General features: G+C 46.4%; 2 protein-coding genes across 2 annotated transcripts; both read right to left on the bottom strand.

The window, feature by feature from the left end:
* Positions 1 to 51,967: 51,967 nt before the first annotated feature.
* LOC8043923 (choline O-acetyltransferase-like) lies at positions 51,968 to 115,392 on the bottom strand. Its single transcript, XM_040214690.2, has 8 exons — positions 115,386 to 115,392; positions 114,696 to 114,868; positions 113,499 to 113,599; positions 96,698 to 96,820; positions 95,275 to 95,397; positions 83,896 to 84,094; positions 66,463 to 66,591; positions 51,968 to 52,375 (listed from the first exon to the last, which is right to left on the bottom strand). The coding sequence occupies exons 1-8, from the start codon at positions 115,390 to 115,392 to the stop codon at positions 52,172 to 52,174; spliced, it is 1,059 nt and encodes a 352-aa protein (XP_040070624.2). The 3' UTR covers positions 51,968 to 52,171.
* Positions 115,393 to 121,704: 6,312 nt separating this feature from the next.
* On the bottom strand, positions 121,705 to 129,660 carry LOC121837753 (carnitine O-acetyltransferase-like). Its single transcript, XM_042293550.1, has 5 exons — positions 129,614 to 129,660; positions 129,477 to 129,530; positions 129,007 to 129,172; positions 122,255 to 122,426; positions 121,705 to 121,709 (listed from the first exon to the last, which is right to left on the bottom strand). Exons 1-5 carry the CDS (start codon positions 129,658 to 129,660, stop codon positions 121,705 to 121,707), a joined length of 444 nt encoding a protein of 147 aa, XP_042149484.1.
* Between the last annotated feature and the right edge of the window lie 14,519 nt (positions 129,661 to 144,179).

Raw genomic sequence — 144,179 nt, 5'->3', positions numbered from 1 at the left:
TAGTTTATTCTCCTGCGACACTATATGCTATTCCCTCTTCCGCTTTACCTTCATCGCTCTCTCTCTCTCTCTCATATATATCCCTGATATATATCCAGAACAAAAACATGTTCAAGCATTCCCTTTCTGCGTGGTAGTGTTCTGTGGCTAGCAAAAATCATTTCCTCGCTAAGCTCACGATTATGGCAAAATAGTTGCCGGAAACCGCAGACGACACTCGTCGCTAGTTCTGGCAAAACGGCCGATACAATCTTTTTTTCGCATTTCCCCGCTCGCTGTCAAGGACAAGGGGGTTCGCTTCAACCAGCAAAACATGGCCGCCGACGCCTGTTTACTGAGCAGTCATGCCTGTCGCCATCTCACTCGCTGGCGTCACGGGCGATAATATCAGGCACAAAGGGGCACACCAACCGGCAGCATTATCCCCAAATACTCGAGCCTCGCGTAAATACATAGAGTGTAAACGCTGTCGCCATGTTATCGTAGTAAGACCGCCCCACCCCCCCCCCCCCCCCCCCCAACGGGGGACTGCAGTACGCGACGGCGTACTAACACAACGGCGACGATATCGACATCGCGGGCTCCGAATTTTCCCCATAGTTCTACTCCACGGGCATTTCTCGAAACGCTTGATATTGTGTACGCCCGCCTGGAAGGATTTCAGGCGCGTAGTTAAAATAAGGCGGTTCTCCGCGGCAAAAGAAAGCAATTTCACAAAAGCTTAAAAGCGGCGGCGACGCGTGTGCGGTGAACGCTTGTAGTTTTGGTGTAGACAGGGTGTGTGTGTTCTCGTGGTTGACACCAGCCGGCGATAAGGCACTGCAGGCGGTAGCTCAGTACAGCAAGGGCTAATCCGAGTGACCATCAACGTAACCCCACCGCCAACCCCTCGCGAACCGGTCGCCGACATGGCTCAGGCTGTGTCATGAACCACGTGGTAGAAGCTCGGGTGCTTTCATATCAGCGCGTGGAGGGACGACAGTGCGATTCCGGAAAGTCTTTTTCGAAGGCCGCTGACCACAATTTTTTGTATGGAGACTTTCCCTCTTTCTTCCTTTGACGTGGATCAAGCTTTGCCGACAGCCTCAGTTGTGACCTCTCTTTTCAAATGTACGTTTGCAGTGAGTGAGCTCCTCAGCCTCGGACTTGTCACTTGTGCACCCAGTAGTTCTTTCACTTGGCAATTATATGCCATCAGTTGGGGTTTAATTTCTATTATTTATGTATACATTATGAAGACGTCCTGGAGCTCCGAACGAGTGTTTTGTGCAGATTACTTTTGCAAACACAAAAAGACTATACCAAAGCAGCGGAATTTTCGAAGTGTTGGCGAGTTGGACCTAAACTCGTTGAAGCAAATTCTTCCGCCTGACTGTTCCACCAAAGTGAGTGCAACGGACTACCAGTGCTACCATTGCTTCATGCACATCACTAAGGAGATCTCGATGCGAAGCTCAGAGCAGTGCCCTGACATATTTGTGCCAGCTGAAGAAGCAATTGAAGATCTAAATCGCAGCATACTACCTACAGATGTGTCGCCGCTGAGACAACCAAGCGTCGTAAGAAGTCGGGACAGGCCTGCCTATGTCAAGAGAAAGCAGACAGAACTGGAGCAGGTTGCTGTCAAGAATATACGCTCAAGGCTACGTATTGCGTACGACAGGGACGCACCATCGGGGTCGTCCGAACCAACATGCTCCACATGCACTGAGTGGGTGGACAACTTTCGGCAGGCCTTTGAAACCGCCACCTCTCTCCGGGAACGTTGTCAACTGCTTACACTCCTGCCGTCAACACTGACGAAGCATGAGGTTCAAAAGATGATTCCACAGGCCTCAATGTACCTCATCAGTAAATCCCGAAAACTCAAGGAAAAGCATGGCGTGTGGTATGAGCCGGATCCTTACACGAGGTGCAAGGTGAGCCCTGAGAACCTGTCTGCTGCCCTAGAGTACTTCACGAAAGACGAGCTACAATGTTCGCGCCAAAGTCCCAACCAGAAGGACATCATCTCTGTCATGCTCAACGGAGTGAAAACGTTCGTGCCAAAGCGCTTCATGACACGCTCAATACGAGAGGCCTTCCGTATATACAAAGACACGCATCCCGATTCCGGCGTTGGGCTAACGAAATTTTATTCGTTGCGCCCTAGATGGGTCCAATGTATTCCACACCAGGAAGTGTGCGTTTGTGTGCGCTGCGCCAATTATTATCTTTGTATTGCCGCTCTAGAGAACGTTACAGGCTCAACATTCAACACTGGTGAAATGAACTCGGCATTTCTGTGCGACCCAGCAACAGAACTGTGCCTTCAAGGAGACTGTGATCACTGCCCAAAAGGCCAGTTTCTTACACTTCAGGAACTTGATATCCCGGAGGATGAAGAGATTGTGCTTGCAACATGGGAGTCCGGCGACCTTGTGAAAAAAACTTTGGAACCTGAGACTTTCCTAAAAGTCATCCAAGTGACGGTTGGAAGTTGGGTACTTCACAACCATATCCGGGAAACGCAAGGTAAAGCGATCTACGATGAAAAACAGTGCATGCAACGCGGGAGCATTGTCTTTCATTTTGACTTTGCTGAAAACTGGACCATCGTGCTTCCTGACGAAGTGCAAGCATATCACTGGAAAAAAAAACAAGTTTCGATATTTACATGTGTAGTGACGACAAGAAAATCTACAAACAGCTTTGCCATCATCAGTGAGGACCTGTGTCACGACGCCGCTCACGCTTGCTTGGCTCTAGAAAAATTGAAGGAGTGGGTTGAAGACAACGTTGCGGTATACTCGTACGTGACGTACGTAAGTGACGGCGCCGCCAGTCATTTCAGGAATCGCTACCAGCTTCACCAATTTGCAAAGGACGATTGCCCACAAGCCCAGTGGTTATTTTTTGCATCTGGACATGGGAAAAATGCATGTGACGGAGTTGGCGGACTCGTGAAGCACCAGGCCACGCTGAACAACCTGAGAGAACGTTCAGTAAGCGCAATTCAGACGGCCAGGACAATGGTGAGCGTTCTATCAACGAAACTGAAAGGCGTGCATCTTGTATATCTGGACGAAAATGAGGTTGTTCGGTATCGTGAACAAAAGAAAGAAGAGTGGCTGACGGTGCGCGCCTTCCCTGGCATTCAGTCTTGGCACGCGCGGCGGCTCAGCAAGTCATCAACAGAAGGGACCTGTGACGTATATGTAGCACGGACAGTCGGATCTGCTTCGAAGCAACTTTATTAAATGGGTACAGCGAGGAAAACCTTAGCGTAAAGTGCCGAATTCGATTTCCCAAGGACTGCTCATTTTGAATGCAGGGACATCTTATTTATCACATTTTTCTTCACGGGGTATTTAACCTACTGTTTTTGTTGGTGGTTACTAATAATTTTTATCTGATCACTATAAAAAAAATCCCAAAATGTTATCCTCGAGCAGGATAAAATATATCGGCTTGCCACGATTCATTCATACACCGAGAGCATCGAAGCTGCTCCAGTTAGGCACTATGGCATCCGTCACCTGAAATTGTTTGTAATCGTAAATACACAGCCAACCTAAATATCTTACTATTATATCTTTGTTTTTGTGTGTGGAAGTAAAGTTATTTATTTTACTCTAGATGTAAAATATACCGGAAGGTACAACTTCACACTGCATCATCTTTTCTCAAATCATTAGTCTCTAATATGATACCACTTTGTACGCTTATGTAAAATGCTGTATATAGTTACTCCTCCCTTTTACTGTGTGACCGATCGCTCTTTTTATCAATGACCTCATCTGAATAAATGTATATAAATGATTTGTGCAAGTTTTATGAAACTGGAACTCAGAGTCACTTCTTGTATAGGACACTGCTAAGTGTAGGCTTTGAAAAAGGACCCTACTTTGGGGAGTTGTTTCTTCTTTCACGGTGCAATGATGCAACATTTTTTAATAGAAATGAATGCCGAAATAGAGTATAACAGGGTACCCAAATTTTTAAAAAATCGAAGGTGGTGTTCTTTTTTTTATTCGCATTGGAATTTTTCTTTGTTTGATTTTTTCCCATGTTTGCCTAAATATATTGTAACTATTGTGTCACTCAGATACCTTATTTATTTTTTCAATAATAGCCATATATTAGTAAAATAATGTCTGCAAGTTATGTAATAATGATTAAATTATTTCATGAGATACAGATTTCCAAAGTTTGCCATTTGTCGTTCGAGCAGGCATGTTTGGCAATTTTTGTACAACTAAATAAATTTTTAATAAATATTATTACTTTATATTACAAGCAAGTTGTACCCATGGTTTGTTTGTAAAAAGTTTTAAAATTCTCCTAATTTTATTGTTTTAATTATTCACTTTCAAACTTGCCCCCTCCATCAGTGCGCGTTATTGGAACTGTCCACCTCTCCCTGCCTTACGATTTTTCTTGTCTCCAAATTTTTTTTCTGGTCAAAACTAAGTGTGGATTCGTTTGTAACAGACACTAGACAATGTCATGTAAAAACATCAGTTGATTTAAAAATGTCGACCAGCCACCCTTTGGTCGATCTTATCTGAAATCACCCAGGTCCTAATCTGCACCTTCTTGCTAGGGGGGGAGCTTCTGTAGCGGACGAGCAAACTGTGGTGGTAGAAAAAGAAGAAGCGACACGCGGGCAAGGCGGCTCGAGACAGAACACACCGACGGGACAGGTCAGCGATGTATATTGGATGTAGATATTTCCTATTGTAAATAGTCTCCGCTGTAAATAAATTGAAGAGATCTTTGGTTACTTCATGTCGTTTGCGCCATGAATGATGAGCCTCGGTCTGTAATCAGCACTTGGAGAGCGCCGTGACGGAAAACAATACACTCAACAAAGAACTTGGCTACCTTCCCTGCGGTTCCCGACGGGAGTTCTTTCGTTTCGGCGTACAGGGGAGTTAATAAGTTGCCACGATTATCCAACGGTTTTACAGCGTCGACGGCGGGAAAGGTCCAAGAAGGTCCATTCCAATCTGCTCGAACGGTGCAGTCGTTGGCGCGATCGGCTGCAGGAGGCCTGCCGGCTTCGTCGGTGGTTTCTTCTGTCGCACTCGTGGCGCGATCGCGTGTAGAGATGGACCGCCGTCGGAAGCCTTGGCCAGTGGTACTTCTCTCGAATCCTTGCGAGAGTCCCGCAGTAGCCAAGGTGACCTAATGTCTAGTCGTCGTGGCAGGCTTGGTAGTTAGTTACCTTCTCGAAGACTTGTACGGAATATTAGAAGCCACGTCGAGTTACTGACCCCTAAGTTATTTTGGTGAAGAATATTTTGCCGGACGGCGAATGTTGGTGGGGCAGGTGAAAAGGCTCGGAGAATCGTTCCTCCTCGTCCCTTCTAGTGGTTAATCATTGCGCGCTGTTCAGGATTATCCTGTTGGAGCGCTGCCATGCCGTTAACGCTCACTGCACCAAGGAAGCGATCGTCGTCGTCTGGCACAGTCGGTAGCTGACTCGACGGGGGATCTGGACAGGCAGTTGGCGACGCCGTGTTTTCGGCCTGACTTGTAGAGCACGGTCACGTCGTACTCTTGCAGTCCTAACCTCCATCGAGCGAGGCGTCCAGATTGGTCTCCCAGGTTCGCTAACCAGCACAACGTGTGGTGGTCGGTGACCACACGAAAGGGACTCTCGTACGACTACGGGCGGACGTTTGTGATGGCGCAGACAACGCCCAGACATTTCTTCTATGTTGTCGAGTAATTGCGTTCCCCGTTCGACGGCGTCCCACTAGCGTATGCGATCACGCGCTCTGCACTCTCATGTTGTTCGACCAGCACCGCTCTGAGCCCTGTATTGTTGGCGTCCGTGAGAACTTCCGTTTCGTATGAATGGTCGAAGTGGCCGAGAATTGGTGGCAACTGGATTCGTCACTTCAGCTCGTCGAATGCCTGTTGGTGCTCTTCGCCTCATTAGAACTTCACGTCCTCTTTAGTGAGGTGCGTGAGCGGTGCAGAAAGCCTGTCGATATCCCGAAGGAACCACGTGTAGAACGCACAGAGTCCAAGAAATATTCAGACGGCCTTCTTGTCGGTGGGCGGTGGAAATGCCGCTACTGCTTGAGTTTTCTCAGCGTCACACACTAAACATCGTAACACCCTTGTGGGTGTAAATGGCTTGTCCTATAACTAACACCCATTTGGGTATAGCAAAGCGCCCCCAAAAAAGCGTTATTCCTAACACCCCTAAAATAGGGTGTTTTTCCCTAACACCCTTAAAGGACGGCGTTACTCCGAACACCCTTAAATTAGGGTGTGATTTTACTGTACACCTTCTTATTAGGGCGTTATGACTGCGCAGTACGCCCTCTAAATTGAGTGTATCACCGCCAGAAAGGGAAATAAAAAAGGCGCGATTATCAACACCCATAAAGTAGGGCGTAATAACCCAAAAGAGTTAACGAAAAAATGACTGCAAATTCCTGGTGCACTTTTTATTTTTTAATCAAGGTTCTAACAAGTTCTACAAATTCTCTATAGACGATTGCAAGCAGGTCATCTGGCCGCAGCCATGTCTCTGCTTATGCGGGCAAGCGCTTGCAACGACAAGCGTGCCAAAGATCAACGCTACGTTCATGCGCACATCATCAAACTTGGCGAGGGCAAGACTAAAAGAAATAGTTCTCTTTTATCCTCGACATTCCACCACGACCAAGACGCTTCTAAACCAGTGGCGGTCCGCGCGTGTAAGTTCGCGAATATTTCAACCGGATATTGTTTCATAACCCCTTCAAATTGTACAACCGATGGCCCTAGTTGAATCTTCAACTGTACTTTTCTTCTGACGTTTATGCTTCCTTGCACTGGTGACGTGGACAAAACGGGCAGCTTGCAAAGACGGTACGACCGGGAGTTGCTTGGGACGTAAGCGGCAGTTCATGTTTCCAAACCGTAAAATGGACTATTTAAACGGAAGCTGGGAGGCTACGTTCGACAAATGTTTCGTTACGCCTAAAAATAATTGGAAGTGGCGGAAGTGACGATATCGCGTTTGATTGGTTAGAGGTTCAAATGACGAAAGTTACCTATTTTCGCCATTTGACCTTCTAACCAATCAAACGCGATATCGTCGCTTCCGTCACTTCAGTTTATTTTTAGGAGAAATGAAACATTTGTCGAACATAGCCCCCTTGGACTACTATCAAAAGCATGCTTGCAGAGTACTTACAAATAAAACAGTGATCTCATGTAATCCGTGATAGATGCATAATCCGATTCGGGCAGCACAGAACTATCCACAAACACTATGTCGCGGATGAAGGCGGTCGATCACATTCAACGGAAGTCTTGCGGCCGCAATGAGCAGCTCTTTGTCGAAACGGGTCCAGCAAATACAGCACAATAATTCCATGGACTCCGACGAAATAAACGACCATTTCCGAAAATTTGGAATGGATATATTCCGGCCGTTCACAACGAAAAATCCCGGCCGCGACTGAAACGCACGAAAAGCAGGAATACACTGACGGACGCCCCCCTTTTTGTATACCGGACATACGTGGCCCCTACAACTCACCATAACTCGGCATACGGCAAAGACTACGGCCACAGTAGCCCATCAGCGCGTCAGAGCGAGTCACGTGACAAGTTTTCGTCTAAGCGTCCTTGTCCTACGGAGAGCGGTCACGTGTTTCGCGCCACCCCTCTGATTTGCTAGAAGCGGCCTTCGCAATCGCTCACAGCAACACGAAGACACAAAAGAAGGTTTGGAGGCTTATCAGAAGACGAGGTCAAAGGGGGTTGGACAAAGCCGCTAATCTCCCTCTGCTGCTTTGTATTGCCACCTGCCCTGCCCAGGGAAGGTCGCGAAATCGAACTCGTCACGACTTGCTTTGCGTAGTACAACCTTGAGCGTCTCATACTGCCACTCATGTAGACGCGCATGCTCTGGTGCGGACCTCGAGATCACAAGATAAACACGAACAACAATTTTGAACGCCGTTGAAGACGCGGTTTCACATGTACCAAAGAAAAACCGGAAAAAAAAGCATCGAGAAGCTAGATATTTTGGTGTCATTACGCAGAGATAAAAGTCGTGTCCCTGGTTCTGTCATTATTCCAGCACTTTCGATCGTTTTGCGACATTGTTTCTTCAGAGTTACACTCCAAAATAAAGTCTCAGTGAAGGTGCTATAAGTAGTGCGAAACCCAGTCTGGTGAGTTTGTAATATCCGAAATGAGGGCGCCACAGTTTGTTCAAGCCTTCAGCTTAAAAGGTCTTTCTCAGGTTAAAAGTAAGCAGATTTTATTTCGCTTAATCTTGCTTTGTTGTTTTTTTTAACGTCGGACTCTTGACAGTCAACCAAAAACGGCGCCACGTACGGTATGTCAGGATAGCGTTCGCGCGACGCATCCCATTTTTCACAGATATTGGCTAGACCAAAATAATATCGGCAAATCTTTCCGATTTAATTCCATAACAGCGCAATACTGTGTGCTGCCTATGTTGTATATTTACACGTCTTCGTTCATTTATATTTTTTTTAGCGAGCGGAGATGATTTTTTTAATCAAGGTTGAACCGATAAAACTGATGCACGCGCGAAACGTAATTTTAGGCTCGCGTCGAACGAAGAGTTAAATAGGAGTTGCAAAAACTATTCTCTAGCACTTCGTAATCATACGCGACTTCATGTGGCGATTAATTATACTCGATGTTTGTACCGTCGTACATAACAGTTTCACCAAAGCAATAAATATGAACGGCTATGAAATCATGGGTGTATTTGACAGCATCACCATTACGCCCCTTTCACACTGTCTGCATGAAGGGCGTAAAATAGGCCCATACACCCTTTTTACACGATTTCAGACAACATCGCTGCAAGTGGGGCGTAAAGAGGGCGTGTAAAGGGTGTAAAACGTCAGCACACCCTTTTTACACCCACCGATATTCAGAAATCGTGTAAAAAGGGTGTTTTTCCCTAACCTACACCTTTCTTAACCTTTTTTACACGATTATGGGTGTTACAATGTTTAGTGTGCAGGACAGACACCTTCGTTGCTCACAACGTGACCTAGGAGAAAGGCACTTCGTCGGCTTGAGGGTGAGTCCGGCGTCCTGATTGCTTGAAGAGCGGCCTGAAGACGTCGCAAGTGCTCGTCAAAAATTGCCCAGAACACCACGACGTCGTCGAGGTAGACGAGACAGCTCTGCCATTTGAGGCCTGCCAGTACGGTGTCCATGACACGCTGGAAAGTGGCCGGCGCCGTGCACAATCCGAACACCATCACCTTGAACTCGTACAGTCCATCCAGCGTGACGAAGGCAGTCTTCTCTCGGTCCCGTTCGTAAACTCTGATCTGTTAGTAGCCACTCTTCAGGTCCATCGACGAGAGGTATCTTGAGTGGTGCAGCCGGTCCAGCGTGTCGCCGATGCGGGGGAGCGGATACACGTCTTCCCTTGTGACAGCGTGAAGCCGCCGCTACTCTACGAAGAATCGAAGCGTACCGTCATTCTTTTCACGAGTACAACTGGAGAGGCCCATGGGCTGCTCGAGGGCTGAATGATGTCGTCTTTGAGCATTTGTTGGACTTCCTCCTGAATGGTTTCTTTTGCTTATAAGGAAACTTAGTACGGCGGTCGATGCACAAGGGGCGGATCGTCGTTGGTAACGATGCGATGTTTCGCAACTGTTGTTGGACGCACTGTCGACGTCGTCGCAAAGCAGTCACTGTATTCGGCGAGGAGGTCCCTCAGCTGTTGGGGTTAACGTCGAGCTTCAGCAGCGGTGTACTGTAAGGCTGAGATTGGAAGGGCTCAGCGGTATTTTCGGCGATTTTGGTGGCGCTCCGGTTCTTATTCTACGTGTCCTACAGAGGCACCTTTTGAGAGGTGCTCTGCCTCCTTTCGAAAGTTCGTCACGAGTACCGCCGTGCGCCAATCCTGCCACACTGTTACATCCCTTGCGATGCCTATTTCTCTCCCGATTGGTAGTAGGACGTCGCCTTGCAGAATGGCTTCCCCTTGGGTGACTACGTCGGTCACGACGGGCACAAGGAAATTCGACCACGGTGGCAGGTTGAAGTGCAACACAATCGCTCGGATGGCATCTGGCGTCGTTTTGGATTCCTCCGGAGGTATTACGGGCTTTGGCAGCGTTAACCTGTTTGCTCCAAGATCGATCACGGCGCCGTACTCACGCAGAAAGTCCATGCCAAGGATGACGTCTTTCGCACGATCCTCCATATACATGCTCAAAGGACCTACACCAAAAACGAATCTGAGGCATGTTATTTCTAGTGCGTTTTAAATTGACCGGCCTGATGTGAAATGAGACATCAATACTGGCGCACCCCTGTTGCGAACCTAAAATTTTTCAAGGCCTTGTCCCCCTCGCTAAGGGGACAGGGCACATGAATCTCGGCACGTGGATGAAATTTTTACCGTAACATCCCGACTCAATCCTCATCCCGAATTTTCGGCCACCACACTTTTAGAAGAAAATATATTTTTAGAAAGCACCGAGTCATCGACCATTCCCATAAAAATCTGAACCAAATATACTGGTACCGTGGCTTGTTTGCTCCCTGCTGCTCCCGAGTTAACTCGGACTGACAATGTTTATTTCTTGTTTTTTTTGTTTTTTTTTTTTTAGTGGAACCGACGTTTTTTTTTCGCTTTCACTTGTTGAGGCTGGTGGATATATTTGTAAAGCTTCCTCCCTATGCGCTTCCGAGTCAACATTTTTGTGATGGCAAACCAACCGTCTTTGATTTTGCGCTCCTTGACGAATGCTGAAACTCATAGAGGCAGGCAATAAATAACTCACCTTGAAAATGCTTGCTCTTGGTGGCCGAGAACAAACTCGTGTTCCAGATTGGCAGCCACTTGCTGCCAAGAATTGCTGCGCATATCCGAAAGAACCAAGTCTTATTCTAACGCAGATTCTTTGGCCCGACAGAGACACAAAAGTCTGATACAAACCACAAAAGCAGGAAATAGTGTTTGCGAGAGGTGAAAACACCCAGGTGGAGAGGCTCGTTCTCTGTTTTACCTTAATAAAATAGTGTAGCTTATCTTGCTAAAACAATGCAGATTTGCTAAAAAAGTATAATATATTTTGCCTCATTTAGCAGAGTTTACTGCCAAGGTTACCGCACACCAGAACACATCAAACTTTGTCACTTTTTTTTCTTTTGATGAGTGATAACAGAATCGTGCACGTGTGGTGATACAAAATATAAGCCCAGCAAGCCAGGCTAGTTTGCCTTGAAGCAAGCACAGTGCCTTGGCCGACAAATGAGGTTCTATTTTTGGTCACTTGGCATATTTGGTGGGAATAGTCAAATAAATAAAAATAAGGCAATCTCTCTTGCAGCCGACAGCTGCAAAGGAAATTCATATACCTCGATAAACGACCTGGAAATAAAATTGGGTGGTGGCCGAGTGGTTTAAGGTGTAAAATTTCAAACTTACAGAGTGTGAGTTCTGGTTTAAGTCCTCCTGGTGCATATCTTTATCGTTATTAATTATATTTTAATTGTTCTTTTCGATTTTTGAGGCAAAAGCACATAATTTATACGTTAATTCACTTTTAGAAACGTTTTAATTATACTCCATGGCTTCCTAATGCTCATAATAGGTTCTTGGTAAGAGCGGTTTTCAATTTTATTTTTCTTGCTCTCGAAGCTGCTTGCTTCCTCACCCTTAAAGTGCTGCCAATTCCCCACAGAAGTATTAAAAAATGTGTTTCAAATGTGATGACGATAGTATTCCCAAGTTGTACCCCGGGACATGGGGCAGGCCTGCCTCATGTCCCGACCATGCCATTATACCATAGCTGAGTGCAGCGACGAATGGTCCCAGGTGCTGTGACCCGACCGTTTATGGCCTTACCGTGTGGCGCGACTCATGCAGTACCTAGACTTCGTGAGGTAGCCAGTGAGTAAGGTGCGACCTGCTAGAGCTGAGCAAGCCACAGTTCTACAGCCTGCAAAGGGTGGGAAGATTCCCCTCCCTTTGCAGAGCTAGCAATAACTCACCAAGACGCCATTGCAAGCACTAGGGAGCCACAGAGTGCAAATGAAAGCGCTTGTGAATGTCAATTAGTGTGTAAATTATGCGTCTATACGTTAAAACTTCAAAAAAGTAGATATATCCCTGTTGGAAAATTTCGATGATGGAAAGATGTCGGAAAAGGCTCATGCAAGCGTAACCGTAATACGGGACATCCTATACAAGCGAAACGGCGGATCCAGTATAGTGGATTAAGGCGGAACGATACAGGTAGGCGGAACCATACAAGCATGTCGTATTATGGAACATCCTATACCAGCGTAGTGGAATATGGCGGAACCATGTGGAACCATACATGCATAACGTAATATGGGACAACCTATACCAGCGAAAAGGCGATACCGGCACGGTGGAGCCATATGGCTCCAACATGCTGGTTTTGCCTTTTCACTGTTGCACAGGGCGATTTAGTTTTAAGCTTTACATATATGTTTAGAAAGGTCGTGAAAGCTAAATTAATGCGGTTTGTGCAGGCGAGTTATACGGCCAGGCGTACGTAGTATAGGGACCTAATCGTAACGATCAGTCAGATAATTAAATACAATTTGTTAATTAACTTTTTAATTAGTGAAAATGAAAATATGGTTTCTATTAGAAACTTGCTGAGCCATTGAAAACCACAAAATTAACTCTTTTTAGAAGGATATAATGCAGGGGTAGCCTTTTACGCGTTCTGTAAAAACGCTTTATTTGGACGAGTTTCTAGGTTTCAGTTTCTTATCAGAGCTCATCTCTGCGCCCAAGGTCCTGTTCCCCCTTAGACACGCAACGCACGTGCGCCTTGATTCCCTCCATCCTACGAGAGAGGCGAGGGGGCGGCTTCGCACTGCGGCCACCGGGCACAAGGACCGCAGGTGCAAAGATGCGCTCTGGTAAGAAACCAAAATTTGGAAACCATTCCAAAATGACCATTTTTTTAGAACGCCATAAAATTCTGCTCTTGTTTTATATCTTCACAAAGAAAGTTTAATTAGTGTGTTTTCATGAAGCTTAGCAAGTTTCTAATTGGAACCATGGGTCTATTTTCACTGATTAAAAATTTCAGGAACATACTATACTAAGAGAGAGGCTGAAGCGGTTTTGTATTTGAGAAAACACTTTTAAATATTCTTCATATGACCTCCAGAATCTCAAATATCAAAAATATTTGGTAATTTCGTGAATCGAGGCTGCATAGAGTCATTTTTAAAGCGCTGTGAAAGCACTTCCCTGGAGAGCGACGTCACAAAAGCAGCTTTCGAAATCTTTGCTCACGCATCTTCAGCACCTATCAAAGCTATGCACGCACTTGCTATTTTTTAAAAGGGCAGGAAAATGTGTCACAACTGGTGCCAATGCGGGAGAATATACCTAGAAAACTTGAGATTGGACGCGCGGCCCTTAAGCGACGCGCTTGGCGGCCGAAAGGTCTTCTTACGATGTCACTATTGGTAGGATGTTTTTTTTCTGTTTTCTCACGTTTAGTTATATCTTTGTGGAAAACGAACGGGATATTCAGATCCGCGGGATAAAACTACGCTAGAATGAACCTCCATCTAGTTTTCTGAAAGAAGACTGGCACATCTCTGTAATAAGCTGACTGATCATTACAAATTAGCCTTTTATACTATGCCACCCTGGCCATGTAAGTCACGTGCACAGACCGCGTAAATGTAGCTTTTACGGCATTTTTAAAAATATCTGTAAAACATACAAAAAACATTCTCTAGAATGTCCCCCAATACGATACGATTGTATGGTTCCTTTCCCGCTTGCATTCTTCAAGAAAGACTTGTGGACATCCAACGTTTCATTGGAATGCTGGATGTCAGCGAGTCTCTACATCAGTGAGTGGTTTCAAACAAGCATGATGTTTGCACACCAGTAAGCTCTTATCCGAGGCTCATCAGGAGCACTAAGAGCAGAGGCAAAATGTCGTGATGTGGTAAATTTGGTTGTAGGTATTTATTTTTAGAAGATCTGCATGCAGCAAAGGTTAACTTTGCTCAAAAGAAGATAATTAAAAATTCAATACTGAGCAATGGTGTCCCTTGAGCTGTCAGACCAAACTCGCACTCTTGCCACTCAGGAGTTCCTAACTTGTGCGTAGAGGATCAGCACAACCCAGATTTGTGCTGCAAGCGCACCTGCAATATAAAAGTTGAATAAACATGAGATGAAATATGAGACGTTTACAATTCTCTGTAATGTGAAATTAGAGCACAGATCTTGAAGAGGAGGATGGGAGAGTATGACCCCCCACCCCCTAACCCTCCTAGTCTTCTGCTCCCTCCCATTTAGCGGGAAATTTCCCTGAATTTAGCGGGAAGATTTGCCCACTAAATTTAGCGGGTTAAGTTTTCCACTAAATTTAGCGCGGAAATCGATGTCACATGACCTCAACACAACTGCAGTTTTCCCGCTAAAAGTAGCGGGGAAAATGACGTCGCATGACCGTGTCATGTCATCCATAAAAAATTCAGTTTCTCAGCTAGACTTAGTGGAAATATTAACGTCACATGACCGCAACATTAATTAAATTTCCTGCCAAGTTTAGTTGGGCGGTTACACCGACAGCGACGCCGCGAAACGCGAAAACGGGTGCTAAGAGCTGCGCTAAAAAAACTAAATGCATCAGGTGAAATAAAGTGAAAATTAGAGATAAGAAAAAGAAAAGAGAATCTAGGCTACCGTTCTCAGATCCTCCCTTTTGTCCGTTCTCAAATGTTTTGATTTCAAGAAACGTTTATATCTTTATTCATACCCAGAGAACCCCTCCCAGTTTCAGCATGAATGCAATAAATCAATGCAGACTAGACCTTGCAAACTATAATGCACATGAAAATGAATGTTCGCCACATAGTCATGTATGAGTCAGTGGCTCAGATCTCTAAATACATTTGCATTGAGAAACATTCTTGAGTAAAACTTCTGGGCTTTGAATTCGACAGTTTGTACTTCCATAAGGAACACTGTATGGCACTGATTTTTTTTTGTGACACATCAGAAACAGCACAGCAGTGTCATCCTTGCATACCTAACAAGAATTTGTATTTTTTTTAAGCATGGCGTGTGCTATTCTAATGCTTATACAGCCTCCTTTAACAAAATTTTCTTTGTAGAGCTTTTTATTGGTTCTTATTTAACTCGCACGACAGATTCGGTACCTTGAATTCTCACTCGGCATCAACCGTTTTATATATTAATGTAATAGGGAAAGAAAAGGTGTATGGTCTTGAGTACGGCTCAACAAGCACAGATGTTGAGAAAAGTACTGAAGAAAACTCAAATGTCAAAATAAAAATAAGCTGGAATGTGGATACAATTAAGGACATGGTCATGAATACAGTAGCAGATTCATTATGAAGAATATGTGTTAGACGCACACTCAAAGCAACCTGTTGCATCTATATTCATCCAAATTACTTCGCAGAACCCAGCGCTGCAGTCTCGGGTGCGAGTTCGCTGAATGAGTCCACTGAAAATGAGCGCAGACGGAAAAAGCAGTTTGATCTGCGAAAATGAGCATTACATAGGCAAGTGACATGTCATTGTTACTGTTACAGTGCCGAATGTTTCAAACTGCCAGTCGCATCATTGTGCGAGTTCCATCCGTACATTACAGGGTTTGGCTCTCTCGGATGCTTTGCGAGAAAAATGATAAACTGGAAATGTCTAGCGTAGTTCTAGAAAAACTACTTCCAGAATCCTAACTCAGCATCGTAAAGAATATAAAAAGTTTCTAGAGCTAAGGTTAGTGCAGGAGTTGAATAAACTAAATACTTAGTTTTGCGAAACCATCTTGCCCTAGTAAACGTATAAAGTTCCCCTAGGTAGAGCTAGTCATTACGGATGATTGTGCCCATTGCATACCATAAAAATTTAATATGCGACCTACAATATTTACAGACTCAACCAACTCTGAATAAGTGGAACACTTGGCACTAAAGATTGGTCTCACCTTGACTGTCTGCAACCATCCACATAATAGTTTCCATAAACCTATGCATTTCAAGAAAATATTTGGAGCGAGCTGTTCAAACTGCCATAACACTTTTAGAGCGCAGCTCTTAGGGGCCCGTTTCCGGCTTGAGCGGCGTCGGCGTCGCCGTTGGCGTCGCCGTCGGCGTCGGCGTCGGCGTAACCGCGAGGTCACGTGACCTCCCGAGGTCACGTGAACCCCCCCGAGGTCACGTGACCCACCCAGGTCACGTGACACCCCTAGGTCACGTGACCCCCGAGGTCACGTGACCCCCTTAGGTCACGTGACCCCCAGAAGTCACGTGACCCCCTGAAGTCACGTGAGCCCCTGAAGTCACGTGACCCCCTTGAGGTCACGTGACCCCCTTAGGTCACGCGACCCCCTGAGGTCACCTCACCCCTTGAGGTCACGTGACCCCCAGAAGTCACGTGACCGCCTTGAGGTCACGTGACCCCCTAAGGTCACGTGACCCCCTGAAGTCACGTGACTTCTGGGGATCACGTGACCTCTAAGGTCATGTGACCCTTCAGGTCACGTGACCCCCAGATGTCACGTGACCCCCTGAAATCACGTGACCCCCTTGAGGTCACGTGACCTTCTTAGGTCACGTGACCCCCTGAGGTCACCTCACCCCTTGAGGTCACGTGACCCCCTTGAGGTCACGTGACCCCCTAATGTCACGTGACCCCCTGAAGTCACGTGACTTCTGGGGATCACGTGACGCCTAAGGTCATGTGACCCTTCAGGTCATATTGAATGGGTTAAAACAGCGCAGAAAGACGAAGGACCAGTAAGAGAAACCACACAGACACAGCGCTGACTTACAACTGAAATATTTACTGCTGCACCATTCAGCAAGTAAACTTGAAGGAAGACAAACATAAAAGCAATCGCCCCGAAAACACGTCATCCTCCACTCAAGCCGACACGTGGCTACACGTATTTCCCCGCCCTTCTGATAAAATTCATTTCATCACTAACTAGAGCAAGTGATGGAACACTAATACACTTGCCTGCGTCATGGTTGGCAATAAAAAAAGCTTCGTCAATCTCCCGAGCATACTTATTTTTATGTCGGGCTAAAATCTTAATTTCATTAAACACTGGAGAGCACGCACATCTGTCACAGTGGACCGCTAGGTTGCCAGACGGGGAGGAGCGTAAGGACAGAGAATGTTCTCTCGCCCGGTCGGCTTGAGTGGAGGATGACGTGTTTTCGGGGCGATTGCTTTTATGTTTGTCTTCCTTCAAGTTTACTTGGTGAATGGTGCAGCAGTAAATATTTCAGTTGTAAGTCAGCGCTGTGCCTGGTGGTTTCTCTTACTGGTCCTTCGTCTTTCTGCGCTGTTTTAACCCATTCAATATGACCATCAACCAACTCGCCCAACTTTCCACCTTGTTACCCTTCAGGACACGTGACCCCCGGAGGTCACGTGACCCCCTGAAGTCACGTGCCCTCAAGGAGTCACCTATCCCTCAGTACGCTTCCATCTTCCTCCTCAAGAGCTGCGCTCTAACCGGCGTTACAGGGAATTGTAAACGGCTTTAATTTTTTAACACTAATAGAAAGCCTGTAGTGGGCCACAACTTAAGCAGTTTTTACTTCATTATGAAGGGCAATAACAAATATGTGAGCCTTAAAACTAGGCCTGCACTGAATTGCTTTCTTAAGTTGAACCTGCTATGCTCGGTTCAATATATTATCTTTGCAGAGCTGACAATGTGCAAGTTCCCATTTTTTTAATATTTCACATCTCCCGATTGCTGGGTAGGGTAGGTACATAAGATTGATGACACCAACGTAACACAATGATTATTTTAAGAATTTGTTTGGGTATAGCACTAGCGAAGCCATCTGCAAGAAGTTATTTCTGTGACTCCGTCGAACCTACATCCGTGGGCTTTAAGTTCACATGTGAATCATGTCTGCAGACGCCTTTTTGTAATTGGAACTCCATCCAACCCGAGATTTGAATGTTTTTTGCATTTTAGGCTTAGTAGTGCTTTTGCTGTTTCCCTTCAAGAATAGGTAAGAATGCTCTTTTCGAGTAGCATACCTAACACTTGGTGGCATGAGGACTTCCTTGTCGTGATGCTAATCGAAAGTCACAGGCAGGGAGATACTGTGATGCCCTTGTTGCTGGGATTACCTCCCCCATGGTCCTGGCCGGACCACAGAAGAAGATTGAGTCCAAGCTTGTGGCCACTAGGATCTCCAGATCTTGAGGCACCCAAGTAGTTGGAAATAAAAACAAATCACAATAAAGTACTTGCCAGGGCTACATTAGAATGGCTAGCATATTCTTTCGTGATCAGCACATAGATTCTTTTGTTTTAGAGCGCAGCTCTTAGGGGCCCGTTTCCGGCTTGAGCGGCGTCGCCGTCGGCGTCGCCGTCGCCGTCGGCGTCGGCGTCGGCGTCGGCGTAACCGCGCGGTGCATCATGGGAAATGTCCCATAATGCACCGCGCGAGCCCCCCACCAAGGTCACGTGACCTCGTGGGGGGTCAGGTGACCCCCCGAAGTCACGTGACTCCCCTGAGGTCACGTGGCCCCCTCCTCGAGGTCACGTGACCCCCGCCGATGTCGCGTGACCCCCCGATGACGTCATTGTCACTGATGACGTCACCGGCATCCACATCGTCATCGTCATCATCACTGATGACGTCACCGGCATCCACATCGTCATCGTCATCACTGATGACGTCACCGGCATCCGCATCGTCATCGTCATCATCACTGATGACGTCACCGGCATCCACATCGTCATCGTCATCATCACTGATGACGTCACCGGCATCCACATCGTCATCGTCATCATCACTGATGACGTCACCGGCATCCGCATCGTCATCGTCATCATCACTGATGACGTCACCGGCATCCACATCGTCATCGTCATCATCACTGATGACGTCACCGGCATCCACATCGTCATCGTCATCATCACTGATGACGTCACCGGCATCCACATCGTCATCGTCATCATCACTGATGACGTCACCGACATCCGCATTGTCATCGTCATCATCACTGATGACGTCATCAGTGACGTCACTGATGTCGTCACTGGCATCTGCATCGTCATCGTCATCATCACTGATGACGTCATCAGCGACGTCACTGATGACGTCACCGACATTCGCATCGTCATCGTCATCATCACTGGTGAAGTCATCAGTGACGTCACTAATGACGTCATCGGTACCCGCATCGTAATCGTCACTGATGACGTCATCAGTGACGTCAGTGATGACATCGGCATTGGGGGTCACGTGCCCCCCAAGGTAACGTGACCCCCCCTGGTTAGTTTAACCCCCCCCCCAGTGCCCTTCCCTCCTCCTCCTCAAGAGCTGCGCTCTAATTCGGCGTTACAGGGAGTTGTAAGCGGCTTTCATTTTTTTTATACTTTGTACTTGTACCTATTAAAAAACTGCTCCTTCACAGCCACAGTCATAGACACACCCCAGGACAAGGCCACACAGGCCTTGAAATGATGGGTACCGAATTAAGGCGAATGATCAAATGCATTCATTTAACCCTCTTTCACCCCAACCTGGGAGATTTCTGTCAAATATCACATTTAACTCTAAAGACTATAAAATAAAACTACTACTGCAATGCAGAGCCGTATAGTGGGAGAGTTTAGCCAGTGGGTGTGGTGACAAAGGTGCCGGAGAGGAGGAAAGGGAGGAGAGCGCCGAAGGAGGGAGAGAGAAGGCAGCAAGAAGGAGACGACCGCTATTTTGACTCAACGCTGTTGGCGCGGAGCACTGTTGAGGCTATGTGTCGTCTGCTACTGGCTTATTTCATTTTTGCCTTTATAAAAGTTTGCGTTTAAACATGGAGAAACTTCTTTCTTTCGGTTTTTAAGCCACCGAGGAATAACACTATATTATTTTATTGCCAGAGCCTGCCAAATAAAAGCAAAGGGCAGGTGTCTGGATAGAAAGAGTTTAGTTGGCGCACCAAGAGGCTAACCAATAAAAATGGTTACCACTTTGCGCCAAATGCCTAAAGAGCGTGCATATCTTCTTGACACTAACAGCGGCACACACTATCTATTTTACTGACGAATTGGTACTAGATCATTATTTTCAGCTAACTAGTCAAACTAGATATTCTTGCCGACTTGCTTTTTAGGAAAATTTTTAAATTTACAAGAACTATTAAGACAACGGCCAAAAAAAAAAGCAATGGCAAAACCAACAATCGAATTCGCCTGCTCTCCAGTAGCATGACATCTATAGAAGGCAGACCTGCAGAATGAGCAAGCAGTCTAAAAAAGAGTATGTCCCATGTATAATTTGTTTTCATGCTGCAAAGCAAGTGCTGGAAAGAGGTTTCACGACATTAACAAAATGTCTTGCAATCAGTTGAGAACAAGTTAGAGCAGTGAACTTGTCCTTGCCCTTGGCATAACGTTTACGGTTTTAGTGTTGCCCATGGAAACTCAAATAAATTTGTAAATAAAAACAAAAAAACTAACCTTCATAAAAAAATCTAACTTTCGCGAAGAAAAGTTGTCTTGAACAAAATATGCGGGATACAGTTGCACAGCATCCATTTGTGTGCTGAATTAATTTTGAGGCAAATCTGCGACAATGAAAAGAAAACGCCCGAGTACATTTGGGAAAGACAGAAAGGGTGCATACCTACAACAAAAAAATTTAGAACGACCACGGGCAGGAACCTCTGGTGAGGCTCTCGGAGTGACTCCCTGCAATGGGCCTGCGCAGGCCAGAGAACAAGATCGGTCAGAGCTTGCAGCCATAAGGTGCTTCATACAATGAAGTTCCTGAAGTAGCTGCAATTGGAAGCAAAGTGCATTTCATTTCTCTGCAGAATGGAGAGTGTAATAGCTAGTATGCATTCATAAGGTGATACAGTCGCGAATGCAGATTTTTCAATGCAGCACTATATCACAAAATTGTTAACCGTGCCGGGCAACACTAAAAACCGAGACCATTATTCCAAACAATCTTAGTTTAAAGTTAACCACGGCAGAAGCTGCAAGCCATGTGACCTTCTGGTTGGATGCCATGGTACGTCGAGCTTATAATCATGTGTCACACTGTTTTTGCTGCAATGGCTTGTAGTGTCAAAAGTGGTCCAGCTTAAAGAGATGCAAAGTATAGACGTTTGTGAGTGGGGCCCTGACCTAGTCTTGAGCTACATTGCGAGGAAGGACGTTTCAACCGGGATGTTTGCTGCCTGTATCCACACGAACAGCTTGTGCACAGCGATTGCTCGAGCCGAGTACATGTCCTCGACAGTGCCATTATTTGACAAGCAGTTTTATGAATGGTAAACATGACGGACTTACAGAGAGACTGCATCTCAACGACTAATGACTTGGGATACCTAACTGAATACTGATATATTAACTGAATGCAAAACAAATTACCTGGCAGGCATTAAATTTGTCAACAGGGTGGGTCGACTCCGCATTAAGTTGGAGTCGATACGTCAGGCACATAGCCAGGATTTTGTTTCAGGGGGGGCCCGCTCATAACAAAATGCTGTATGAGGGGGAGGGGGGAGAGGAGGACCCATGCAAAATCGAAGATTTCGGGGGGGGGCCGGGCCTCATAAGCCTCCCCCTGGCTACGTGCCTGCAATGCGTAATAGAACAATACAAACAAAGATATGCCTTACAATTCCTTTTGCGCCCCCAAAATGATGTGTTTTTGAAGGTAAGATACACAATGTTCTTGATTCAGAAAGTGCCTCAGCTGTACAGATGCATATGCAGTAAGGGCACTCGCCAAGCCTATTCTCCTCAGCTCTGTGCAGGTTAAGCTAAGTTAGAGTATAGAGGTACAACACTCACTGACAGCATGAGAAAGGCAGGGAGAAGTCTCCGTTGTTCCACCACCAGCCCGTCTGAAACCTTCGATGACGTTTCAGCGCCTCATGAGCCTGGAGCAAGCACATCTGTCCAAAGTGGGGTGAAAAACACAAGCACGTGCTGGAGGACGCCCAGCTATTCTCTTTTTGTCATCGGCTATTCAATATATTTTAGTATGACATATTATTAAGAGAGAAAAAGTATTGCAAATATGCAGTCCAACTTTGACCATAATACAGAATTCTGATAAAGATAACAGTTGCCATTCACCATTTTCCAAATAAGTGCTTCCACCTATCGGAACATCTACACATGTGGTGCGTGAGTGGGTTCAGGACTGAGACGCTAGAAAACGAAGCGCTCACAAGGCTTGTCTGGCCCTTCCAACCATGCGGGTACATTCATCGCCAATCCCCGATTTTTAGACAAAATGATTTAGAATGAGCAAATCTTATCTACGCCCGAGGTAAAACTTTGAATTGTGATTCCCCCATATTGTGCCAACCATCCTTCAACCTGCGGTACCACCTGCAAATGAACTATGTTGTGCTGCGGCACGCGTCCATGCTGCCTGCTTCAGGGAAAACCACTGGTCGTGTTGAAGACGACACCCCACAATGTACAGGCAACAATGTTTAACGAACTAAAACAAAATTGATATCATTCAATAGACACAGATAGGCTCACAAAGTGTCGACACTATGATTGTTGTTGTTGGTTTTACTCCTGCATACAAACATAAGTGACTACCTCTTTCCTCCGATGTACAGTAAAACCCCCTTATCTTCGTGGCCCCTATTTCTTCTCGAATCGGTCACAGAGGACATAATCGCAGCCACTGAATTCTGCAAAATTAAAGGCCGTGAAAATTAAAGGTTCGCCAACATTAAAGAGTTTACTGTTCTTCCGTGTGTCACATGATGTTAACATTTCAAGGAGGCTGAAGGTATTGGTTTAAGAAAAAATGTACCTATGTAAAAAAAAGCCCTTCTCCAGGTTAGGCACGCGAAGTTCTTTTGCACTACTTATAAGGCGGCAAGTTTGTTTCGGCAGAGCTTTTGGTTAAACGGAGTCACAAAAGTAGCTATACTTGGAGTCAACTATTTTGTGCTACATTATAAAGCTAGAGTAAATTCCACTGTGCTTCTGAACAGCACTGTTGGTTGCGAGAGCATATGTGGTTTAGTGTTGCATCCCATTTGCATGATCTAGAGAAACTAGCGCTGACAGAGTTGGAGCACTCAAAAAAAAAAAAAAACAGCCGACTGTGGAAACATTGAGAGATGCACACATGCGAACTGTGCATTTCTTAAAAGTGGATTCGAGCAAAGGTAAAGACAATATGTATACTTACGGCGGCCATACTTGCCTTTCCCAAGCATGACCACTTTTCCCTCAGTAGTACCATCCAGTAAGCACCAGCAACACGCCCATGAGACGCCGCCGACTCATGGATTGAATGACGACCCGCCTGAGGTCTTGGAAGGACATCCGGAACACTGGTTTAGGCCAGATGTTGTATCTGGAGGGGGTAGGGACTAAAAGTAAAAATTAACAAATTTATCTGAAGCGCGACATTCCTATAGCATAAACTCTAGGATAGCAGTATTTTTTTTTAGGTCAGTGATGCATTTTAATTAAACACAAATGGTTGGTTTATATGATGAACCAGCAGCCCTTATTTTCCTTAAGTGTAACGGAGTGTCAATCAATCAATCAATCAATCAAATCTTTTTATTCTCCAGAAATTCTGGAGGGGAGCCTAGGCAAAAAGCTGTTCAAGAACAGCTTGACTGGGCTCAGGCTCCCCCGTTTACAGGCAGCAGCATTCAATAGAGAAAACAAAGAATGAATACACAGTACGCACACATATAGATACATGAAAATAAATGCTACAATTCATTCAAAAAATGAAAATACAATAAAAACCAACTAAATAAAATACGACAAGATGTCTTTCTTGCTAGCCGAATATATATCTATATTCTTGGTGAGATATGTATTTAACAAAGATGGAAGAATATGCCGCAGGGATTGTAGATTATAGTTTGTACGTGACCGAGGGATAGCCCAAAACTCTGTACGACGTGTGCTGACGATGCTGGGGTTTTCAGTTAATTGCGAAATACAATATAAGAATTCAATAACTGATGGCGGTGCGAAACGAATGGAACACATCAGGCGGTATTCATACAAATGCTTAATAGGAAGGATATTATACTTAGAAAACAGAGGTTCAGTGTGATCAAGATAATGTACTTCCGCAATGTGTCGTAAGACCTTTTTCTGGAGCAAAAATAATTTATTTATATTTGTTTTAGTTGTAGCCCAGATGAGATGACAGTAATTCAAATGAGACTGAAATAATGCGTGAAATATTTTTAGCTTAACATGAAGTGGCAAAATACCACGACAACGAGCAAATACACCGACAATACGAGACAGTTTCGAAATCAAAAAGTTTACATGAGCGTCCCAGGTCACATGTTCGGAAAAGTATACACCTAATATTTTGTGCTGGTTCACGATTTCTATTTCCGAATTGCCAAGTAGAATTGGGCTATGAGTTAAGATAGACTTATTTACGGATCTAAAAATAATTGCTTTGCATTTCTTCGCATTAATCCTGAGCGCGTTAGCCTCTGACCATAAAAAGAAGTTCTGAAGACGTTACGTCCGTCGGAACCCGAAATAAAAATTAAAGTTACGCCCAACGTAACTGTCAAGCATTCGAGTTGCGTCCGACGTAACCCAAAATAAAAATTAAAGTTACCGTATTTACTCGAAAATAGGTCGAACCCTATTTATTGGATCCACCGAGAATAAAAAAAAAAATAATTCAAATATAGGTCGACCTTTTTTTTTATTATTTTTAAGAACAGGGGAAATTTTGGGCAAAAGAAAGAAACAAACCTTTATTTACATCACTCTCAGCTAAATCACGGGGCGATGCCAAAAACTTCATCACCGTCAGAACTTCTGGACATGCCATCGTCGTCTGAAGCTTCGTCAGCTGGGTAGACATCCTCGCAAATTCGCAGCAATACTTCACTGACACCGTTGTAAAATGACGACAAGAAACGAAAGAAGGTGCGAAGCGACGAAAGACAAACTACAAAGACGCAAACAAAGCCGCCGTGTCGCCATGAGCAACACGAGAGCCGAGCCGCCTCAAGCAACTAACAAAAGTAACATGCTTTTTTTTTTGCGCGTTTGCGAGGATGGAGGGTAAGTGCATTGCGGATCGCGTTCCTCTCCTTCCCCGCTGCCCAGCAAGGGGAACGCTAGAGGCGCGATGTCGAAATCCGACGCCCGAAGGGTGCGCGCGACAGCGGCACCGGCCACCGCGGGCGGCGAGCCATTTCGGTTACCAAAAGCTTTTTGAAACAAGAAGCGGCGCGGCTCCACGGCAACGCCGGCTCGGTGACTCGATAGCTTCATGCCTCCGGTAGGGTCGTAAAATTTGGTCGCGAATGTAGGTGTCGAAATTCTTTGGTCACAATTTCCGAAAACAAAAAAAAAAAAGAGTAAAGCTATACGCACTCCGGAGTGCGCTTCGCGCGGAAATGGCTATACGCACACCTCCGAGAGATCATGACGCTCGGGCCACCCTTTTCGAACGGCGCGTGAATCACTGGGGCGCTCGTTAACACAGCCCCCCGCCTGCGTTCACGCCGCTTGGCGGCGACAGTATCGGCTGCTAATTACAAAGCGTAACCAGTATACGCCGCTTCGCGGCGTCCAGCCGGCAATCCAAGCCCCGCTGTCCCCGATCGCACCTCCGGAAAGGGAGTCCGATACCATTTAGTTCTGCGAAGTTTCTCGACAAAATTCGATTTTTTTTTTTTGCTGTTCATCGCAAAAAAGGAAATGTCGTAAATATCGCCAAATGCCTCGACAAAACAAAATGTTCGAGAAAAAAAATAACAAGTAGGCCCACCGCGAATCGAACCCGCGTCCACTTGCGTATGAAGCGTACACCCTAACCCCTATGCCATGGCACCGCTTAGGAAACTCGTTGTGTCCACTCTTGTTATACGAGAAAAGCGGAGTGCGTATAGCCATTTCCGTCCGAAGCGCACTCCGGAGTGCGTATAGCTTTCCTCAAAAAAAAAAGGTCGACTTATATTCGAATAAACACGGTAGTCAGCCGCGCGACGAGACACACATTATGAAAGCGATTGGTGCGAGCGACCAAGGCGATGAGCGACGTTTTCTAGAAGCCCGAGAACCGAGCGGTGCAAGCAGCGAGAGTGAGAAATCTTCGGCGCTCGGCGCCGGCTCTCGTAGCTTCTCGCCGTCGCTCGTCTCGTTGATCGCTATATTGCTTACATGCCGTTCAGAAAGGCGCTCTAAGTGCTTACCATTGCATTGGGACCAGCCTCGCATCCAACCGTAACCAGTCTTGACTTTCTTTAAAGCCGCACAGGTAGAAGTTAACATCGTACATAGATCGTTTTCAAGCATGGCACCTCGTTCATTGCTCGATTTACATTTTCGGCAAATGACCGCAATGAAGCACAATTATTCTAGTTCAAAATTGTCACGAACACTTGGCACGCATGCTTATACTGTAGCGCACCTAACGTAATTTAAAAGTAGAACGAAAACGGGGCGAGATTCGCTTACCACTTCACGGAGACAGACGCCTTCGGATCCCAGGCCTAAAGAACTCGGAAGTCGCCGGCGGTCCGGCGATCGGACGAGGCGAGCCGACCGCGCTGATCCATGCCGACCGCACCTGGATGAACTATGAGAGGCGCCGTCGAGTTTAGAACCAGAGACGCAGTAGAAACGGACCGCAAAACATCTGTCCCGTAACCGTAAACGAGCCAACGAACCACACCGCCCTATATTCGCCAATGTTCGCCATCTCCGCGACGACCGGAAGTGGAAGCCGCGAAGTTAGAAAAGCCGCGGCAGCGGAAGCCACTGGACGGAAGCTTTACGTTTCGGTTTCGCTTTCCTCCAACGCCGGCTACGCTCGCTACGGTTGCGGACTGGTGAGTTTGTGGCTTGTTGCGAGGACGCGAGGGGCCACGAAAAGACGCCGAGTTTGCCGAGTGCGAGCAACGGGCCGTTTGCCGCTGTCGACCGGTGATGCGGTATCCGGGGCTTGGTGTTACGATCGGTTTGTTGCCGTGCACGTTAACTCAAAGCTCGAAGTTACGCAGTTCCGTTCCGGCACCAGCCGCACCACGTTTTCCGGTGCATCGCACGTGGAGGCCTTTCGACGCATTCAGTGAAAGTAAAGATCGTGTCCGCTGTCTTCGGTGCTGCGCAAGAAGTTGCGAGACGGAAGAAGCATCAAAACCAAGGCGTTTAGGACTCCAGGCCGGGCCGCCAGTTCACTCTGAACGAGAGGCGACGTGTGTGCGCACGCTTTGAGGAAGCCTCCGCGTTTCGCCGCGCCAGACCTCGCCGATCGCGACCGGACCAACCGGACCCCGAGTCCGAGAGGCTCTTGCGCAGCCAGGAACGGCACCGAAGTAGCAGCTGCTCGTTATGCGCTACCATGCAGTGCTCTACAGTGCTCGGAGCTCTCGGTGTCATTCGTGCTTGCACTGAAGCCTTTGTGACCCCTTCGGACGCGCAAGTCGTACTTCGCAAAGGTTTGGACGGGGCCGCCCTCACCGAGCAGCTCCGCTATATTCCGCTTACTTATGATCGCAACAAAAGCTTGCGTTTGTTCTCGGGGAAAAAAAAATGCGGGACCGCTCTCCGCGCCGCCGACGAGGTTGGCCGCCGCCATGTTCTCAGCTGTTCACTCGCTCCCGCAGCGAGCGCCTTGCGATTATCCACCCCGTTCCAAAATGCGATGCGCTTTGCGCATTATGCCGTTTACATGACCGTATATTGAATGCGGCAACTGGATGTAAACGCGGCTTCTGTTCTTTTTCGACATACATGGTGTATGTAGCGATACCGGTGGTGAACGATGGACGTTTTGTTGGAAGATGGCGGTCGTCTTTCTGCATGCATGATTTAGTTATACCGGTGGTCCTGTGGTATAAGCGTTTTGTTGTAAAGATGGCGGTCGCCTACGTCATCGGACGCAAAATCATACCAGCCACACCGAATGATATCGGCAATCAAACTGGCTGCCAGTATAGACGGAGCCGGAGCCACAGCGGTGCCGGTATCTGCAGTTATGCAGAACGCCAAACCAAACTAGCTGCATACATAATAACAAGAAATTAAGGTGGTGTCATACCAGAACTGTACAAGCAGCAAGTTTGTTTCTTGTACGTTTTTCCAATAGGGTTATAGATATATATATATATATATATATATATATATGAACGAATATGTGCAGATGAATGAACCGTACTTAATCCAATGAATCAAAGAATCAGTTTCCAGTAACCCGCCGGAAGCCAAAAATTGGCGGAGCCAGGATTTGAACTCTGGGCCTCCCATATATACATGTGTGTGTGTGTGTGTGTTTAACTAAAAAAGGCTAAAAGAAAAAAACATCTCCAGGTGGGCTTGAAACCAGAGCTCCGCTGCCCTTCATTGTAGTTCCCTGAGTCCTGCATCAGACGGGGCGACTTCGTCCAGCAACTTCACGCCGCAACCCTAGTAACACAGGCCACCCGCGTTCATATGCAGCAACCGTATTGCTAGGACGTGCCATCTTCATCATGAAATTTTATTTTTCTTGCAGTATTTAGATGCACAGTTAAATAAAAAAAAATATTTTCATACCTTTAAATTGTACTTAGATTACTAACTCATCTTTTTGAAACCGTTTCTTTCCAAAGAACGATCCATTTCAAACCAGAACCAAGCTTTCAGTTGTCATCATCATCCTAGTTGTCCGAGTTGCTCGTCGCTTCGATCCGGACCCGATCTCAGCAATTTTTGTCGACCTAGGGAAAGCTAGGCCACAACCCGCCAGCAACCCCGAAATTGCTGGAAAGGTTGCCCTGTCTGAAGCGGGCCTAAGACACCCTGTTGCCTGGTACAGAGACCATTTAGGAACGTTCGGGTGTTTAAACGTTGTACTACCGTTTTTGCAAAAGAAACAACAACAAAAAAAACACATTTCAGAGGGAAAAGTTCTGGAAAGAGAATGTACCAATACGTTCTGTGAAGTTCGGTGGCAAGACACGGGACTCTAGCAGGAATGCTGTTACCCTTGGTGTGACCCCATGAGACCCTCTTGCTGCCTCTGCTGGGGTTTATCTAACTGAAGTACCTGCACGAAAAGTCCCTATTGAAAACTCCACCAACCGGGGTCTGGTGTGTTTCCGACGTTTACACCAGAGGGGAAATTCACACACGGGTCGTGGCGTGTTCTAGTGTCTTTCGTGTTCTAGTGTCTTCGAGTGCTCTTGTGTCTTGGCGTGTTCTAATGTCTTGACGTGGCCCTGTCAAAATTGTTCTGATGTGGCCCGGCCGATCTAGTGTCTTCGGTGGTCAGCTGGTTATGCATGCATGGTATAACTTAGATGCAGAAATTACTGCTGAGGACAACAGCTGGCTAATTGTGCATAAAGAATACCAACTTTTCGAAGGTTTAGGTGTTCATTCTGCCATGAAACAAAATTTTAAAGTCAAAGAGAATGAAACTTACGATTTTATTTTTTTTCCTACACGCACCACTCGCACACATCCCCTTGCAGACAGGACAGTCCATGGCTCTTTTCTTCCAGCACATCTGGATGGTTAAGATGATGGCTTGGGCAAGTTGGTATTGCATTATGAAACCAACAGTGCATAAACAAGATACACGAGCAGTTATTAATAAAGAAACCTTAAAGTAATAAAATCACAACTACAACAGTAAACAAGGGACTTTTGTCGTGTCCAGCCTGATAATCAGTCAATTTATCACTCGGACTGGTAAAGGCGAGCGGGTTGAACATGAATGAATAAAATTGAAAGAACAAAACACGGAGGACAAGCACAGGACAACCACGCTCTCAAAGAACGTGGTTGTCCTCTGCTTGTCCTCTGTGTTTTATTCTTTCAATTTTATGTTATCACTCGGCCCGTCCTCCCGCGTTCAATCTGCTTTCCCCTTCCTGTGGGCAACATAATACAGTTAAACCCGACTATACCGAACTCTCAAAAAATCGTGCACCATTTTGATATAGCGCGCAACTCTTTATAAAAGTTTGAATGAATTTGACATCGAACAAGCACGGCACATTTAGAAAAGTAGTTCACTCTCGAAGGGGCATCTGTGCGTCTTGAGTGACGCTCACCGCAACTATTTAGTGACCACTTTTTCGTTTACCGGCTCACCCTCTCCCCTCGCAGAAGAGATTTTTTTTTTCTACTGGGCCGCCCAAAAGAAAAAACTTTCTCTGCAAGCTGGCTTTCCACCAGGAAGTATGCCAAGCTGGGAGAAAGCCAGCTTGCAGAGCTAAACAGCGCTCTTGGCAGATCGATCTATGGGAAAACGCTGCAATTTTCGTTCGATGTAATTGCATCTTTCGCTATGCATTTTTATTGCAGCTACCTGTCCATTTACAAATTGTTTGAATTAACCGGGTTCGACATAATCTGGTTTTACTGTAGACCGAACATCGTGGCCTCGCTCCCAGTGTGCAAAGAAAGCGCTGCACCCCGCGCGACCTTTCTCCTGGTCTGCCCGCATTCACCTTGTCGGAACTCATAGTGCTTCTGAATGTACATGTGTGCTGCACAAGGGAAAATCAATATTCGGTTCATAAAAATATCTCGAATCGTTGTAAATCATAACTCACACTGCACACACATTATATGTAGAGCTAAGCACAGCACAGCCACAACAGATCATGACCTCTTCCAGGTTGATCAGAAATACCCACCTGTTAGAGCGTCAATCTTTTCGTGTGTTAGGGGCTTCTTTCCCACCACACCCTCCTAGAGGAGACCCTACAGGCTTATCCTGACACACTCTTGTCGAAGAGCTCCCATAGTGATTGGTTGACCATTCTGAGAAAGCGGCCAAAGGTGGCAGCATTTTCCACGGCGTGTGTAAATGCTGCCTCTCACATTTTGATGCCAGGTCCAAGATGAATCTGCAGTGAGTAACATTGTCAAGCAAATGCACAAAAAGTGGAGAAATTCAGGCAACGCAAATGGGTTCTCGACTTTCGTCTGCAATCATATTCCTGCTTTGTTTCACTGAAATGCTGAATTGTACATATATATAAATAAAAAAATGAAATAAATTAAAAGGGCACTCTCTAGGATTCCAGGATGGCCAATATATGTTCCTAACTCAACCTATGTGCTCTAAGCATCTCAAAAGTCCAAAACTTGCAGATATGTACGGCTTATTTCACTATTAAAAATGTGATCAAAGATAGCGAGTGTGGTTGAACCGAATGAAGGCGAATAGGGTGGGTAGGCGAAAGACACTCGTCAGTCAATTGCAAGCGAGGGCTTCGCGTGCAGGCGAGCAGGAGTGATCGGCTGCGTGTCCGGACGTGAAGCCATCGCTTGTGAATCACTGATGAGCCCCGATCGTTGTTCGCCTACATTCGGCCGGGTTCAGCGGCGCCATTTGTACGTCTGAGATTTACTAGCTTTTATCACATTTCTATTAGTAAAATGGGCTGCACATGATTGTAACTTTAAATTTTGGGGATGCTTAGAGCACATAAGATGTGTTACGGCCATAAATAGGCCATCTAAGAAAGCTCCCGAGCGCCCCTTTAAGAGAAGGAATTTCAGCTTTGGAATATGCATTAAGAAAGGAGGTCCATTACTGCTGTACACATTGTGGGTTTCCCCTTTTATGACGTACCACTTAGAAACACAGAAGGTTCCTTGGGTCCGAATAAAGAAATGTTTATTTGACTTAGATGCCACACACTTGCCCGAAGGCCAACAATGTTGGAGACGAAGGCGCTGTCTCTTTTGACAGGATCGCCAGTCGGAGTCCGCGCTGCTGCTATTGACAGTATCACTGAGGGGGAGGATCAGATAAGGATATGAAGGCTCCGTCGAGCAGAGCCTCCCCCAGCGAGAGTCCCGCCCGTTGGATTAGGGCCGTCTTATATAGCCTGCGGGAATGGACGCGCCCGGGGTGGGTCGGATGTAGGTGGCTCCCCGGAGGGGTGGACGCGTCCAAGTAATGATCCCGAGGGGTGTGCCTTAGGCAAATCACCCGAGAAGGACGAGGTGGGAAAGACGTCCACCATGGGAATATGGCTTCGCCCTCGCATCCGGGACGCGCCCCCACGTGGCGACGCCCCACGGCCTGCCTGAGCTAGGCCTAGATAGAGGTGCGGGGAACTCGTGGTTCCCACAACATCAAATACTAATAATGATATAAAAATTGTTCCATGAAAGCCTTTCACATATAAGATATTTTTGGTACCTTTAATGAGTCATTTGACAATTTTTAAATTTAGCAACGCAAAGTACGAAGGAAGTATACTGCCGTGCACTCCCATGTTTTGTGCAAATATATGTAGTCGCGGGCAGCCGAGCCATGTGAAAAAACACCCTTGGCTCCACTCCATGACAAGACATGAAAAAGAAAACACGAATGAGTGTGTCATCACCATAGCTCGCTACCTTCCCTTTTTGTGTTCAGAAATAGGCATGAATATGCCTCAACTCTGCCTTCTTTGATAGTGTATACTAGCGAAGCGAACTAGCTTACTAACCCCTGGATAAGTATTATTGGCAACGCTAAACTGTAATATGTGGGACACGGCTGTCAAATAGCACTGATGTCACTCTCATCAGCATGTACACTTTTACGAACATAGTTCACCTTCTTGTCCTATGGCAGGACGAGAACTATCTTCTTTTATTTCTATTTTTTTTTTCTTTCTAATTTTAGAAGAAAAATAGGAATCGAACGACCAAACTTTTTGGATATTTAGGATGCTTAGAACCCGTCGAATGAGTTATCACCAAGAACAGACGGTCTCAGAAACGTCTTTAGTGCAGCTTTAAGTCAGTACCTGTGTTTACCTCTTTGTTCTGTTCTGAATAAGTATGTTCTGAATAAGTGAATGAGGTGAAAACGATAGACAAAATTCCTTGTAGACCCAGGCACGTACCTCACCGTCCCGGACAGCAAAGAGAGGTGGCCAAGAGGAGGCCACGGCCTCACCAGGTGGAGCAGCCACAGCAGCACCTAGGAGGGCAAATTGAAGGTTCGAAAGACGAGTAACATTGAGGTCTTAATTCGATTACACGCTTAGGACATACTGTAGCTTTAATAAAGAAAAAGATAGCCACACAACATATCCAAAATGACGTGAAATGCAGTATGAATAAAGCGCAATATTCTTTCACAACGGCAACCTAGCTTCATGCTAAGGAGCTATGTTAGTCAAAACGTTCAACCCCATTTCTTTGTTGTAGTAATATCAGGAAGCATGCATAGGTCCAAGCAAATACAGTTGCTATTAGGGTGAGATTTAAGCAATGCATGCCCTCAAAATGCTTCGTAATTTCACTCGATTACCAAATCGCTTTCACTTGTTTTAGAATTTTAGGGCCATCAGCCAATCGCATTAGCTTGATTTATGATTTGTGACGACGCAAACTTGTGGAGACAATGTCGGCTCTTCCTTGCGGTACTTTTCGTGAGGTGACACAGGGGCTGTGGTCAATACCATTAAAGTGGCATTGTTGCTTATGATGTTGCCACAGCGAGGCTGCTTTATGCACTAAATAAATGAAGATTACCTTTCCAAATCACGCCTTTAAAATACTATTTATTCAGGTAGGATACTGGCAACCTTACCAACTCTTGTCGTTGCAACTACTCGCATGTCAAGTAAGCAATGACTCTAACGTGCTAGGATGCCTAAAGAAGTCATGAAATGAAGTCGTCCTGTTCTGTCATCAACCACTTGTTGAGTTAAAAGTCTTTCTATAGTGGTATGACAGTGTTGTCCTGACCCTAAAAAAGTGACCTTTAATACCTCTGCTCCTGTGTGCAGAGAGGCTGAAACACTATTTTCTCAACAGTGGAGGGGCCTGAAGCATGTGCATAACAGTACTGGGCAGAGCTTCTCCTGAACAATTGACTTGCTTCACTAGATTCAGATTGTCACTGCCTGCAACTACATTATCAGAAGTTTAGATTCCAAATACATAATTATATTTGAGCCCACCAGCACTGTCGCCCTGTCAGTAAATCAATTTCTGCTTTTATACACATCAAAAGCAAATTAATATTTGCAACATACAGTCAGAGGCGTCTTTTGCAACGGCACTGTTTGTGTCTGTGCGAGGGGGGGGGGGGGGGGGGGGCAGGCAAACACAGCAGAATCTTGATAATACGAATCTCTCCTCTCCACTCCATCCCCTCCCCTCATTTGAAGTGACCCAAATATTAACCAGCAATGCACTTCGGTACTACAAGTTGCGCCATCTACCGGCAGCAAAATAAAACAATGGGTGGGCCAGGACAGCCCGAATCGCGGGGACTGCCGGCAGGCTCATTTAGAAACCACGTGTGAAAGTGGCATTTTGGATCGGCGTCAGCCTTTTTGGGAACCATTTTTTTTTTTTTTATGTAAATCTCGGCTTAATGTCTCCATGAACTCAGCGGGTTCCTGTGACATCTCGCCTACTCCTAGGGTTCCCCCAAACAATAATGTCGCTAGTGCTGCGTGAAAGACTGTCACAGTCACGAAGGCGACACATGCGTCAAGCTATACCGCTCCCCCTCCAGATCTTCGAAAGCGACACGGTGACAGAAGTGGATCACTGCAGTGCGCCGCATCAAGTAAGTGAATTCTACAGTAATTGTTGCCGTTGAAGGGAACGAAAATAGATGTGCAGGCTTGGAAAGTGGTCTGACGAACTCGTTTTGCAGACTACTTGGCAAAATAGCAATTTTATACAAGTTGTATAATGAGTCACTTGGATACCACATAGGGAAATACCATAGGAACAAACGGGCCGATTGTTGCTTCGCCGTGACGTTGAGCATGCACGCGAGTTTTGTCACAAAGCGCGGCGGTTGAGGCGGCTGACGCAGACGCGCTACACGGCAGCCAGCTAACCGCTACTTTGCGCCCCTGGCGCCGACTTCTGTTATCAGGGGTGCGTTGGAAAGAAATGAGCGAAAGAGACATGATTGCGAGCACGAAACGCACGCGTACGCAAAGCGCGGCTCCTTAATGAAGTGGTGCGCCGTCGCATGGCCCGGCGATCCATTTCAGCCACGCGCTCCCGTGTCCCGCAAACTTTCGCTCAACTGTACCTTTCGAAGCGATTGAAAGTGAGTTTGAGTTGGTTTCGCTTGGAGGGCCCACGAGCAAAGAGCGCGACGAACTGTAATCCCTCGTTCGCGCCGGGTCGCGCGACCGACGCGCGCCCGCTGCGCAGTGCGCATGCTCGACGGCTCGGTCAGGCTTGGCGGCTTTCTCGGCCGCACTGCTGTAGCTCGGCCGCTCAGCTACAGCGCAAGCTCGCTCCCTTCGAACTGCCTCCGGAGCGCGAGCTGGCGCGCGCGCGGGTTGACGATGGGAATTTATCTTTTCAAAAAACGAGGATGTAACGTATGGCGCAAATCCACGTATTTTTCACGTACTTTTGGAGAGTGTGTGAATCTCGCGAAACAGGCGACAAAGAGTGGTGGGTGAAATGTTCTCGGATGTTGTCGTGGATTTTGTGTACGACTTAGAATTACCCAGAAAGTTGGGTCAATATCGATAAACGTGCGCATAAGAAGCAACTACTTGCAAGTGACCCGTCAAACCTATTCACCCTCATTATTTTAACGTGCGAACCGACATTGTCACGTATCGCGTTCGATTTGGGTCCCAACACCAATAGTTTCTTGTTGCATGGCGATGTTGTGTCGCAACATCGAATTGTATTGCGGTACGTTGGGTTTGTCGTTTGGCGATCAACTTTCGTTGCATTACAACAAGTGCAATAAACATTTGTTGAAAAACGATCACTATGCACGTCGTTAGCGGACTTTCTCATCGAATAGTAAGTCGCGGGTATTCCAGCTAGTTATTCTTAATGGTTTCGTGGTTGTCAAGCATTTTAAGCGCGCGAGGCTGTGGTGTGTACCGTGTTCCGTACCAACACCCGTACGTACTTGCGCTTTCGAACAATGTTGATGTCTTCGCTACGCAGAACGTTTGTGTTCTGTGTGTATCCATCTCTAATATCGTTCTCTCTCGTATTGCCGTATGTTAACTCCTGCTGTTTTACGATATCATTCACGCGATGTCGTAGATGTGGGCATACCGATATCCACATGCTGCTTCACGAACGCTCAATATTGTTTTACGTTTCCTTTTAGTCCGCGGTATATGCCGACGTAATTCATGTTGCTAACTTGGTATCCGTTCTGAGATATATGTACGCGATATCATATTGTATTCTCCTTTGGGCCCGTGATCGACGACCAATATTTATATATCGTGTGGCCGTACAGTATGTCGACGTCGGTCACCAATATGCACGCGGTGTCTTATTCTACTCCAATAACCGCGCATTTTTATCGGAATTTTGTGTTCCGATATCGTGTTGTATACCAATAACCGCAAGTTCCATCTGGATATTCTGCTCCAATATCCTGTTTTATTCTAATAGCCGCATATTATATCGTGATATTGAACTCCGATATAAATTCACATGATGCGAATTGGGTTAATCGGATAACAATAAGATTGTATTGGTTTCCATCAACTTCATTTTGTTGAGTGCCATATAATATATTGAATGTTTGTGCTATTTCAGCCCCTTTAGTTTAAGTGAATATCGCTGAATGTGTACTGTATTGTAGTCCTGATGTTGTATGTTTCAGTGCTCTTCTATACCCCACACCTGTTAAAGCCCCATACTTGGGGTGAACAGTATTCATAAATAAAAAAATTGGAAAACAATAATCTAATAAGCCGAGCTCATATCGGAGTTTATCAATAAAAACGTTATAGCTGGAGAGATATTTTTTTCAATAATCTAGACTGGTTTATTAAAGGCTGAATACTTAACTAACAACTAAAATAGTCGTAATAATTGTAATATCGAGACATCAAAGTATCTTTAAAAAAACATATCTTTAATTTGACATTTACTTTATAATCTTAGAATACATAGAAAGAAAGTTATAAACCATCAAATAGGCACCAAAATGTCAAGCACGGTGGGGCTGCACCGTGAGCCTCGCATGCCCGCTCGAAGGTCACGGGATACCGAAGTACTATCCAAGATAGGAAGCTCGCATTGGAGCTGGGATGACGGAACTACGTCCCTGCCGTTTTCATTCCGTTGGTTACCATTCGGAGTCCGAGAGAGGAGGAAAGGGGAAGAAGAGGCGAGGTAAAGGGGGGGGGGGGGGGGGGGGAGGGGGGGGCACAGTGTTCTACGATGCTCTGCCCCACTGCTCTTCCTCGGTCAGCAGCAGACGACGTATCGGGCGTGACTTCCCTGTTCGTTCAAATGCGTCTGGTATTTCCCATACTTCGTTTGGTAATTTCAATACAGACCGCAAGTTCGTCTGCTTCCTGCACAGGGGTTGCGATGATGTGAACGCGCTGAGCTCTTATCGGATGATTGAAAAAAAAAAATAGCGGGTCGACCTCAAGGCATTTAGCATCTAGGTGTACCCACTATCCTTTCAATCGAAGCCAATCAGAGATCGGCGTCGTTCTAACGTCACTGTAGTGTACCGGTAATTTTAGGGTAATGCAGGATACATATTTATTTAACTGATAGATTACATTCGGTTGACAACGTCTTCTTCGATCTGCGACCGCGCCCAGTCTGTTCTTTCGCGCAGGCGTCACGTTCTTCACCGGGGCTCGCTCTCCCTCGCCGGCGTCTCCGGTTGCACAGCCCGCGCGCCGTTGCCTGGACCAAAGGTCGTGTTCGCTGTGCGTGGCGAACACGCACACAATACACGGCACGCACACAATACACGGCAGTCACCACAACTCCTGCGCAAGGAGCAGACGACTTGCTGTCTGCGTACTTCATTTCACTTTAAAGGGATGCTGGACCGAAACTCAAATTCCAGAAAACAATGCAGAATCGATAGGCGGGGCGCTACAAATCCCAATGCGTCACTCATAAAGCAGTATCTCCAGCGGATCGTCGTATTTTGTAAAAGAAGAACGCACTCGCACAAGGCCGAAAAGACGCGAGACCTCGCGATTCTCATTTCCTCCTCTTTTCAATTTGACTTCTCGAGGGCGCGGAGATGAGGGGGGGGGGGGGGGGGGGGGGGACGAGGCCGTTTCTCCTCCTACTCAACGCTTCTGTGATAAGATGACGTCAACATTCTTCCAAATTCGCTCCTTTTTTTCCAGCAATACTGCCATGCACTCGAGATATGGCTATATGAGTGATTTTTTCGTGGTTTATGGCGCTCTGTTGAACACTTCTACAGGCTTATTTTGTAAAATATAAATTTTGGTTCAGCATCCCTTTAAGTCAAGACGCAACCTACAATATCACCCGATGGGACCAATGAAACTGCTGGAGAAGTGCACCATCGGGGTTACGCCATGTTGCCGTACGTCTTCTACCATCGCTAACCGAAACATTCACAAAAAGTGCCCAGTGACTTGCACTTCTGATGCTGCATGCTTGGTCCCAAAACGTCGTAGCGTCGGCTGCGTCTAGACCTAAGCTGAAAACAAGATAGCCGAAAGAGACGGCGCATCCTTCAAATGATTTCTTCAGCCCTTCCTCGTACACTGAGCCCGGGTTGGCAAAAACTTGGTGAATTTCTGACAGCTGTCTAACAGGCTGGACATATATTACTTTGCGTAGAAGACAACGCCTGCGTTCGGCCTACACCTAGCAATGACTGTCTTACCTGTTCTACCGCTCTCGGAAAGCCACCGGCTCGTTAGTAACGACAGTGCAGTCTTATTGGAAAGTTAGAGGAAATCCCCAGAAGGATATATTGTTTTTGTTACATAACTTCAGTTTGCGTTTCAACCAACCAGGAAATCGGAGTCGATACGCCGCCTGCTCCGGACAGAGGAGCGGAGAGCGGAGAGGGGGGGGGGGGGGAGGAGGGGGAGGGGGGGGGGGGGCTTTGTCGCACAATATACCACTTCCTCTCCACCGTGCGTCTTCTCCTCCTCTCATTCACTTTCGCTTCGGAAACATTCCGACAGCGTGATACAATTAAAACCGCGGGGAGACACCTTTGGGACACCGGCCTTCTTTCTTTCAGCGGTTGCCCAGTCATCACGCAAAAGAAACGGCAAGCACTGGCCAAGTTTCGCAATCATAGCGGCCTAACTTGGCCCTGATAACGTTCCAATCTAAGGCGCTAGTTAGTGCCGAGGTATTTGTTTTGGCGACGTAATGAGTTTTCTCTGGGTTTCCAAACAATTGACCAAATGCCAGATATGATACAAGAATCTCATGTATACACGAAGCAACCCGTATTGAAGTCTAATTCTTAAACTTGTTGCGGAATTTTTTCAAAAGTATCCAGGTGAAAAGCGAAGAACAAGAATCGCACCAGCCAGTTTCGCGTTGCCTGACGCTGCCGTACGGTGTCGAGGGTACTTTCGTTATTCTCCGCGTGCGCTACCCCGCTGGAGTTCTGAGCGTGCAGAGCACGATACCGCATGATTCGCCTCAAGTGCGGGCGGTTGCCTCCCGTGAACTAAATTGATGGTGGTGTCACGCGTGCGCCGAACGCTTGATGAGATCCGTCTAGTGCATAATTGTTCAATCAATGTGGTGGGTCATGGAGTTTTAGAGCGCAGCTCTTAGGCGCCTGTTTCCGGCTTGAGCGGCGTCGCCGTCGGCGTAACCGCGGCGACGTTGCGGCATGGTGACATTTAGGCACCGTGCCGAAACGACCAAACGGGGGTCCCGTGACATCACGGGTTCACGTGACCTCAGGGGCGTCGTGTGACCTCGCTGAGGGGGTCCTGAGGGGGGCCATGGGACCTCAGGGGGTCCACGTGACCCCCGTGAGGTCAGCAGGGTCACGCGACGTCACGAGCGTCACGTGACCTTACGGTTACGCCGACGGCGACGGCGTCACCAACGCCGCTTGGAGGAAGGGGTAGCTGGCATGATGAGGAGGTGAGGAGGAGAGAGGAGAAGTATACCCTCCCCTCAGTACCCTTCCCTCCTCCTCAAGAGCTGCGCTGTGATTCTGCATTAGAGGGAGTAATAAACGGCTTTAAATTTAGAGCGCAGCTCTTAGGCGCCCGTTTCCAGCTTGAGCGGCGTCGCTGTCGCCGTCGGCGTACCCGCGCGGTGCATTATGGGCAAATTTTTCCGAAGGAACCCGAGGTCCTCCCGAAGGACCACGGGTTCCTTCGGGCGGACCTCGAGAGAACCTCGGGTTCCTTCGGGAGGACTTACTGGTCCTTCGGGAGGACCTCGGGAGGACCTCGGGTTCCTTCGGGAGTACCTCGGGTTCCTTCGGGGGGACCTCGGGAGGACCTCCGCAGTACCTCGGGTACCTTTGGTGACTTCGGAGAGAGGGGTCACGTGACCCCCCCCCCCCCCCGAGGTCACGTGACCCCACCCCCGAAGTTACGTGGCCCCCGAGGTCACGTGACCTGCCCCCCCCCGGAGGTCACGTGACCCTTAGTACCCTTCTCTCCTCCTCCTCAAGAGCTGCGCTCGAATTTGGCGTCACAGGGAGTTGTAAACGGCATTCGTTTTTTATCTGGGGTTTTCTCTGTTTCTGTCCTCCTTATCCGTGCGGAGGAAAAACCTCTCCATTTCCTCTGTCACGCTTTGTAAGGCGGCGCTTAGGCGTAGACTTCCCTGAGGGATAGTGTAGCATTTGCTCGGGCTGCGCTAGAGCCACTAAACGAGCTGCGCTTAGAGTATCGGCACTCTGCTCCCCGAAATTGCTGTGGGCTCCGCCATTTTGGTACTTGTGCAGAGCAGACGCAACTGCGGATCGTCATGCTTCAAAAGTTCGACTTCCTCAGCATTATATTGGATGTTAGGAAGCTCATTTAATATTGCTTTGCTTTGTCGCTAACTCTTTAAACCTTGGTGGACGACGGAAAAGCGTTTACGGTGATATCAGATAAAGCTTTAGATAACTGACAACCATGATTTTAAGCCACAATGTGGCCAAGTGTTGTTACTCCGAAGCGTAGCTTATTTAGTTGCACTAGCCGACGCCATGCCCGCTACAGAAACAACCACCCGCACAGTGCTTCCGAAGGCGTCCACATACGACATACGTTTAGTGCAAACTCCATCGGTTGTGATTTTGCTGTGAAACGTGGAGGTATTTTCGCGATTGTCGACATCTTGTTCGCGCGTTTGGCGGCAGCTTTACATATTATACTCTGCGGGACACCAGCGGTGGCATCAGGATCGCCTAACTTGTTCTGGCTCGCGCATGTTATCGGAATGATGAACATTTCTGTACCGTATTCTCGAAAGAGCCTTCCATTTGTAACGCTATCGTCCCTATACAAATGGTTTTGATTCCACGCTGCATTGTGCAATTACCCTTTCACCGAGTTGGTCTTTTAGCAGGACGTAGTTTGTCGTCGTTGGCATCTAATATGCATAATCTACCGGGTGATTCAAGGAGACGGTAGGCTTTTTAAATCGACCGGAAAATTCGGTTTCTTAACCTATCGCGCTACGACCTTGTGCAGCGTTGCCCACAGATGGTGCATTTGTTTTTTTGTAAAATTTGCAGAGAGCGAACTTACCTGAGGAAAAAGTAAACAAAGAAAAAGGTTTAGCTTCTATGGAAACGCAGCGACGTCACCGGTCTGCAAACAACACGGCGCCGTTTCGCACGGGAGACAAGAGACGGCGCAAGCGGTCGCGACGCCAACTGCCGCCAACGCATGAGCAGACGACGCCGAGACCCGGCGTATTTAGCAGACAAGGAACTGCAGTTCCTTGTTACCGCGCCTGTTTTTGTTTCTGCGACTGTCGCCGCCTGCGGAACGCGCGCCGCTTTTGAGTCGAAAAGATTGTTTGCTCAAGGCGCTGGCTCTCGGTCTCTCGGCGCCATATGCTCGTTCGCCGGCGGCGTTCGTTGCGCCATCTTTTGTCTCCCGTGCGAAACGGAGCCGTGTTGTTTGAAGACCGGTGGTGTCGCTGCGTTTCTATAGGAGCTGAGCCTTTTTCTTTCTTTACTTTTTTCCTCAGGTAAGTTCGCTCTTTGCAAATTTTACAAAAAAAGAAAAAAATGCACCATCTGTGGGCAACGCTGCACAAAGTCGTAGCGCGATAGTTTAGGAAACCGAATATTCCGGTCGATTTAAAGAGCCTGCCGTCTCCTTGAATCATCTGGTATATTGATGAACAGCGCGAGAAACACATGGACAAAGAGAAGTGAACACACAGGACGAGGCGATGACTATCAGCTATCTATTCTGAAAACATGCATAGAAATTGCAAAAAAAACTGGTTCTTTTTTTTCCTCTTCCACCAGGTATTTGTCATTTAGGGCGCACCATTGTAATTTACGTGAAATAAAAAAACACACCAGCACAGGGTATAAGCATGGTGGTATAAATCATCGCGTCTTCTTACTCCTTTCTTATTTCTTCGTTCTTCAATCTCGATCTTGAATTATTTTGTCAACCTATGCACAAAAAAAACTATCGCACTGTCCATTAGGTAAACGGATGGATAGCTCACGCACCCGGGTTTCGTTCTGCTATATGGTAAGCTTCTACTAACTACCTCCCTTGATTTTAGACTCTTTATTTTAGGACTCGTTAATTAAGATGCTGCAATTCGCACCGGTGATGATAGTCTACACACTTTTGATTGCCATACTTGTTGGCACGTTTGAAATTGTCACAAACAACATATGTTAGAGCTTGAAAAACTATGTAGTAAAATATTTCAATTGTAATACTATTATTAATACGAATTGCGGCAATGTTGGCTCTCTTTTAACGCCACGATGACAAAAATTCGCAACTTTGATATTATTATCAAGATAAACATGCAGTCAAACATTGGATGTAATGTAATGTTATATGATCCACGGGTTTTTCTTGCTTTTTTTTTAAATACAGACACTCCAGCTGTCTGACTCGGATTCCGTCCTTGGTTTTTTGCAATGGGAACAGCGTTTATTAATTTATATGTTTTGTGAACATATTCTCAAATTCTCACCGGTTTCGATATTTGTAAAATTTCAAATAATTTTGCTATTCTTTTGCTCTTAAAAAAATAACGCAATTAATCATCTAGATAGTCGAAAGCATATTTAAAGGCCCGAGGTTCATTATTTCACATGGCATATGTCTCGGCGAGAAAAGGCAGGAAGGACACACACAAATCAGCACTGAATTTTTCCAACAAATTCATCATTCTATGTTACCTCTGAGGTAACAGAGATTATTGTCTAAAGTAACATAGATTATTCTTCAGTGTCCCTTTAAAGCCCCTGTACTTAAAGGGACACTAAACTCTTGCAAAATCATTTGAAGTGCCTGGATTGGATACGTATGTCACAAATTAAAATCTCCGCGAACAACTTTTGAGCTCAGTAATTACGTTGTGAGATGCATCTTGAGCTATGAAAGACACCGAAATTAGCATCTAAACTGAGAAGTAAATTCCAAAGTAGAGGTTAGTTTCGGTTTCGATCCAGAAGTAAAACATGCCTCCTGGTGTAAATATTTCTCTAAACACCGTTATTGCTTTCAGTATAAAGACGTGACCTAGGCTCAGAAGAACCTAGCTTTCTCGTATAAGCAGGAATTTATTTATTTATTTATTTATTTATTTTACCCTCAGGGCACAAATGCATTACAGAGGGGAGTGGGGAATAATAGCAATAAGAATACACAAGGAACAATGAACAAAAAACTCAAACAACTCAAACAATAGGGAACATGAGGTTGGCAATAGAATTACGAAAAATAGCGTGGTCAGTCATTGATGTGAGAGATGGAGGTAAGCGGTTCCAATCGTTAGAAGTTCTTGGAATAAAAGAAGCGTAATAAACGCTAGAGTGACAAAATGGTACACCAACTTTTTGACGATGATCAAGGCGTGCTGAAACAAAGTATGAGGGGATTATCATTTGGGCTTTTAGGTAAGGAACATGGTGATAGATTTTGTGAAAAAGGGAGATTCAAAAAACCATGCGACGATGTGCGAGGGTTGGAAGTAATAATGTGCTTTTCATTGACGTTACGCTTGCGGTGCGGTTATAGTTGGCCAGTATAAAACGTGTAGCTCTGTTCTGAACACCTTCAAGTGAGTTGATGAGGTAGATGGTTGAGGGATCCCAGATGGAAGCTGCATATTCGAGCTTAGGCCTAACTAGTGTTTTATAAAGAGTCAGTTTTAATGACGATGGACCTAAAGGAAAGTTACGTTTGAGAAAGCCAAGCATTCGGTTAGCGTTGTTAATCACATAGTATGAAGTTTCCAGGAAAGGTCGTCACTTAAGATCACACCTAGGTACTTGTAGGAGGTCACAAGTTCCAGGGGTATGTTGTGAATGTTATAAGCGGTAGTAAATTTAAATTTGCGGGCTATGCGCATGATTTTACATTTGTTAATGTTAAGCTCCATTGACCAGAGTTTGCACCATCTAAATATGGAGTCGAGGACATGTTGTAGTTTTTGCGAGTCTGAGTCATTAGTGATTACACGATAAATAGCACAATCATCAGCAAAGAGCTTAATTGAAGAAGAAACCATCTCATGCAAGTCATTAATATAGATCAAGAAAATAGAGGCCCCAAAACTGATCCTTGGGGTACGCCGGAAGCGACGGGTGCGGAGGAGGAGTTCATGCCGTTACATGTTACGAATTGCGAGCGATTTGTTAAAAATGATACCAACCAGTTAAACACGTTAGAATCAATGTTGAGTTTACTTAATTTATGTAATAAAAGTCTATGCGATACCTTGTCGAACGCCTTGGCAAAATCTAAGAATATGCAGTCCACCTGAGATCCCTGATCAAATGCTGAACAAAAATCGTTAGTGATAGACAGTAGCTGTGTCTCACGGGACAAGGATTTCCTAAAGCCATGTTGATTTGGGGAAAAAATGAATTGGACTCTGTGGGGACCTTCTCTCTGGCTCCTCCGTTCTCCGTGACCTTGCCGCTCCCTGCCGCCGCACTGTCGGGCGCTCCTTCGTTCCCCGTGACCTTCCCGTTTTCCGTCGCCGTCCTGTCGCGGAAGGTCCGAGCTCTCCGGGAGGAACGGGGCAAGCGCCCCCTCACCCAGCACTGACGTCGGAGGGTCGGCTCGCAGCAAGGTTCCCGATTGGACGGTCGGCGGGACAAGGACTTGGGAAGGTCTTAAGAGGGGAATGGAGACAAAGGAAGAGGGCTTGGGCTGCGGACTTCACAAGGGACCGGTCATGGAGGCGAGCTCGGACGGCGCCGGACGCTGGCGCAGGGAGTGCGGGCACTACGTCGAGTGGCCGACTCGACAAAGGGACCGGACAGCGACCCTGGACGACGACGTCCCCATGACGCGGTGTGGACGACCACCGCTGGGACTCGGAGATCTGCTGTGGCAGCGGACTCTCCCCCGGCCTCGCTGATGACCGTCCCCCGATCCCGAAACCCCCCAAGGCAATGAGTGAGTGAATAAACCCTTTTGCCGAGAGCGAAGTATTGCAGTGTCATATTCATCCGGAGACAGGGTCTGATGGAATCGGAGCTGGAAGATGCCCGCATAATCTGGCGGAGTTAGAAGATGCCCGCATAAACTGGCGCCGCAACGTGGGGCGTGATTTTCGATCAGGCAGGCATTCTGATTCCTAACCTGTTTCCGGTTGAATTGGGGCACTGTTTCGCGCTCTTTTTGGGGGTCATCTTTGTCGCGGGAGCGCCGCACGAAGTTTCGTTGCGGGAGCGCCGCACGGAGGCCCTGACATTATCGCCTGTCTGACAAGGCGGCGCGGATTTTGACCGCTGTTTTAAGGGATTAACCCTTTTGCCCAGCCTGTCAGGAATTTACTTATCCCCCGTTACGAGAAGTGCCTCGAGTATTCACTGTTCAGCGCACCGTTGGATGCTGGCAGGTTGATCCTGCTGAGCAAGAGCGCTCTGTGCGTCGAAATTACCGCACCCCTCGAGGCCTGTAGCGTCGGGCGTCCCCCCACCTACGCCTCCGGCCGTCCGCGTCCGCTGGGAAAGATGCCAGCTCACGCTTTCGGGGATGTGACGCGCCTAACCGCCTTTGTTCGCGTATCGATGTTATGGTTTGTAACGCTTGTTACGGATCGGACGCGTTAAAGAGGCATCGCTCTGGGTGGACAACGCTCCCATTGCGGATGGCGGTTGAATGGACTGTGTTTGGAAATTATTCCCGCATTGCATTTTGTCCGGGAGGAGACTAGCGTCTCGGTTTGACCGCAGGCTAGCTCCCAGTTGGCCTTGCTTGAGCTGTCAGCGCAGTTTTTAGCTTCGTTAGTTGAGAGCGTTTTAAGGTACGGATGCGCTCTTGTGGTTCCGACCAAGATCGCTTTGAACGAGTACCTTGTGGCCAGAGGCTACATTTAGGGGCTGAGCCCACTAAATTGTGCCGGATACGCGATGTCCGGTGCGTGGACATCGGAATCCCGAAAACCACCGAGTTTCCGTGTTCACTTATCAGTGGCTGTGCGTGTGTAATGCTCCGTGGAGTCCAGTCTGACGCGATGGGCATGACCCGTGCGTTTCTTGTTGTAGAGTCGTGAGGTTGATCCCGTTTAATTGTGCACACAGTTGGTTCCGGATCCTCACACCGCCATATCGATGGTTGAGCCTCGAGGTGGGAGTTACTCTTTATATCGTTTTCTCCGTCTCCGGAGGAGCGGCGGCCAGCGCGCGCTTTGCGCTGCCGCCGGATACGGCTCTCGGCCGCGGTTGGGTTCGCGTTGGGACGCGAGGGCGTAGAGAGCGTAATTGGTCTTGCAGAGACCTGGGTTAGAGATAAATTATAAATTTAGGGGACAAAAGACAGCTAGGGGAGGAAAGAGCTGGGCTCCTGCAGTGAAAACCTGCACGAGGGGAGTGGCGGTCTTGCGATGATGTGACGAGTTGTTCATAGTTTTATCCTGTACAGATGCGCGGTTGGCCCGGGAAAATGTACGGTTCACGTCGGCGGGTACGTGCCCGGGAAGCCTAGAAATTATGGCAGCGGCATGGCCGTCGGCGGCCTATAACTGTTGTGCGTTGGGTCAGCCCGTCGCTGTACTAACTGCAGCCTTTGCATGAATGGGTAGCGGGTGTTGGAATGCGGCGGTAAATGCTGTATAGACTTCGACGCTGCGGAAACTGTTTATGCAGAGCAAACATAGTTTATTAGCTCGTCCATCTCCAAAACTGGCCGGTTAGATTATTTGACATTTTGGTATCGCGCTCGTTGCGCGGAAGTTGAGAGGTGCGCGTGTGGGATACTTACAATGTTCGAACCCTGCCTGTCCTTACAGTCGCAAGAAGACTTTTCAGTCATGCGGCGTGTTGACTTGGCTGGGGGCGAGCTTTGTGCATAACCTACTGCGTTTGTATGTGGACACGTTGCTCGATTCGAGAACGTTGAAGAGTCGCGAGACGCGTTGACGGCGTACTTTCATTGCTCGATCCCGGCCGGCCTTTTCATCAGCTGGAAGACTTTTTAGTTATGCGGTGTCGGGGTTTGGCCGGGGGAGAACTCTCACGTGCGTCGATGCGCTTGTCGCGGTTGTCGAGCCCGTGCGGGGTTCGGTGCGGACCGCCGTTACGCGTTTGTCACTCCTGTTGGGTGGTCGCCTCCGAGCAGTGAAGCGGTAATATCTGGTACATGCCCAGACGTTACAGACATAGCCGTGTAAATGGGCTGTCCAATAAGATCTGCTGTTCGCACGATCCAGGTACTGTTCCCTTTGTACTGGTGTAAGTGGCCGGCACCACGGAACAACGGCCTCTCAGTAAAGTGATTACCCCTTCTGATGAAGGCGTGCTGCGTAGCTTGGCTGTAGCGTGTTTGTAGATCGGGTAGCGTGAACGCCGAGTGCATGAGTGCCCGTCATGGGTTGTTGGCAGCGTGTTCCTTCCGGGTCGCACCTGGCGAACGGGACAGGATTTGCGACCGTTTCTGTTTTACGGAAGGTTATTCTTAGTTTTTGAGGTTTTGTGCGTTCTTCGCGAGTGTGTTGGAGATTAATATTGTTGTCAGAGGTGTGCGGTTCTGACGCTCTGGTAGATTGCTTACTGTTTTAAAAGAATGCGGTTGAGTTTGATAGGAGCAAATGTTGTATAGTGGGCGTATGTACGATTTGAGTATACAATGAGCGCTCATGCTTTTTAGTTAAGGAATGGTTTTCCTCTTATGTACCTCTTGAACGTGTAGCTTGACGTTCTTGATGATTGCCTGCCCGTTAGTATTGAAATGAAAAGTTTTGTTTTTATTTTGTGGCATGTCCAACGATCGAAAGATTTTGGTTTCGTCTCGCTGTCTGATATAGCGTGCAGCTATTCGTTTTTGCGCATTTCGCTGTCTGTTACATTAGGGACGGAAGTGAACTTTAAGTGCCGGCGTGTTGTGTGTGCCTGAGTGCCCATCCGTGTTGTGAGCTGTGGTGCTCCGGACCAGTTCGTGGACCGTGCTCCGTCGGTCACGAGCTTCCCAGTGAATCAACGTTCACCGCTGACCTGCTTGGTCTGATGCCATCATCATCATCGAGGGTGCTCGTCGTCATCGGTGACACTCAGCTGAACGAGCTCCCTGCCAAGGGTCCTGGGGACCACGCAACCTCAAGCCCCCCGGGGTCCGAGCCTTGAGGGAGGGGAGGTGTGGGGACCTTCTCCCTGGCTCCTCCGCTCTCCGTGACCTTGCCGCTCCCTGCCGCCGCACTGTCGGGCGCTCCTTCGTTCCCCGTGACCTTCCCGTTTTCCGTCGCCGTCCTGTCGCGGAACGTCCGAGCTCTCCGGGAGGAACGGGGCAAGCGCCCCCTCACCCAGCGCTGACGTCGGAGGGTCGGCTCGCAGCAACGTTCCCGATTGGACGGTCGGCGGGACAAGGACTTGGGAAGGTCTTAAGAGGGGAATGGAGACAAAGGAAGAGGGCTTGGGCTGCGGACTTCACAAGGGACCGGTCATGGAGGCGAGCTCGGACGGCGCCGGACGCTGGCGCAGGGAGTGCGGGCACTACGTCGAGTGGCCGACTCGACAAAGGGACCGGACAGCGACCCTGGACGACGACGTCCCCATGACGCGGTGTGGACGACCACCGCTGGGACTCGGAGAAGCTGCTGTGGCAGCGGACTCTCCCCCGGCCTCGCTGATGACCGTCCCCCGATCCCGAAACCCCCCAAGGCAATGAGTGAGTGAATAAACCCTTTTGCCGAGAGCGAAGTATTGCAGTGTCATATTCATCCGGAGACAGGGTCTGATGGAATCGGAGCTGGAAGATGCCCGCATAATCTGGCGGAGTTAGAAAATGCCCGCAACTCTTGGAAGTTAACAAGTTGTGTATAAATTATATGTTCTAGAACTTTACAGGGAACGCTGGTTAGCGAGATGGGCCTATAGTTGATAGGAAAGTGCTTATCACCAGATTTATGTAGAGGAATAACTTTACCAATTTTCCAGTCGCAAGGTACCAATGATGTGTCAAGTGATTGGTGAAAAAGATGAGCGAGAATAACAGAGGAGTACTGATTTGTAGCTTTAAGAAATTTCGAGTTAATTTCGTCAACACCAGTTGCCGATGACAGCTTTAGGTCGTTTAGAATGCTCAGAACACCATCGGGGCTGATTATGATAGGGTCCATCGGTGGAAAAGGATCAACATTATAGCTTGGGTTCACATTGCTTAGGGTGCTAGAAAAGGACTTAATAAACACTTCCTGGAACGTTGTGGCGCATAAGGATTCATCGATCAAAGTTTCGTCAGGTGTTTTCAATAAAATAGACGAAGGTTTATCTCGATGGGACAACACATTCCAGAACTGACGCGGGTTATTTTTTAACATGGAAGGTAGTAAGGTGAAGAAGAAGTTGAACTTAGCAGACTGAACTCCATTCTTGTAGCACTAAGCAGCACTGAAATAATTTTGCCAGCGAACTGGGAATGATTGGTGTCCCTCAGTGAATCCAGCACGCTTGACTGTAACGCGACGATAATCTAAACATCCGCGTTTTGCCACTGCTAGCTTTGTGCCTGCTTCACGAGTGGTAATTTTAGTGGGCCCCCGAGTTTCCCACGAGTCTCAGGTCGTTCTAAAATTAACTGATATAGTGGTTTTTGATGACGTTCAGTAAGTTTTAATTGAAGCCTTATCAAACATCAAAAAGTTAGTTCACACATTTTAATTAATTAGCCAACTTTCGCAAATAATATTCGGCCACATACTGTCCCCCTGGTCGTATAACTCACTCGCTGAAACCTCATAAGTAAAGCATTCAAGGCTTCTTTCATACAAATCTGTAAATATAAAAAATAACAGCCTGTCAGTATATTAGAGCGCAGCTCTTAAGAGCTCGTTCCCGTGTTTTGGGGCGTCGGCGTCGCCGTCACCGTTGGCGTAACCGGACTAGGAGGGGAGGAAAAGAAGGGGGGGTGGTTCCGTACCCTGCCCTCCTCCTGCTCCGTACCCTCCCATTTTCTCCCTACATAAATAACAATATAATAAATAATTTATTTACATATATTTCTACATTTATATAAATATAACATATAAATAATATATATATATATATATTATATTATGTCCGCAGCCAGTACGAGGTCTATATATATACATATAAATAGTTCTGCCACTATATCTTTAGCACGGTATATCGCAAAATCAAAATGCCTCAAGAGCTGCGCTTTAATTTCGTAATTAGAAAGATTCGTAAACGTGCCCCTTTTTTAATTTATGAATTGACACGTTTTGCTTTTTGACATTAGAGGTATGCATAAGAGCCATATCTCAAGAATCATTATATCCATTCAGAAACTGAGCGTAATTACCGTATTTTCATTTACGGTTCCAGGTAAATACTTATGAGAAAAACTACAAAAGAAAAGAACGCCAAAATATATACAGTTTGGCACCAAAAAGTCGTGGAAAGAATATGCAAGGAGTAACGTAACTACCTAACACGCTACACGAAATAAGTAACGTAGGTACGTTACCCGTTGGTGTATGAAAGAGTACCGAGTACGTTACTATGTTACCGGTAACGCCGTGACTTTTAACGCGTTACCGTCAACCCTGGTTTCTAGAGTCCCACACACTATCGGCTCTCTAAAATAGCGGTTAGGCTCTTTGAATAGACCGCGAAATTCGGTTTCTTAATCTATCGCCCTACAATTTTGTGGAGCGTTTCCCACAGGTAGTGCATTTTGTTTTATAAAATTTTCAAAGAACGAAGTTACCCGAGAAAAATTAAAAAAAGAAAAAAAAAGAGGGCTTAACTTTTATAAAAACCCAGCGAAGCCACCGGTCTTCAATCAATAGGGCGCTGTACTGTTTGAAGACCGGTGACTTCGCTGCGTTTCCATTCGAGTTAAGCATTTTCCTTTTGTTAGTTTTTTCTCAAATAAGCACGCCATTTGCAGATTTATAGAAACAATACACAACCTGTGGGCAACGCAGCGGAAAATGGTGGCGCGATAGCTTAAAAAACCGAATTTCGCGGTTGATTTAAAGAGCCTGGCCGCTATTTGAGACAACCCGTATTTCAAGAGACCACGGTAAAATTAAAAAAGAAAAAAGAGATACCGTATTAACGGACTATAGTATTTAGTCGGTGCGTAGTCTCCATGGGCAAAATTGGGGTCAAAATAAATGCATTTGCTTATATAGTCTGCACCCGGTGCATACTCCACACCCGGTGCATTGTCTGTCCCTGTTGCTTAGTCGACGCGAAACTCCTCTATACACGGCAAACCATTAAAAATGCTTCCTTTCTTAGCTCACAATAAAGCCTACAATTGCAAAAATCATCATTAGCATACTCTTTAATTCACAAAATCCGTCTAGTCTCGTCATAATCAACGATATTTAAAAACAAAAATCCACTATAGTCGGAGCGCGTAGAGAGTCCGCACAGCCTAAAATTACAACTTTTAAACTTGCATAGTCCGCGAACTATGCACGGGAAAACACGGTACCAAAAACGCTTGGCAGGCCCACTTGAAGTTAGATTACTAATTAAGGCCTGGATATACGTGGTATATATGCAAGCTGCAGTAACCGAAAGAACAGAAATGTCTAACAACTCGCCAACACGAAGTAGGGCGCAAGCACATTTCCTCTTCAAAAATACAGAAAAACAAAACTTCTATTCCAAACCACTGGTTTGCGTGGCTTTATTTCCGTTTACCACTTCTTTTTTTTTTTTGTCTTGCATTTTCTTAATTTTTTTTTTCAGGAGGAGGGCAGGGTTTCTTTTTTTAACAATTTGCATTTGCTGTATTGCCCTTTAACTCCCGCGAAGAAAGAAATAAGAAGTGACAGAGGTCATTCGTTGCGCAATCAACCTCTTAACAAGATCTGTCCATGCACACTTTGAGATCCGTGAAGGCTTGCTCGAGGGCGTCCTTGAACTTGGAAATGTTCTTCTCGGGAAAAGATTTGCTGCAACTCAGGCCGAAAGTGAAAGATTCTGGTCGGATGTTGTACGTGGCCATGTAGACATCGGGAAGAGGAGGATCGTCCAAAGTAGTGCCGTCGCATTGAAGATTCACCTTGGTGAAAAGTCGAAAAAAACAGACAGGCTGGTCGAGTTACGTGTTTTCGAAAGCTGGCCAGTTAGAGACCTACGAAACCAATTCCCGAATGCACATTCGGAAAAGCTTGTGAAGTAAGTTAACGGGCAAGCTTCGCCACTCTGGCGCGTTTTCATGTACCTCGCACTGCCTGAATTTATGGACGAAGAAAGGGCACGAGGTTAAGGTAAACATACCTCAATTATTCGCGCTCTCGCCTCTAGCAAGCTCCCACATTGGCTTACCCGATATGCGTAAGCAGATCCGTGAGTCCAATAAAGCCTTGTGCGTGAAGTACTGAGGCGCGTTTACCTAAGCGTTGGCCCCTCCCCGTTTTTCTTTTTCCGTAAACCAAGCAATGTTACGTTCATGAATGCACGACAGAGTACGAAAATTGGCTGGGTGACTTATTGCACAAGGCTTAGAGCGCAGCTCTTAGAGCATCTGTTCCCGGATGTACTGTCGTCGGCGTAACCGCCGCGACGTCGATTTCCCCACTAAATTGGGCGGGAAAAAGTGTGTCACGTAACCTCAACACTAATTAAGTCTCCAGGTTAAATTTAGCGGGAAATTTATGTCACCTGACTTCGTGTGACGCAAACTTTACAGAAAGTCAGTTTCTCCGGAACATTTAACGGGAATATTGGAGCGACATGACCTCAAGATCAACTAAGTGTCCCCGTTAAATAAAGCGGGAAGCGGCGTCGCCGTCGGCGTAACCGCGGCCTCAATCAGAGCCTCTCGCCGCCCTCAAACAGGGCCCCCACTATACCCTTCTCCTCCTGTTACATACACATATTTCTCGCCGGGTATATCAGAAAATAAACATAACTCAAAAGCTGCGCTCTTATTTTGCATTACAGAGAAGTTTAGACGTTTACAGTTTCTTTTCTTTTTTTTTCGGATACGCTTCCCAGATTTGCAGCACAGCGCTCACGGTGCGGTGCGGGTGGCAAACGCTAGGGAGGGTAGATCCTTCCTCGTCTTGGACCATTCAAGGCCCCATCTGGCAACTTCGAACGACGTTCAAGCTGAACTATGGTGCCTGGAACGCGTCTCCGACTGGTGTGTTTACCGTCTCCAAAAAAGTGGTCCCTCGATTTCCGCCTGATGACGTCATAGAAGTGTCATGCTGTCGCCGATCGCGAACCTGGTGGCGTTTCAACAGTTGTGGTGTGTATGCCAGACGCCTGTTCTGCTGTAGGTCGCTCTCCACTGTGACAGTCCACGGAAGTTAAAGCAGCCGGTAGTTGGGACGTCTGGGACTCTGTGACGACAGCGACACTCGCGTTCGCTCGTGCTGTTCATTAGCATTTCTACGACCAACCGCCAGGATCGCGACAGGCAACAACATGACACTCCGACTTATGTGACGTCATTTGTTGCCACTTTGGGATTACTTTTGATGTTTGGGCGGGATAGGACGCTAAACACACCAGTCGAAAACGCGCTCCAGGCACCATAGCTGAACGGTCCCAGTTCATGGGCATTTCGTAGAATGGCAGGAGCCGAACGCGACGCCCCACGAGGAGTCTCTTATAATACCCTTGTAACATGAGAACATTTTCCGATTGTCTCATCCGCGTCGGCGTTTCCCTGCGTCGGGGCGCGTATTTTAAGGTCACCGCAACGGCATCAAACCGACGCGCGCGAGGCGCCGATGTCTGTCTCGGCGGTATCTCGGCGCGTCGACGCCGGAAGTGGCTTCCAAGGAAGATACCTGTCAGAATCGTGCGTGACGCCCGGGCACGCCCTCTCCAACATCTGAGTCGGGCACCGCGAAGAAGATGCAGCATGTTACAAAAACCTCACAGCAGCTGTGCATGGGCGCCGCCATAACCGACCGTCACTTTTTGTTTACCAGTATTTTTTTTTTACTTCACTCTCTCATTATCGCAGCAGGATATAATAATTCCATTTTAGATTCTAGTATGTTCTCCTCACCAGCAGTTACCTTTCTGGAGGCGCGTCAGCGCCCACTTCAGTGGCTCCGAATGTCGATAAGACAAGAGAAGTTCAGCAATGGCCGCTCTAATCTGGCGCTTGTGTAAACATCTATACAACTGTTTCAGGCTAGACAGATAATTTTCCTGAGCATGAAATTAAAACACGAAGCATTTAACCTCAAAATATCGTTCTTTGTTCGGAACTGATATCCTGTAACTAGGGGATTTTCGATTGTTGTTCGATGTTTTTAGGCCTATTCGACCTGGCGATACTGCGCGGCCTTCGATGGACGTGGGCGCCGATTAACCGCGTGAAAAACGCTCACATACAATAGGATTAGCCTATTTGTAGAGAGCTTCTCGTAAATTCTATTTCTTGTATTAAGATAGTCATATCACATTAATTAAACAAACACATCTGCAGACGTGTTCGAAGCATGCACATGTGCCAAGTAAACATGCTTCGGATATACTTGAGGAATGTCAGCGGATCATGTCGTCATCATGTGAGCATCGAACAACGGGCATTTTCTGTGGTGCAAGGTCATAGCGGCTGTGGCTAAGGGGGACCACGATTTTATAGCTTGGATTGTTCTTTCCCAAAAACATCTTAATCCCAGTTCCTAGCGGGGTTAGGTGGTTCCCTAATCTAATTACGTGGGATCATTGACGTCACGTGACTTGGCTAACGTGGTTTAAACGCCAATCCAGTTTCCCGGCTAAATTTAGCGGAAAAATTGGCATACCGTGACATATGTATAAATTTAGTTATTCTGCTAAATTTAGTGGCTAAACGACCGCCTAACAGCTTCTAAAAAAATCTAAAGGGTCGCTCTTTGCGTATTGCATTCTTTGTCTTTTAAGGACCCTCTCTGTTATATTTGTCAATACTTAGAAGGAGCTGATGTACGCGGTGCGCGTCAAGGTAGTGATCACAAGTACTTCTAACAAATCGGGATATTTGTTTGCAGTGTGCGAAACTGGCTAGTTACCACCAATTGTTTATCAAACGTTTTTACAATGTTAGTTTGTGTGCAAACACCCTAATAAAAAAGATGGAGAGCGTGTTGAGAACGACCACATCATGCCGCTCTATAAAAGTTATTCACAAGAAAGCCAAATTCCCCCCTTTTCCCTCTGAATGCGCATTACGCGATAGTTCAACGTCATCATTTTGCGCCGCGCTCAAGTAGACATCCCAGGTTGGGAGGGGGGGGGGGGGGGGGAGCATTTTTCTCGAAGCTGCACAAACGCATTCCGCCCATGCAGCTTCGAGCAACATGCCCCCCCCCCCCCCCTCTCTTTGCAGTTGGCGGTGAATTGTTCGCGTGTCTGGCAACTTTACAGATTTTTCGCTGTGAGATGCCGGCGCTGCCATCGGGATCGCCTAACGTGTTGTGGCTTGCGCTGTTGCCCGAAGGAATCTTTGATATTCATCAATGCCTTCCTCAGGCCGCTCCTCATACAACATATTTTTTTTTTATTCTACGTCCTTTGAGTTTCATTAACCGATTCAAGAAGCATCTTTTTTTTTTTTTTTTTAGCAGGAAGCAGTTCATAGTTTCCTGCACCTTAGAGGCGCTGCTGCCATAATCGCCAATGGCCGATTCATGTACACCTCCACTTTTTTTACTTTCGACAGCGATCATCGGCAGTGAAAGCGCGATTTTTTATGATATTTCTTGTGCACAATAACACATACGAACCATACAATATATATAAGAAAATCTAAGACCCATATAAGAACTATAAAAGAAACTGATAAGAAAATTCTCACAAGTTCCTTATAAGGTTCTCATATGTTCTAAATAATATATAGTTATATAGTTCCTCTAGATTTCTTATGTTTTCTTATTTATATATTATGATTCATATGTGTTTATTGGATAAAGATATTTATCATACAAAGGAGATTTTTCAACAGGGACCGAGCCCTATTTTCGAGAATGCCCTTCCTAAATGCGCCTGATAACACTGATATCCCTCTGGGCTTCTGTCGGTTGTGTAACATGATGGAGTAAAATATGGAGTCCCGCTGGCTTTACGGATCACTTACGACAGGCGCATGCCTCGCCGAAAAGCGCACTGTAAAAAAACGACGTGAAAAATACGTGCACCTGCGCCATCAAACGATACGCTGCAGCCTTTTTTTTTAAATGGGTTCCCATCGTGATTTTCTGTGCGGGCTAGTTCGCCTGCTGCACAGAGAGCCTGCGCCGCAGCCGCGCATGCGCAGTACATTTCGAACACATTTTTTCTTGCATTTGTGCCGAGTTGTCAAATGTTTAAGGATGAAAAGACCAGCAGCAGCGACAGCAAGAAAAAAAACATTGAAAACTGCTCTCACCGAGAACCTATTATGGGGCGCTAGGATGCCACACAGTATAATTAAAACGCTTCTAAAGGTGAAGCATCGCACAAATTAGGTTCTTGTGCCTTATATACTAAAACAAAAGTTAGATATAATAAATAATGGCGAAAATATACACCTGGAGGATTTAAACCAGGACAAAACAGTGCAAGTTTGAAATTTGATACCTCCGACAACTCGACCACCACACCGATCTTATTTCCAGGTTCTTTATAGAGGTATGTGGATCTGTTTCTCAGCTGTCAGCTGCAAGAGAGATTGCCTTACTTTCATTTACTTGACTATTCTCACCAAATATGACAAGGGACCAAAAAAGGAACCCTAATTTGTCGGCCGAGACACAGTGCTTGTATCAAGGCAAGCTAGGTTGTCTTGCTGGGCTTATATTATGTTTCGTTACCTGTAGAAGATTTTGTTGTCGCTTATCAAATTAAAAGATAACTCTAAGTCTGACTTTTTCTAGTGTGCAATTATCCTTGGCAGTAAGCTCTGCTAAATGAGGCAAATATATATAATTTTATTTTGCAAATATGCGTTGTTTTAGCAAAGTGAGCTACACTGTTTGACTAAGATGAAACAGAGAATGAGCCACCCATCTGGGATTGTTTTCATCTCTCATCAACACTATTTTCTGCTTTTTGTGGTCTTGTATCAGGCTTTTGTGTGTCTTTCCTGATAAAAAAAAAGCGTGTGTTAGATTAAGACTGGGTACTTTCAGCTATGTGTAGATATTCTTCGCAGCTAATGGCTGCCAATCAGGAACACGAGTTTCTCTTCGGGCACCAAGAGAAAACATTTTCAAGGTGAGCCATCTCCCGCCTATATGAGGTTTCTGTTCCATTCCTTTTGGACGCCATTTCCTATGTGTAGTGGTGTTGCATTAGTCTTGTTTTCTCTCTCTAGCAAAAAAAAAAAAAAAAACACACACACGAGTTTGACTAAGTCCGGGTTCTTTATGATACATGCAGCTCTCGGTGGTGAGCACCAGCGAATCAAAGCCAAAAATTTGCTCCTTGCCACTCATGGCGAGTGTTTTCAAGTTGAGTGATTGATGCCTATCTGGGTTGTGTGTTTCATTACTCGCAGACACTCTATTTCCTGTCTGTATAGTTGTCCTGTGTCAGGATTTTATGTCTCTGTCCGGCCAAAGCATCTGTATTAGGCTAAGTCTGTTCTTTTTTTATGTGCAGGTGTTCTTGGCAGCAGGTGGCTTCCAGTCAGTACCACGAGCTTGTTCTCGGCCACCTAGAGCAAGTATTTTCAAGCCAAGCTACTGCACGCCTTTACGAGTTTTGAGTTCTATTACTCTTGGATGCTATTTCCATATCTGTAGGGGTCTTGCATTAGTATTTTGGTGTCTCTCTCCTCCAGAAACGCCCGAGTTCAACTAATACCTAATTTACACGGCACCCAAAGGTATCTTTGGCACAGGTGCCTGTAGTAAAGGGAGCAGGAGATTGTAATCACACGGCGCATAAAGGACCCTCTCGCTAAGGGAGGTCCTGTGTCAAACGGAGCTCACCAAACTCCCTTTACAGATACAGGGAGTAGCCTTGGACCCAGAAACTCAAAATAAAAATCACAGATATATAAATATATCTTGTTTAATGCATTATAAAAATTGAGTGTATATAGGTAGCAAATTTTGAAATGATTGTGAACACAAATTTAATGAAATAATACATTGACGAGGAACGCATACTCCAGCAAGCAGGTAGCATCGGCGGCACGTGGAAAACAATGTATGCTACGAACGCCAACACTCTTTTTCGGGGTTGTAGACGAATCGTGAGACTCTCCCGCCAAGATTTTTTATCCTCATCGTCGTTCGTCCCTTTTGATGGCTTGACTGGCGTAACCGTGAGACTGCGACGTGGTTCGTTTCTGCCGGGCACTATTTAGCTACTTCAGTGCGAACTTTGCGGAAAAATGGAGCTGCTAAAACAAAAACGGCTCCCACCTCGCAATCGAAGCTCTAAACGAAGATGATTTAGGGCTAGTGAGGCCAGACGGGTTGGACGTTTTAAAGCACGACTCATCAGGTGCGCCCTTAGACCTAGAGAAAAAAATAAAGTGCCGCAAAAGCAAACACGAATAATATTTACGTTTTAAATGTGAAATTTAGCACACAATAATCAAAAACTGCGCGCCAAACCGATTACGAAGAATAATTGTTTATCACAAGCTCCTTTCGCGGTTTAGCAGGAATGTAATCAACATCAAATAAAAGTACTTCGTTTATTTATCGTGTGATTCAGAACGCCGTTTACTACAGGTGCATTCAACTAAGGGACCTGAGCTAAAGGTACCTTTCTGGTGCCGTGCGAATTGGGCATAGGACTGGATTCTTTCTGATACATGATGCAGCAAGCACCAGCCAATCAAGGGCAGAAGTCTTTTCTTGGCTGTTCATGGGAAGTGTTTTAAGGTGAGTGATTGATGCCTATCTGGACTGTGTGTTGCGATCCTCACAGAAACTGTATTTCCTCTTTTTATACTTGTCTTTGTCAGGCTTTTGGGCCTCTGTGCGGCAAAGCATCTGTCTTAGGATAAGACTGAGTTAATCATAGCCACCGCAAGGGTAAATGAGACTAAGGTCGGGTTTCTTATGTGCACAGGTACATACAAAAGAAGGCTGCCGCTGAACAATGGGCAGTTTGCGTTTCCAGCCAAAGAGTTTTTCTTTGAACAAGGTGAGCTAGTCTCTAAGTGAACCCTGCATGCTCCTTATTTACGAGGGAACGACATTAGTCACAAACTTATTTGAAATATCTGATATAAGTAGTAACTATTTTCCAGATACGTCAATAGGTGGCAAGACAATGATAATCATAATAATCGATGTGCAGTGACTAGATAACAGACGCGCACATGCGCAGCTCAATTTACAAATGGCGACTGTGCTCGAGGAATGTACGCTAGAAGAACATCATGCCGTTGTGCGTTTTTTGGTGGTCAAAAGGACTTCCTGCAGAATCTATTCACGAGAAAATGTCTCCTATTTACAGTGAGAAGCCTTAATCGCGTAAGGTGGTGCACAAACGGGTTAAGAAATTCTTCCAAGGGCGGTCGGATGTTGTTGACGAGAAGCAAACTGGTCGTCCTGTTAAGATTGTGACAGAAGCAAACAGTGCAACGGGTATAAGTGATTTCAGTCGACTGGAGAGTAACAATAGACAGTCTAGCAACTCTAATTGGCTGTTTTCATGATTTAACCTACACCATAATGTGTGAACGTTTTTTAACTTTCGAAAAGTGTGCCCAGGGTGGGTGTCTAGACAGCTGACCGAGGAACATCGAAAGAATCAAATGGGTCTTTCCACGCAACGTCTTTTTTTTTTCTGGTATGCCAAGGAAAGTGAGGACATACTTAAAAAGACTTTCACTGGTAATGAATCCTGTGTTCATTACTACCAACCCGAAACTAAGCGTGCTTCAATGCAATGCCCTCAGCTGGAAAGGCTATACTTCGTATTAGGATCCTAACAGAGAGTTGCTGCACATATTCTGCAACGAGGTGAAACTGAAGGCTGAGCCATACTGTGAAGTTCTCTTGAAACGTCAAAAAGCCAATTGTAAAAAAAAAAAAAAAAAAGTACAGGCCTATTGACTGCAGGATTCTTGCGCTATCCCGACAAGGCCAGGCCTCATGGAACCCCATGAACCCGGGAGACAATTGATAAATTTCGGTGTCAACTTCTTGACACCCAAATTTATCAATTGTAGCCCTGACTTGACCCCAAGCGACTACCACTTGTTTGGCACGCTGAAACCTCTCCTTGGCGGCAAAAGCTTCGCGACAGATGAAGATGGATAATGTGAGGTACGCACGCGACTTGAAAGCAGCCCAAAGAATTTAATGCAAGAGGTTTTTGTGGCGCTGGTAAAGAGATAGGATAACCGTGTCGATGTCGAGAATATATGCCGAGAAATAAAGCAAGATTTCCATACCATTTTTTTTAAATAGCCTTTTGTGACTTACTGGCTTCCCCTCGTATATTGTGTGTATGTGCGGACTTTTGTTGCACATTTGAGTTCACTTGGAAGAACCCGTGGTTATGCATACATCTTTCTCCTCCCTGTGTAGGCAGCATCTCTATTTCTCATGGTGGCGAAGGAGGAGCTGCGGACGTATTTTAATATATAATAAAGTGGCGAGATAAATTGAATCTTGTTTTTCTCACCCTCCAAGCTTGTTTAAAGAGACACTGACACGGTATATATGCTCGCCGAGGTTTTTAGCTCTACGTGAAATATGAGAGCCCAACTACCCAGAAGAGAATCGGCGACTCGAAATTCGGTTTCTTTCCGCCCGAACACCGCCGATCGAGAACTGGCCGGTTTGAGTCGCGCTCACTCTTTTTCCAGCGGTCACGGGCCGTTTTCTAATGTTTCCATGCGAACAAAAAATTTAATCAAAGTCGTGGGTCATTCAAGGCACACAGTCAATATTAAAAATAGAAAAAAAAACAGGAAACTGATTTTTGTGGCCTCCAAAACGCTGAAAATACGTTTATTGAAAAAGAAATAGCACAGACAACCGCAAGCATTCTGTGCGTTCACTGCATATTTCTCAAGATGGCGTCGTTTCGCGTATCGTGGGACTCGCGGGTGGCAGCGGACGACGGGCGTCGGACCTCTGCTTCAGAACTGTCTTTCACGATGCCGGCGAATACTGTCTTCCTTCCAAGGCGAAATTTTATACCGATCAAAAGAACTGATATTCATCCCATACGACACGCCCGACCAGCAAGCCGATTGCACGAAGACGTCGACGAGCCGTTGTCCCGGTCGTCCCTTCTCGTGGCTGAAGAGATCGCTCGCTCAAGCGTCAAACACGAAGTGCGTACTTCGAGTTGAATACGCACGCGTACGGTTTCTTTACCAGGTGCGAATGTGGCCTGCCCGACTTCAATCGGGGAGTGTATGTAATGAAAGGAAATCGGCAGCAAACTTCTGGCATACAGTCAGTCTACCGGATCTATTTCCACGCACGGAAGAGTTGCTTCAGTAGCTCAGGGGAAAGACGTCCAATTCGCACGCAGCGGGCACGGGTTGGATCCCTAGTGCGGGTGTACCATTTTAATTTTTGGTCAAGCATTCTCCGATGTTTACGTTGCTTCACTAAAAAAAAAAATTTGTTTTGGACGATACGTCGCTGAAATAAATTGTATGTGATTCCATTTTTGACTCCTGCGAACTCAATGTAGTTACTTTCCATAAAAAGCAAGGAGCATGTGAATCGGGTAGCGTCCGCTTTCCACGGTTCGCGTAACTGTTCTACAGGAATTGCAGCCAGCCATTGATCCCGACCCGTTAATCTTTCGAAAACTTGTGCACTCTGCCGCACAATGCCACTTTCAGCTGCAGGACATGTGAGGCAGCTCTTTACGCAACATCTTGGGAGTGTTCTTTTCTGAGCCGATCGCGGGAATTCACCACGGCACTCGGGCACTCACTTCTAATTGCCAACACTTAAATGTACCAAAAAACTCGTCTTGAAGTACAGAACAGCGAGCGGAACAAACATAACTGCAAAGGAATCCCACGGCGAACGAACGCATTTCGTCTGCTACGTGCGAAATAAAAATAAAACGCACGGTTCGGATTAGCCACGTGACTTCCACACTATCCTCTCCACTTCTCCGTGTGGTGCGGAAGTTTCGGTTTCACTTTCGAGCAGTTGCGTTTTTTGACTTTATTAAAAAAATACGTGACTCTGTAGCAAAATATTAAGTGGATAGTATTCCGACACCATAATGAATCGCCTGACAAAAAAATTAAAAGAAACATTTTGGGGTGTGTCAGTGTCCCTTTAATGAAAAAGCTGCAAAGCCAGGGGTTAATAGCAAGGTATTTTACTAAACAAATAATAACTTTACAACTTCTACGCAAAGCAGTAAGTCATGAAAATTAATTTATGTATTCATAGGATTTGTTAGGCTCGTGCGAAGACTCCTGTGTTAACAGTTCTTTATGGTCATTCATGTTGTGGGGATGCACCACTTGTGGATGCTAATGTGTTCCAGCTAAGGTCCTGTGGCGCTATGGAAAACTGTCAAGACCAGACATCTCCATAAGCCGCCGACAGCTGTTCCTGCCAGTGCATTCCATGGGAGAATCTGTAAGTGACTGCTGTATTGCTGAAGGCTATCTCACTTATTCTAAAGCTCCTTTGCTTGGTTTCTGCATATTTCAACCCAGAAGTGTAAGCTACCTAAGAGCGCACGAAACAATTTGTCGACAGTCAATTGTTACGCTGTACTTCACATGATCAGTTTTATGTGTTGCATAAAGATTGTTCTATGACTGATATGTGTAGGAGCTCTGTTAAGTGCGTCATACCCCGTGCTTCAAGCCAGATCTTTTTCTGATATATCAAGGATGATGAGGTTACGTTACTGGCTACGGTTGCACAGAAGTTTTAGTAACTAAAAATTGTTGAGCAGCAAAGCACCAGTTACTTTCAGACTGTCTCGACAAAACCAAAGAATTTGTTATATTTATCGTGTTTTCAGAAATTGCGCTCGAAAGAAATGCCTCGGCATTTTGTCTGGCAGGGCACGGCAACCACAAATGTTATTTGCCTTTCAAAGAAGCTTTGGAACTTGTGAATCCTAGCTATTTTTTAGTTCTGGAGATGCAAAATCTGTTAGAGTACCTAGTATGTTTGAAAGCACGTAAAGTCTCCTAACGCATTTTGCATATCTGCTGTTTGTGAAGCAGAATACTTTCTTGGGTTCAACTGTTGCAAAATGTCTTCCGCGGCGAATAATATTTCTTGGTTACCGTGCTCGTCCCAAGAAAATATGAATGGGTATTCTTTTGATCATGATGGAATCGCCCGTTTCCTTTAAAACAGTATTTCGTTTTCTTCACGAAAGCCGATATTTCAAGGAAGCTCGTTATTTAAGTGTTACGTCGTTTTCACGAATGTTCTCGTCATTCGTTTTCACGAATGACGAGAACGAACGACGAATGACGATAACGAAAACGTGAAGCGTAGCCGGCGTGCGCCCAGAAATGGGGAGTTGCGAGCGAAATACAAGGCATCTTGGAAACATGTAAATGCACTAATACGCTCTGCTAAACGTAATCATTATACAGGAAAACTTTATAACGAGCGTTTCAACTCTAGGGAAACGTGGTCCATAATTAACGAGCTTCGCGGTGTCTCTCGAAAAAGTGCCTCTGACCTGTTGGAGAAGAGCTTTGGAACCAATTTAGTTACCACAGCTACTTCGTTTGCTCAACATTTTGCCTCTTCCATTTGTAATAGCACAGAGGATGGTGCGCCCAATGCTTATGATATAAATATAGTCTCGTCATCTGCGTTTCTTCCTGCAATTTCAAGGGCCGAGTTACGTTCCATTCTATTTTCCTTCAAAAGAAATAAATCACCCGGAATCGATGGTATATCTACCATAGACCTCTGTGATAATTTTTATGTGCTTGCAGAAGTACTAGTAGCTATGATAAATGGGTTTATATGTTCTGGCTGTTTGCCTGCAGATCTAAAAACAGCAATCGTAGTACCTATCCACAAAGGTGGCCCTCGTAACTTGCTGTCATCGTACCGGCCCATTTCGATACTGCCATCATATCACAAATTTTAGAAAAATACGTATTGGTTTCCATGAATGGTTTTCTTGATAAGCATTGTATCATCTCATCTTCACAGCATGGCTTTGTCACGGGGCGTGGCACGTCATGCTTACTAGACGTGTTCTCCGACTTCCTTCATTCGTCTTTTGATAACAACTCTTGTGTATGCGCTCTTTTCCTCGGTGTTAAAAAAGCATTTGATTCTGTTAATCGTGCAATTTTACTTAAAAATTGTACCGTGTAGGATTCAGAGGTCCTTTCTTCGCTCTGCTGCAAAATTACTTACGGTCACGTTCACAGTTGGTGTCCTTAGGAAATGTTCGAAGTAGCAAAGTTCCTCTCCTCTCTGGAGTGCCGCAGGGTTCCATACTATCTCCTTTATTATTCAATATCTATGTAAACAATCTTCATGCTGTTGTCACTAGTAACATGCTACAATATGCGGATGACACTCTTTTATTTACCAGTCACACCGATATTGAACCCGCCATGCGTATGCTACAAACGGATGCTGTCGCAGTTATGGATTGGTTCAAAGGAAACAGAATAACTGTGAATTCTTTAAAAACTAAGCTCGTCTGTTTTCGCAGCCCTTGGAAAAAGCTCACTGTCTTCCCGAACTTATTTTTGCATGGCTCTAACTGTGTTCCTTGTTGCTGCACTCCTGTGCAGTATGTTAATTCTGTGAAGTATCTTGGTATCTTTTTTGATTTCGATTTATCATGGAATACGCATATGGCGTTTGTTGCGAACCGTCTCCGAAGTGTTTCATGCCAGCTTTACAATTTAAAAAAAGTTCCTTCCGTTTGCAGTGAGAAAGTTGATAATGCATTCTTTGGCATATAGTGTACTGAGATATGGCATTATTCTCTTTTTTAATTGTTCCCTGCAATGGCACGATAGAATCGATGGTATCTTGAAGGGCATGTTGAAAAGTGTGTCCTACAATTTATCGCTATGTTCAAGTGACAATATCTTCGCCTTGCTTCAGTTACCTTGTTTTTATTCTCTCTTTTTGCAAACTGTCGTGCAGCACTACTTTTGGAACAGGGACTTTATCATTCAAAGAGTTGCACCACGTACAACAAGGTGTAATACTCGCTTTGAAGTCCCACGTGTATATAGTCGTTATGGGGAAAGCATTAGGGCATTTTATGTTCCGAAAATATTCAACGTATTACCTGACTCTATATTTACTTCCAAATCGAATTATCACCTTAAAAAGAATATCAAGAGACTGTTTAATGGAAGAAATAAGCATTCTAAATTTTGAGTACCAGTCGCTAATTTGTGTTGTATTTTTGTTGTGAAGAATGTGCTTCTACTGCCAGGTCGCGCCACACAAGCCCTAACCGGCTTCGGCAGACCTGACATTTTGTACTGTTGATTTTGATCAATGAAGACTATTATTATTATTATTTAAAAAAAACGTAAAGCGTTAAATTGATACCTTTTTTTACGTATTTTCAGAAAACTATGGAACGTTATTTGAAGGGAAATTTCTTGTTAATAAAGCTGCCAACTAATTCATCGTTTTTTTTTTTTTTTACAAAATATTTTTACAGCGTGTCTCCTCCGTAAATACCCATATATGGCAGCCTTTGCGTGTTTCATTTTTTTAGAGCTTTTAAAAAGTTTAAAAATCTTGTGAGAGATTTGAAAAATACATATCCCGTTACTACCCGCAAGCGAACTGCAATTATAAAGCTTTCATGGACATGGACCCTTTTTTTTTTAATGTTGCGCCGTTTTTTAATTCTTTAAACCACGAAACAATTAGACACAAAAAAATTATTATTATGCAAACAACGTAGCCGCATGTTTTACAGCACTCTCTACAACGTTTATATTGGAGAGTTTGCGCACATATTATTTTTGAAAAAGGCACCTAATTGGTTTGTGTTAATAAGCGAATTCGGCACATCGCAAAAAAAGAGCTTCACTTGCTCAATAGGACTGTGAACAATATCGCGTTAATTCGACACGTACCAGCTATTTGTTTTTAAGTCTTGGCACAGGTTAGCTGAAACACTGTCGAGAACTTTAGAAAAAATAATGGCTGCTACCAACCTTTTTTTATTTTATGACATAGGTGAGGATATGAAAAGACGACAAAAAGGCATTTTGCCAGAATCATAGCATACCTGGCTGGCTATCACATGAGGGCGCCATAAAACCCGGTTTTTGAAAAAAGGATGAATCGGGATACCGTCTTCAAGGCCAATGCTGATCAGGCCATACATCATCCGAGTCACGCCGAGGCCGTCCGCTGCCTGTGTAGAAGACACAACCGAAAACAGTTAGACCTTTCAAGTAAGGCAAGCAAATGTGGTGTAGCGAACATATTTTTGGTGGTATTTAAAAATTGTCATTGACGAGAATTGTTAGCTTCCTCTTCAAACGTGTCTCTAGCATGCGCCCCTTTTTTTCGGAGCGGCAGAAAGCCAGTGTATCAACCAAACGCAACCTGCCCGAGTACACCACGAATGTCAGCATGTACAGTGCATATTCCGAACCGCCCGTCTTGGGAAGTGATTTGACACGTTTTAAAATTATCACAATTATCATTATCACTAAAACTACCATGTAAAAAAAGAAATCGTGCACCTTCGGGAAGAGGATACGCCGGAACGAAAACATTAGAGGCGTTTTACAGAATTACGCTGAAAGTTCATATAAAGTACTGACAAGAATTGTTTTGCCAACGCGTGAGCTATCTGAAACATGCGAGTGCTTTACAGAGAAGATTAGAGTCGCACATAGCGCTGTGGCTCCTTCGAGAATGGCTCAATTGAAGAAACGCGCCGAAGGAGTGAGGAATACAAACGAAATAAACAATTGGAGCTCTTGCGAGCTCATGGACAAAAAAGGAAGCACTTGAACTATCTCAATCCGCCGAGACAAAGTGAACAGGACTAATCATGACCTCCTCTATACCCACAAATCCTGACAGTTCAACGACGGAGCCATAAAGTCGCTAGTCGCAGATTTGGAGCGCTAGTATCTGATAGCACAGAGCATAAATGAGCTGTAAGCAGCGAGAGAGTGCAGGCGAGCTGGTAATCAATCGACATCTTGTAAACCCTGAGATGGGGAACGATAAAAAAAACAGACAAACACAACAAAATCTCAAACGCAGCTCCTCCGCAGCTGCGTCTGAGATTTTGTTATGTTCGTCCGTTTTTTTTATCGTTCCCCATCTCAGGGTTTACAAGATGACGGTAAAGGAGCCATTTTGGCAGAACCTGAACGTCAGCGCACAGCTTTAGCAGCGGCGAGGACCCGAAACACACTTCCGCGTCATTGTGTTTCGCCGCTGCGTCTCGCGGCAGCGGCCAGACGTTGCGTTTCGGGGCCTCGCCGCAGCGGGGCGCCAGTCACGTGGCTCTCCTTTCATCCGTTGTCTGCTGCTCCACCTTTTTCATTTCGGCAGCCGATTCTAGTGGCGATCTGCCAGGCTTTGTCAGTATATAAGAGACTATGGTATAATCTATGCTCTGTTCACTTTTAAGCTTAGACAGTAGCTCTGCAGCTGAAGCTACAAGCGTGAGCTAGCCCACTCTCCTGGATTTATACATGCGTTTCCAGTGCGAGTGCGAGTGCTGCGCAAAAAAGCCTTAACGCAGTGACCTCGAGCTTTCGGACATCTGGCATTGGCTCCAGTCTCAGCTTAAGGGTGAACGGAGTATAGGTCTTTTTACATAACGTCAACCCGCCATTTTTTATTAGATGTCAACGTGATGAAAGTTACACGCTTTTATGAGCTAACAATTGGAGGGTGTGTTGCAAATATTCGGAGTGCTCGAATATGCACGCGCCAGACTGCTCATGAGAACAAAATGGTGGACGAAATTACGCCAGTGAAGACACCCTATCACACTTGCTTTCTTTCTCTGGTTATCTGTCGCTCTCTTAGGCACTAATCCACTGTGACAACCCACCCCCACACTCCCCTGTGTCTTTCCATTATCTCGTTGCCACTCACCATTCCTCGATGTTGTTCTCTATGCGCAATAGACCAATCTCAGAAGCAAGTCTCGTTACGCAACCAGTGCCTTCTTGCATCGTGAGAACTGTAGTTTTTCTGTACGCGCGACAACCTTGCTGCGGGTCCGCACGAGCGGAGCACGAGAGGGCAAGGGCCTCTGTTCACTGTCGTTGTTCACTCTTCATTGTCGTCTGCTTCCTGTGAACTTCAATTAGGCGGCGTCACGGATGCGTGGAACGCTTAGTGAGATTGGTCTATTCATGGTGTAATACGTAAAAAAAGAAATACAAACGAAAACAAAGAGAGAACTGGACAAGACGCAACGTGACTTTCAACTGAATGTATTTTTATGAAATACTTTTAAAAATATATAAACGGCACACTTGGCAAAACACAAATATATGGTCTCAGCACACCCCCCGCCTCCTGATATACCAGCAGCACTGGTATTTCGGATCTTAGAATTCTTTATGGGACAAGGTCAAAGAGGCTGCGCTAACAGAAGAGTTGTCGTGGAGGGATTCATTCAGGAAGGCTTCTTGGAGTGCTCTTCCTGATTATGTACCACTACAACCACCCTTGTGTAAGCGCACCCCCTTTTTCCTAGTCCTATTATAAATCCTAATATCAGAAAAACCAATGACGCTGGTATTTCAGGGGAGGGGGGGGGGGGGCGGGGGATGATCTATGCGGAGGGCAGGTTCGTCTGCTTTTTGCGCATGTGGCTGTGGTGGCGTCAAAAAGCCGATCTATGATTGGTTCGATTGCAAGGATAGGACTATGAAGGTGTGGAGTCCTGCCCGGGCACTGTTTGTATATTAATAGACCTCCAGGTAGGCTAGCATTGAGGTGTATTCACTTGTCACAGAAACCGGCTGTTCCAGAAACCGACGGGGGTCGTGCTGACGCTTGCAGAAGAATAATGGCCAGGGAAGTAAACCACCGCCTTCGGCGGATGAGTTCGCGGCCAGGCGCGTGTCAGGTTACGCAGGGAGCGCTTCTTTGAAGCGACCGCACGTTCGGTTTTTTCTTGGTATACACAACCTAGAGTGGTTTTGTGGGGTACACACGTCTCTGCGGCCCCAAATTTACGAGGCGAGCTGGCGACTCGCTGTTGGAATGTGTTTTTTGTCAGCGCTCGAATTGCCTGGCGGGTCTTAGTGTTTATAAGAACCCTCCTTTAGGGTCAGGGGGCAGACCGAGGGGGCAACAACCTACCGTGGGAACAAAGAGAGTGCGGGAACCGCGGGGTCGCCAGGACTGACAGTGCGAGAGAGAATACTAAGGCGGACGGACTCATCGCGACGTCGAGGGATGCGGCGAGACCCTGTCGACGGGCCCACGCCAGGCACCGGACGGAGCTTCCAGTGAGTGTGCGACCGCAAAAAGTGGGCGTGCGGGGCGAGTGAGCCGCGCCCACGGTGTGCCAAGCCACCCGCCGGAATTTCTCCATCTCGGACGGACCGCGCAGTGAGACGCCAGCACCTCTACGCCAGATGAGACTTTTTCTTTGCACTCACCTATCCTCCTATTTTAGTTTACCATTTGGACTCTCTTAAACTTAGTCTTTTTCTGGTACTGTTTAGGCAACCCCGAGCATGACTGTAAACCGTTATACGTGCGTACCTGTGCTATCCGCCGTTTGGTGTCTACGTGATTTTTGATAATTATATAGCGCCTAAGTAGCTACTATACCTCTGTCAAATTAAAATTCATTTATATATCCTACACACGCCACTGTCTCTCCTCATCGGTAAGACTCTCCACCAGAGCGTGGCCCTATCGCTCGGTCAGCGGTCCCCTTCTTTCACATCGTCACTCGGGAGGCCTACCGCCTTCCTGTGACGCCACTATCCTTTCAATCAGAGCCAATCAGAACGTGCCGTTCTGACGTCCACACAACCGGTGCACAAAAAGCTGACAAAGTTCCTCTCCGCATTCACCCCTTTCAAAATACGGCCATCTGTTGGCAGCAGTGGAATCCCTGCACAATGTCGGACGTTGCATGCGCGTGTAAGCAACGTCCGTCAGCAGTTCTGCAGCCGAGTTGATCTATTTGCATTTACCAACCCTCGCTTAGAGGAGAAATCAGCAAAAATTTGATTAAATTCCCGCCTCAATCACATGGCCTCTCCGTTTGTACGACATTGATTTTAGGGTTAAAGACGGAACAAAAAAACATTTAAATGAGTGCCTGCGAAAGAATTGGAGGTCAGCGTATTTTGTTTAGTTATGGTCTACAGCGCAAACGAACAATTCACACTAAAACACGAACAAATAAATCAATCACGGAACGCTGACTATCAACTCAGTGTTGCATTCTGACTTCTACGAAGATTGAACATCTACTTCACACCGGTATTTTCTCTTTGTTGCTAGGTAAAACGATTATTTCCTGGATAAGATTATAAAAAGATGGGTAACATATGTTTTCGGCTAGCTTCACAATGTTCTCAGGCTCAATTATTTCTCGCGTGAGCTGTTTAAGTTCCTGTTCATAACAGTGCAGTTTTTGTTTTCAGTCTGCTGTGTATCCGTAGTCCCGACAATAGACGTTTAGATTCCAAACATTTGCTTTATGGATGCTTTCTCTTTTTTTTTTTTTTTGAAGGTTTAAGCGGTCAGCTACACATCTTCCTGTTGTTTTGTTTTGTTTTGTTTTCTATCTACATGTTACCACTTGAGAGGTGAATCGAATAAAGCATCCTTCTGTGCACTTAATAACAGGTGTAATATACGATTTGGGGCAGCCTGCGCTGTGAATTGGGTTAAACTCAAAAATGTATTTGGAATTACAAATACTGAGATACATTAAAATAGTAGCCAAAATACTGATACTAAAAATATATCTGTAAAATGTATCGCGATACGTATCGGAAATACTTTTTAATAGGAGGCAAAACGTTTTTGGAAATAGAAATAGAAGAATACATTTAAGGAAGAGCAGAAATACAAATACAGAATTACTGATAGCGCATTGCATTCTTCACATTTGTTTGAGAGGCCAACAGAGATGAAGTTTGCAGTGGAAGTTTTTGATTCCGAAATCACTTTCCCGTACGCTTGGCACTTTGCCTTGAAGGTTGTGGTTTCGGACGACAAATAATCCTCAAATGGCTAAAACAAAAACACGTTCCATCAAGGACTGACCGCTGTCTCTTCACTGACATCCTGTCTGTCTGACGAGGGATGCGAAAAGACTTTGACCTCTGAATAAATTCTACGTCACCCTAACTCTCATCAAAACCTCACCACGCCCCTGTCAAAATTGATCACATGACGTCACGGTGGAATGAACTGGTATTCTTTATGTGTAAGTGTGGCATTGAACATGAACCTTTACCAAGCTGCTGTATGAAAGGACAATAAGTACTTTCGTTGTAGGTTACCTCGTTGAAGATCGTACAGGCAGTGTCATTTGGAAGTTTTGAGAATAGTGGACAAGCGGAAGCATCCTGAAACACAGGTCATATCTTCTGTTACGGTTGGAAAAACGATAAGGTGGCATCCTTGTGGTGAAGGTCCTTCCTGCTGGCTCTCCGCCACCGACGTATGGGTTGCAGTCCTCAAGTTTCACCTAGCCTCATCCAAAAAAACACCTCGTGGATTGCGACCTGGTAGTGCCGGCACAGGTGCGAGCTCTCCAAGAAACAGCACGCTCGAGACAAATAGCCGGTGCACGATGTCTCTGTTGGCACAGCGAGGCAACGTCTGGCCTCTTTCCTGGGTTTCAGATCACCAGAGCAGCGCGTCACGTTCACGTCGGCTGATGACGTACCCTTGAGCCGTGCAATATTACGGGCGCAGCCGCAGACGCATTCGAATAAGTGTTCAACATGACTACGTGAGTCGTCCTACTATTTCATGTCGACCACCGCCAGGCTCCTGTTGCAACGGACCATGACTCAGCTTTGCCTGCTGGGTGTACTGTGAACGCCAAAGCAAGAGAGATGTTTATAAGCGGACATTGGATGCCAGCAAACAATGACCCAAGAAGTTCCTCTAGGGACCGGCGTCAGAAGATTCTCTGACTCCACTCCTGACACGCCACCTGATTTGAGTTCCCGGCTAGGCAACATTTCTCAGAAGAGAGAATAGAACGCAAAGAAAAATAGCTTGGAGAATGGGAAGGAACCTTGGTCAGAACAGTAACAATGCCCCAGCATCTCCTTGACCCTAATGCTGAGAGAAGTAAAAAAAGCGGTGGGACTTGATTTGTTTTTTTTTGGGGGGGGGGGGGGGGGGGGTGGGGGGAGTATTTCTCACGAAATGTAACGAAATGCATTTCACCCTGATTGTATCCCGATACAAAGAAATATTCCAAAGGCATTTCGATACGGGAATGCAGATACTGGTGGAAACAATGCATCGCAATACAGCAATACAGATACGAACTGTATTTCTGAAATACTATTGTGATACATTTGTATCACGATACTGCCCAACCCTGTGTGAGATGTTATTAATGTGAAATATAACTGCTGCAACTTTCAATTTCTTTTTTGACTTGCCTGTTGTATATTCACCCTTCTTGATTTTAAGATGCTTTTCAGCTACGGAGTTTAAAACGTGCGTGAGGTGTAGCCTAGATATTTGTCTCAACACTCACGTTCGACGCATGCGGGCAGGACTTTTCAATCGAGTTTTTGAAGCATAGGTTTCCTATGCCCCTTCTTACCAACTATGAATGTGCCGATTGAATTGAAGGAGGGACTTTTTTTCTTGCATTATGTGTCCAGAAAATAGTCAGGGTTCGAGGAATCTTTCTAATCCACTCTCTGTAAGCTTGTCAATTATCTCTAACTGGTATGAACAGCTTTTAAAACTGATGAGAACGTCAGACACAATGCTTAGGAGGTCCCTTGCCCTGATGTCTACGAGTACTTAAGGGAATCAATATGGCCGTACGGTTTCACCACTTTTGAGCTGTGTAGGTACTCTCATGAATTGAGAGATATATGTCCCTAAGAACTGGTGCAATGCATGATCCAATGCACACTCTCTTTTTTGCAGGTGGATGTTATCATCCCACGTGGCGAAAGCAGATTTTCTATAAACAGTACGCAATTGAAAAAAATTATTTGACAAGGTCCTGAGGCAATTTGGAAGGCAATAGCATTAAAAGAATAAATGCAGTATTCAATATAGGCTGAAAGATGTTCTTGAGGCAATGCAGAGTATAAGTCTTCAACGTAAATGGAAGTCTTGACTGTGGTCGTCGCAATACTTTTGTAAGAAACGTATGGCTCTGTTTGAGTCCTTGTAGCAAAAAGGGATCATGCATTGTGAGACCTGTAGTCTTTTTGTGAAACTAACAGTGTGTATTTTTGCCAGGTAAACTTTTCCGATAGAATTACTCCTAAGCGACAGCCAACCTTGCGTTTCTTTGCGCTGAAAATTATGTATAAACTAAGATTCTTGCTGTTCTCAATGTAGGAGGAAAGATTCTTTAAGTCCAGCGCTTGCTGTAACCTTTTTTCTTCGCGTTTTGTTTTTGCTAATAAAATTTCGGTGTGTACTTGAATGACAGATAGAGTAGCTGTTAGAGATTTTGTTCTCAATACATCTTTAGGTATGACAATCAAACCTCCCGTTGTGTCGAAAAGCATTAGAGATAAGGTTTTTCTTTCAAGTAAGTGTTCACCTTTAGAATAGGCAGGTCTTTTTGAAGATGCATATAAAAAATATGTCTACCACCTTCAGATGGGCTTCTGTCACACTCTGGTTGGAAGGCTTGTTTTATACTTGCCTTAGAAGAACTAGTATTTCTGATGCCGACTGTCTATCGTAAGGCAAGTGTCGAGACGAGGTTTTGAATCGGAATGGGACAGATGCACATCTGAAAGTTTAGTCATCCTACCTACATATCAATCTCGAAAACATCATCTGCCCATGAAGAAGGTGGATACTTACTAGACAAAAACGAATATGTATAACTAGTACCGGCACACAAAAAATGAGGTTTGGTAGTCAAACCAAATTGTTTGTTCCGAACAAAATTGTACCAGCTATTGGCAGGTTTTTATCAGTCAGAACGATATTTCATGAGCCAAGGTAAAACGTGATGGAAGGAGATTATGCCAAGCACATGACTTAAAGAATATTTGCTCCTACATTCTGAAGGGCAAGAATCTTAGTTTAGAAATATTTCAGCTCTAAGACTCACAATGTTAACTATCGCTTAAGATTGATCGTATGTGAAAAAAAATACCTGGCGATATTCCGTAGCATTATTTGTACATGACAGAATAAACTACATAAAATTCCGTAGTTTAATTCTGAAAAAAAACTCAAACGAAGACATGCGTTTTTCTTTCAAAAAGCACTGTAACGACCAGGTTCAAACCGTCACAGTTTATATGGAGAGCATACTATGCATTGCCTCGGGTAGCGCTCTTAGCATGTGTCTAAGATGTATTGATTCTATTGGTGCTGTCGCCTTCCGAAATGCCTCAGGACTTTCAAGCTATTTTCGGTATTGCCCGGCGCATTCATAAAATCTGCCTGCGCTAGCTACATGTGCTGATAGCAGATACCTTCAGAAAAGAAAGTATCAATTGGGTCATGCATGGCACCAGATCTTAGTGACATAAATCTCGCACATCCTGACAGAATTCAACATAAGTGTCTAGAGAGTTCAGAAGTAGTGAAACTGTACCGCTACGTTGATAACTTTTAATACTCTTAGACAGCAACGAAAGCGACCACCCAACCATTTCGTAGAACGTTCTCACCATTTTTAAAAGTTGTTTACACCAGCTGGAACTAACTCACGAGCTTCCAGAGGGAGGATCTGAAAGATCCTGTCACTGGCATTAGGCTGTTCGTCCAGTCCAGTCGCAAACTGCTCCGACTATATCACCGTGCATAGGGGTGTAACACAAATGAACACTTGGTGCGATAATGGCTTACGCCTCTTAACTACGAGAAGTGCGAACTTGCATCATTCACGAGGAAAGAAATATCTAGTTTTTTTGCTCATACTCACTTGATCGCGTTTCAATTGGCTCTACTCCCTCATACAAGTACCTCGGATTCAACATATCGACATCATCACTGCTAATGCTTCGCGGACTCTCAGCTACTTAAAGCGGAACCTAAAATCAGGACCTTCTCACCAAAAGCAACTAGCGTACACTACATTCGTCCGCACAAAGCTTGAGTACGCCTCGTCCATCTGGCATCCGTCACAAGCTTACCTCGGCGGCAGTCTGGAAGGAGTTCAAAGTTGTGCCGCCCGATTCATTTCACCAGCATACTCCCGCGACACCAGTGTGACACAGCTTAAAATTAATCTCGAGCTCCCACTGCTCTCTGACCGCAGAATAATCTCTCGATTATGTCTCTTACATAAATTTTACCACACCAGCACCAAATTATCTTACTCCATGATGTCACCTCCTGTTAGAATATCGTCACGCCTCAATCACAGTCGTTGCATCAAACGCATAACAGGCAAAACACTAGCTTTAATATGTCGTTTTTTCCTCATGGTACAACTATGTGTAACCCTTATCTTGAAGAAATCATCCTTATTACTGACCCCTCCACTTTCCGCCAATCAGTGACTCCACATATTCAATAAATTTTAATAAGAAGTAAATGCATGACTGTGATAACTAATTTTACAGATTTTTTTTTTATTTGTGTGTCTATATGTTTTTACTACCCCCCTGCTTCCCCCCTTATGTAATGCCCCACGGGCCCACGGGCCCTTAAAGGGTAACTGCAGAGAAAAAAGATTGTATTTTTAAACAGCCTAATTGAGACAAGCATGGCACAAAACAATTTTTTTCGCCAAACACAAAATTTTTTACAGCAATATTTATAGCGCAAACCTGATTTTAGTTTGCGGCTATTTTGTCCGTTTTAAGTCGCGCGCCACAAAGTTGGTATTAGACGTCACGTAGTGGCTGCTATACGTCACAGAGTGACGTATAACAGCCACTCCGCGCGCGTCGAAAGAGCGGGAGTTTCAAATTTAGAGAAGTTGTGACTCCGATTAAATTACGCCCTGCGGCGTAAATATTGCTAGAAAAAATTTGTTTTTTTCACGGAAGATTTGTTTTGTGACATGCTTGATCAATATAGCCTGTTTAAAAAAAACAATTTTTTTTTCTTTGCAGTTACCCTTTGAGGACAAATAAATGAAATGAAATAGAATTCCTAGACCAACTGCTTGTGTTGGCCCACCATGTTTATTGGCTATATAAGCTAAAAACACGGACGCCACCTTTTCATTTCAATTCGACTAATTAAAATTTAATGAAGCGGGGTATAGTCAACATTTACTTAAAACCTCTATTAACAGGTCCTTCCCGCATTCAGTCCAAGTAATCTTTGAGGCACAAATATCTAGCCAACTAAGTGGGATACCCCACCCAACTATAAATCTCTGGGACTGAAAGCCACCTTACCAAAATCAAGAAGAATGCAAGTACAGCAGAAAATTCAAGAAACAAAATTTAAAGGCCAGGAGTCACGCATTACGTTCATAACACGTTCACAAAATCTCAAGAATATAGAAATCCGTGTAAACGTTGATGTAGTGCTTTCAGCCCCCAACAAACACTTTAGTTGATACAAAAAAAAAATCTACTCTACTCAAATTTATAGTGCAGGCCTCACTAAAAAGCATATCCCTCCTAACATCCCGTGCATATGAGGGGTTTATTATAATTCCATACCATGTGGCAAAACAATATATAGGGCAAACTGGAAAATCTATAAATGATTGCTTAAGAGGCCACAACAGCATCAAAAAAGCAAATTCCGGACAGTTAGGGAAATAAACCAGGGACTCCGGATACTCAGAGGATTTTAAAACAAACTGCAATGATATAAGTCAAAACTTTCAGGAGCTCACACAAGAAATTATTGACGCTGAGAACATGCACAACCCCTCTAGCATCGACACGAGTACCACAACCGCTGTGCCGGATGCATCTGTGCACTCAAAGCCAACGGGCGTTAACAGATCTTCCACTTTCTGGTTTAATAACTGCCGCAGTGTAAAAAACATAATTTTAGACCTTCAGTCACTTGCTTCCTCCCTCCCACCGTATTCGACCATCCTGCTAACCGAGACGTGGCTTGACGCGAGTGTCGCCGACAGCGAGTTACTTCCTCTCGACTCATGCACCGTGTTTCGCAAGGACAGGGGTGGCAGAGGTGGAGGTGTGCTAATGGCGATTCCATCGAACATTCACGTTAATCGCCGCTGTGAACTCGAACACAAGGACCTCGAAGCGCTTTTCGTTGAGTTTTTTTTTTCCTCGTGGAACCATCCTTGTGGGCTGCATTTACTGACCGCCCGTTTCACGAGAGGAAGCCTATAGACTACTAGAAACACCCCTGGAATCTGCCGCATCTAAACCTTATGCAAACATACTTCTTTCCGGCGACTTCAACGCGCACACTGACTGGCTTTCTTACGGGGACCCAGTCCCTCGCGACCGTTCGGACGACGTCCTCCTTGAGACTATGAGTGCCGCTGGCCTGGCCCAAGCATGCCAACAGCCAACGTATACGACCCACGACGGTACACCAAGCTTTCTTGACTTGGTGCTCGTTTCCAACCAGACGAGCCTCGAAGCCGTTGACGTATCGGAAGGCTTCCACGGCAGTGACCACAAAGCCGTGGAACTTCGCAACGCAGTCTTCCTGCCACGCACAGGGCATTATTTTTGTATGTTGTGGGGGTTCCGGCAACTTGAATTTGATCACATGGTACAATTGGCCCACCTGGCACCGTGGCGTATGGCCTCCGCAGGACCAGACTGGTTATCTAACTATGACCTGTGGCGTGACTTCATGGTCGCCATTCAGAAGGAATGCGTTCCTTGCTCCGTCCGCTCATCAAAGCGAAAACACTCGCCATCACAGCCGACATCATCAAGGCCGCACTAATCAAGCGATCATCGTTTCGGCGGGCACGCCGATCCCACTGTCCTGCCACTCTACAACTGGCAAAAGATCACCAACGGAGACTTAAGGCTACGATCTACATCTCCCACCAAAACTACATTCGCGATATTGCTGAGAGGGCTAAGAAAGATCCGAAAGTGTTCTGGAACTACACTAGATCCCTACGCCATTCATCCCAACGACCAAGTTTCGTCGTCCACGGCAAGATGGCTGACTCCCCACAAGAGATCGCTAATCTTTTTGCCAACTACTTTTCCTCTATAAGCAACAATGGCCCACCCCCGAATCACCCTGGACTGATTTTGCTCAACGAACATTACGCTGATGCCCCGACATCCCCGCAGCGCGACCTTCGACAACAAGGGCGGGAAGCCTCGCCCAGTCGAAACTTGACACTGTGCCCTTCATAACCGAGTCATTACAGGAGGCGCTCTCCAAAATCAAGCCCTCTCACAGCTGCGGTCCAAACGGTATCGCGCCGACGTGGTTCAAAAGGCTCTGTCCGCTAATGCTGCCGACCACATGCCGGATTCTGCAAGGGCTCTTCGACAGCGGTACTGTGCCAGGAACGTGGCAACGAGATTTGGTTACTCCGCTACACAAGGGAAAAGGGAAGCCGACGAATGGACCAAAATATTACCGTCCTGTGTCAATCACCTCGATTGTCTGTCGAACATTTGATAGGATAGTTAACGGCCAGCTTCTCAACCACCTTGAAGAATCCGGCTATCTCTCCGACAGTCAGCACGGCTTCCGAAGAGGTCACAGCTGCGAATCAGCCCTGGCAACTATTACCCATTTTATCAGTGATCACATGGATAGTCGAACCATGAGAGATCTAATTCAACTTGGCCTAAGCAATGCGTTCGATACTCTCGACATTAATCTCCTGCTTGAGAAGCTCACACAAGCAGGCATACACGGTTTCCTATTCACCTGGATATGAAGGTTTCTCCGGAATTGCAGCCAACAAGTTGTGTACTGTGGGGCACGCTCTACAGACAGGGTCATCTCATCAGGAGTGCCACAGGGCTCTGTCCTCGATCCGACGCTCTTTCTCATGTACAGTCGGGGACAAAAGTCTCCAGGACACGCAAACTGCGACTGAAACGCATTGCTCTGCCATCTGCCGGTGGGTCGCCTGGTTTCGAGATCACAGAAAAGCGCATGCGCGTCCTACTGTGCCTGCCAACATGTGTGCTTTCCCTCTCTTCTGCGGCGCGGCGCCTAACTCGGAATCGGGCGCGTGGTACCGCCTCGGAAATAGCGCTTACTGACATGGCACATATCAAGCAAGAAGTCACGGCATCTCAACTGAGCGATAAGCTCAACTGGTTATAAAGCAAGGTGCGCTGACACGGCGAAATGCGGCGAAATGCCCCTGGCGGTATCTCGAGTTTCGGAATGTGTAGCAGACGCTCGTCAGCCATCAACGCTATCTCCGAGGCGGTGCCACGCGCCCGATTCCGAGTTAGGCACTGTGCCACAGAACAGCGGGAAAGCGCACATGTTGGCAGGCAGAGCAGGACGCGCATGCGCTTTTGTGTGATCTCGAAACCAGGCCACCCGCCGGCAGATGGCAGAGCGATGCGTTTCAGCCGCAGCTCGCACGTCCTGGAGACTTTTGTCCCCGACTGTACGTGAACGACATGCCACGCAACGACTAGTGTATTCTAGTGCAATACGCAGACGATACATCGATCGCGACGACAATTTCGTCCCAGTCTGACGCACGTCACTTGCAAAGCTATCTAGAAGATATAGAGAGATAGATCTCCAGACAACACCTAAGCCTGAGCGCATCAAAGAGTTCCGTGATACGTTTCTCACACTGCAAAGAACCGACAAGCCCTGCATATACTGTAGAAGGCACTCCATTACCCGCATCAGAGCACCTGTCCATCTTGGGTGTCACGTTTTCCCAAAACTTGGATTTTTCCGCACATATTACCGGTGTTATCGCGAAGTCCCGCAGAACGCTTGGCTTCATCACCCGCGTCGCAAGGCCAGGTGGGCCGGCGGAGCTGCAGGCAATATATACATCCTTAGTCCTGCTTTCATTGGAATACTGCTATGCAGTTTGGTCTCCCCCTCAACAGCACAGAATCGAGAGACTGGAGAGTGTGCAGCGCCGCGCAACCCGCAAAATCTGCGCCTGGTCCCCTGGCACAACCGACGTGCCGCACCACACACGGCTCAGAACTCTTGGCTGGCGGCCCCTCAATCAGAGACGGTGGATTTCTCGAGTTCGCGTGCTGTGCCGATTGCTCGACGGATCTATTTCGGGGACTCGCCTATCGGCAGCCGCACGTCTCGGTAGAAGATCAGGTCAGCCCGAACTTCTTCGAGGCAGGACTGTTCGTCACAGCGAATCCCTGCTGCCTGCCGCCATTAGAGACTTTTTGACCATACTATTAGCTTCTCGTAGCCCTCTGCCCACATCACACGATGAATCCCGAGAACTTTGCAAGGTATTTCCTAGACGAATGCCTTCGCGTCTGCTGCGCTCATGATCTTCACTCTTTCACCCCCTATTTCTCTTGAATCAGAATCATCACCGTCGCCATCGTCATCAGCAATATCATCGTCATCACCACCACCTCCATCATCACTTCCATCATAATTTTAATGCTTCTAAAGCTGGGTAGTGCTATAACTCCCAACACACACGGCGGCAGGCTGGCAGACGCACACGCGTAAGGTTTTTGCCTATCTGCTTTGCCTGGCACGCCGCCGTGTGCGCACCAATTTAAGTGGAAATAAATCACTCACTCACTCACTCACTCACTCACTCACTCACTCACTCATTGTGATTTTGGACGAAATGTGTGTTAGCAGGCCCTCTATAAGTTTATCTGAAAAAAAGTTGTTTTCCCTAGTAACAGAGAGAAAATATAGAAATATGGTAGATGTGAAGAGATTGTGTAATAATTCTAAATACAACACTAACTCAATAGTCAGCGCCGAATGAGTGGATTCTTTTTACTGGTGTGCACGCATCAGCGTGAATTTTTTTTTTTTTGAGCTGCAAATTAGAATTATAAACAGTCAACTAACCTAATCCTCCAATTTAAGAAAGGGTATTTTACGTCGGTAGTCCTTCAAGATAAAATTACGAGGCTCAGACTCCTTTACAGGCTGACAAAAAGCCAACTAGAGGTTATGTTCAAACACAACTGAATGATTTCATTGAAAAATTAAAAACAAAGGCAATGTATAATTTATTAGTATCGTAACAACAGCGACAAAGCCGCGTCGGCGGTAACTGTTTTCGATGGCTCCGGTTTTAAAACTGCCTTAACAGTGACAGTATTTTACTATTTGATAACAGTTTATTATTCGCATTCTTAGAATTCGTTCCTGCTTTTGTGTCTGCTTGATATATGTCACCCACTCCCGTCTACAATCTCCACGCACCTCTGAGGATATGTGGCAAATAAAATATAAACTTGTTTAAAGCAGCAAAAGAGATCGCGAAGGGACACCTCACCATTTATATTATTAAAGTTGGCACACACACAAAAAAAAAAAACACGCTGAAAACATTTAAAGGGATTGCCCGGTAGAAACCGGAAGTACTTAAAGTTTTGTGCTCGTTACGTCGAAGGAGCCTTCATGTTCACAAACGTCATTTGTATTCTGATACATAATCTCCGGTTATTGATTAATCCTTTTATGAGCCTATGTACAAAACTGCACCCCGAATTTCGCCAGTGTCAATGGCTGACGTCTGGAGGGGCTGCGTGACGTCACAAAACGCAAATGTTTGTCTGACGATGGGGATAACAGGCGTTGGTCAATTGATGTCTTGTATTTTGTTTCGAATTCTAGTCTCCTAGGCTGTACCCTACTGAAATACTACTCTTTTAATGCAGTTCCCAAGCATGAACAAACACAGCAACGCCTTTTAGCAGGAAATTACTTGCAGACAGCCACAAGCTTCGAGCAAACGTATGCCGTTTCGCGCAAACACAACAGCGACGGCCACCAATCAAACTAGGTGCGCTTGCAAAGCAAAAGAAGCAAATTACGCCTTTGAAGCGGCACCTTGGTATACAAACCGGCATCTGGGTACACATGTCGGCAAATCCACTGGACTGGTCATGAGGCTGCGCGTCGTATTGGTCGTACCCTCGGAGGCGATGTCCGCGCAGGGGGAAGGCAAACGGCGAATCGTTTAAATGCATGTTATCGCTTGACTTGGACGAGCTTGGTGAATCGCAGTCACGCTCCATTTTCACACGCGGGTCAAACAGAATCGGGCTGCACGCGTGCTAAATACAACTTCTGGTCACGTTTCCAGATGGCCTAGCTGTTGGTTTCGGTTTTGCTGCATAATCAAATTGATTGATACAATTCGGGCGAGGAGTGGGTACACGTAGTTTAATGTTGTTGGCACATCATCACACCTCAGATTACGAGCCTCCTGTCCGCTTAGAGCTCAGGTCGTAGCTCTCTCCTGTGAGATGGTCGCTGCATAAGCGGGATCTCGATCTTGACGGGAACCTAGTCTGCGCACGGCGACGACCCTCTTCGCTCGTCACTGCACGTCTCGCGGAAAAGTGTGGAACGTCATGTCTTGGCTCGCATGTGCTGCCTGGTGGTTGTGGTACCCAACCGCGCAACAAAAATCTCACCCAGGCACGAAACAAGTCGAGCACAACAACAAAAACGAAGCACGCTGAGGCGTTCACTCGCAGGCTTGTGTTTTGTGACGTCAGAGCTTCAGTGTTGCCAACGAAAGCACCGTTTACGTCAGAATGCGACTGGAGCAGTATAAATTCACTTACTCACGCAGAGGGGCATATAAAATTCAGATATTGCACGTACGATGAGTCTCGAGGCAATAGCAATAATATCCGATTGTTTTCTCGAATTCAAAATTTGACCGGACAATCCTTTTAAGACTGCTTACGTATAGGAATGCAAAAGTATTTCTACACGTAGTGCTCTCCTACAAGAAGCATCTTTTTCACACGGTGGTGACATCACGCTCCCCCTCTTCGCAGGCGCGGCGCCCCCGCCGGCTCCATGGCTTCCGTGACCAGGCATCTGCGTTGCTGTGCTTCTCTTTGTGTTTTATGTTTCAGGCGCGTCCGACTAGACCTTGAGCGCCCCCGCCGGCTTCCGCGACGAAGCATATGCGTTGCTGTGCTTTTTTGTGTGTTTTGTTTCTGAGGCCCGTCCGCTTTGACCTTGAGCGGCGCGTGCCTATGACGTATTTTTATGGTCATGTCTCGGGCAACACGCCGACACCGACTTTCGCGTAATGGGACATCTAACGCTTTTTTTTTTAATTTTTGAGTAAAAGCACATTGTCCCGAAATTTTCAGAAAAGATGCCCGGTAATATATGGTTACAACACCCTTCTGTTTTAGCCGGGGCTAAGCACTGGCGGAGCATCGGGTGTTGTAATCGCAGTTATAGAAACCATCTATTAAAAATCTCTATTAGCTTCCTTCAAAAAGAACGTCCGCTCGTACTTGCCGCATAGGTGGATGTATGATTGGACAAAAGTTAGCCATTGCTAAACTCTACTAACACCACGAATGGGGCGTCGTATTACATAAAATAATTTTTAAGGGCCCATAGCATAAAATTTAAGTATTTTTTGCCACCGAGAGTTGTTTACCCGCTTAAACAACAGCGCTTACAAACTTACCAAAACGGCGTCTTGTTTGCATCTTTCCACGGCTTTCCTCAAGCTCTGCTCTTTTTCTTCCCTGCTTGCCAAGGGGCTGTCAAAGATCTTGCAGAAGGAGAGGCTCTCTTCCGTGGAGGCGTGAAATGGATCAACTCTGCCGTGAAGGAATTGACGAGTTGAAGCCGCTCCTAACACCATGACTGGGTTGCCAATACACCTGGTAAAAAATATACCGACTTACACATTGTTCCTGAACACGAATACCAAAAAAAGCAGATAAGTGAGGAGTGAATCAACAGAATTTATGAAGTTGAGATAAACAGAACAGTGATTTGATCTTTTATACCGTTATTTTTATAATCACTTAAAAAAAAAAAAAACGCCTGCATCATCGTTTTCGTATTCCGTTTGGCATTACCAAGTACCCCGCCTGTTGTGCGACAGCAAGTAAATCAGTAGACGTTCTCGTGAAAAACAATTACTCTTTTTTTACGGGGATACTGCAAGCAAGAGTGGATGTAATATCTATACAGAACAAAAATGCAGAAATTATCCAATGAAATAAAGAGGGGAAGAGAGGCAGGCTTGAAATATGAAAATAATTTTTACAAAACAAAAAGGAAAAAGTACCGTGCTCACCGAAACGAAATGCACCAGTGGAGCGTGTGAGAGAAAGAGGGATGTGTTCAAAAAGAAAGGAAGCCTGGAATATGGAGCGTGCGGCTTCGCGAATATACAGTTACACCAAAGATTCCGGGTGTACCTTAGATTCCAGGAGTAGCGAGGCCATGCACTCGCCTGGTCCACCTCGTTTTCGTTGAGCGTTGTACATTGTGATATTGATGAGCACGGAAACACTTGATAAGTTGAGAGCGTTGAGACCGGAAGTCTTACTTTCAAATTGGTTCAATGATTATGATGTTCAATGAGTGGAAAGCAAAATATAGAATGTGTCACGGAAAGTTTAAATCCGGGAGGCATTTAAGCTAGTCAGAATAAACCACTTTGCTTATACTACGCGACACATTACAGTTTAGAGGGGCTGTGCAACGATATTTGGTAGCAATGTTGGCACTTCGTTATTTTAGCCCCATTTTGGAATACAAGAAACTTTTTCCAGTTTGCGAGCGAGAAAAATATTTTGGTGTATCGCTCGTCAAAATCTTAGGCGCTGGAGATAATCAGCCATCTGACTTCAGTCCTCTCATTCACAGGTGCAGGAACTCTGCACTTCGAAGAATGCTTGTATATTACTTTGTTCGCGTTCATATCTCTTCTTGCCCTATTGAAAGTCCGTCTCTGGGGCCCACCAGGATTTCTTGAATGTTATTAAATACTCTTCAAAAACTTTTAGGTGTCAGAAATGTCCGTCGAACTTTTCTAAAAGACCCGACGTACCCTTCAAGAAGTTCTAAATTCTGTAAGGGACCCGTCATAGTTTTTGAGAGGCCTGTGGGGTCTGTCCCAGACTTTTCCGTGAAAGCACGGCACTTATCAATATCATTTTAATGGGTCTGTGGGAGAGATCAGGATATATGCATCGGAGTGTTGTGTACTTTTTTTTTTATTATTTCGGTTGCCTGTTTTGAGAAAGTGCTTCACTTTCGGTGTGTTCGAAATTAACTTTGTGGTGACTGTGACACATATGAATCTGTTACCGACGAAGGTCGTCGCACAGTCGTGTTGATATATTTTATAGTGCCTCTAATTGGCGCTGGACAAAACACAAGTCTCACTGCGTTGGGCGTTCGATGAGCTGGTTGTCATCGCGTTCGACGTAACAGCGCGCCCGACACAAACACACAACCAAAAGAAGCGCTCACTCAGCGCTAACTTACAACACTTGGTTTGCGACTTCATAAACACTGCATATGTCGGTTTCATTTTGTTGTTGTTTGATTTGCTATTTTTAGGCGGGTATGCCGTATCATAACCTACACTTCGCCTCAGAACATATCAGGCCACCCAGCAAACAGCGCGAAGGACGATAACGATGAGCGCCGCTAATTTGCACGCGAACACTGGCAGGTGGCACAAGGCACCTCCCAATTTCTGGTGCAGAGAGCATGCGTACTCTACACCGCCCCAATGGCAGCTCAAAGTGTCATTACAATAAACGCTAGAGGCTCAGCTGGCGCTAGTGTCTATGGGACTTCCGGTAGCAAATTGAAGCAGACAGCGAGCAGTCTACTTTCCCAGTCTTCCTATGTATTCCTATGTGAAAGCGTAAGTGATAGTTTTCTCTTCGCCATTGCATAATACAAATCAGCGTAGTTTCTTTAAACGTAACGGCACCGTGTAACTTTGTTCACATCATAAAGTGTAATTTATTCAGTTGATGCGTTTTTATAGATGTTTAACTTAATAAAACTTGAGGCAGAGGTCTATGTTGTACTGCGTGATATGTCAATACAAGCTAAGAATTCAATAAAAAAATGAAACGTTTCGAATTGTCTGTAACGCCGAATGTGAGCGCAGCTCTTAAGGAGGAGAAAGGTAGAGTATGCGCCTCCTCCTTCTTCACTAAACTTAGTGGGAATGTTGGCAATGTTAGTTGCTTGGACGTCACGTGTTTCGCATAATGACATCGTACGTGGTTTCACGACGGTAACCTTTTGACGTTTCCATCGTGACCGTCGTGGGGGTTTTCCTCACGAGGGTAACCTAACCCTCACAAGAGTTACCCTGACGAGGGCAACCCTCGTAAGACTCACGGGGGTAACCCTCACAAGGGTTACCATTACAGGTGTAACCCTCACGGGGATTACCCTCACGAGGGTAACCTCTGTGAGTGTAACCACCGTGAATGCTATCCCCTTTGAGGGTTACACTCACCCCTTGCGGGTAACCCTCACAGGGGTAACCCTGACGGGGTAACGCTCACAAGGCTTACCCTCGTAAGTGTAACCGTCGTGAGGGTTACCCCTTCAGGGCTACAGCCTTGAGGGTTACCCTCATGAGGGTAACCCTCAATGCTGTAGCCCTCAAGGGGTAACCCTCACGACGGTTACCCTCATGAGGGTAACCCCCGTGAGAATTACCTTCGTGAGGGTTACCCTCATAAGGGTTACACTAGCTCGTAAGGGTATCCCTCTTGAGAATTACCCCAGTGAAGGCAACCCTCACGGGGGCTTCACGTGACGTCATGAGGGCTACCCTCACGAGGTTAACCGTCCTGACGTCACGCGTGACGTCGCACGTCCCATAATGCAACGCTAAGAAGTTGTGTTGCATATGAGAAACGTTCTAGCGTCACAAACGTTTAGCGTTACACTCAATTTCCAGACACCAGACGCCTACGTTCAAGGAGCCCTGCATCAGGCGCTTTAACGCGTACAATGTGTAAACCTGATAACTGTTCCAACAATGAAGCGATACTGCCGCTGACCGTGCTGATAATCCAGGCGATCTTCACACGCCTTCTATTCTAGTGAGCTCCACCCACACAATGTGTACAGGTGGTCGAGCTACTCCTACCCTACTTCACTGCTCCTCGCCTACCCCTCTGGTCACATGACCTGCCGTAATCCAATCAGCGTCGAGAACCTCACTCCTCCCTTCCCTCCAGTCAACCAATCAGTGTCGAGCCTACCGGCCACGTTTTTTCTGGGCTTTACAAAATGCCGAACACTTTGACAAAGAGCGTTTCACGTTAATAGCACCTCAAATCACGGGGATGTGTCGATTATTCCTGCTTCCGGTGTCCGCACCATTCGATCGCACGATCATCAGCTCCTCTGTAGCGTCAACAACGGCCCTTGGCGGCCGCGGTTTTTTAGAGCGCAGTGGTATGGAGGTCGCCGACGCGCCGACGCTAGCGAGCTCCAAAGTCCAAAGCGACCGAGCGAGAGCAACCGTTCGCGCGCGGAGCCCCGTCCCGCCGCTTCGCGCGTAACCTGAGCGCCCCGTACCAGAGGCGCCTTTCTTTTATTTCGTTTTAGATTTAATAAACGAGACGTCAGTCTTCAGCCTGACTCCGGCACGAAAGGTTGTCCATGTGTGCCCTTCGCAAAAGAAGGTAAAACGAAACATGGTGTCAGAAGTGGGACCGCTCCGCGAGTCTACTAATAATTAGTATAGCGCAGGATCGTCTACAAACGAAGGGACAATGGACAAGCCCTCAACTTCTGCCGACAACGGTGCTACCGAACAAACGGTAACGGCAACTTTTCGCATCTCGCCACCCGAAGCCTTCAGTTTTACAACACCTAACGAATGGCCGGCGTGGAAGAAGAGATTCAAGCGCTTCCACAGTGCATCAGGACTGGCATCTCAACCATCATCACACCAAGTCGACCCTCTCATCTACATCATGGGGTCACAAGCGGAAGACGTCTTACAGACCTTCAAGTTGTCCGACACCGAGGCCCAAGGTTTCGAGAAGGTGATGGAGAACTTCGAACGTTACTTCATTCCTCGTCGAAACGTGGTGTATGAGAGAGCCATGTTCAGCATAAGATCGCAACTGGAGACGGAAACCGTCGAGGAGCACATCACTGCTCTCCATGGATTAGCCACTACGTGCAACCTATGGACCACTGAAGGAAGAATTGATCCGCGACAGGCTAATTGTTGGTCTTCGGGACAGCAGGACTTCAGAAAAACTTCAACTGGATCCTGATCTGGACCTCCAGAAGGCCATCGCTGCTGCGCGACAATCGGAAGTGATTAAGAAGCAACAAGTGGAACTCCGACCGACAAAAGAAAAGGATGCCAACGTTGACCGTATAGCAGCCAAAAATGGGACAGCAGCAGGACCTGCTCAGCGAGGAATTGAAAGTTCAAATATTCGAACTCCTACTAAGAAGACCGCGACACCCAAACCAAAAGGCAAACCGCGCCGTTGGTGTGGTCGAGAAGCTCACCCGAGGAGCGTGTGTCCTTCGAAGAATGCAGGCTGCAACAGGTGTAAGAAAAAGGGACATTTTGCAACTGTCTGCAAATCTTCAACTACCGTGAACTCCCTCGTACACGAACAAGGATTCGTAGGAGCTGCAGCTTCTCCTCAAACAGCAAATTGGGACATCGAGATATTCGTCGACGAAACTCCTGTTCTTTTCCGAATAGACACTGGAGCAGACGAAACGGTGTTACCAGCTGCCATCTTTCAAAAGGTCTTCGCAAAGTGCCACAAGCTCTCCGAGCCCCAACGCCGACTTCATGGTCCAGACGGACGACCCCTTAAAGTCATGGGATCAGCTTGGATGAAGCTCGACTGCCGTGGGCAACAAGCACTCGAAGAAGTTTACATCGTGAAAGGACTTCGCAAACCTCTTTTGGGTAAGCCAGCTATCGAAAAGTTTCGGCTTTGCCCTCAAATCTGCATGACTGCGAACAAAGCTTGCGTACCGAAGAAAGAGTTCTCTCACCTGTTTCAAGGACTGGGATCTCTCGAAGGTGCTCACGTTCTCAAGCTGAAACCTAACGCGACGCCGTTTGCTATCGCATCACCGAGAAGAGTACCGCTTTCGCTGTATCGAGACACGCAGAAAGAGCTAGAAAACATGCAGTCGCAAGGTGTCATCTCTCCAGTAGAAGCAGCTACTGGATGGTGCGCGCCGATGGTCATCGTCCATAAACCGTCTGGCAAAATTTGCATTTGTGTTGATCTCACACAACTGAACAAACACATTCAGAGCGAATATCACCCTATCCCATCAGTGGAGCACACGCTGGGAAGGCTAGCGGGAGCCAAGATCTTCTCAAAGCTGGACGCGAATTCTGGGTTCTGGCAGATCCCTTTAGACGAGAAGTCACGACTCCTGACGACATTCATCACTCCGTTTGGAAGATTTTGTTTTAATCGCCTACCATTCGGAATCACGTCAGCACCGGAACACTTCCAGAGACGTATCACACAAATTCTCCAAGGAATGGAAGGAGCACTTTGCCACATGGACGATACCTTGATATGGGCGTCATCGTCCGAGCAACACGAGCAACGTCTGCAAGAAGTCCTCAGGCAACTCTCATCAGCAGGACTCACGCTCAACGAGGATAAATTCGTCTTTCGAGTGAGAAGCATAAAGTTCCTAGGTCATCAAGTAGACAGCGATGGTGTCCGTCCAGACGAGACAATGGTCAACGCAGTGAAACAGATACCCATACCGACTTCAAAGCAAGAAGTCAAGCGCATCATGGGTATGGCGACATACCTAGGACGATTCGTGCCACACCTGTCTGACCTACTGCATCCACTATCGTCACTGCTCAGTTCCAAAGTGGACTTCGTGTGGGATCATCCTCAGCAGAAAGCCTTCGCAAAGTGGAAGGAAATCCTCTCAACCTGCCCCGTTCCCGGAATTTACGACGCCAACAAGCGATCGATTGTATCGGCAAATGCGTCATTCTCCGGCCTGGGAGCAGTGCTGCGTCAAGAGCAGGAGGATGGATCATATCGCGTCATCGCCTATGCGTCCAGAACACTCACCGAAACAGAGAAGAGGTACGCCCAAATCGAAAAAGAAGGTTTGGCACTCATGTGGGCATGCGAAAAATTCCGAGATTACATCGTGGGAACGCACTTTGTACTGAAAACCGACAACAAACCACTCATTTCTCTGTTCGGATCGAAGTCATTGGACGACCTAACCCCACGGCTTCAGAGACTGCGCATGCGTTTAATGCGCTACTCATTCGAAGTTGTCCATGTTCCGGGCAAGGACCTCCAAGCAGCTGACTCGTTGTCAAGAAGCCCTCTGCCACAGCGGCAAGAAAGAGAGATGCAATAAGAAATCGATTGCTTCATTCGACACATAGAGACGTCCCTACCAGCAGAGCAAACGAGTCTCCAATGGATAAGGGCAGAACAGAAGAAAGACCATGTTTGCCAAAGACTCGCCAGCTACAGCCATACAGGTTGGCCAAATCGTCGAGATCTCGGAACAGACCTCAAAGAGTACTACGAGTACCGTCATCACATTGCTGTGCAAAACAGCCTTCTCATGAATGGTTCTAGAATAGTGGTACCAGAATCCTGCCGTCCACATATTCTGCAACAACTTCATGAAGGACACATGGGCATAGGCAAATGCAAAGCACGGGCAAAGGTATCGGTATGGTGGCCGAGGATAAACGATCATATCGAGCGCCTGGTCAAGAACTGCCAAAAATGCATTAAAACTGGCCAGAACCGAAAGCTCCCCCTCATCCCGTCAGAGTTTCCTAGTCGACCGTGGGAGAGAGTGGCGATGGACCTCTTCTTCATTCACGGGAAATGGTGGCCGGTCGTCGTCTACTACTACTCTCGCTACCCCTAAATCGCTTGACTGGAAAGCCTCACAGCAGCGTGCGTAATAATGCACTGCAAATCGATATTTGCGACGCTTGGCATCCCAGAAGTAGTGGTGTCTGATAATGGTCCTCAGTTTGCGGGAACCACAGGTTCAGCATTCACCAAGTTCTCACAGACCTACGGATTTAAGCACATCACATCAAGCCCTCGCTATGCGCAGAGCAATGGGATGGCAGAGGCTGCAGTAAAGATCATAAAGAGATCACTCAGCAAAACAGAAGATCCGTACGAGACACTCATGATCTACCGTTCAACGCCTCTGCCCAACGGATACAGTCCGACAGAACTTCTCATGGGGAGAAGGATGCGTACAACGGTACCGATCGCCACTCAGCTCCTGGAACCAAAGCTACCCGACCAAAAAGAACTGCGTCGCTATGAGCAAGAAAACAGGAACCGACAAAAGCAATACTTCGACCGGCGACACGGAGTGCATCAACTCGATCCACTCGGCTCTGGAGAGCGAGTTTGGGTCATTGACCTCAAGCGAACCGGAGTTGTTCAGAACAAGGCCCATGCACCACGATCTTACTAGATAACGTCCGAGGGCCAAGAGATCCGAAGAAATCGCACGCATTTAATTCCTTTCCCCGACGAACAAGATAAACAACGCATCGAAGAGTTCCCCGAAACAACCACGAGGCCCGAGGAAACGTGTGCTGACACCTCTCACAAACATTCTCGGCACGGCCGGTGTGTAAAAGAGCCAGACCGTTTCGGCACTTCGAAGCTCCCTTAGGAAGAGGGATGTTATGGAGGTCGCCGACGCGCCGACGCTAGCGAGCTCCAAAGTCCAAAGCGACCGAGCGAGAGCAACCGTTCGCGCGCGGAGCCCCGTCCCGCCACTTCGCGCGTAACCTGAGCGCCCCGTACCAGGGGCACCTTTCTTTTATTTCGTTTTAGATTTAATAAACGGTACGTCAGTCTTCAGCCTGACTCCGGCACGAAAGGTTGTCCATGTGTGCCCTTCGCAAAAGAACGTAAAACGAAACACGCAGCTCTTAGGGGCCCGTTTCCGGCTTGAGCGGCGTCGGCGTCGCCGTCGCCGTCGGCGTAACCAAGGTCACCCCAAGGTCACGTGACCCCTCTCAAGGTCACCCCAAGGTCACGTGACCCCCGGTCACGTGACCCCTCCCAAGGTCACCCCAAGGTCACGTGACCCCCAGGCCACCTGACCCCCAAGTCACGTGACTCCCCCGGTCACGTGACCTCCCAGGTCACGTGACCCCCAAGGTCAGGTGACCCCCAAGGTCTGTAACCCCTAGGGTCACGTGATCCTCACAAGGTCACGTGACCCCCAAGGTGTCGTGACCCCCCGAGATCACGTGGCCCCCCAGGTCACGTGGCCCCCTCCCCGAGGTCACGTGACCCCCCCCCCCCGAGGTCACGTGACCCCCTCCCACCGAGGTCAGGTGACCCCCCGGAGCATATTGAAGAATGAGGGGAGGAGGAGGAGGAGGGGTCTACCCTCCCCTCAGTATCCTTCCCTCCTCCTCCTCAAGAGCTGTGCTCCAATTCGGCATTACAGGGAGTTGTAACAACAATCCGTAAGAGAAAATAATGTCATTTCTTTAGATCTTGGTAATCTAGAAGCAAACGAGTCTGTATATCCATCGCGACGTAGGCCCCCCTGGCGTATTCCCTTTTCAAGGACAAATTTTGGTCTACAAAGATATCGCCACCAGTTACCACTTTTATTAAACACCCTGTTTTCGCGTGATATTGAAATGCACTCCGTTAGTCATTATTCCATTCAAGAAGCTTTATAATAAGTAACCACCACTTTTTTGTATACTGTTGATTGCGAAGTTGAATTCTTTATGTTTTTCTCGTGTTTATCCTCTGTATATGTGTATGCCTATGTATGTGTGCGCATATTCGTTCTTTTTTGTCTGTGTGTGCCGGTGCCGCTCTTACCATGTTCTGGGGTGCTGGGACTCGTCAAGCTGCAGACCTGCAGCTTTTTTTCCAGCGCCCCTGTCACAAATGTACCGTTTGTGGCAAAAATAAACGAATTTGAATTTGAATTTGAATTTGAGTAAACGGCTTTCACTTTTGTCTTCTTCGACAAATGAAGAGTCGAAATTGTTGCTAAGACGGTGGAACTGACCAGTCTTTTAATGCGACTGGTGCAGCAGTTAACTGGAACAAATGCTCCGGTTTCTGTCACGGCTTCTAGGCCACGACGTCCTCGACTTTTAAGGGCATAAGTTGAACCTTTGTGCTAGCCAGCTACCTCGGCACGCCACTAAGCTCGTTCCGTAACAGCTGGGTGTACTGGTCGGACATTGCTGCCGACCTGGGTTGGGGTGCTTCGAGATGCAACACACAGCGATCTTGCCATCTTCACCCGAGCAACAGTGTGTAATGTTTTTCTAAGGGCAAAGCTGTGGTATGCATCATAAGTACTTCACTGCGTTTGCATGAGTATTCACAAATTTCCAGAGATGTCTCCCGTTTCGCACGGGTGACATCTCTTGTCTCCCGTGCGAAACGGCGCCGTGTTGTTTGAAGTCCGGTGTCTTCGTTGCGTTTCCAAAGGAGCTACGCCTTTTTCTTTCTTTACTTTTTCCTCAGGTAAGTTCGTTCTTTGCAAACTTTACAAAAAAAAAATGCACCATCTGTGGGAAACAGAGCACAAAGTCGTAGCGCGATAGGTTAAAAAAACGAATTTTGCGGTCGATTTAAAGAGCCTGGCGTTTCATTGAATCACCCTGTAATTCAACGCCTCCGCCTCTGACGCTACAATGCCTCATGTGACGTCACGACACGAACAGTCATGCATTTTTGCGAAATTTGGCGTGAAAACTCGTATTGATGTTCATAATTCATTTAACAAATATAGGGGCGTATTTTAATCAAATGAATATCACATCTAACAATATTCACGACCTTTCAACATAATCAGCGCAAAAACGTAGGTTTTTGCGCTGATCAAGCGATTGTCTCCGGACAATCGCTTAAGCTAAAACGAGATATACAGGCAAGGCCGAAACGTTTGGAGGCGCGACGTCACCGACGTCACCAACGTCACATGGAGAAGGTAACTCTGAATGTTGGACATATCGTTTGGCTTCCCATTTTTTCACGCTTTCGGAGAGTTGGTGATGTAGTGTCATATGAAAAATGTTTCAACAGTGAGTCAAATACGATTTTATCTTCACTCATTTGTTTAATTTTGTGTTTTAATTATTCAAAATCATAATATATAATTTAATTAAAATATCGAAAGGTCCAAGGTTAAGTAACATAGCAAACGAAACTGCCACGTATTGATCAAAGGGTGTGGCATCCGGCGGTAGCATTTCAACCGAATGCGCTGAAACGCAGCCTGTCGTCAACAGTCACAAATGACATAAAAACAGTTATAGTGTGTACGATTGCATTCAAAAGCAAGTGTGTCGACCAGCATCTATCGGTAAGCTGCCTAATCTTAAAGGTATCTCTTTATTCTAAATATGAAGCGGTTATTTTGGGGATTTATTTTTTTTATCCGATCCATTGTTCTCTAGTGTCAATTTTTTATGTCGAGGAAACGAGCGGTGCTTATCGAGGATTATGTTGAAGAAAGTGGAACTGGAGCATAGGATTTCTGAATCCTTATGTAACATGCCCATGTTCGGAATACGATAAGAGAAGGAAACGTAGCACTAAGAGAAGGAAACGAGATAACGGGTATGATTCCGAAGAAACCAGATCCTTGATGTGTTTCAGGAAACATATAACCCCGAATTGAACATGCACTTGAATCACAGAATTCTAAGCTTAACTGGAAGAAATGACTACCTACTGTTTTTTTTTTCGTGTTAAGGCGGAACACATCCCACACCGAGGCTGTTTCTTTTTTTCGGAATTACACCGCTTAACGTGTTTCCTTATCGTATCAGTAGCGGGACATATAGAGGTGAGGGAACTTTATGCTTCCGTTCTTCAACACAATTACCGATCAACATGCATCATTACCTTGATACAAAAAAAAGAGATAATTCGTTTAAAAAAACTAAGTTAAAAACACCCCAAATATGAAAAAAAATTAACGCCGCCACTGCGTAACCCTCATTTCCATCAAAACTCGTTACGCGTGCAAGGAAACGTCCTCTTACCTGAAGGCCGCCAGTTGAACTGCCATCTGCGTGTAGCCGTCCGGACTCATGTTGTACGACTGGATGAACTTTTTTCCATAGTTTGAAAATTGATAGAAGAGCCTTTCAGTACCGCCGGCATATCTGTGGTGTTAATTGTCAATATTATGAATTACAGTATTCTAAACCGGTAATCGCAACTCGTTACCCTTTTTTTCTCTTTCTTTTAAAGTATCATTTTCGCGAAATGCTGCTGAAGAACAATATGGCTCTCATCTCTGACAAATTTCGAAAAGTCAAATCGGGACGAAGGAACATAAGAAACATAAAAATTGAATTTCAATATATATTTACAGATATCAAACTCGACCCCTCTGGACCTAGCCATAGAGGTGGCTTGCACATGACGTCAGACCGCCCTTTTCTCTGATGACCGGATGCGTATTTGTTAATGCAGCGGAAGCTCGCGCCCTTTCCCTCTTATGTCCGGCCTAGTGACGTCAGTGCAAGCTATGTACACCTACGACCTATTTGCCGACTCCTGTTTGCTCCCAATAAATATAGCAGGTTAAAATAATTCTCTTCAGAGAACTTCGGCGGCTGGAAAATCAAATTTTGAAAAGTAGTACTGCCCGTCATATTGTGTATAATTATAACAAGGATAGCCAGTGTTTCGTACGTTGTAAAAAAAAAAACAAAAAAAATGAAACAAATTAGCGCCTGCAATCAGACAACTTAATCTTTTACGAAATGTGCATTTGGGTAGTCCATTTTACCTTGTGATATTTCAAAACGTATCTCTCTTTCTGTAATAAATCATACTAGCACACTTCCCTAGTCAACTCTGGAAGTGATCTCAGACCATAAATTAACCATGAATGTAACCTACGGCGGCATCTCCAGAAATGCGCACCTAGCAGTCAACAAAGTCCGTCGAATGTTTACTTCACCTATTAAGAAACAGTGCAAAAAAATTTACCGACTTGACCGTCAAGTTTGTTAGTCTCATTTTGTTTTTAGAAAACGAGAACTAATCCGTGTAAAAGTTTAAACGGTAAAATCCACAATCCAGCTGCACATTTGGTGAAGGTTAGAGCTTTCTATGCGCAGCCGCCGATGTATTCAGTTCATTTTATTGTGTAAAAAACATTGTCGGCACTTTCTACTTGCGTTGGGTGATCTTCAGCATCTTTGAGATATAAAAATCCGTGATAATGCCCCCAGTGTGTTGAGATGTGCGAGTAGAATGGCCAACTTTGTTGTTGCCATAACGGAATTAAATGCTTAAAAGGCAAATATCTGTTTAAAATAATCTCTGTCTCACGCGTGACATTCCCAGTGAGTGTTCCTGCAGGATCTATCGCAGGCCAAAAAGTGAACCGTCCATCAATACCTTGATGTCTAATATCTGATTTCAGGTTGGTCCTGCAGATGGTATACTGACCTTGCATGGGACGATTTCGCTTTCTCTATATCGTGTAACGTATCGGGCCCAAGAACAAATTCCAGTTTTTGTGGAGCTGCTTCCGCGTCGTCCTTAGATGCTTCGAAGCTCCCTGCCTTCTGGCTGCAATATTCGGCATTTATGTTAACGACACACTTTAAGTACATGTTCAGATATAGAGAATAAAATAGCGAGCACTTCGTCCACAGTGCCAACCAACGTATATATATATATATATATATATATTGCCAAGGACGGCAAGTGATGAGGCGATAATAACTAAACGTTTAGTGGGGCCCAAAATTGTTCCCAAAAAATAAAAAAGGGGACAGAATACAGCAGAGCGTCGCGGGCGTCGAAGTCGGCGTGACAGCAGAGTCAAACACTGAGGCGAAACTGACTAGGCTCGCCTTGCGGAACCCCTTATGTACCCTCGTGGGCTTCTGGATCGTTCGGCGCAGACCTTTCGGAGCGTAGAACATTTGGAACTCGATTAGACGAAAATGTTCTCGAACTTACTAGAAGGCCAAGTTGAATGAATAAATAAAATGACAGTCCGCTAACTGGAATCGAACCTACACCTTCCGCGCGACAGTCAAGCGCGTTAACCACTCGGCCACGCACGCGCCTGCTCGCCAACGCGCGTGGAATTACCCCCCCCCCTCCCTCTCTCTTTAAAAGCGCATCGTCTCGATGCGACATGCCGGAAAACAGAAACGGTAAAACAAATAATAATGGCAAACTACGTAGACTTGTGCGACATAATCCTATCAAGCGCATTACAAAACAAAACTCACAGTCCTATCGATTGTATACAGTACGGCCTGGGGCGCACTCTATGGAAGACTGCCGGTAGTGGAGAGCGGCGTGATGAAGTCCGTGTTTCGTCGGGCATCACCTCGTAGTTCAGATCCCTGAGTCGACGGAGCACTTTGTAGGGTCTAAAAAAGCACTTCAGAAGTTTCTTGCTGAGACCTCGCCGGTGAATCGGTGTCCAGACCCACACCCTGTCTCCGGGCTGGAAGTGGACGTCCCGACGACGAAGGTTGTAGCGGCCCGCGTCGACGCGTTGCTGGTCTTGAATCAGGAGTCGGGAGAGCTGACGGACTTCTCCAGCCCGTTTAGAAACCACCTGGGCGTCGTCGCTCTCATTGTCAGATAGCTCATGGGCCAGCATGGCGTATAGCATGGTGTTCACCTTCCGACCATGAACCAGCTGGAAAGGATAGAATTCAGTGGTCTCTTGAACCGCCGTATTGTAGGCGAACGTGACGTAGGGCAACACCTCGTCCCACGTCTTGTGCTCTGCGTCGACGTAGATAGAGATCATGCCGGCGATTGTCTTGTTGAGTCGCTCCGTCAGCCCGTTGGTCTGCGGGTCGTACGCTGTGGTACGACGATCGCTGATGTGACTGAGCCGGAGGATTTCCTGGGTTATCTGTGCCATGAACGATGATGCGCGATCTGTAATCAGAACTTCGGGAGCGCCGTGCCAGAGGACGATGGACTCGATGAAAAATTTTCCGACTTCCACAGCAGTCCCTGAAGGAAGGTCTTTCGTTTCGGCGTGCCGCGTGATATAATTTGTGGCGACGATTATCAACCAGCGGTTTCCCGACTTTGATGGCGGAAAAGGGCCAAGCAGATCCATTTTGATCTGCTGGAACGGTGCGATCGGGGAAGCAATCGGCTGTAGGAGACCTGCCGGCTTCGTCTGCGGTTTCTTACGTCGCTGGCATTCGTGACACGATCAAGTGTAGAGGTGGACGGCTTTGGCCAGCTTTGGCCAGTAATACTTTTCTCGAATGCGGGCCAGTGTTTGGCTGTAACCCAGGTGTCCAGAAGTCGGGTCGTCGTTACATGCCTGAAAGATCTCCTCCCGAAGGTCGGTCGTGATTACCAGCAACCACGGTGTGTTGTTGTCCCCGAAATTCTCTTTGTAGAGCACACCTTGTCGAATGGCGAAGTTTCGGCAGTACTTGTGAGAAGACACGTGGCACGGTACTCCCGCCCCCTTCCAGATGCTCGATTAATGCGCGCAGCTCAGGATCGTCCCGTTGACGTCGTGATATGTCGTCGGTGTTCACTGCTCCTATGAAGCACTCGTCGTCATTGTCGTCGCTGCAGCCGGAAGGGTTTTCGACGGAGGCTCTGGACAGGCAGTAAGTCTCGCTGTGCTTCCGACCTGACTTGTAGACCACTGTCATGTTGAACCCGTAGTCGGAGACTCCATCGAGCGAGGCGTCCTGACGAGTCCTTGAGGTTCGCAAGCCAGCAAAGCGAGTGGTGGTCCGTCACCACGCGGAACGGGCTCCCTTGCAACTACGTCCAAAGCTTTGTGGTTGCCTAAACGACAGCAAGGCATTCATTCTCTGTAGTAGAGTAATTTTTCTTCTCCTTAGACAGTGTCCTATTTGCGTAGGCGACGACTCGCTCGATGCCTTCTTGCACTTGGACCAGTACTGCGCCCAGTCCCGCGTTACTTGCATCCATGTGAATCTCGGTTTCCGCATCCTGATCGAAATGTCCAAGCACAGAAGGAGTCTGGGGTCGTCGTTTCAGCTCGTCGAATGTCTGCTGCTGCTCCTTGGCCCATTCGAACTTCTCGGCGTCCGTCGTGAGTTTTGTGAGCGGTGCGGAAATTTTAGCGAAATCCCGAACGAAGCGTCGATAGTAGGCGCAAAGTCCAAGGAATCTTTGCACGGCCTTCTTGCCTGTTGGCGCTGGAGTCTTCTTGGGGTCTGGGCGGACGCCTTTTTTACTAACCACGTGGCCTAGAAACTCCACTTCGTCATAGGCGAACCGGCACTTTGACGGATTGAGTGTGAGTCCGGCGGTCTGAATGGCTTGGAGAACAGCTCGAATTCACCGCAAGTGCTCGTCGAAGTCACTTGAAAACAAAAACACTACGACGTCGTCAAGGCAGACGACACAGCTCTGCCGCTTCAACCCTGCCTGTACCGCGCCTATGACACGCTGGAAAGTTGCCGGCGCCGTGCATAGGCCGAAAGGCATCACCTTCAACTCGTACAGGCCAGGCGTGGCGAAAGCTGTCTTCTATTGGTCCCGTTCGTCGACTACGATCTGCCAGTAGCCGCTCTTCAGGTCCATCGATAAAATGTATCGAGAGTGGCGCAGCCGGTCTAGCGCGTCATCGATTCGGGGGAATGGATAGACGTCTTTCTTCGTTACCGCGTTCAGCTTCCGGTAGTCCACGCAGAACCTAAGCGTTCCGTCCTTGTTCTTAACCAGCACGACTTGAGAGGCCCATGGACCCCTTGAAGGCTGGATAACGTCGTCGTTCAGCATTTCTTCCGCTTGCTGTTGGATGACCTCCAATACTTTTATTGGGACTCGATACGGCGATCGGTGCACAGGGAGTGGGTCATCCTCGGTGACGATGCGACGCTTCGCAACGGTGGATTGGCGCACCTTCGACGACGTCGTGAAGCAGTCGTTGTATTCGGCGAGGACGTCACTCAGCTGCCGTCGTTTCGAGCCTGGAATCTTGGGGTCAATGTCATGCTGAGCATGCGGCGTAATGTCTTGCTGAGGTGGCGATGATTCTTTAGCAATCGCGGCAATTTCGGAGGAGTTCTGAAGTTTTTCGACGTGGCCCACAGCGGCACTTGTCGTGAGGTGTTGAGTTTCTTGTCGGAAGTTTGTCACGAGGACCATGGTGCGCCCATCCTGAAGTTTAGACACTACCCTTGCGACGCCTATTCATTCCTCTTTCTAGGAGCAATTGAAGGTTTCCTTCCGGAACAACCTTTCCGCAGGTAGCTGCATCGATCACGACCGGTACGACAACGCTTGATCGCGGCGGCAGGTTCACGTGGTCGGCAGCGGCTCAGACGGCGGCTGACGCTGGGGGGTTTCTCTGAAGGTGGAACAGGCGTCCGCAGCGTCAATCTGTTTTCACCAAGGTCGATGACGGCGCCGTACTCACACAGGAAATCCATGCCGAGAATGACGTCCCTGGCACAGTCTTGTAGAAAGACAAATTTCACAGGGCACGTCTCACCGTGGATTCTTACGCGAGCGGTGCATCTTTCCAGTGGTGTGATGAGATGCCCTCCGGCGTTTCGTATTTGAGGTTCATCCCACGGCGTTGTCAATTTTCGCAGGCGGCTAGAGATTCTCCCACTCAAGGCTGAATAGTCTGCGCCGGTGTCCACGAGTGCCGATACGTCGAGGCCATCAATAACAAACTTTAGGCTGTTAGTGACTGTTGCAGGGGCGTCGGTGCGATTCGGGGCGTCAGGAGAGTGAGGGCGCTCCGGCATTCTTGCAGGCTGTTTGCTTCCGTCGTTTTCAGCAACGTCACCTTCAGGCGTTGCCGCACTAGGTTTTCCCGGCGACGGAGGTGAGATAGGCTCTCTCGGCGGGGTCATTGCGCTGCGGACGTTGAACGTCGTGGCGATGGGGAGCGGGCTTTACGGCAGAAGGACAACACTGGGGAGGGCGAGCGTTGGCGGTACTCCTTGATGTCGCGAGGAAGTTCGTCGTACCTTGGGCGCGAGTCGCTCGGGCGGAACCCGCGCAGCCCCAGCTGTCTGTAGGGGCATCGGTGGTAAATAAGGCCGGCTTCACCGCAGTGAGAGCACAACGGGCGTCAATCGACCGTCCTCTACACGTCGGTCTTTCGTGGCGCTGCTTGTTCTAGGTGGGCATGCGCACGACCTTCCTGGCGTCGGGAAAACTGCGGCGCTGGCGGTTCACATCGGTGTGGTGCCGTGACCTGGTGGTGAGCTTTCGGCGGTCGTCGGGCCATGGCGGCGTAGGTCAGTGTCGGTTCTTCGGGTGCGGCCACGGTGACAGGGGCATCTGGCAGAAACGCTCGTTGAACCTCGTCTCGTACGACCTCGACAATGGAGGTTGAGGCCGGGCGTTCAGCAGTCGGCAGAAGCTTCTTAAGATCCTCCCGGACGATGACGCGTATCATGTCGCGAAGGCCGGGGACGCTAGGGCTGATATCGTAGCCCGATGCAGAAGCAGCTGCGACGCTCAACTGCCGATGGTAGTGGCTGCCTTTTGCGAGGAGGGCACGTTCCATGTTCGTGGCCTCCGTGACAACGTCTTCGACGGTGGAGCGGGGCTGCGAACAAGACCACCGAAGATCTCATCCTTGACACCTCGCATTAGGATCCGCGCCTTCTTTCCGTTGGTGGCTTGAGGGTCGGGGTGAGCGACCAGGCGCAAAACATCCACGACAAAACTGGCAATAGTCTCGTTTCGTCCCTGGGTCCTCATTTGAAGAAGGTCCTCGGCCTTCTCCCGTCGATATTGGTTGGCGAATGTCCGTCTCAGCGCATCCTTGTAGGCGGTCAACGAGATCAAGGAAGTCTCGCGATTTTTGATCCAGTACCTGGCCGTCCCTTCGAGCGCAAAGTAAAGACTCTGCAGGTGCTGTTCTTCCGTCCATCGGTTTTGCTGGGCCACTCGCTCGTACTGCTGTAGCCAGTCGTCGATGTCTTCATAAGGTTCAAAGTGGAAGGGCGCGGGCGTACGGGCAGCGACGGGTAGGACAACAACGGGTAGAGTGGTCATCATCGCGGTTTTTTTCTTTGGTTTCTGCGGCAGGGGTCCGAGTTCCGGGGGTAGGCGTTGGTTACGGCGACTTGAGTGGGCCTTGGTCTGGTCTTCTGCGAAGGGTAGACTCCCGGAGCTGAGCATGTCACTTGGCTGGCGTTTTTTCGGAGGGGTACGATCCACGCACATAGAATGGAAATACCCCACACCTCCACCAAAATGTAACGGATGACAAGTGATGAGGCGATAATAACTAAATGTTATTGGGGCGAACTTGTGCCAAAAATAAAAATGGAACGGAATACAGCAGAGCCTCGCTGGCTTCGAAGTCGTCGTGACAGCAGAGTCGAACGCTGGGGCGAAACTGGCTCAGATCGCCTTGCGGAATCCCTTGTACCCTCGCGGGTTTCTGGATCGTTTGGCGTAGAACTTTCGGTACATAAAACATTCTGAACTCGACCAGACCAGAATGTTCTCAAATTCACTAGAAGGCGAAGTTGAAAGAATAAATAAATGACAGTCCCCTAAATGGAATCGACCCTACGCCTTCCGGGAGCAGCCCCAGTTGAAATATATCAACTTGGTATATATCAATATTTATCAATATATATCAACTGGGGCTGCTCGCGGAAGGCGTAGGTATATATATATATAAATATATATATATATATATATATATATATATATATATATATATTTACAGAAATATTTGCCCTTAAAGGATTTGGTCGAGGAGGTTGCCAAAAAAGTGAGCTTGAAACGTTTCGGGCCTGGTAGGCTCTTCGTCAGTCAAAGTAAGAACACTTCGTTCTCCTTTTGCTTTCAATCAAAAAAAAAAAAAAAAAAAAACGGCCGGAAAAAAGAAGTTAATTCGAAAAATGCTTACCGTTTAGCGGGTATCTACTCAACTAAATTCTCGCTTAAAAGTTTAATATATCCCGATACCAAAGCAGCAAATGCTATGGAAATAATTAGATATAAAATTATTACAGCCATTCTTATCATAAAACCACTTTTTGGGACATGTGGTTGGACATAAGCCAACTATACCTGGTGTCATGTGAAGCCAATGAGAGGCCCAATGTTAAGCGTTTGCTCGTGTCGCATTAAACTATGAAGCGAGAAAACAAAAACAGTGCGGCACCGATTAGAAGATCTCAAATAAATGTCCATAAAAAAAAACAGCAATGATCCTTTCGAACTGTTAAGGCCCTTCGGTTCTAAATTATTAAATTTATAAATAAATTGAGATTCTTTATTTTTTCGACCTCTGGTGGTCCGACAGCCCCCCTGGAGTATTATAAAATTAAAATCAGAAAGTCCGTTATGTCCTGCGGAGTTTAAGTGACGAGAAACTGGTCCGCGACGTGTTTACGTGTATGACTTTTATGTAGATTCATGCGTTTTCTTATGCTTGTTTTAGTTTCTCCTATGTATTGAATTTGGCATTTTTCAGATTGAATCAAATAAATAACATTTTCCGAATTACAGTCAAAGGTACCATTTATTTTGCAGTTAAAGTTATTTGCTGTGCTACGAATAGAGTTAGCTATAATTTTGTCCCCACATAAAGTGCATTGGTTATGATTGCACTTGATGCAATTAATAGGGACCAGGCTACGTCCGATGGAGTTTCGGGACTTTTTAAAGAAATCTAATAAATTACGTGGTCTCTTAAACGCTATACCAGGGGGACCACGTAATTTATTAGATTTCTTTAAACAGTCCCGAAACTCCATCTGACGTAGCCTGGTCCCTATTGGTTGCATCAAGTGCAATCATAACCAATGCAGTTTATATGGGGACATAATTATAGCTAACTCTATTCGTAGCACAGCAAATAACTTTAACTGGAAAATAAATGGTACCTTTGACTGTAACTCGGAAAATGTTATTTATTTGATTCAATGTAAAAAGTGCCATATTGAATACATAGGAGAAACTAAAACAAGCATAAGAAAACGCATGAATTTATATAAAAGTCATATACGTAAACACGTTGCCGGACCAGTTTCTCGTCACTTAAACTCCGCAGGACATAACGAACTTTCTGATTTTAACCTTATTAAACTCCAGGGGGGCTTTCGGACCACCGGAGGTCGAAAAAATAAAGAATCTCAATTTATTTATAAATTTAATACTTTAGAACCGAAGGGCCTTAACAGTTTGAAAGGATCATTGCCGTCTTTTTTTATGGACCGTTAATTGAGATCTTCTAATCGATGCCGCACTGTTTATTTTTTTTTGTTTTTTTGTTTTTTTTCTCGCTTTATCGTTTAATGCGACACGAGCAAACGCTTAACATTGGGCCTCTCATTGGCTTCACATGACACCAGGTATAGTTGGCTTATGTCCAACCACATGTCCCAAAAACTGGTTTTATGATAAGAATGGCAGTAATATTTTTATATTTAATTATTTTCATAGTATTTGCTGCTTTGGTATCGGTATATATTAAACTTTTAAGCGAGCATTTAATTGAGTAGATACCCGCAAAACGGTAAGCATTTTTCGAATTAACTTCTTTTTTCCGGCCGTTTTTTCTTTGATTGAAAGCAAAAGGAGAACGAAGTGTTCTTACTTTGACTGACGAAGAGCCTACCAGGCCCGAAACGTTTCAAGCTCACTTTTTTGGCAACCTCCTCGACCAACTCTTTTAAGGGCAAATATTTCTGTGAACATATTTCTCTCGAGTGCCGTCTTTTGTTCTCAGGTGCTGTTCTATATATATATATATATATATATATATATATATATATATATATATATATATATATATATATATATATATATATATATATATATATATATATATATATATAGTATATATATATATATATATATATATATATGTGTGTGTGTGTGTGTGTGTGTGTTTGTGTGTGTGTGTGCGTGCGTGTGTGTGTGTGTGTGTGTGTGTGCGCGCGTGTGTGTGTGTGTGTGTGTGTGTGTGTGTGTGTGTGTGTGTTTCATCTCAAATCGTGCGGGCAAAAAAGGTCCAATTTATAATTTCGCTGAAAAAGAGATATGCTATGGCGGCGTCACTGAAAACGCAATAACCACAGAGCGCAAGTTCGTCGGATTTTTGGTTCTCGACTAAGGAATTTTAAAAGGCCGCGGCGGGATGCAGTGTTTTTCACATCCATCGTGGCTCGGATGTTTCGCTCGATCTCCCGCCGTGAATTTTCAGTCCACATTATATTAACTTCTTGCAGCACTCTGTGAGCACAGGTAAAAAGCTCTAATACCATAAAATAATTTTAGGTGTTTTGCTTTTTTTTTTTCTGTAAAAATGTCAAAAACGCCCCCTCGGTTAATTGTTAACGAAAATCGACAATTAAACGCTGGCAATTTACTTAAGTTATGTCTATACTTTTTATGGACATGGAGAGCCCGAAACACGCTCTTAATATACAGTATGAAATCGCATTAGCTGTATAAAATTTCCTTTGTGGTACGTTTACGTTAATGTTATGCGAAAACCAAAAGGTACCATTTTTGAAATACTTTTTTTAAAAAACATTATTTTATTTTTCTATTTTTTCTTAAAATGTAGATATGATTGTTGTCTACTCGAAAAGCAAGTCGACAAATTGTGTATTTTGTTTGTATGTTCTATACTTAAGCCTCAATATCGGAAAAAGACGTCTTCGTTTTGCAAGACCTAAGACCCGTGCGTTTCTATGAATTTTGAAAACGTTTTCTTCAATATTTGTCTATGTTTTGTAATCAGTTATAAACGCATTTGGTGGTATCGAATAGTTATTTACTTTTTGATAAGATCGGGAAACCACGAGAAACATATCTAATCAAAGTAGCAGGGTGACTAGACCTTCAATATCAAAGAGGCACAGACGTTGTATTGTTTCGATTTATAAAACTTTCACTGTAAGATAGCATGCCTAGCTATTAGCTGCCATATTACTGAGACATAGAATGTCACCACATAATCGATATATTTTATACAATTCTTTCCGAAACCAAACGCTGGGGTTTGTTCATTGCGCATCACACAGATCACCAGAGAATGGCCCTTTCACTTCCGTAATACACAAAAGTGAACACACAGAAACGGTCCCAAACACACGGAGAGATTCTCACGAGAGGGTTAGGAATAACAGTAGATAAATAAGGATACTATTACCCAACTCTGATGCTAACAAAAATTGCAAAACGATATGTTCACTCCTAGTGGAAAGTCAGACAAAGATGTCGACGACAGGTAAAGGTAAAAGAAAAAACTCAAAATTTTAATCAAGACGAAAAAACTCAGCCGCACACGGCAAGAACAAAAACCAACTCCACCGGGCATTCCCTAAACGGGACACAACCAAACTCGTGCGAACACGCGCTCTACAGCACCGTCAGGCCGCTATGCCATGACGAAATATACCCAGCAACTAAACAATGCTAAAAAGCAGTTAGTAAGAAAGCGTGAAAGAAAAACAAAAAACGTTCAGCAAAACCGCAATCGAGAAACAAAGTTCAGCGGGGCGAAGAAATACGCACGAAAATAAAACAAAAGTCTTAACTGACCGACGCGGACTCCTGTCCCACGACACTGAAGCCTGGCAGGATGACGGAGTCCGGAGGTTGCACGAATCGATTCTTCACTCTGTTCCGCACTGCCGCGACTCTACGGAACAGTAATGGGCGGAAGAAAGTGAAGGATAGATTCGAGCAGCGATGAGCGAGAAGGTAAATGAGACGTAACATGCGTCGAGCTTCATACCGGAAGAGGAGCTTTCGAGCTAGTTACAGTAGTTACACAAACTTTCTCTTTCCCCTTCCCTTTTTCAAAAGAGCGTCAGCGGGCGCTAACTTTTCATCTCGGGAGAAGACCACTCTTTGCAAACGGTTATAGTTGATAAGGAGGCTGACTTCGACCCGACTAGTCTTCGTGCAGAATAAACACAAGTATATTCACCAGCACGCTCGTTTGTAATGTTAGTCTCTGGGCTTTGCTGTTTCCAAAAGAAATAACTTTTAGGTGCTATCGGATCTCCGCGGAGAGAGATAGAGCATGGCCGTTTTAAGGATCGGGCGCTGGAAGCTTGGGCAAATCCGAGGTATCGTTTCACGCGTGCACGGATGGCTGGTTTCAAAACTTCCCCACATCCCTAACGAAACCGGTCCATCTTCGTGTGTACATCTGCGGGATTTTTGCCATTCGCCCCCGGTTTTAGCGCGCACGCGGCGTTGTTTGGCCAGCAAAGCTGGTGTTGACCGTCGATATCGCAAGGCCGTGGTGTCCTCATCTTCCCAGGCAACAGTTCCTTGGCTTTCGACTGACTGAGAGGTGCACTGCGAGGTGCACGTCACGAGTGACTCGCGAAACCTAGCAAGGTTGGCAGAGATTGTCGACCATTTCCTGCTTGCGACCCGCCAGCATGTATCGGCAAACAGACGTCGGGCATGTGTGCGAGGGTCAGTACACGAGACCTCTCTTGCCGAGACGACGCAAGCGGCCACGACCGGTCGACCGCTCTTTTCGGATTCGCATATTTCATCAAACCTAAAATGTTACTCTGGGCCAAAACAGCTCGTTTTCAAGTGACTGCATTTCGTGTATGAAATGAAAATTGGTAGCGTGACATTGTGGTGTTGCAAGCGCGAGATGCTCGGACTTTTTACGTCGCGGTGGAGGAACGCTATTCTAAAACTTCCTATTGTAGCATGCGCTAATGCAAGTGCTAAATTTAGCGCCAGCTTGCGCTAAAATTGCGTACGTTGTGTTAAAACTCCCTAATACGAGGGGTGATCAGAAAGTTTTGCAACTCGACTATAACCAAAAGTTTGACAGTGATGTCTCTATAACCGTTGGTTAGCTAATCTCTCTAGACAAACATGCTCGTAGTATCAAGACTTCCGGTTCCGCTTTGGGTCTGCACCAGTCACTTAGACATGGCTTCCTTCCCCGATTTCACGCTTGAGTACGGGAGCGTGATAAAGCTTTAGGGCAAGGAAGGAAATTCCGCCAAGAAAATTCACACCAAAATCGTGAATGTGTATGGCGATAAATACCCTCCATATGCTAAGTAACTTGGTGGTTAAACGAGTTTAAACGCGGTCTAGTGGACGTGCAAGACGACCCAAAGTCAGCGCGGTCTAGCACTTCAACCGATTTGAATTATTCAGCCCGAGCTGAGAGCCTCATCAAGAAGAATCACCGAATAAAGGGGTCCGAAGTTGCTACAGAATTAAACATTTAGTATGGCAGTGCTTTCACAATCATCCATGACGTGTTGGTTAGGCCGAAGGTCTCAGCACGATGGGTGCCACGGAACACAGGATCAACAGTATCGCTTCCGTTCGTCAAAGGAGCTTTTGAACATCACTGAAAGCGACCCAGAATATTTTATCGCCCGCCTTGTGACTGGGGCCGAGACGTGGCTTTACCATTGGGTCCCCGAAACGAAACAGTCTATGCATTAGAGGCATTCAATGACTTCCCCCCCCCTCTTCCGAAAAACTTTTAAGACGCAACGCTCACGGAAGAAAGTGATGGTGACCGCAGGGCAATAACAGGCGAATATTATTCTAACGTTCTCCGAAAACTGCGTGAGGCCATAACGGAAAAGCGAAGAGGATTGATGACAAGAGGCGTCCACCTCCAGCATGACAACACCCCCGTTCACAAGTCTCGTGTTGCCCAGGCTGTCATACGAAATTGTACTTCCGAAGAGCTTGACCACTCACCCTACAGTCCTGATCTGGCCCCTAGTAACTTTTTTATTTCCGAGTTTAAAAAACAACTAAAAGGAAGAAGGTTCGATGAGTTGATCGCAGTGCGAACTGCCACAGAGCAGTGGCTTGACGAAAACAAAGGAATTTTTTTTGTGTGTGTGAGGGTATAAAAGCCTTCAAGGTAAATGAGAGAAGTGCATTAGTGTGAGAGAGGATTATGTGAACAAAAAATATTTTTTTTACAAAGCCCTAGTAGCTTTTGCTATATGTGAGTTGCAAACCTTTCTGATTGCCCGTGCTATTCGATTCAATCAATATTCTCACTCCCCAATCAGACTGCGTTCTTCAGATACGTTTGTTCTGTAGAACCAAAAAAATCAAGCCATCTTGTTGGTCCTGCCAACAGTGTAGGATATTTGTATATATAATTGAAGACACTGCGCGCGTCGTAGCACCAAGACAAAGCCCTATCGTCGCCTTGATTGAAATTGACGCCACCCGATTATCTTCGATGTGAGGCTAATTGTAGCCTGTCGCGGATCCCGTTTCCCATGCTTCACTATGGGAAACACGATAGCTTTTAAATATTTTCTAAGTGCGCCACGTCATGTAAAACATGGCACTCTTGATATGCGTGTAGCGTATACAGAGCCTCCTCACTAAAATTAGTTTCGTACCTCAACATCGCGAAAAATAGTTTTTGAACGATTTGAAGCTGATATGTCTGTGGCGCGGCGCTTGCGTCGCAGTAAAAGAATGCGCGCCTAGCAAAACGCGCACGTGCAGAGGTGTCAGTGCAGCCACATGTTTGTTTCCCCAATCCCGCCTGGCTCATCTGGTTGATCCCGTCACCGCGTGTGCAGTGCTACGTGCCCTCACCTATATACACTCTGCACCAACGAAAGTTTTTTTTAATATTCTTAAAAAATGAGATTGTCAACAAAAATATTATTTTTTTCCGGAAAATATTGCCAGCAACCTTGGAAGTTTAGTATCGAAAAAAAAAGAGATTAAACGCCATGCACTAGGATGCCACAGCAGGGTTGCCAACCAATTTGTTCAAGGAGATCTCGGATGGTCATCTTTCGAGGCGCGTGAAGCCAGCAGCAAACTTGAATATTATGCCCGATTTCGACATATGAATGGAAACCGTTGGGCGAGGAGGATTTTCGTTTACCTTCATCTGAAAAAAATCGTTTACAACTCCCTGTAACGCCGAAATAGAGCGCAGTTCTCAAGGAGGAGGAGGGGAAGCTATGGAAAGGGGGCTATGCCTCTCATCCTCTCCTGCTCGGCTCCTATTTCGAGGGAAATTGTCCGCTTGATTTAGCGGGAAAAATTCCCCGCTAAATTTAGCGAGGAAATTTACCCATCATGCACCGCGCAGTTAAGCCGACGGCGGCGCCGACGCCGACGCCGCTCAAGCCGGATAATTTAACTAAAATTTTCGAATGACCGTTTCTAATTAGCCATAGTAAACTAATGGCTCGAATGAGAAAGTTCCTAAGCATCAACAAAAAACACTAAATCAACGATTTTAAAAATATAAAAGGCAAGGGCAGCATTCTACAGCGTTCTAAAGAAACGCTCGATTTGGAAGCGTTTTCTAGTGCCTTTCAATCTCGCTCCCGGGTGGCCGTGGCGCGAAGCCACCGCCTCGCCTCCCCCGTAGAATAGAGGGAAGTATGAGGCACGTGTGTTCAGCGTCTCGGCCACCGAGAAGCAGGACTGCTAAAGCAAATGTGCGCTCCGGAAAAAAAAAAAAAAAGAAAAAACGCGCGTCAAAATTGTCAGCAATGTCGTCTGTCTTTCATTTTTTTTCCTTTGTCTTTGTCTTGTTCCGCTGTTTCAATCCAAGAAGCTCAGCAACCAACTAGCCCAATCATACCTTTTATCGCGTCAAAATTAAACGTTGTTGTTTTGTTTCCTAACGCCCGAACATGCTATTCTTTTTTTTATATCCTAATAAACTGAGTAGATTCTGGGGTTTCCGATGATGCTTAGCAAGTTTCTAATGGGAATAATGCGTTTATTGTCCTTAGTTATCAATTTGACTAGTAAACTATAGCTAAATATTTACCTAATTTGTTCGTTTTCTTGCATTTGTAAACAACCACCGTGGCTGGCAGTTTACTTCAGGAAAGAGTTTACATTTTTCTCAACTCTTAAGGGGCGCTGAAGTCGATACTGAGACCGTCATTTTTGCGGTGACAAATCAATCTAGACGCTCTAAGCATCCCAAGAAACCCGAAATCACAATCGTACGTAGCTTGTTTCCTCGTTAGAAGTAGGTTCAAAGATCGCCACACGCCCTTTTTGCGAAGACCTTTCTTCCGAGTGAATTAAGTGGTTCACGAAAGGCGCTTGTTGTCGAGTTGCAAGCGATGGCTTCGCCCGCGGGGGAAAAGAGGAGTCTTATTAGAATGTGTACCTATCAGAATATCTTCGAAACAAGTTATAATAAAATCAGTCGGAATCCGCGTATGGTACGGTTTTCATTGGTCCACACAATGTAGTCCGCGAGAAAAAAAGTGTTCACATGTTTTCCTATTGCCCTGAGATGAATAGGTGGTTTTGTAATATAGGAATGGGTATATGTGGGAACTTACACATTTTAAACAATGTAAGATCAAAAACGACCTTTTTCAAAATGATTTCAGTGCCCCTTTAACAGGCTGACAAAAGTCAGGAGTCAAAAACACATACCTATTTGTTTAAGACATTCTACTCTGCTCACTGATTTCAAACGGCGTGCCTACAGCGCAAACTCCTTTCCAAGTGCTAGGAAGAGCCATTGTCGAGGAAATGCGTGCGCATCTGGCTGCTCATCCTGCCGGCGTACACCGTGGGGGAGGGCTCCCGGCGACGCACAGAGGCACCGAATCGCCCAAGACAGACGAGACGGACGTCTGCGCTGTTTCGACGGGTTTTCACGACAGTAGTTGGCGGCCTTACCGTCTTGCGATCCAAAGAGGAAAACACCGAGGCGGTGCGCCTCCAGCCGTTCCAACTACGCAAAAGGTATCGGGGCCCAAGCCATTTGATTTTAGCCAGTTAAATGTATTCCCCATACCCAGTTTCAGCTTAAATTCATACACAGCCTAGGCTAAGACCAAATTGCACCAATCAAACAGATTCAAAAGGCCACGTCAGTGGGCCTTTCTTGATGAATGGTTTTAGCGATGTTAGAACACGTACATCTAAAAACTGAACACCATGATTGTGTTGTTTTGGCGCTGTCTGGTTAGTTCCATCAGCTCGTAGCGTGCCATACGATTACATTATTAAGTGGAAGTGACACTCTCAGAAGAATAATTCTAACGGAGAATTCGGGTGGTCAATCGCCGGCGAGATCGAGTTGGGAACATTGGCTGCCAGAAACGCGCCGGCGGCACATCACGTGACCTTCGCCACCCGAACATGAAACGCCAGACGGTGGCAGTTGACTTTGCTGCTTTCCCGCAACACACCGCTGAGGCTTTCGCCGCGGTCCCGCCACCCATGTCCCTCGGGTTCTCCACTTCCCTCGTGGTATTCTCCCAACGGCTTGGATTGACTCGAGTATTGGCTGCAGAAGTGACATCAGATCAGTGTAGTTGTCTCGCTCATCTTTTTTCACTGACCTCAACTTCCATTTAAAGGGTAGCAACACAGTTTGGCGCCCTCTCGCCTGGCCGTTTGGAGCTCGGGCGTAAAAACTCCCGGAAGGTTGCAGGTGCTTGACAGACAACAACCACCGGAAAGGTGCGCGCCTGCCGGAAACTTACCGCGCAAGCACAACTGCCGGTGCTTCGTCAACATCATGCAGTTGCCCACGATTTACAACCTGAATTCGCCGTTAGGTGACTACATTTCGGCAGTATCATCGGTTTCATTATTTTCGCAGTGCTCGTATCAGTCGCAAGATTTAACCTTTGAACACAATGTATACGATGACTCATATTTCGTGTCATCCAATAATTTAAGCGAAGTGGAGAGCTAGTCGACATAAACACGGGCACAAAACTCCGAACCAAAAATGCACGGTCACGGCGCGTGCCCCGCACTTGCTTGGGTCAGCCGGTGACAACGTGCGTATCGATTTACGACGAGCATCGTGACGAAGCACTTTTGGTGCGGATTGATTGGCTCCATCGGATCGGAGCGTCGGTGCGAAAAGGGGTATATATCTAGAAAAGTTCGCTTTCAAATATTACGACGCTCGCGGTGACTCCGCGTAGTTACTCCATCGACGAGACACCCCGACTAATTATTAGATACATTTTTTTCTAGAATAATAGCTTCCGATTTGGCGTAATTATACGGCAAGAAAGTGAATGCCGAGAGCAAGTCGTCCGGTTCTTGCGCAGGAGTTGCGGTGACGTCAGAACGAGACCGAGATCTGATTGGCTTTGATTGAAGGGATAGTGGGTGGACCTCAATGCTAGATGCCTTCGGGTTTACCCACCAGTTTTGTTCGATCAGCGAATAAGAGCTCGGCGTTCTGACATCATTGAAACCCCTGAGTAAGTAGCAGACGACACTTGCACTCTGCATAGGAATCTTGAAAGAAGCACTCGATTTCAGCTGAATTCAAACTCACGCGTAATCGTAGCAGTGATTGGTGACTTTAGACATCACGGTGCCGTCGAAGGCTGTGTGATCATAGAGAAGTGCCGACCCTCCGTCTTCCCCGACAATCACCTGGATCGAGAAACCAGGAAAAAAAACTTTCTGAGCATTGTTTCACGGAGCATTGTTTTGCTATGCGTCGTCAGTTGCATTGTCATTTTTGAATGTGAATATTAAACAAGAAGTAATGAGAATGGTATATTCCTGCGTTAACCTCAAGCTTAAATCTTAGAAGAACGGAGGGGCGCAGTTATGATGCATGCCCCTGACTCTGTCCTCATTTTTTTAAGATGTCCCGTATTTTGGTGACCGAGAGTGTGAATGATAACGCGCGTATTAACGCCCGGCTTCCAGGACGCGTTCATTGCCTTCCGTCATGCTTCGACGTCGTGCGAGCTCGGTGCGCACGAGATGCCGAAGCGTCGCCGAAGGTAAGGCTCGCTCTTCATGGGGGTTGCACGACTTAAGCTCCTTCCTGCCGTTCTTACCTTGTCAGGGACTCTAGTAAGTCTGAAGTTGCCGTAGATAATGTGTAGCAAATTTAGGAAGGCGTCTAGGCACGTCATCTAGGAAATATAATATTTTTATATGGAAGAGCAAATTATTTATGCAGTTCAAGATACGTTTCCTGATTTCTTCCCTAATTTACCTAGCGGTTCAGTGTTCACTGTTAATGTAAGATACATTCCTTAATTCAGCTTCCTCCGCCGCTTATTGAGACACGTAAAAGTGGTAGGTTCCTTGCTTGGCATTCGCCAACAGAAATTGCTCTTACATTTATGTGAAGTGCCAAACTAATATAACTACCCAGAGACCGGAGCACAGTAGACACGGTTAAGGCAAGCAGTTTCGTTGAGTAACGATTGCCAAACGTAAAAGGGCTCTTGTCGGTACTATCGCGGTCACACCTGGCTTTAACAACTGTCACGTGGTGGTGTGGCCTCTACCTGGAGGGTCGAGGCCACCGCCCCGCCCACGCACGGCGCACTCCCAACCCCGCGCATGCGCGGTGCTGGAAATACCAGGCGGCCACCGGTCACGTGCTCTACCCAGTTGTGTGCACCGTGATAGTGCTTAGCGCCGATGAATATCCCCATGCATTCGAGCGAAGTAGCGGGCGATTCAAGATGGTCTGTTTCTACGGAAGACTACCCGTTGTCCTGCTTACCTGAACCGGCTTGTCCCACCATCGATTGGCTCCATATTCGGCGTTCGGACCGCCCTTGTATACCTGCCGGGGCCAGGCCACTTCGTAGGGATCCGCGTCTTCCAACCCGCCGTCCAGGCACACCACGAGGGCAGCCTTCTTGATTGCTTCCAGAAACGCCGCGTTCTGGGAATCTGCGTCTCACAATGATTGAATTGTGCCATTCTGTGTTCTATAAACTTGGTTCCGCTTTGCGAATTACTTTTTTTCTCAATTTTTTTTATTTATAATCAGAAGTTTTTGTCGTTATTTTTCTCTCTCAGATTTTGCAGTCCTAAATTGTACGGCACTTATGACGTTGTGATTCCCTGGACAAGTTCATTTGTTTTTACTTACACCCGTTTTCACCTCAAGAAAAAAGTATGTTTTGCTTATTGTTCATACACCGCGCGAAGGAGTTCATACAAGTTTTGTTCGTCGGAGGAAGAAGCGATGCTTTTTGGCGTTTGAAACGTGCACGTCCTGATAAGCTAACACCCCCCCCCCCCCCCCCCCATATCTAATCTTAAACTCACCTGCATATATCTTTATTTTCTAAGTAAAGGGGGGAATTAGTAGTGCTCCGCGAGAAGCCGGACTTTTTTTTACTGCGGTTCTTGATGTGAAAACGAGTGTAGTATTCTCACACGTCGGTCTGCAACGGCCACGTACCAAACATCTTATACTTTGTTTTACCTGTAAGAAAACATTGAAAAGGAAACCACATTTTTTTACAGACTAAAAAAGTTACAAATTACACGCTATAAATATTTCGCTACACATTTCTTGTTTTATCTTGAAATTATTTACAGGGTTAAACTTAATTTCGTTTAAAGCTTTCAAACGACTCCGCCATAAACCTCCACTACACATCCACGCAGAGGGCATCGTTCTCCTTGCCTACCTCTCCTTTCCTTACCTCGCCTTAGCGCATATTAGCGCTCCTCCTTTCTTCTTTTCTCTCTCGAGCGTGATTTCGCAGTGCGGAAGAGAGGGAAGCAGAATTCGAGAACGCTGCCGTTGCATTAAGATGGGAATTTGGGCCAGTTGCTTCGCCGAAAAAAACAAGGACAAGAAGAGACGTAAAAAAAGGCGCTGTTTACGTCTCTTCTTGCCCTTGTTTTTTCGGCGCTTATCTTCGCCGCTGCCGTTGCCTTACCTTGGCACCTTTAGCACGCGCGTTTGAAAGCTGCAAACTAGAACGCGTCTAGCGCTGTAAGTAATTTTACAACAAAAAACAAATTCTAGAGCCCATACACTTCACATGAAGATGAGGACCAGCGAAGCTGTTATCTTTACGACAGCTATATGACATCTACACGGTATACATAGGATTGCAATGAAGACACGTCCACGACTTTGTTGTTTAATTGTCTTTATTCAATTCTTAGTGACTAAAGTTATCATTGCGTTATGGTCACTTATGGGCAAGTTCTAAACCCGAATTACCGAAGCGCACCTCAAGGACAGTTTTTTTTTTTTTTGCAATTGTGCTCAAATATTTTTGTCAGCATCGCGGAAACGAAAGAAAAGTAGGTTAGATCGGCCCGTTCTGCCCTCAGCCTCGTCACAGCACACTCTCTGCTGAGATAAGTCGGTGACCGTACATGATAACAAGGGATCAGGACCTCAATATCTAATAATGCCAAGGAAGGCTGACTCACGCGGGCTTCCCCCTCTTTTTCTTTTTTCTACTTCTCCTGCCCAATCGGAACGAAGGTGAGTCGTTTAGACGGGAGTAGCTTTGTTAACATTCACAGAGCCATTTTTTTCCAAATCCTAGCACATAACAACTTCGCTGTAAATTTTTTTTTTTTTTTTGCAAAGCATTTATTTACGCGACAGCTTGACTTTTAGAAATGGGCGTAGAACGGTCAGGAAAGGAGAGATAATCTGTATAGGTAACAACTTAAGCCTGCAAAATATATTTGTTTTCTATCATTCGTAATTTTCCGAGGCTGTTTAACGAGATGTTTCTTTTGTCAGTGTCCATTTGAGTACAGACACAGCCAGCGACACGAGCTGATTGGATCAATCACACACCGTCAAAAGCGCACCCTCGTGGTGTTCCTCATGTTTCTGTGTCGTGTTCTCTGGTTGCTGAACCAACCATAAACGGAAAAGACCCAGCTGACTGCGATTTTAACGTTGCTCAATTGACCCCTTTACCTTGTGGCGTCAGCTGCGTACGGACTTGCCGAAACCATGTATAAACTCTGTTTCACGTTAAGTCTTGCTGGCAGTCAACGCCACGATCGAGTGAAGAAGTCAAAGCAAATCCAAAAGTGTAACGGCATAGTGCTCGCTGTCTTTATGAGTTTCCTTTGACCGGCTGAACTAATCCCACACACTGAATACGGCGTGATCCTCCAATATTTATTTTGTTTCTGTCTTTGAGCATGATTGATTTGTGCATGATTCACCACACGCACAAAGTCGACAAGCGAGTGTGACGCAATTTCGACGCAGTTTCATTTTATCCATTTGATTGTAGATTCGACTCCTTTCTGACTTAATGTGAAACGAAATATAGATTTATGTGCTTGTAATGGGAGTCATGTCGTTTTGAAGCCAGAGACTGCGTTGAGAAAGAAAAACAACAATAACTTTAGAGTAAAGAAGAAGAAAAAAAAATAAAGCGCAGGATGCGAACGCCACGGGGTTCCAACGATATCATAAGTGACTTTTAGCAAATGGTTACCGTTGTTCCGCGTACCGCGCTATCGGAGCCTTTGAAGCACGCTTTTAAGCAGGCGGACCGTGGTCAAGGTGTCCCCCGGGCGCGCGCTTAAAAGCATACATCAAAGGCTCCGGTAGAGCGGTACGTGAAACACGCTAACGATTCGCTCAAAGTTCCTGTTAACTACTGCTGCGATCCGATCGAGTAGCGGAAAAAGTGGGTCGTCGCTGCTCTCGTCGATTTTATACGTTTGCTATCACCAGCCTGCGTCAATCAGGCAAAAAAAAAACAAGATCTGGAGCCTTTACGCAAATCGTTTGAATTAATTCATGCTCCCATAAGAACTGAATTTAAAACCGCCCGCGCGATATGACCCTTCAAATCATAAATAAACAAATTTATCAAAAATTTTTGTTATTATTCAACTTATCGGGATGAATAAGTCCCCTTTTAATTTTTGCCTGACAACGTGCACAGACCCTATTGGCGTAGCTTCCACTGATGTGCCCCAGGGTTTATATTCCTATCAAGACATCTCAATTTATTGAGGAGAGTAATTGAGGGGCAGGCTTCAGTGGCACGTTTACATGGGTTCTGCTTCTTCCCAGGGTGCGTTTTATGCCTTTAGTAATTCTTGCAGTTCCTGCATCGTAAGTCGTCCAGTGTGGTAGTTGAAGTAGTCGGCGAGTAGGTCCATTTAAGACCCATTTATAAAATTCACACTCCTTCTATTGGCGTTCCTTTCATACACCGTCAGCCATTATTGCGCGAACGCACAAAACACGTGCGTTGAGAGAGTGCTGGGAAGTCATTCTCTTCTAAGGGTTGCTCGATGCGTGGGCATTATGCTTTTGGCACATGTGGTGCTACTTGCAAAACAAGCACAGACAGATCAATGCAATATAGGCTTTCTTCAAGCCCCTTGACAGAATAGACCTTTCCAGAAAACCCCACGAGACTAACTGAGTTAAAGGCTTGAGTTGAGCTAGTTTCTACATATACTTCGTATTGGTCAGCATGAACTTGTGTAGAGAAAGGAAGAAAGTAGGAGAGAATTCACAAGCGGACAATCAACTTGCTTTAGTGAAGAAACTGCCTTCTTTATTTTTTACGCATTCACGTACTCTCCAAAGGTCGTATCAATACACAAATTATTATAAACAAAATATATAAAAATTTCAAATTACCATTCTGCTACAAAATTGCTACACATAACACACTTTTGTCATAACCCGCCGAAAACCAAGCTATGAGTCAAGCGGCAGTGGCATACTTCAGAGAGATTTTCTTTAGCATGGATGGCGATGAACGAGAAGCTAACACAATGATTCGCGTGACCATCAAGGGCCACTGCCTCGAGCATCTCATGAGCAAAAGGGTTGTTGATTCTTAAAAGTATTGCTATTTTTTCAGACATTGCAGTGCATTCGCACGTTCTGTACGCGCTGACAAATGTCCTGCTTCCATTCCCTTCCAAGACGCTGCGTGCTCCATGGTTCTGAAAATGTTGTATCTGCCTGTTTGTGCGATATATTACTTGCGGCAGGACAGGGGATTTTAATAGACAACCTCCGTCGTGCATGGACCACATTTTCTTCGGTGGGAGGTGTCACATGTCGTACTTTGGACATTTTCTTTGTTGGACTTTCTGCACATGACATCCCTTTTGTTTGGTGCAGATGTAATGACCTGAACGTCCTGTATTTTGGCGATTTTTTTCAACTTGTGTCATATACCATGCCTGTGCGGAATGACAGCAATATTTCGTGGAGATCCTATCTTTTGTTCAATTATTGTCTTCTAGCTCTTCATGTTCGTGCCGATAGATTCACAAAAGGCTTCCAGTAGGCCGTTTCTGTAGCCAGAATTCTGTAGACGAGTAATTTGTTTATCAAATCTTGGTCCCATTCGATGATGACACGATTTATTTAGAGTGGAGAGTAGTCTTTCTCCAACTATCATTTTAATAGTTTTGGGATGGCTTGATTGAAAGGCAAGAAATCCTTTATCTGTCCTGGGTTTCGCGTTAAATTAGGGTACAATTGTCGCCAGTCAGCTTGAAAAGAACAGGTTTTATATACATTATTTACATAACACTGTCACAGACGAATTGTGCTGGACTCTCCGTCGGTGATAATGTTACTAGATTAGCTCAGTTGTGAAACTGCCGCAGAGGGCGGTACCCCCCTCAACTCCCATTCAATTGGTTACCCCGTCATTTGAAGTGCCACCTACATTTTTGTTTAAATACTGTGTGTTCCATAGAGTACGGCGAAGCGCCATTTCGACGCGCTGCTTCAAAATATATGAATGTCGTAAAATACACCGAAGTGACCAGAGAAACCGTTTTAAAACAGTGGAGTGTAAAATGACCGGAGGCGAGCAGTAGGAAGAGATCGGAAGAGGGAGGAGGGGCGGTATTGTTTAAGGATGCAGCGTTGATGGGCGGTTCCGTAACTGAGCTGCACTATAATCGGTTACAGGTTACGAGTTCACGCGAAGGTGCTCCCAGCCTTCTCCACTTTAGCAGAGCGAACGGTCCAGAGGAGGTCGCCTGCCCTCTAGCGTTCTCTCCGCTAAGGTGGAGAGGGGAGGGAGGGGCGTCTCCTAAGCTATTAACCTGCCCCCGAATATAGGACTAGAGACGGTTGGTGCGCTATGTATTTTAAGAAGCAGGGCCCAGTACGCCTGTCGGGATCCTGCTACCGCAGACTCCCGTTAGCCATACTGGGTACGGATCGCACGGTTTGTGCTTCAGTTCTCACTCAGCCGCGTGGTAAATATTTTTATTACAGTTTCTTGCCCCTGATTATGATTACTTATGGTTAACTTTGATTAAGTCTGCCCTCCGCTTGGAAGCTTATGCAATGCCTCATATATGCCAAGTATGCTTTATGTTATCTGGTCCTGCGTCTAAAGCGTGTTTCCTACAATCGAGCGTGACACTTTTCGCATGATATCCAGCCTATAAACATATTCTGAGTTAAAAACTGAATTGCGACAACAACTCATGACACTCGCCACGGACGACAGGCAGAAACACGTCTCCGCACAATTGACCTTTCTTTTCTTGAGCTCTTTGATTTGACATGAGAACAAGCCAAATGTCCGGCTTAATTTGAAAGGTCTGTCACTTTTATCATGCCTTAAGTACGCAGTATAGAAAAGTCCCTATAACAAATATTTATTCCCTAAGGCCAATGTTCTGAAATGCAGTTATTGAGACCTTTAGCAAGATAGATAATAAAACAAATGTCCTACTCTGTCTGGGCCGAACTAGGAAGATATTTCAGGAATGCTTTTCTCAAGAAAGCAGTCAGAAAAAAAATATTTTCTTTTGTGGAGCATTGGCGTCATTATAGATAACTCTCTAGTTTGCGAATCTTAAAAAAATAATGCCTAATAGAATCAAGCAGTGGCCAGTAAACTTTCAAGTTCATATGTTCCTTGCGATTTAGCATGGTTAATCAAGTTATGCACCTGCTTATTCACTCTGCATTTATGCACTAGTCTCTTCCTTCGCTTATTTTTTCGCGAGCTAGTGCTATCAGGAACGGCCATAGGCGACGCTTCTCCTCGCTGAGCATCAGTTCAGCTGCTTTGTCGCCGAATCTAGCATAAATTAACAACAAACGTAATCAAATGCATAAAACGTGTTCACGCATCAAACAAATACCTGCAATTCAGGCTGAAAATAACTTCATGGTTTTAAACGTAGCCCAGTACCAATGTTGTCATTGTTTGTGGGCTAAAAGGGACACATTTTCATCACACAATTAATCAATGCCACATACTACAGCAACACACCCCCGTGCACGTTGAAGCAGAAACCACCCAGGTTGAAGCAACGTAATGGTGGCAAGTGCGTCACAATCCTCTATCCGCCGGTCAGGCAACTACTGAGTTGAAAAGACCGACAACATTGGGTACCCTCCAACGTCCGCGTTCTTATGCAATGACTTGCACGCTCCCCGATTACAGTTGTTCCGCCATTGTGCAGTGGTTCCATCATTCTTACAGACGGCTTGTGCCTTTGGAGAAATGGGGAGAGGGGGCAGTTGCATAAAATTTAAAAAAAGGCAAAATTTCGATTTGAGAAAATATTCTGCCATAGTTTCTTTCACCTAAAGTCTAGACGCAGCCGATGCTATGGCCTAATTGAGCAAGTCGGACAGCGTCAAAAGCGGACAAGTGCGGTGTTCGTCATGCTTTTGTAGGTAAAAGAATCATGAGCAGAAAAGACCTAATGACTTGTGCTTTTGACACTGCGTGATTGACCCTGTTACCTCAAAGCAGCTCCTGTATTTGAGCTTAAGCTGAAACAAAGTATTGTGAATAAAATCACACTGGTCTTGGCGCCCACAGCTTAAAGGCCGGTTCTCACTTACAGTGGGGCACTTACATAGCGGTGTTAAAGTGTCGTCAGCTACTTATTGGCTCCCTTGATCAACCGTTTTGACAGTGCGATACAGATATGGTGAACGCTACCGTGATCATGCGTTTTATGTGTGAACAGGCCTTTACCGTAGTTGAGACGGCAGGTCGCGCGTGCACCGCTTCTGGGTTGTGGAGGGATGGCTGCCGCAATCTATCCTCGTGGAAACCCAACGAGACAGCGGAGACAGCCATGTCTGCTGTCTCGGCAAATCCGGTATCTCGGCGCTCCGGTGTCAGCCCTCTCTCTCTCGGCGAAACTCGACAACGCGACATCGTGGTCAACGCGATGCGCTTGTGTTCTTTCGGACGCGGAGATTCCATACCCCTCGAGGTAGAGTTGGCGCTGTAGCAGTGCTTTCCCTTGCATATGAGCGTAGTAGGATGCATTCTCCTGGTAAAGTATTTGATTCGACTTGAAACTCACTCTGGCCAAGAGTAGCGTGCATCTTCGCCCAGACGTCCCTGTCTTCCGCCGTGAGAATGCCCACGCCGACGTCCTTCTCGGGAGACATCTCCACGACTCGGATGAGCTGGGTGAGGATCCTGCTTTCGTCGTGGGGCACTCCTTGGGCATCGTACGCGTTGAAGGTGAACATCTGCGTGGCACAAGACTCGCACTCAGCTTCCAGGAGCAAAGTACAAGGAGAAATGTGTGGTGTATCGTTTTCCTTTGCATGGATCTCTATGGACTTGAGAAAGTGAACTAGATTTTTCGGCAAAGCATAATTGAACTATGTTTCTCATATGGCTGAATATCCGTGTGAATTCACGCTTAAAAATTCTACGAGATGCAATTTTTTTAACATGACGTTGATTGAATAAAAAAATAAAACAGGATAACGGATTTCTTTTTTTTTTTTTTTTGCTCGGAGGTTTATTTGATAGTATAGTTTGTTTAATTCTAGGTCCGAGCGCGGCCGATGTTATGAGCCGAAGAACCAATCAATCAGCGCAAAAAGCGCAATGTCATGGCGTGCTCTCTGCGCTTAACAGGACTAGCCGGTGGAGGAGCACGCACAGAGAGACGGCGAATACTGGCTGGCCCACTGATCTCTACTATAGAGGGCTGGATGGCGCTTAGCTGCACTCCGAGCCTGGCGCAAGTGAAGCCACCGGAAGTTCGATGCTTGTCCCGGAAGTCGGGCGTGCGCTGGGCTTCCTTCTGCATTCATTCGATATTTTAGACGATACTTTTTTGTGTCTTTGATCGGATTTGAATGCTCACGTTCTGGATTAAATCCCGAGAATGAGTCATATGAACGTGGGACATATTTACACTTGATCAACTAGAATCTCAAAATGTTTACATCGAATGGCCTCCCATGATAGTTCTCAGATCTGCATGCGCTCTTACTGCGCAACAAGCAGGCTTCCTTGAGGGAACAAGCGAAAATCTAACGCCCTCGACGCTTTTCGAACCAGCACTCGGAAGGGTTACAAAGCCTGCCAAGCGCTCACTTCCGGGACAAGCCACTTACTTCCGGTGGCTTCATACCTGATCGCTCAATGGGCCATCCAGCCCCCTCTAGTGGAGATCAGTAAGCTGGCCTGGTCAACAGCACAAAGCACGCCATGACGCTGTGCATATTTCGCTGTTTGATTGGCCCTTCGGATCATAACATCGGCCGCTCTCGGACCGAAGCTGGAACGAAGTATAGTAGAATAAATAAATAGCATTCTGGTCGTCAGTACAACATATATTAGTAAATCGAACCGCTCTGCCAGAAATAAAATTAAGTGTGTTCCTCGCTGTCTAGATTGTTTCACTAAAATAAATACCACATTCGACCCAACTGTCATTCATTTGTTTGACCATTCTTAGGCAAAGGTGGACGTTGGCTGATATAAGCAATTTCATTTTGGGTTATATTTTTTTAATGTATTTAACATTAAGTTTTTGAACTTGCGCATGTCATCACCACATCTGGTGTCACTCATTGACATGAACTTTCAGCATCCTGCGGAGTTAGCTATTTTATGCAGATATAAATTCAGTTCTTATTTTAATTTTTTTACGCACCGGGTTAACCGCTGTACACGCAGGGTGCGATGCAGTTAGCAAAAGAAACGCGGTCCTCGGTTCACATTTCCGTCCAGCTAAAACGCAGTGCAGCGTTTTGGGTTTCTTGGATTCGAAGTTAAGTCGGTCTGGAACAGTTAGTAAAAACATTACCTTTTTTATGTAGCTAAAATAGAGCCGAAGAGGGGGAGCAGTCTTTGTAGTCCGGTGCCATTTTGTTGTGAAGTCTCCATGTGCATTCTCTCTGAGGAACTTGCGCCGTATTAACTTATGCCCTCGCGCGTAGGGTTACCTCACGGTGGGAGGAACCAGTGAAATCGCGAGGCGATAGTGCAACCAAACGAGAGAGTAGCATCCGCGGTGCGATGGTGAACCGTGGGGTTATTTTCCAATGTTATGGAATATGAACATTGCGCGTAACTGATGCGAGCGTGCGGCAAGTTCCGCCGACAACGCGGCACATGAGTCGGGTATCGCAAGCCGATGCTCTCAGGAGTCTATCAAGTCGAGAGGAGAAATGTTCTTTCGGGAGTCGCTGTATGTTGTTGCGTGCAGCAGTTATCGAAATGTCTCGATTGGTGAAATATCCGTCTGTGGGCATCTAGCTTGGCGAATTCCTCTCGTCATTTTCAGGTGCTTGAGGAGGGACTTTTCTGGAGCGCTTGTCTACCACTGGACGTTTGGGATCAATACAGACGTCTTTCGCTCGTTGCTACGAAGCAGACCCGACTCCAGATCTGGATCTGGATTGCCCAGATCTCGTTCCGCTGAAAATTGAAGATATAACCGGAAGCGGATACCTATGGAGCACGCGACTTCGACTTCGTACCACATGCTCCGACCAGCGATACGCTAACACCCTCGGCCACCAATATCTTTTCTTTATTGTTCGGCCACCAAACGCCCTGGCGCCAATTGTAATGAAGTATTCACACAGGGATGCTTTGCGTGGATCACCGTGATCAGCGATCGGCGGAACCAATGGCACTCCCACCCGGAATCCAGCATTCACAAGAACCACGGGGAGCCGAGGGAAGTGTCTGTGTTAGCAGACTCATTTAGCGGTGGCATTTTCGAAAAATGGGTCTCGGTGCGCGCTGCCGAGGGTGTAAAAATGAAGGCGTACATCAAGCGGCGATACGGGACTATGGCATCAGCAGTGGCGGATCCAAGGGGGGGGGGGGGGGGGCGGTGGGGGCGATCGCCCCCCAAACGCCTCGCCAGGCAACCCCCCCCCCCCCCCCCCCGGGGTTCTTCGTCAGCTCGAAGAAAAAACGTAAGCAATCGACGCGAGGAACAAAAGATAAAAACAGCGGTGGGTGGATGCGCCAGCTGGGCGCTTCCAAAGTGGGGTTTATCTCCGTCAAGGTCACGGTACGTCTTCCCGACAGGGACGCCGCCAGGAGTTTGGAAGTGGAGAGACAGTGGGGAGGCGCACCAAATATCAGGGTCCTCGACTGCAGGCACACTTTTAAACAAGGCCAGCACGTCGAGCATGGGGGGAAAATACCTTCAACATATCTAGTCCCCTTCCTCTCTCTCTCTCTGTCTCCCTCTCTCTGGGGGTTGTCTGCGAAAAATTTGTGCCCTGGAAGCTCCCAAACGCAGACGTCAAGCAGCCTTCCTCAAGGGTAGCGGATTATCCTTCCTCTCTAGCGGCCGCCTTTTCATCACTTTTCGTTTGATGGTTTCTTCGTGGTTCTGGGCTTGTCTTTTGGCATGTCTTTTTTGGCTTGCTTTGAGTTGCTGTCGCCCACGGGCTCACTAAAGGTATCTTATTGGCACGTTGTGCTACTTGCCAAGGGAGGTGCGGAGGGGACGTACCGGGAGGAGACGTTCCAGGGGGGGAGGGGGATGCAGCTTGTACAACCAGGTGACCAATTGTTTGTCTTCTCAACTGAGAGAGGAAGCAAATTCCCTGGGTACAGTGTAGTCTGGGGTCTGAGGTTCTCCTGAAGACGCTCCGGACTTCCCCACGACCTTGGCTTAAACATAAGCCCGCTTACGTCCTCGCCTCCATCCCTCACTCAGGATCAGCGCCGCAGCGCGGAATACAGAAAGAAGCCGACGAGCGCCAGAAGGGGGAGATGTTTCCTCTAATGGGCTTCATACTGCCTGCGGTACGACTTCTCGTGGCGGGAAGCTAATAAAAGAAAGATAAACGGTACGAGCACTCTAAAGGCTGGAGGCTGCTTACACGGGGTCCTCAAGCCGACGCCGTAGGCATTTATTTGTATACAATGCCGTTTCAATTTAGGGTGGCGGGACATATTTTAGGAAAGGCGCCCGCTACCCCTTGTCTCCCCTTGGCGCCGTCTTTTCCAGTTAAACGCGGCTTCTGTGGATTGACGGCAGAGGTTTCGGGCGGCTTTGCAGGAGCGAATATGTGTGTGTCGAACGGACTTGGGGAAAACGAGCCCTTTCAAAGATGCGGCTACACATAAATTAAATGGACAGTGCCTGTGCCCGTTCGAGTGAACACCGACTCCCAAACATCTATGCTGCAGTCGTGATCGGCCATAAGCCCAGTTGAGATTCGCCGACCTTACAACCGCTCTGCCCTATCATATCTCTGCACCCGTCCTCTCGACCCTGACGAATGAGCTAACTACCCAGAAACAAATAAGTGTTCCTTTGATACAGAAAATATCCAGACGAAGTGCAATCGAATATAATTTGGAAGGATCCATTGCTAGTTTAAGGTCTTGTCTAAGTTCAAAAGTTATAGTTGCCGAACTGCAACATGCTTTAAAAAATATTCAACAATTATTCGCTTTCGTTCTCTCGAGTTGCATCCAGAGCACGTGAAAACACGAGTTTGGGTTGTCAATGCCGCTTGTGCTGCGCTCTGGACATTCCAAATATACGTCGAACAACCGACGAACTTGCATGGCAGCGTTCGTTTCGCTCGCTGCGTCAACAGTGTTTTGACACCACGAGCAGCGTCGAAAGCCGCCGGGCCATTTTTGTCGCTTGATTGCGCTGTACTCGCTCCGCTGATTTAAGCCGCTCTTCCCGTTGCCTCAGCAGTTGAGCAGTAGCTCCAACCAGAATGTCTGCCAAGGCAATGTCTTTAAGCTGCCCTAAATCGACTGCTCACGTAGTGTCGGTCTGAAACCCAAGTTTCAGAAAGGATAGTGTCACCACAATTTTCGAGATACTTACCTCTAGCGTGGTCACCCGAAAGGTTTTAACTCAAAAAGTTTATCCCCGACAGGTAAACCGATACAAAAGCTCTCAAGATCTATATTATGTTATCTGAGTTTAGTAAAAACGATAACTCCACAAAAAATATAAGCACTCCCCCCTCCCCCCCCCCCCCCCCCCGCCGTGTTACACCGAGGAACCGCCCCCCCTAAAATGGAGGTCTGGATCCGCCCCTGGGCATCAGTGCTGTTAGATGCATCAAGATCATCTGGTGGGCTAGCTGGTAGAACATATCATGAATTAAATGGCGCAACACGACAAGAAACAGAAATGCTTCTTGAAGGGGCGGATGCAACAAAAAAGAGGTAGAACCCCGACCAGTTATATGAGGAAAGGCTTCAGGACGACATTTATTAATATCGATTACTCTTTCGGGTGCCTCGGACGGCGCACGCAACAAAACAAGCCACAGGTGTGCCTATCTCTATGCTACCACCAGTATCCCGCTGAGAAAAATCAGTAAAGTTTGCCAGAGACGCAAATAAAATACCGGCATTTTCATACAGACCCCACTTCAAGGGGGGGGGGGGGGGGGGGGGGAGGGGGCCGCTTGTTCAGTACGAGCAAAAATCTCCCCCTCCCCCGAAAATATCTACGTAAGCGCGGCTTTGTGCTAAGGCGTGACGCTGTTACAACGTGACGGCATCCCTGCATGCCAAGGAAGGAATTTCTCTACTCTGCGATTGAATGGTGTCAGGGGATTTTGGATCAGATTAGATTACGTAGGTGTAACTGCTGAAGGCACAGGAAATTATATGTGTTTTTGTATTCTCTGATTTTCTCCTTTCCTTTGGTGTCACATACCAAACATACGGTACTAAAACAGTTTGCTTCTACTTTGCCACGTTGTATAAGGCGAGAGATGGGTGTTCTTTATGGTCAACTGATTCACTCCTTAGTACTTTGAAGTTTCCGATTTCGGAAAGCTGAGACAAAAACAGATATAAGTGCTTAACTGCTACTTGGCAAAGCGATCGCTGGGCAACAAAAAAGCATGGGTTTTTGATCACTTTGGCACGCATATCTGTGAACCGACATTCGCGATTATGATCTATCACTTTTAATAAACACAGCACGGTTATCATCTATTTCGTTTTTATTTTGTTTACTGTTAGATCCATTACCCCTTTTAAAGCTCTGGTGGCTGCTTGTTGCGCCTTGTAATGATAAATGCACAACTCTGCGCGACATACATCTATGTAACTCGTTATCACCTTTGGGGCGACGAAGTTACTTTAATCGAGTGCCTCTGTTAAAGGGTAACTGCAAAGATAAAAAAGTGTTTTTTAAACAGCCTAATTGAGACAAGTATGTGACAAAACAAATCTTCCGCAAAAAAAACACATTTTTTCTAGAAATATTGTTTCTAGCAATATTTACGGGGTCACAACTTCCCCACATTTGAAATTCCGCTCTTTAGACTCGCGCGGAGTGGCTGCGCTACGTCACTCCGTGACGTATAGCAGCCACTACGTGACGTATAATACGAACTTGGTGGCGCGCGATTTAAAACCGACGAAATAGCCGCAAACTAAAATTAGTCTCGAGCAATAAATATTCGTGTAAACATTTGTGTTTTCCGCGGAAAAATTGTTTTGTGACATGCTTGTCCCAATCAGGCTGTTTAAAAATTCACTTTTTTTTCTTTGCAGTTACCCTTTAAGTGATATCATTCCGCCTTGGTCATTGTGTGAACGTTAAATATACTTTCTTAAAAATTGTAGCCCCAAGAACAGCCTTTATTTCAATAACTCTCAACTAAATACTTTTCTAATGCGATCAACATAAATACTCAACTTTTAAATTTGCCTTCACCGACTGGCGCATCTGGGATTCAGCAAAGCGATTCCTTTTGTTCGTCCCCAGAGTAATATTTGGCTTATTGCGTGATGAAGACGGCAGATTACCGGACATCGATTGCACCCAATGGAAGTTCAGCGCTCACGTACCTGGCAGTTGTGTATGACTAGCACGTGTTCCCCAGATTTCTCGAGGGGCGTGTTGAACTCCAGTTTATCGCAGGCTATGGAAGGCGTGCGGTAAACACTGAAGATGCGCTGGTATTGCGACATGTCCAAGGGTGTTTTTCCGCTGACATCAGGCTGGAGAAGTTGTCTGTGCGGAAATATGATAAATTATGGGAAATCAGATATCGCAAATATAAAAAATTTTCAAAACACCATCTACCGACATTCGTAACACACATGTCTTGGGCACGAAGCCTGCGATTAGCTCCGAGTCCTTGGTTAACGCTGACGCCGCCACTGCGTCCGATACCTGCCCAGAGTAAGTAACCAAACAATGGCTGATTCGAATTATTTGTGCACCAGCTGCTAGATGGCGCGGACATTTGATGAAGCCTGTATTCTATTACACAGGATTAACGTATATAAAACTGTGTAGTAGTGTACCACTTTACCTTTCAATTAAATGCTTGAAATTCAGCGCTCCTGCTGTGAGTGCTGCTGCCTGTCTGCAAACATATATACAATAGTATCAGTCTGAGAGTTAAACATTCCCTAGAGAAATTAAGTTATTATAAAAGGTTAAAAATACCTGAGTTGATCTTTTTTCGTGGGAAATTTGTTCCTCGGAAGACTCATTGCCATTGACGTGCTTGACAAAGGAAGCCTTGACTTCAGAAATTTTTCAATAGCTTTTTCTGAAAACTTTAAAACATCTGTTTAGTCTTCCGCGTGATCAGCTGTTTGTATGTTAAGTGCAATATTAATTTAAAAAAAAAAACGCGGAGGAAAGTGGCAGTGCTTACCCAGTTTGGGTTGCGGGAAGCTCGCTCTAGCAATAGCTTTTGCAGAATCTCTCCGTCGCCACCAGGCTTTCCGAAGTCTTTAACAACCTACCAACAGTATGAGTAGTTTAAGATTGCGTTCTGCTCAAGATTTATTTGTTAAAAAAAACAGGCGCGCGCGGTTATATCTTTTAGAGGTTTTACATTCCTGTAGCCGGAAAAAATTATAAGAGATTACGCCAAAGGGGCATGTCTCTGTATCATTCTCGTCACTATTCTTATCATGAGGACCCCCTTCCTACTACGGTTTACTATCAAGAAATATATGCTGGGGGCATCAGCGTGTCCGTGCCGGGATGTATCGAAAAAGCTGGTAGTGACATTTTGCTTTCTTCCCAGACCAACCAAATCAGCCATCATCCAGGGATATGCCGTACTTCAAGTCGCACGGCTTGAAGTAACGACCTCGACTACCATGACTAGGGACAAGCCGTTCGTTGGAGAGTCTGAAGCACATGGAAGAAGTGCCTGAAACCAATGAACGCCTCGTTTGTGGCCCGCGATAGCCACCTGCGACTCTCACGGCAGCTCTTGTGTACAGACTTGTAAATTGTTCAGAACTCCTTCTGCACTATTCTGAGAAATGCAGACTGCATATTACCTAAGGAACGGTTATTTCTTACGCGGAAGACAACGGAAATCACGGCGCTGCTGAACAGTTCGGAGTGCCGCGTTCCGCGCAAGCCGAGGCTGGGTGGAGCGGATGATGAAGAGGAGCGGTCTCTCTTTGAGACGACGCACCACTATCCGCAGAAGCTACCGCTGGACTTCGAGGACAAGCTTGTCAGCTTCAAACGTTATGTGATGAAGCGGCGTCGCGAATCTCGCTACAGACTCGGGCTACAGGTCGGCAATGCTGATGAGACCCCTGTGTACATCGACAGGCCAAGGACGTGCACCGTGAACGAAGTAGGCGCCCGAGAAGTAAAAGTGCGTACGACTGGCTACGAGAAGCAAAGGGTGACCGTAACGCTGTGCATCACAGCCGACGGTCGAAAACTTCCGCCCTACATCATCCTCAAAAGACTAGTCGCGATAGCGACTAGTCGACCGTGGTGCAAACTGATTGCAAGCGGACTACTCTCCTGTGTTTACTTTATTTATTTCCTTTAGAACATTTATTCGTTAATTTTGATTATAATAAATTCATATTTCTTGTGGAAATTAATTTTCTTCGGGGCACGTTCTAAATCTAACCCCCCCCCCCCCCCCCCTTTGAACATCACGGGAGTGAAAAAAAGGGGTGATTAGAATCGAGTAAATACGGTATATGTATTAAGGGTTTATATGGGACGGGTATTACAAAGATGCCATGAAAAAAGTAGACCAATAATGACGACACTACGCGCAATTTAGCTGCAGTTCACCACCCACTGCAGGCCACGCGTCAAACGGAGGCCCCGCCCATTACTACTGTATTGGCTCGGATCCTCGGCTTAACCCGTTCGCGAGACTAGCGCCTCAAGGTCGCGACGTCCGGTGCGTCTAATCTACCGTCCGACACAGTTTCCTGGCCGTGCTATCTAGAATAGGAGTAGTCGAGAATTAGCCGGCCTCCATGTGAAGCGCTTCGTGTAGAACCTACAGGGTAGCTCTAGCGTTCGATCATAGAGCACGCCTGCCAGCGAAGTTCGCGCCAAGAGTAGCTGTTTTTGATCATAGCGGTTCATTAATGTGGCCTGTGTTATTTTTTTTTATGGGTGCTTCAACATTTATGAATTAATTTATAAAGCTTACTGGTGCATCGTAGTGAAACTGGGGGTAACCAGTCTAGCATGCTGGCGCCTAGCGGTGCGCATCCGTCTTCTTTCTCTTCGTTTTCATTGCTTAGCGACAAGACTCGAACCTATGTAGTCGCAATGCCAAGCACTTAACATTCACGAAAACAAATTCCGAAAACGACCAGAGACATTACATATATTACCTCCGAACGTACTCGACGCCCTATTCCATGTTACAGTAGCCATGTCCTCCGTATTACGACAACAGCGCCACTCGCGGCAGTCTACAGTTCTTGCTTCACACGGCCGACGGGGCGCCGCCGACGCTTTCTCCACTGCCCCTATATTCTAGTTAACTGTACGATAGCCGTGGGGGCAGAGGCGCGGCTTTACGTGTGGCAACGTGCTGCGTCGTCTTCTGCTAGAACAGACCACCTAGAACGCCCATAAAACCTGTCCTTGAATGCAAGCAAACTCTTTCATTTATGTTTTAACACAGCTATACCTAAACATTTATTTTCGGCCATATCGGACCAAAAAAGAAACTGAAATGGTGCATACCGAGTTTTAAATCTAGCCATAGCCTCCTCTATAAACCATTTCATTTAGAGCTCTCAGTGCGGTGCCATTTTGTTCGACCGCAGCGCCCTCTCCAGACATTCGGGAAGTTCAGTGGTTTCGGCGGTGTACAAACTCGCGCATGGGGCTGCCATTCTGAAGTGGTTCGCGTTTTTAGAACATCTACGTCTGCTCCAAATTCAGCCTATACCGCTTTGTTGTTTTATTTCAGTAAATGATCAGCTGGCGTAACTCTGTTCCTTTACTACAATAGCAGTACAGTCAGCCGGCGGTACTACCCTCATCCACTGCGTCTATTACGTCGTGAGGGTACGTTTTTATTTATTATTCCAAACTTCCACTCCTTATCCCTAAAGGTCTACACCAGTACGAACTTTGTATATAGTAAAAAAACTACAGCAACGGGATTTACCATACGCCGCAGAAACCGGCCGCTCTGACACAATTTTCTCATTTCTTTTTTTATTAGCACGCAGGTAACAGCGCGATTGGACCTGGTTATTTTTTTTTATCAAGCATATCATTACACGATAACTTGCATATCAAAATCCACGCGTTTGCGCATGAAATTTCCCAAATTATGCAATTTTAAACCGAGTTTGAACGCCAGTCGGATGTTAGGTACAGCCCACTCGGCGGAGCAGACGAAGGGCGGGGTGAGAGGGGGAGATCATTTTTTTCTCTTCCTGCTTTTCCTAGTGGAACGATTTATACTGTAAAAGCTGGCACGTCGCGAAAAGAGGCGGCCGCCGAAAATGGGAAAGGAGGAGCGGGGAATCGGAAGAGGAGGAGAGACTGCCTGCTCGTGCCACAGAAGAACGAGCGGCCAATCGACGCTTTGTGCAGTGCTTCTTTGCTCGAGTGCGCGTGCGAGGCAAGAACGCAAAAAGCGCTGGGCTCATGCTTTTGACGGAAACACGAAAAGAAACGTGGTTCGGGGAGCGGCCGCTTATGACCCAAGCGCCCGCACACTATCTCTGCCCTTTCTGCTTTGCAGTACCATATTTGTCACCGTTCCGCGCGCTCCTCCTCTCATTTTTCTTGCGGCCGCGTGCCCTATGGCTCCGTTATCGATGTGCCAGGCTTTTATAGGGAGTATTCAATGGACGCCATATTTGTGGATGCTCTTTGAAGCGCATGCTCAGTGCGAGGTCACATTAATAAGCTGCTAAGACTGGCAATGCACGCTGTAAAAGAACTGTGGATGCTCGCCGTCATCACATGCTCAGCAGTCGCGTACACAGCTATGGCTGGATGGCCGAATGGGCTAGCGCATACCAGCTGGGAGCGCGTGGAGCCAAAGCTCGCGCTGCAGAACCCAGGATCGTGGGACCAAGCCCCACCCCTTCTCGTTTATATAGAGCCATCCGTGTGCACCACCCATATATCGAAAACAGCCCATTGCCGCCCAGACTCCCGCAGAACCTGCCGAGGGAAGTCGCCACAGGAATGCACAGACTTCATGTGCATAAACAGCGCCTTCACACAAGCTCGCCGAGCGTCAACAGCCAACAGGAACAAAGACTTTCCCGCCGACCGGCCGTCCTACGACCGTTGCCACCGGGAGCAAGTTGACCAATCCGGAAGCGGGGATTTCACGGCGACTCTAATTCCAAAGCGCCCCTCCCAGTCGCGCGCTGGTAAAACTAGATTACTTTGCTTTTCGGGGACTCCACATTCCAGATGCTGTGGTCTGCGTGGTCAGAAACGATCTCTCCTTATCTTTGGGAGAGGGTCCCAAAGATAAGGAGAGATCATACATAGTGGGGTGTTGTGACCGGGATTCGCTTCGGCAGCCCGAAGACACCTTTGAAAACCGCGATCTTATGGCCGCAACTTCTCAATAAATGGAATTTTCAGCGCTCCGTTTCTGAAGCATCAATCACGCGCTGATGAGCCTTGAATTCGTAAATATTGAAACGCTGTATACAAGCAGACGGTGCTAGGAAATGTAAGTAGAAATAAGCAATACGTATAAGTCCGTCTGCTCTCCGTCGCATATGTCACACATTTCGGACCGGCTTTGCTTACATATACCCCTCTCAGACACGAACCTCAAATGGCATTTAGCGTAAAGGTCCTTTTCGTGACCCTGAGTTCCCGCAACTCCTTTACGGCTGCTAAAGGCCTACTCTCGCCATCAGCGGTCTACACTAGAGAAGTGCATTAAAATAAAAGGTCGTACCAATATCTAAGGTTAGTGCTTTTGCATTTTTATTATTGAAAAAGAGCGTGTTTTACGTATATTCTGTACAAACCTCGCTCTACGAATAGTTTTCTGTACTCACGGCCCCAGCTATCTGGTAGGCCTCGTCGTCGCCTGCTCGCATCTTCCGCTTTGGCAGTTCGGTTTTCCTCCTGTCGATTTTCCTTAGAACTACAGTTATCTAGCTTTTATTTCTCCACTTTATATTTTATCATCCTTTAATAGTGTATTACTAACTGTTGTGTATATATATTTATGTATGTCACTGTAGCGTCGTGCGATACGTCGAACGAGGGAGGAGGGAGCGTCCACGAGTAGGAAGGGGTAGCCGCGCTTCTCTTGGAGCGTTGAGGCGACCTGGACGCTGATACGATGTTTGGGAGGATCGGCTGGAGGACTTCGACACTTACGGTGAAGCGCGAGCGCGACGCTGAACCGAGCAGGGAAATAGCGTACCAGAACCACGGATAGGAGCGGGAGCACTGAGCAACGTTAGGACTGAGTAAGCGGAGGACGCTAAGGATTGCCGCTAATTGCCAAAAAAACCACTTTGCTTGGGCTTAAAATGGACTTTGTTGTAATCACTCGACTGAACTCGTCATTATGCCTTTTTGAAAATTTCGCTTGCTTAAAGGCCGACGTGCACTTCGCGCTCTCCCCTGTTGCCCGCCTCCTCCTTTCCTATATCCACTTCTTATCTTGCTCCAACTTGACTTCCCTCGCAGCTTAGGAGAGGAGAGCGCTAAGAGGATTATCTTCCCTGTAGAAAACTGATTTGTACGTCGGCCTTTAAGAAAAACTTTAAAAAAATGTTTATATCGGCAGAACATTACTTTTCTGGCGTTAACATGATTTTCCCGTTTTAACCAAGCTACGAGACTTCAATCGCTGTAAACATTTTCTAAGTGGCATTTACTTGCGCTGTCCGGCACGGAAGAACGTGAAGGTAATTTGAAAATCCTAAAGGCCTTTGGCATAAAGGTCCTCTTAGGTGCCCGTCTGATAGAAGCATTAGTTGTTTGGCGGGCGGCTGGGCCGCTGGGTGGCCAACTCGAACCGCCAAATTGTTGGGGCGAGATCGTTCTATAAAGCTAGCTCGATAGTTTCTATCTGTTCTCAATGGGCGGCCATATATGGGCATCGTTTGCACTCAGTGAGTCTCGATCAAAAATTATTCGCTTGCAACTGCGTCTACACAATCAATTAATATAAAGAGCGACACAACAAGTTTACACACTCGCGTCACCGAAGCGGGCTGCCGATGAACACAGCACGATTACGCTCTACCGTCTTCGGATGAATTCTGCAAGGTCCTCTCGATAATGTCTCGTGGGCTCCACAGACCCTTTAGAATGATCCTGAAAGGCCACGCATGCCTTTTAGAACGATACTGAAGGAACGTACACATCTCAGAAAGATATCTTGATGGGCCCCACAGACCTACTTGAGGAGCCTGGTGGGCCCATCAGACATTTCAGGCTATCGTAAAAGGCCTCTCAGGCCCTCACAGAAAGTCCTAGTTGGCCTCACAGACATTTTTTTCAATAGGGCGGTCTCCTCCTGTCTTTGGCACAAGGCCAACCTTTCCTCGCCACCAGTCTCTAGGTACAGGCTGTCTTCTTGTGAGAATGCCGGTGAAGATCTCAGCCAGGTGTTCTCTCCAATCATTCCGAAGTGTTTTGAGGACGCAAGCTGGTATCTTGCCTGAGCCTGAAGCCGTGCTGCTTTCGATGTGGGCCAGAGCACGTACAATTGACACCAGGCCAATCTTCTCGCCGGGCCTCGCAAGAGTACAGTCCGTGCTGCTCTCTGTGGTGATAGTTGGCGCGGCGCCTTTTGGTGTGGTGTGAACACTTCCATCAAACGTTCTGTGAGACCAAGCGCCGACGGCGTCCACCTCTAATCCTCTGCGCTCGTCAATGATGAGTGCAGTTTATCTCTGCCGTTCAGAGTTCCCAGGTATTCCCAAAACTTCCTTTCCCATTTGACCGTATTTCGCTAATTTTATATCGGTCTGCAGCATCCAGCTTCGGTTTTACCAGGTGCTTGGTGACGTTTTTTTTATTTGTTTTTTGTTCTTGGCACATTTCCTATTTTTCTGCGACCTCGTGGATGCACCCCGTGTGGAGTGCGAAACGGGGCTGCCAATTGACCACTTTGCGCAATCGGATTGCAGTTTGCACCTCTAAACCCACCATCGCTTCTCTCGCCTTCGGCCACCATGAAGTTTTGTTGAATACTTTTTTAACAGTTGTTCTAGTGTATCTACGTATTCCACGTACCCTGATACGTTCTTCTTTGGTAGCACTTCTCAAGCATTTAAACTACATTAGCAGAAGCTGCGTGAAAAAGACGTGGCCGACTTGTGTCCCCGCGCTTGTTTCTTTCTTTACTACACACTCCTTTCGAGAGCTGCAGAGTAATTCTATTGTGATCACTGCCTAGAATATTTCCCCCGCTTCGTCACTTTGGGCGCGTATCAGATATCACCCCAGATGATGTGAGATCAGGGCGAAGTAAATGCAAAATCATATATCGCGTGCATTCCATGTATATTGGCCTCCACAATTGGAACGTAGGTTGATCACTTCTAAGTCTAACACCTCTTCCGCCATGTTTCGCATCATTCGCCCGTTGCTGTCCTCCTGTTCATCCAACTCGAGTAGATGCCCATTAAATTCTTCCCTTATTTGCGGATCTTTTCCTGTTGCCATCGTTCGTGCGTCGTTAGCTTACACTCTATAGATAAACGCTTCTCCTCACTGCGCGCTCTTCCCACTGAGACGTACAAAAGACACACTTCAACAGGAATACCTATAAGTTCCCCAGTTAACCAGATATGTTCCTTGCATCCCAGGAGTTTTCTTTGCCAGTCTGACCGACTGCGCCGAAAGGCCCCCACTCCGCCTGCCCGTCGCTGTCCTTCTACACGATTGAATTCTGCCCAGCGCCAATTGGGGTGTGCAAAGGGTTCCTCAAAATCTCTCATGTGAGTTTCCGCCACTCCGAGAAGCAACGTATTTGCAGCATCCATCTCCTAGAAGAGTTGTCACCACTTCCTGTCTCTACGCGCTCCTTGTAGATTTATGAGTCCAGCTGGTGACCTTTGCCTGTCGTCGGCACTGTCCTTTTCTTCTTCTACCTCCACTCTTGCGCTGGATATTGCTGAAAGAACGTGCTGCGGCGCTGTCTGGCTGGAACACCTCTGGTTCACCCACCCCCGCTTCAGCTTCATACGCTGCTTACTTGCCCTTTGTGGCGTCGTGTTGTAAAAAAAGAGTGGGCGCGGCAGGAGTGGTGAGTGCAATGGTACAGCAAGTCTTATAGGCATTCCCAGAGGCAGGGGCATGGTAGATTACACTGCCGTTCCCGGGCCATTCTTGCACCCCAACCGTGTGTATCTCTGCGTTGCCGATTTGTTTCATAGCGATGGGGGACTCATATATATCGTGAGGGAGGTTCGCAGTTGGTGCTTTAACTCTTCGATAGTCGTTGGGAAAAACTAGGTCGCTAAGGTAGTGAGTCGGTTGATGCGGGTCTATTTCTCTTGCAGCATAGTATAGATCTTGTGTGGGGATGGCAGGGGAGACAGTGTGCTTGAACAAAACGAAGTGGAAATGTATTCGTGTTCCGCTTGGTTTTCCCCGGCCCTTACTCTCTGTACTATACCGTGGGGCCCATCTGTGCGTCCCTTGTTTTGATTTTTTTTTTGGTTGCCTAAAAAGCAACTCGCTACTGCCACCACAATCTCAGACTCGACTTTCACTGTTTATTTCTGGCAGAGTAGTCCATATATTTCCATAGCTCTTTCTGTCACACCATGGGAGAGGTCAATGAACTTTGCTCTGATCTCCTTGGACAGTCGCTTGAGCTTTGCGTTAAGCAGCATGGTTGCGGCCTTTAACCCTTTTCCTCTGCTACCAATCTCTGGGACGGAGCAGCTAGCCAGTGCCGACTCTCGTTTTGACCACCTCGCCTGTAGGCGATCTAAAATGGAATTGGTATTTTCTCCTTGAAGGATGTCATTGACGCCTATATGCAATATATACATGCGTAGAACCTTTCGTGCCTGTTCCTCATATGTGTCAATGAGTTGATGGATAACCTCGACCGTAGCTTTTCTGTTCCATAAAATTTCAAGCCTCTTGGGATCACAAACCTCATCGTGTAATGTTGTCGCAATGCGTGCGACATTGCTAGCTCCAGCGAAGATAACCTCTCGCTTGACTCCGTGTGGAGGCCGGACTTCGGCTTCAGATTTTCCTTTACGGTTGCGTTCTTCCGAACCTTCACGCTTGTGTGTTGGTCTTGCATGAAAATGTCCACTGACTGGTTGGTCGCGTTTGTGCCTCCTTTCGGGCTTGCGTTATGTTTAAGCTACAACAGGTTGGACATTTCTTACAATGCGCCGTTTACTGGACATCCCTGCTCTGCGCCAGCTCTTCCAGCTCCTGTGTGCTATTTTCATGTTTTGACGCACGTTTGTGGGTCAGTTCTTTTTATGTATGTCCAAATGATGTCTCTCTTTTAGCTATAAGGTTTCTGGTAGCTTAGACATTGTTTGGGAGCAATCCTTGGACCGGGTAGGAATGTCTTCTGAAGTAGACGCTTTGTCTCGCACATTCGCTGCGTCTTCAAGTGTACTCTCTTCGCGTGTCTTGATGGTACGTACCCCCTGGTTGTTTTGAGAGTTCACTGGTGACGCCACATACAGATCGTTTAGCTGAACAGTCAAGAGTCTGTTGATCCTCGTCTCTAGCCCTTCACAGCGGGCAATCGAACCCAGCAATGCCTCTCGACCTTCCACCCTCTCTCTCCATTTCTTCTCGGATCTTTCAAACAGCAGTGCCATTTGAACTATATTTTTTCTTTTTCCACTTTGTGTAATCACTCAGTGATTTGTCTCAACCGGATTTCAAGTTCTTCAATATTGTCCTGTTGAGACCTCTGCGTACAGTACAGTGAGGTTCGCAAGGTGCAGCTGTAGTCGGCAGTCCTTATCTTATCTATGTTCACATGCTCTTTTTCACCTTACAGCTGGTAATGTGAAGCAGCAATGAATCACTTCCTGATTTCTCTCTGCAACTATCTCACTGAAAGGCGCACTCTCCAGGTTGATCTTCCCAGCTGACTTGGCCTTCTTACACGCGCCCGGGCAGGTTTTGGCTAGCAAGCCTTGTCTTGTGATCTGGCGTTCTGGAGTAGTCTGGCTCAGTGCATCAGACGACAATCGTGTGGTTACGTGATGTTGATCCTGGTAATCCTGAACATTAGACGCGGTCCCTGCCTTTGAGAGCTCCTCAGCGCAATCAACATATTTTTTTGTATCAGAATTGATCGCTTTCAGGATAATTATTTTGGCTTCGGAAAACTCTTCTTCTTCATTCTCCGCCACGGTGTTGAGCAGTCGCTCTACAGAATGAATAACCTGCTGGGAATCTGGTGATAGATCTGGTTGTAGATCTGCGAGAGGTTTAGTGGCAGCATGCAATTGTTCTAAAAGTTTGTTTTTGTTACCAGAGGTAGAAAGACCTCGTGCTTTAGCTCCCGTTTCAGATGCAGAACCTTCATCGCCGCCATTGTTGGGAAAAACAAGAGGCATGTAACGGGCGCCCCGATGCGGTAAGGCGCCAAAATACACTTGTCCCGAGCGACGGAATGTCCGCTCGTGCTTCGCGCGGTCTTCGGGCTACCGCTTCTTTTCTCGTCGGATTTTAAAACCATGTTTTGAGTCCTCACCGCTGCGAACGCTGTGGGCTGACTACAGGCTCCCGAGAAATGCTGTGTGCTATCAAATCCTCGCGCTCCAAATTTGCGAGCGGGCACACTATGGCTCCGTCATTGAACAGCCAGGCTTTGTGAGTATTGAGGAGGCTATGGTTCTGTGCGCTGTTTCACCATGTCGAATTGACTTTTTGTGCTGAATGGCCCTAGTTCAGGGAGCGTTTGGAAGTGTGGTTGTACGCGCTGCGCGTACTGCCTTTTGCAACTAGAACTGTACTAAAGTAAAAAAAAACGCCCTTTGCAGGCGAGTTTATTAGCGTCTGTATCTATATATCTATATTGTTTGTTTCTCAAACACAAAAATATGTCCAGCAAGAGACTATTACGGCACGGAGGGAGCAATAATTTTAAAACGAAGATTTTAGATGCCAAACGGTTTTCTAACCAAGCCGGGAAAATAAGAAGTGAGAAATCGAGCTTAGACTAGGCACCTTCGCGCAATGCGCGGACCCTTGAGAAGGGCTAGCTCTACCTAAATTTTGTCGACAGGCGTAAGCACTGGGTAACGAGGTGGAGGGGCCTAGAGCTGTAAACTGGTATCCCGTTCACCAGGCAAAAGTGACTTCCACCTGGTTGCCACTATTTTGTACAAGTTTGACCCTAGACCCTTGACTGTACCAACTTTTGAAGCCTTTACGCAAAAATGAGCCAAGTTTTGTATTCCGATTGCTGTAAGAAATATTATAAACAAATATTCAATAATGTTAGTCCCTGAGATAGTTGTCTAGCTCCCATAAAAAAAAAACGAAAAAGCACCGCTGCTGACGGCATCTAGCGTAGCCATTCCTAAGCTGCTCGAGCTTTTGTCACGTACAGAAGCACATTTTGGGTTATTTAAAACGTACAACGAACAAACAGGATGAAAGAAAGGCGACAAAGAACCGCTGAGCTTACAAGTGAAGTTTTAGTCATCAGGATGCACCCCATATATACGATCAAACAAAGGAAGCACACAAAGCCCATAACACCCCATGAAACCCGCACAATCATCGCGCAGGCTGTCGATGCGCAATAAAATCTAAATCTTTAGCCGACAAAAGAAACAACGAGGCGCTGACACACTATTCCCCCAAGCACGCCATCCCGCATCACAGCCACAGCAATGACAATGAATTCCCAAGTGTCCTTATACTACCCTCTTTACGTTGTGACAACCCTACTGAAAAAAACTATTTGAAATTCAAACTGGTCGACCCGTTTGAATCAAACCTGTCGATCCGTTTGAATCAAACGTGATTATGGGATACGGGTACCCGCTTGAAACGGTACCCGTTTGAAACGGTACCCATTTGATACAGGTGCCCGTTTGGTACGGGTGCCCGTTCGACCTGGCACGTGACCACACGTTTGAACGTGCCATTCGGATTCGCTAGCTCTAAATGGGTATCGTCTGGGAGGTTGGCTATTTTAAACTTATTTAAGACGCCCCGAGACTCATAGACGTATTTATAACATGGAGAAAACACGTAGAACAAATGCGCTCGCGTAGGTGCTTGCAAATGGACAGGAAAACAGACACAAAGGATTGTGTTCAATTCTCCTCGAAGTTTATTACCTCTTCTGACGACAAGTACAAAAGTGCAAGCGATCTGTGAAATCTGGGAGGCACTTTAAGCTTTTATACAACTGAGAAGATTGCAAAGCAAACAAGCACCGAGGTAATTCTAGACTATACAGCTAGACTTTCGGGGAAATTATTCTCCCGGCTGCAGCGTGAATAGGCGCTACGGATAACCTGGAAGAGTACTCGTAGAAGAGCGGTCAATCGTTGCCAACACGTATTTTGCAGTGCACTTACCATAATAATAGCGGACTTGACAGATGTAATCCGTGATATTTGTCGTCACGGTCAAAGCAGGACAACCACACAAACACAAAAACGAGAAGGAAGGCTCGTTGAAGTTTCAACACGATGCGGCGCGCAAGCTGTCATTTGCCGAACCCAGCCAAACCGCAAGAATTCCTGACTTCTTTGAAGAATCGCTTGTCGCCGATATACGCGTGGGACTTTTCGAACATTTGGTGCACATCCCATACGTTGTCCAGAGACATTCTTATAAGACCGCTGGGAAAGGCGGCAAATCGAAGCAGGCAGGACAAACGAAGTTGCAACGGAAAACAAGCAGACAAATAAACAAGCGACTGTCAACGCGCGCGCCACCGGATCTGGCCATGCTTATCAGCGTGGAGCGTGCCCTACCCTCTCTCTGGTCACGTGACAGAGCCGTCCAGAGAGGAGGAAAGGGGCGACGGCGAGGTCAAGGAGCAAGACACCGGGACACCCCACCCCCCTCCCTCGCAACCCTCTCCTCATGCATTCTATAAGGAAAAAAAAAAAAAAAAGAGAAAAAACTTGCGGTTGGCTTTTTGTGGCAATGCAGTCAATGCTAGGGGAGAGGGTGCACGGACCGCTGTACACGCGCTTTTCTTCTCTCTTGGAGTTGCCACTGCACGTCGCGTTTCAAGCCTTGGAAAGCAGGCGAAACGCGCGCATTTCAGCACGCACGCTGGAAGTGGCGTCGGCCATGAGCTCGGCTTGCGCCCGAGCCAGAAAAGCACCCAGCACGAGCTCGTAATTTGACTGCTGCAACAGCGGGCGTGCTCTCGCAATGCTCGATGTTCTTGCAGGCACGTGTTCGTGCTACCTTCGCCGCGTCTTGAAATGAAGTGAAACGGACTCCAGAAGTAAATTCTTTCATGCTGTCGCGTCTTCTGCGAGAGAGATTCGAGCTGAATAAGAAAATTGAGGCAAAAAAGATGAACAAAGTTTTAAAGTTCTGTCAAAAATATCGGCTCACCAACGTTTACGTACAAAAAGAAAAAAAAGATGTGTTCGTTTTAGTTGCAGTATAAGCGCACATCAGCGCACTTAAAATATAAATACAATTACCCCTACTGAAAAAAAGTATATGAATCTATATAAGAACTGATATGAAATATCTCAAAACTGATATGCGACATATGAAACTGATATGAAATATCCAAAAACTGATATGCGATATAAGAACTGATATGAAATACCCAAAAACTGATATGCGACATATAAGAACTGATATGCAACATATGCCAACTGATATGAAATATCCAAAAACTGATATGCGATATAAGAACTGATATGAAATACCCAAAAACTGATATGCGACATATAAGAGCTGATATGCAACATTTGCCAACTGATATGAATGTGTCCAATAAACATATAAGAAATAAATTCATATAAGTTTCTTCAGTATACGACGTGCCGCGCGGGAAAGCAAACACGTGACTTGGAACCGCAGTGGAGCGGCTTGATTTACTGGCTTTCAAATAATTACGGCATGAGCGTTTACTTTTTATTAGGAGATTCGTCCCCTGAGCCGTTCTAAATACTCTCAGAGGTACGACATTACTGAAAAAAATCCAACACGCTGAAAATATTATTTATTGCGTAGGAGGTCACCGAAAAACTTCGTACTTACAAAACGACCTGTATAAAAGGCGGAAACGCAGAGCTCCGAAGTAGTTATTGGGTGTGCTGTTGTATTCATGTTTGTTGTGCCGTGTATGTGTATATGCCCTCAATGTATTTGTTCAACTGATGCTAGTGGTATGCGTAATGTATCTACATGGTGGCGTGAGTAAATAAATATATTTTTGCAGCACATGAATTGGGCGGTACCTAGCGCCACCTAGCCTAGTGTAACTGATATGCGGCATAGGAAACTGATATGAAATAATAAGTTCTGATATGAAAAAGGTGTCCAATAAACATATCAGAAAAAAATTCATATAATTTTTTTTACTAGGGACTTGCATTACGCGGACGATCTGAAATCAGCCAGCCTTCCAGAAACAGTGGCTGCCACGGCTCAAACAGCTAGGCGTGCCCAGGCCGCCGATCTGTACGTTCAATATCAAACGGGCTCCCGAGAGCCGTTTGATTAAACCGGTACAGTTTGACGGTCCGGTCACCCGCTTGTGCAACATGTTCACCGGTTTGAGCAAACGTGCGACAACTTTGCCCAAACGAGTCGCCCATTTGCC

Source organism: Ixodes scapularis, unplaced genomic scaffold (genome assembly GCF_016920785.2).
Source record: "Ixodes scapularis isolate PalLabHiFi unplaced genomic scaffold, ASM1692078v2 PGA_scaffold4__175_contigs__length_147842914, whole genome shotgun sequence".
Classification (NCBI taxonomy): Eukaryota; Metazoa; Arthropoda; class Arachnida; order Ixodida; family Ixodidae; genus Ixodes; species Ixodes scapularis.
The sequence above is the reverse complement of the archived record's forward strand: the minus strand, read 5'-3'. Positions and strand labels throughout refer to the sequence as shown.

Excerpts from the sequence above, each read along its gene's own strand:
- LOC8043923 (XM_040214690.2), bottom strand. Across the intron at positions 113,600-114,695 it reads GGTGGGACAAGCCGGTTCAG|GTGATTGTCGGGGAAGACGG; the intron begins GTAAGCAGGACA and ends TTCTCGATCCAG. Across the intron at positions 66,592-83,895 it reads GCAAACAAGACGCCGTTTTG|GCAGCGGACGGCCTCGGCGT; the intron begins GTAAGTTTGTAA and ends TCTTCTACACAG.
- LOC121837753 (XM_042293550.1), bottom strand. The coding sequence starts at position 129,660 with ATGAGTCTTCCGAGGAACAAATTTCCCACGAAAAAAGATCAACTCAG. Across the intron at positions 129,531-129,613 it reads ACGAAAAAAGATCAACTCAG|ACAGGCAGCAGCACTCACAG; the intron begins GTATTTTTAACC and ends ATATGTTTGCAG. Across the intron at positions 129,173-129,476 it reads TTCAAGCATTTAATTGAAAG|ACAACTTCTCCAGCCTGATG; the intron begins GTAAAGTGGTAC and ends ATTTCCGCACAG.